Source organism: Balaenoptera ricei, chromosome 1 (genome assembly GCF_028023285.1).
Source record: "Balaenoptera ricei isolate mBalRic1 chromosome 1, mBalRic1.hap2, whole genome shotgun sequence".
Taxonomy (NCBI): Eukaryota; Metazoa; Chordata; class Mammalia; order Artiodactyla; family Balaenopteridae; genus Balaenoptera; species Balaenoptera ricei.
The window spans coordinates 97728023-97872201 of record NC_082639.1 but is presented as its reverse complement, the minus strand read 5'-3'; the positions used below and the strand labels follow the sequence as shown (position 1 = coordinate 97872201).

Genomic DNA, 144179 nt, shown 5'->3' with positions numbered 1-144179 from the left:
TAGAAACCCTGCTCATGTTCCAGCTGATGAGATGAGAGGGAAAGAAATTAACTTCTGCTTGTTGTTTGTATTGGTTTTGTCAAAATAGCATGATCTCCAGAACCAGTCTCCCCTGAGCTCCTAAATGAGCTGATTAGTGTGGAAGCAGTTCCTTGCTTGGTGAGCTGCACGCTTCCTCAGCTTCTTCAGAGCGGGGGCCATGCTGTCCTGGAGATGGTAGGAGCGAGACCTCCCACCCCTGCTGTAAGGTGCCTTTTCTTTCCATTTTCTTGGTGCCTTCTCTGAGGGAATTGAGGGTACATTCAGGTGTAGTGTGGCAATAAAGATGAAAATGAACTAATATTTTTTTAAGTTAGCTAATTTTGCAATTGTGCCGATGGCCTTTGTTTCTAGCCTCACAGGTGTTGGAGTGGAGTGTGTGGACCATCCTACAGGTGGCCCTCATGCTCTGTCTTCAAACAAGTATGGTTTGCTTGGGCTGTTTAGCCCTGGAGTTGGGAGATGAGTTAACCTGGTAAAGGAAGAGTTCCTGAAGGAGGTGATGCAGTAAATTGTGTTCTGAGTCCAACCACTTTTCTAGGTCCTTCTGCAAGACACTTTGGAGGCATATTTGTGGGAAAGAACAAAATGAGAGATCAAATCTCCCTTCATCTCTCTTGACCCTAAAGCCTCCCATTTCCTCTCCACTTCTGCCTCAGGAGGAGCCCAGAACACCAGAACTTCTCACGGAGATGCTCAGAGAGGTCCCAGCCACTACCTATCCTTGTCTCCCGGCCCCAACCTCTGGAGACCTCTGGGAAGCAAGAAGGTAAGGCTTCTCTTTTACACACAGGGGAGTATCACGTCGATTTACAAATCAAAGTAGACAACTTGGTAGACTGAGGCAAAACTTCCATTTAATCATCCTTCTGTCCTACAGTCCCCAGTGGACCCCACAAGCAGATGGCTTAAGTCCAGTTACAGCAAGAGCAGCTGGTGTCAAAGACCAGGCCTGTCTGACAAGCCTCCTCATAGGTACGTCCATCCACGCAGTTGTAGAAGGCACACTTGCTGGTGGGGCTGGGATAGAGACCGTTGGACTTTCCGGCACAGAATCCACTCTCGCCAGCATTGCCACTCCCGGGAGCCACAGTGTTGGTCGGGGAACCCACGGTAGAGGTGGGCACTCTGCAACCTGAGAGAGTAAGTAAAGGGCCCCATAGGTTCTGCGGTGGACTACTTTCCCAGCACGAGTGTTGTGTCTGTAGTGTCACTGGGGGTTCCTCATCTTATCTGAACCAGTGGTTAAATGCTCTGGGCCTGAATCAGTGATACCCAAGTTCACAGTCCAGCTCTGCCATGAGCTATGTGACCACAAACAAGTCACTAACTTCTCTGAGCCTCAATTTCCTCCCTTAAATGATGGAATACTAGTACTATCTCTTAGAATTATTACGTAAAGCATTTTCCCATGTGTATGCTATATAAAATAGTAAGGGCTACACAATAATTAGCTTTGTTTTTATTTTATTTTTAAGAGGAAAATAATGTTTATTTATCACCTTTATCACCTAAATGCTTGCCCAAATACTATGTTCCATAACCCCCCAAAATCCTACGAAGTGGAAGAATTTTAAAGATCATTTTATTCATGTCAGCTAAGGTGAGAACTGAGATTCAAAACCAGTTCTACCTTGAGTTCAGAGCCTGTGCTATGCCTACTACACTGTTGTCTTTCTTTTTTAAACCACTTTATTAGGTATGATTGACATACAAAGTGTTTACATACAACTTGATGGGTTTGGAGATAAGTACACATTGTGATTATCACAATCAATGCCGTAAACATACCCATCACCTCCAAAAGTCTCCTGTCCTCTTTATTTATTATTATTTTTTGTGATAAGAACACAAGATCTACCCTTCTAGCAAATTTTTAAGTATACAATATAGTATTGTTAACTACAGGCACTATGTTGTACAGTAGATCTCTAGGATTTATCCATGTTGTAAAACTGAAACTTGCACCCTTTGACTGATACCTCCCTGTTTCTCCCTCCCTAGTTTTTATGTTTAAATAGACTAATTACACCTGTCTCCAAGAGCACCTGTGAGGATAACTTGAAATCTGAAAGAACCAGCAGAATTGACATGGTCCAGCAGTCAGCACTGGTTGTCCACATGTCTTCCTGGCCCCTTTTGCTTTCTGCACTTGCCCAAGCCTTTGGGTCTGGGGCAAAACTGTGTGCTGAGACCAATCATAATTCTGCTCCTCACTTCAGGGAATGGGCAAGCTGGACCCCTTCAGGGTTCTCCTTCTCTCATCCCTTTCCTCACCACCTAACTTTGCCATCCCTCCCTTGCCTTGTCTTCTCTGCTCCACCAAGTTCCTAAAGGCTGGAGATGGGCAGACGGGAACAGGAACAAGACATTTGTGGTCCTCTCTCTACCCAGGCTCCGGAATGTTCTCCAGGAGCTCCTTGAACAGCTCTACAAGGAAAGCCCTCAGGAACAGGAATGGGCCTTTCTCTCTCACTCAGGGGCTGTCCCCTAGCAGCCACCTGAGTCTCTCTTTCTGGGTCCCAAATGCCAGTTCCCCGTGGACATGCTAGGACAGGTGGAAGATCTGAAGGAGGCTTTCTTTGAGGCCAGACTGGGAGGAGCTCTGGATAGTCTTTTCTTCCTCCTTAATGTCTAGTTTGTTACCTCGTGGCTGATAGGTGGTGCTTTACTACTTACCGGGAGTGGACACGCTGAGTGCAGACTTGAGGGCATGCATGAATGGGTATTTGCCTTGTCCACAGAAAGTGCCCGTGAAGTCATCCAAGCCAATGTTCCAGACCATGGACCCCCAACTTGTTCTTCAGCAGCCACTCACCCTGTGGGAGAGAATCGGGGGCACTGTGGGATGTCCTTGCACAACTTCAGGGAGTGACTCCAGCAGGATGACGGGGAAGGCCATGATCCAGTCATGGAGAGGAGGGAACGGGAGAGTGGCTTTCCCACAGAGACTTTGAGGGACTCATGGACATATTTGTAGACAAGGAGAGATCTTAGGACTACCGAGTCAGGGAGAATGAGTCTCTCCCCTGCTCTCTGTTATCACCAACCACTTTCTGAGAAGGCTTGTCTGAGTTGGAGCTTGGGTGGGTTGTGATGTCAAAAGAGATACAGGGCCCTTCACCTGGCAAGTGTCTGGGCAGAGAGACAGGGCTCCTGATGGGGAGGTATAGGGTGAAGGGCTTTGGGGCTGGTAAATAGTCACCACCCAGATGTGAGCATGTAAAGGCCAGTGGGCAGAAGCCTAATGGCTCCAAGGACCTCTTGCCTCCTGATTTGGGTTCCTCCTGTATGAAGCTACTGTATGCAGGAGAGGAGCAAAGGAGAGGAAGAAACTCTGATCTACACCATGGCCCTCGGGATGGAAAGAGTGCCTAATTCAGGAAGCACGAATCAGAGCGCTGGATCAGGAGCAGAGCAGAGCAGGGAAAGGGGCCAAAAGGGAGTCTCCAGGAGTGGGCGTGGGGGCCGGGAACGGGAAGGCGCAGGAGCTGAGGGAAGGAAGGAACCAGCTGCAACAGCCCGGAAGCAGAGGGGCTGTTCCAACCGCCGAGCTCTGCAGCTGGGCCACCAGCTCCCTTGAGACCTCAGGGTCACCCTGGGTCTTGCCTTACCTCTCTTAGGTGTTTTCTTATAATTCAAATGCACTTGGAGGGCAGGTTCCCTACCTCTCCCAACTGTGCAGAAGGAAGGGTGTGGAGGGCATTACCTTGAGGGTGAAGTTCTTGGGGTTGGCATATCCAATCCACTGATTCCCCTTGTGGGCATAGGGCACCTCCTGGGGAGCATTCCACACCTCAGTGGCTCCTTTCAAGAAGGAGCAGACCTGGGGCAGGAGGACAAATCACGGCTCAGATGCACCTGCCTGTGTTTGGCTCACATCTCCCTCTTCCCTCCCTTTATTTTCTGGAAGACACTCCTCTCCCCACCTCTCTTTGCTGGAAATAAGAGCTCATGGTTCCAGTTTCACCCCAGCTCCCCTGCTTTCCCTCTTATGGGTGGCACAGTGGAAAGGGCACTGGCTGGAAAGACGAGACCTGAATCCCAGTCCTGGGTCTGCCAATACCCATCTGTGAGACAAGGGACAGGGCAGCTTCTTTGTGCCTTGTGCCCCAGTTTCCCTTTGAAACGAGTTTTCCTGTTTCTCTTATTTGAAAGAATTTTTGCCACAAAAGAGCCAAGAGCCAACAAGGGGGTGATAACACATAATGTTTAGGGCCTGAGATTCTGGTGCTGGACAACTTTAGTATGAATCTTAGCTCTGCCACTTACAAGTTCTGTGACCCTGAGCAAGTTTCTTAATCCCTCTGTGCCTCTGTGTCTTCTTGTGTAAGAGGGTATAATCAGCACCTCACTGTTGTGAGGGTTAAATAGGATGATATATAAAAATCACTGAGAACAGAGCCTGGCTATCCATTTGGACTCGGTAAACGTTAACCACTACTAGCATGAAAGATGCACATTTACTCTAAAAGGTTAAAATTTAAGATGTTTTATCAATAGTTCATTCTACCCTTCCCTCCTTACCACATACACTCGGAGCTGGCAACAATGGGGTACCCTGTGTTAGAAATCAGAGTATAAATTCTTTCCCTTTGGAAGTATCCATGATCCTTTAGAACAGAAAGTAAATCTCTCTGCTCCTCCAGCCCTCTGGGACATTATCTCAAAGTAGGCAAGACTCCCAGTCTCCTGAGTGTAGGACCCGGCAGTTCCAGGGCCAGAGGTGGAAGCATCCAGGCCATGGCTGGCAGGGTTAGTGAGAGTGAAGGTACTGGCATAAGCCCCAAAGCCCACCATCAGCTCCTCAGCAGGGGCACCTTGATTCTTCCAGTAGTTCATTGCATAATCCTAGAGGCAAGGTAAGGAACATATTACCGTACTAAAAAGCAGCTGAGGATGTGCCCAGAGGCCTGTGGAATAGCCAACATTTTCTACCCAAATTCCTGGCCACTTCAGATATAGCCTGCAGTCCAGACCCTTCCACAGCCCAACCTCACAGAAAGGAAAGGGGTACCCTCCCTTCTGGAACTGGGTGTTAGAGGCAGCCTCAGTCAAGGGGTATAGTACTTAGGTAGCAGGGCCCAGTGTCAACTGGGAACAAAATGTTCCACTATCCTCCTTCCCCTCATACTGGACTTGGCATTTGGGATGGGACTGGAGTTCAGCTATGCATCCTCTTGTTTTCCCAACTTGTGAAATATAGCAGCTCAGAATTGTTTGAGTATGGGGTATGCCCCTGGGAGACTTCTCCATGCCAATTTTTATATCTCTGGTTGCATTCTACACTGAAATCACATCTAGCCAACTTACACACCTACTAATCATTAAGAAGATTTATTATTACAGCTGCCTATGCCATACAAGTTAAGAAGATAAATCTTATGGGATAGGGAGAAAGTAGAAGGAAGGTGAGGAAGATTAGGGGCAAGATAGATCATGAAATGTGCTCCTAGCATCAATGACAATGATAGTTAAATTATTTTTTCAATGTTTGGGATTATCCCAAGCCACTATTCTGCTTCCTTTGGTGCGAAAGATGAATGGGTACAATTAATCATATGAAAAAGGAAGCAGGCAACATGAACTGGGTTAAAAAAGATCACCATCTTTATCTTGTCCATCAAGCTTCCTCAGCCTCCCTTTTGGTCCTTAGCCAGGGATCCCATGACATGCTTTGAAAATATCCATCAGAATTAGCTGTCCCAAATCCTTACTCACCACATTGAAGTATTTGTAGTCTCCCTTGTCATTGGGTCCTGCAAACAGGGGACTGTGCTCTCCTGTGAAGCCATCCCAGGAGCCCCTGAGGTCATAGGTCATCACGTTGATGAGGTCCATGTACCTTGGATTGTTGGGGGTAGGATTACAAGAGAAGAAAAATGATCCAAAGGAAATCATACTCTCCATCCCACTCCCCCTAAAGCTCCTAGTCCCTACTGAATGTGTTGTTTGTAATTACATCATGAGGGAATACGCTTTATTGTTCTTTCTTTCATTCTCTCTCACCTTTATTTGAAAAATTGATGTATAGAAGGCACACAATCCATAATCAATATCTGGCTGCACTCAGACCTTCAGGTCTTGTAGAAGTCTGAAACACAACTAAACTTTTCCAAATAGCCTTTTATCATTGAGAATTTTGCCTGGCTTCCCATGTCTCTCTCTCAGGCTTTGGGGTCATCTTATTCTTTTGGGACAGAGCCCTCTCTCTGCAAGGTACCTGTGCATTGGCTAATCTATGGGGCAGGTCTCAGAGTTACTTAGCTCTGAACTTGGGCTCCTGGGCTTGGGGTTTACTTACTTTGACATCTCGGGGATCTGGTAGGCAGTTTCAATGGTACCTTTGCCAGCTGACACAGCAGCAGAAATCAACAAACTAGGCTTGTTACTCTGGGTGGCTTCATGCTCAAAAGCCTCATACATTTCCTGTGAAACAGAGGACACTGGACTCAGGCTGCAAGGACCAATGAACATTTGACGAGGTCATGATTCTTACAAAGAAAGCTGAAAATTGTTCAGCTTAGAGTTCTTTGCTTCAAAAACTGTTGTTGGGGGGCTTCCCTGGTGGTGCAGTGGTTGAGAGTCTGCCCGCCAATGCAGGGGACACGGGTTCGAGCCCTGGTCTGGGAAGATCCCACATGCCGCGGAGCAGCTGGGCCCGTGAGCCACAACTACTGAGCCTGCGCGTCTGGAGCCTGTGCTCCGCAACAAGAGAGGCCGCGATAGTGAGAGGCCCGCGCACTGCGGTGAAGAGTGGCCCCCGCTCGCCGCAACTAGAGAAAGCCCTCGCACAGAAACGAAGACCCAACAGAGCCAAAAATAAAAATAAATTTTTAAAAAAAACAAAAAAAAACTGTTGATGGTCTCTGGGAACAACAATGAGTTGTCTCCCCAAAACTTGTACTGAGGGAAATTTGGTGACCCTCTAAGAGTCACAAATAATGTCCAGAGCAGAAAAATAAAAAAAGAAAGCTTATATATGGACAAAAAAAATTGGCTCTTAGCTCTATAGACTATATATGATTAAATCTAACAATTGGAAAAATCAATCATGGAAGAAGAGGAAATAAGAGTAATGACGCAATCATTGGTGCTCAATCAAGCTGCCCAGGGGAGAGGACACTCTGGCCCAACAACTTTATGTCTGGCCCTGGTGGCAGGAGTACCCCTTCGCTGGAGACATCTGCTTCTACTTACCAGAGTGAGGGGCCATTGCACATCTCAGTCTGTAACTAGCTCACCTTGCCCTACATGCTGCCTCCCAAGGAAGGACCTGTTTGAGGACTATTTGACTTCCCATAGCTGTGCTTAGAACATGAATGTTTCAGACTCATTGGCAGATTTCTCACTGTAAATAAATTAACTTTCATGCACCCCTACACTAGTCTCTATAACTTGGCCCTGCAAGTTTTCCCTGAAAGAAAAATCTGATCTTACACTAAAGAAATCAGGCTTTGAGCCAGAAGAGCTGAGATTCACACCCTCAAGTGTATTAGCCTCTCTCAGACCCCCTCATCATATAGAGGTCTTCTCCTCAGTCCATTGTGGACCAGATCCTATGTTCTTTGGACACAGGGAAGGTGAATCACCTTCACCAGGACAGTGAAGAGCTGCTTGGTGTCAGCTGGGCTGCCACGGTTGCCAGGATACTCCCAATCAATGTCCAGCCCATGGAAGTCGTACTTCCTCTGAAACCATATGGCTGACTGGATGAAGGTCTGGCGGTTCTCAGCAGTGGCCACCATGTTGGAGAATCTGGAGTCAGCAAGTCATTATGATTTTACTGGCAGTGATGGGCTTCAACATGGACTCTCTCAAGGGCAGGATTCTATTATGCGGCACTTGGGGCCGGGGTAGGGGTGGGGTGGGGGGACACAGGAGGAAAAAATAGTGGCCTAAGTTCCTGGGTCCTCTGTCTTGTCACTTAGCCTCCTATTTGTCCAGATGCATATTCAGTTATTCAGACATTCATTTGACATTTGGTAGTGCTGGGGTATAGTGGTGAATACAATAGAGTTTCTGCCCTGGAGGAGCTCCTATAGAGGAAGGTATAGATAAGTAGATAGGCAGTTAAAATACAGCGTGGTAAGAGCTGTGATAAAGGAAGGACAGACTTCAAAGAGAGCTCTGACCAGAAGGTAATAGGATATCTAAACTGATATCTGAAGCCAGAGGCCACCCACTTCAGAGAATTCAGAGCCCTTGGAGTTTGGAAGAGACTGAGTAATCTGAGAGCGATTCCTCTGTGAATGCAAAATCTTACCCCTGGGTTCCAAAGTTCCAGCCCCCAACAGATAGCAGGGTTTTCAGTTCCCTGTTGCTAGAGATAGAAAGATCCCAGTGTAAATAAAATTCCACAGGCAAGGAGATGTCATCTGCTGGTCAGTCTCTCCACCCTCGTATCCCACACCTGAGCAGCACCAGGCCTGCCCCATTACCAGTCTTTGATCTCACACTGGGAGCAGAGTTCTCTGTAGGAGCAAAGTACTGTCTTACTCTGGGTACCTCCAGGACACAGTATAAATGCTCATTGAACAGGTTCCTGTTCCTGGCCTTGCCAGTGGGCTGGTGGATCCTGGTTCAACAGGAAGCTTCAGGGGAAGACAAAGCAGGGCATCCTAGGGAGGATGGAAGAACATAAAAGTAGTCCCTTAGCACAGATGGTAGAGGGGCTGGAGCTGCCAGGACACACTAGGCCAGAAAGCTGAAAGTCTGAGACTCTTAAAGGAAAGAACAAGGAATAGAGGCAGTAGAATTGTCTACCATTTACTGAGTGCCTACCAAATGCCAGGTACTTTACATGCATTGCTTCTGTCACCCTTACAATCCAAACAGGCAGGAACTATTAATCTCATTTTGACCTTTAAGTGATATTCAGAGAGCTTAAGCAATTTGTTCCAGATGACCCAGCTACTAAGCTTGGCAGAGCCAGGATTTAAACCTAACTCCTCTATTCCATGGTGTCTCCCAGCAGGCACCCAGGTCCTGTGAGCTTGATCTTAAAACCTACCCACTGGATTCCCAACTGGACCAAAGTGTCAATTAACCTATCTGATAAACTGATCTGGCATTCCTGAGTTCTGCCACTTACTAGTTCTGTGGGCTAGGGAAAGCTTTTAACCTCTCTACAGTGCAGTTTCCTCAAGCTTAAAATATCTTTTAAACTTTAACATGCCTACTTCCTAGTGTTTGTTGTGAGGGTTACATAAATAATAAATGAAAAGCACCTAGCATAATGTCTGGCTCACCCAGTTCATTGGTAGTCACCCAATAAATGTGCTAAGTGTTTAATTGGCATGAGAACCATCTCAGGTTAAATTGGCAGCTAGCCCATGGGTTGGTGTGGGTCTCTACTGCAACACGGCAACCTCCAGGGGACTGTATTCACAATGAGTCCCTTGTGGATGGCACCTCATGGGACATATAGCATTCAAGGCGAAGGACCTGCTGAGAAAATAATCCAGACAAGTGACAGCAACCTGCCTCTCCTAGAGAGAATGATGCCAATAGCTCTGCCAATGAGGCACGAGAGTGATTGCAAACAGGACTCAAAGACTAGGCATTCTGGTGTTGGTGTCTCTAAGGACTTCTGAAAGACCCATGCGAAAACCTCCAACCCAGCCCAGAGCCCAAGCCCAGAACTCACTAGTGCTTGAGGCCATTGATACTGGCATAGAGGGTCTCATCATTCCACTCAATGGCTGTGATCTGGTTGTTGGTCATGCCAGTGAAAGCAAAGATGATGTGTGTGCAGAGACAAGGTTCCACATTCTCAGGCACGTAGTGGGCAATCCCAGGACAGTACTGGCTCCAATTGGTGAAGTAACAGACAATTTTGGTTGCTGTGCCTGGAATGGCAGGGAAATAAGAGGTGGCCCCTGCCCTGACTAATATCCCTTGTCCCCAGGGCACCCTGGTACTCCCCATCCTCACATGGGGCACTTACCCAGCTGCAGCAGGAGGGCCAGCCCTAAAGAAGAAAAGAGATCTTGGTCAGAGGGTAGCAGGGTCATTCTTTCCCTGGCTGACCTGCGACAGCACTCGGCAGTAAATGGAGAAGGAGAGCTGGGGCCTGGTACCCGCTCTGCTCTATAAATCCTTTCCCAACATGGACCCCTGCATGATGACTTCAAGGAAAGTAGCTAATGTAGGCATTCGGTGACCTACCTAGAAGCTCAGATGATAGTGAGCAGTTCAGGAACCAGGAACACTTGTTGTTATTCGTTCAACAAACTCATATTAAGTACTGGGTTCTGAAGACAAAAAGAAAAACTAGACAAGCTCCCTGCCCTCAGAGAACTCTCAGCCTGGTGGGGAAGTCAAACCTGTAAGTACAACCAAACCTCAGCTCAATGCAATGAGACAAGTGATAAAATTGAGATATGCACAGGATATTATAGAAAACAAGTCAGGGAAGACTTCCCAAGAGAGGTGACATTTGGACTGGGCTCTCTGTTCTCCCTCTAGGCTCCTTTGGGATTTGTGCTTTCTTATCCCTATCACAGCACGTTTCACCCTGAAAGCACTAATCGTTTATTGGTCTGCCCACTAGAATATGAACTCCCTGAGGTCAGGGACTGTGCTTACACCGCTGAATCCCCACTCCCCAGCCCAGTGCCTGGCACATGGTCAACTCTCTATCCATATGTGTTGAATGAACAGACTCTAAAGATAAACCAAAGTGGTGGAGAAGGGCAGAGGAGGCACCAGAGGTGGAGAAGGGGAGGGCAGGCAGAGGGCCCCCTCCGGTAGCCGTTCCCTTCACACTGAGGATTAGAACTCACTTTTCCAGAACCAGTTTCACTCTACTTCTCAACTGAAATTATGCTCCTAAATTTTATTTCCATCCAAGCTACCCTGTTGTGCCCAGGATGCGCTGTGCTATCTGACTCAGTGACCATTCTCGTTGGGCTCCTACCCACAGTTGCGGCTTCATCTCTAGGGATGAGTTAGCACTGGAGGAACTGCATTAGCTCTTTGAGGTCTTGTCTGCCTCTCTCCCTGGAACCCTCACACCTATCCCCAAAGTACACATTCAGAAAAACCTCTGCCTCATCCAGCTTTCTGCTAATTGTTCCTGTTAGTTGATTAATCCTTGGTCAAGTGTATGCACTGAGGTCTCGCTCAGTGGCTGGCAGTGAGGAAGCATCACAGAACATCAGAACTAGAATGGCTAGCCCCAGTCTTCCATCACCCTACATGGGGAAATGGCCTTGTCCTGCTTCACCAGAGTTATCCATTTTCTTTCCCATCTGAAGCCCTTGGGTGATTAGCGGGCCCTTCCTTCCTCTTTCTCTCCCTCTCTTCCTTCCTTCCTTCCCCACTATGTTATGAACCCAAGGAATCCGCAAGAGAGAAAGGGAACAAGGAAGCCTTGGAGCATAGAGAGTGAGGGTGGAGGTAGAATAAATGGAGGAAAAAAAGCAGATACTCTGAAAGCTCAACTGGGCCACCTGGGACAGACTCACCGGCAAGAATCAGCAATTTCCCCTTTTTGATGGGAAGTGCTCATTGCGAGTTCCAGGGCTGAATGGGCACTCGACAGCTTTTTATAGGGAGCACTGGAGGCCTTCCCACCCCGCACCTGGCTCCCGTCAGCAAGCAAGGCTCCCTTCCTCTGACCCAGGAATAAAGGGGTAACAGGGGACACGTGGCTCCCATTTATCCTCTGCACCTTATCTGTGTTTTCCTTCTTAGGTAATCAACCCCGAGACACAAGGGAGACTCGGTAAGAACAGCCTTGAAAGGTTATTGACTGAAAGTACGTTTAGGAAAATGGTATATCTGGCACAGGTATAAGGCTGGCCTAGGGTTCAAAGTCATTACAGGTCACAGTAGGCCCTACATGTCCAAAGAGACCATCCGGACTCTAGGGGAGGAGTATGGACAAGGGAAGTGAGGCTGCCATTTGACCAGGATTTATCCCTGGCCAGACAATGGTAGGTAGCCCTGCCCAGCCTCCAACTCCTTGATTCCATTGTAGCAATAGATGTCAGGTAATGGCTACCCGTTTGTGAGGTTTCACCAAGTTTGGAGTGAGAAAACATCACTTTTCAAACTTGCTTCTGTTTAACTGAAGGTTGCCCGGTTTACAGAGGATGGAGGAAATTCACGGGGCACAGACATTTATAGTTAGGCTTTGATTCAGACGGGAGAAGCAGCAAGGCCTGGGACAAGGCCCCAGGGAGCCATAAAAATCAGAGCAAAGACAGCAGCAAAAATGTCCGTGGATCGAGGCACTGAGAACCACAATGTTTTAGGACCTGCCTCCCTCCCTCCACTCCACTCCCAGGCTAACTGCCCGGACAGAAGGGGATGCACCTACAGGCAGCCCACTATGAGGCCACATCACAGATGTCCAGACCACATCTCAGGGTCACTCAGCCCCAGAAGGCAATGAGAGGAGCAAAGGTGTGGTTTTACCTCTGGCATTGACACCAGCCCCAGGACACCCACCGAGTCTGACTAAAATCCCAGTTGGGACGGGTGGCACTGCTGGCGGCACTCCAGGCAACATCTGCTGCTTAGAGACCTGCTAGGTGAGTGTTCAAGGTCTTCTGAAAGGTGCTGACCAGACCTTTGGGAACTTCTAATCCAGACCCATTTAAGGGCAATCCGGGTTCACAGAGAATAAAGGAATGGCTCCTACAGACTTCAATATAAGTAGGACGGGCTGCTGTCACTCCCATGGCTGTTATCTACAGTCTCCCCTTATCCTTCCCAGGCCTTTGACTCAGTTGGCCTCTAGTCATTAACTGCCAAGCACTTGAGGCATTAACTAACTGGAATTGGCCCAGTCTTGAAAATAGTAATAACAGCTAACATTCATTCAGCACATGCAATGTGCGAGGTGATTAAGTCATTTAATCCTCAAATCAACCCTTTGAGGCATATTATTGTCATCCCTTTTACAGACTGGGAAAACTGAGAGTTAAGGGAAATTAAGTAAACTGCCTAAGGTCACACTGAGAATAAGTAGAGCTGAGACCCAAGCAGAGACAGCCTGCCTCTGGGACCTGGGTTCTCTTGCTCCACCATCCCTCACCCACACCACCCCATACAACCCGCACATACGGCTCCTCTTTGGCAGAGGACTCCTAGCCTTAAAATGTCTCCTGAAAGGAGTTGCCTCGGGGGTCGGGGTGGGTGGGGGGGCGGTGCGGGGAGAGGAGATTGATCAGGGTTCCTCTCCAATCTCAGCTAAACAAAAGGCCCTAATCTCCTTAATCTACTCCTGGATATTTGCAAAGCAAAGGGTTCTCTCCTCACAGCAGGTGTGAGAAAGGAATCCATAGAGTTCAGGGCTTGGAGCCCAAGACATAGACCTCTGATGGACTCTTAGGCTCCATGCGAGGCCAAGGTTACTGTGTTAGACAGCTGTCCATGATAATCAAAGTAACAACAGACACAACTAATGTTTTTGATGTATCACGTACTAGCCTAAATTCTTTGCAAATATTACCTTACTTACCCCTCATATCTCCGGCAGCAGGCACGCTTATTATCCCCATTTTACAGAGAAGACTGGAGCACAGAGAGGGTAAGTAACTTGGCCACAGTCACACAGTAAGTTAGTGACAAAGCCAGGATGTGAATCCATGCAGTCTGACTCCTGACTGTGCTCTTAATCATTTCACTCTTCTGCTTCTCAAGAACGCAACAACCTGAGGAAGCAAAGGACTGAGCCAGAGTTAGAAAACCAGAGAGGTGCCCCAAACAACGTATACCTTAGAGTAAGAAGATCTGAGCTCTGGGGCAGCATTTAGGGGGCCTTGGGCACAAAGTTCCCCCTAGTCTCCAGCAGCGTTTGCCACCCCTGTTTTTTCGTATGTACATCTGATGTTTTCTCAACCATAAAGGAATAAATCCCCTAGTACTCCCACTCTCACTCACCTTCGGATCATGTAGCCACCTCTAAGCCCCTTCATCTGCAGAAATTCTGGTGCTGAGGCAGGAGATAGATGGGCTCCAGGCTAGGCATTTACAACTAGCCTCCTGTTTACATTTCTTGAGGAAGGAGGCAGGTGGGCTCTAGACTAGATATTTACAACCAGCCTCCTGTTTGCCCTTCGAGATGGAAATAACAAGAGGAACAGGGTAAATAACTGGACTTTGCCTCCTGTGGACACTTTAAGATAACAGTTATGGCAGGGACAGAGAGGGGCTAAACCCTGCTTGAGTAAAAGATCAAGAGGTCACGTATTTCCCATCCTTGGGGCAAGGGAGATACTGCATATGCACAGAAAGTCTCCTTGTTGGTCAAAAAGGAGGGGGCACCACCCCAGAATAGGTGATGCCAAGGCCCCCCATAGGCCTCTGGGCTGGAACCCATCTTGGAAAAAGTAGCGCACACCCGTTGGGGAGGGTCCTAGGACCGGTCAGGTGTGGAAAAATAAACCAGGTAATTGGCCAAAGGTAAACAAAGGCCCCGAAGAACTGCCCTATATAAATGACTTAACCACCTCTCTACTGCACTCCTCATTAGGGAGGACGCCCACACCCTTTCTCTCCTGGTGTGTATCTTTGCCCTGCTTCTTTCTTAACTAAACAAACTGTTTCTCTGTGGGCTCTCCCACTTGTTGTACTGTGTCTCTAATAATAAACTTTGTACCTGTTTTTACAGTTTTTGCCTCCTTGAGAAATACATTTTTCAGTGGGAGCAAGGGCCAGGGGAATTTTGCTTCTAGCCTCTAGCCCCTGGTGGTCTAGTGGCTAGGATTCCTTGTTTTCATCCAGGTTACCCAGGTTCAATTCCTGGTCAGGGAACTAAGATCTCGCTTCAAGCCACCGTTCACTGCTGTCTCTCCGAGATCAGTGCTGCCAACACTTAGATATATGATCTTACATTCCCTGAGCCCCAGTCAGCTCATCTGCAAATTGGGCTTAAATGCCTCCTTCATAAGCCATGAGGATTAAATATGCAAATGAAAGTGTTGTTCAAAGTTTAGGACAAGGGACTTCCCTGGCGGTACAATAGTTAAGACTCTGCGCTTCCACTACAGGGGACACTGGTTCAATCCCTGGTTGGGGAAATAAGATCCCTTATGCCATGCAGCCAAAAAAAAAGAAAAAAAAAGAAAGTTTAGGATAAAAATCATTTTTCAATAAGGAAAGGATTGGAAGAGTAGTGGGAGAATGAGGGGAAACACAGTTTATCCTGAAATTAGGGTGTCTGAGCTCAGAAACAGCCTTAGACTTCAATCAGCCTTACTCCCTGCTTCGGGCACCATGCTTTAGAGGAAGAATTGCAAACTTTTCCATAAAGGGCCAGATAGTAATACTTTAGGCTTTGTAGGCCATACTGAATCTGTTGCAACTTCTTGACCCTGCCACTGTAGACAGAAAGCAGCCATAGACAATATGTAAACAAAAATGGGCACAGCTGTGTTCTCATAAAATCTGATTTACAAAAACAAGCAGTGCATTAGATTTTACCCAGTGGCCACAGTTTGCTACCCCCTGCTTTTGATGGCTCCATTCTTGCCCTCTTCCAGCTGCACCCCTCACCATGAGGTGAGAAGACTGCAGGGCTAAGGGAACATCCACCTGAAGCCCACATCCCTGCTCTTTTAAACCCTAATCCAGATACCCAGGACTTTGCCCAAATAGCCCAGACAGCCTGTGCCCACTTTCAGGGCCTGCACAGCCCTTTTTCCTGGTCCCATGATCCTGAGTGTGAACCACAATGCTAGTGTGAACATGCCTGCTAGAGGATGTGTGTGTGTGTGTGTGTGTGTGTGTGTGTGTGTGTGTGTTGGGGTGGGGTGGGGTGTAGACGAACCTTGGATGCAAAGTGTGTATGTGAGGTCCTTGCTCTGTGGGACAGGGATGGAGATGGGAAGAGAAGGGTATTGCACATGAGCTGGGAACCAAGAGCACAAGCTGCTGCGTGCTGGTGCAGAATTCCGAGGAGTCAGAGAATTCTAAATTCAAGCCTGGTCTTTTAGGTCATTGTGAAATCATATTTGTTAAGAATATAAACCATATTTTAATACTGGGCTCATTTAAATATTTAGACATATGATATGCAGGCCTCCAATTGTACCCCAGACCTGGGTGCCACAAATGGTGAGACAGGACAACCTTATACCAGAAGGTCAAAGATTGCACAAATGAGGCCACACTGACTGGAGCAAATGTTTTTTTTACTGTGCTTCAGGACAACAAGTGAGCAGCTGCAGGAGAACAAAGCCAGGCCCAGTCTGAAGTCTGAGAGAAAGTCAAGGGGTGGCTTGGAGGAGAGACATCTGGAGAGCCTCTTCTAACCTCTGAGAATCTCACTCAGGAATTCCTGCAGAGGAGGAGCAGGCAGCTCCTTGGCTGCTCAGCTATGAGTTAAACCTGGATACAAAAGAAAGACTATTTCAAAGCCCAAGTCAGTAACCTGAGGCCTGAGTCAAGTTACCAAGCCATAGATGTTCAGAGTTGGAAAGCTGCTGCCCAGTCATCTAGTCTAGGAGATTTCAAACTGTTCTGGCCCCCCTTCTCCAGGACAACATGGCCAGTCCTCTCCAGTTGTCTGTCTGCAGTGATTCGCAGTCTCCTGCTCCTCCACTGCAATGGGTGTCAGCACAGCTGGTTGGTCAGCAAAGGCTCTCACCTGCACAAGAGGATATGCGTACGATTCACCTGGGGAGCCAGGAACCCAGGGGTGGAGCAGAGCCAAACCACCTGCCGTTAAGGCAATAATGGGCTTGGTTATCAATGGTGACCATGAGACCTCCTGAATGTCTAAAGTAAGACCAACTGTGGATGTGGAGAGGGAGGGAACTTTACTAACGGCTGAGACTGGATTTCTCAGCAGTGAGTGGGGGACATAAAATCAGATTTATTCTGATTTAGAAAATTAAAACAGGCTGATGATTTTGTGGTGGAGTCAATGTTTATGCCCACTCTACATGAAAAGAAAGCCCTTAGCTCAGACTGTTCTCAATAAATAGTAACCAAATTATTATTGTTATATTTTAAAAATCTATGGGAAGCCTACCAAAAGGACAGAACCAGCCTAATCAATAAGGAAACAAGGCAGAAGGTCCAAAGGAACATAAGAATGGATCAATCCAAATATGTGAAGATGACCTCCCCCAGTCTCCTGTGTCCCACTCTGCCCAGCTCTCTGCCCACTCCCAGCCTGTCCTGGACTCTGTTATCTTCCTAGGGAGCCAAGGCTTCCCTTGACAGCTTGAACGAGGGGGTAGGAGCCCTGGCTGCAGGATTTGCTGGTAAAGTCATCCATGTCAATGGACCAGATCATGGCCCCTCCCAGGTTTAGATTCTTTAGGAACTGAACCTGAGGGTGGCACAGAAGGGCATACAGAGGTTAGAAGAAACTGTTAAAGGTCCAAGACCCAAGTCAGGTTCAGATGAGGGTTTGAGCTTAGAGTGCAGAAGTAGACTTATAGCTTATGGACTCATGGATTCCCTGAAGGGAAAGGTCGCTTAGGGAGGCTTATAAAATGAAGGGAGGGCCACCCACTATTAACCACTTCTCATGGAATAACCACACCCTAGGTTCAGTGTTCTTGGAGGCTCTGAAACACTAGAGGCTCCGGGATGAGGAGTAGGAACTAGGAAGCCACTAGCAAGATTTGAATTACAATTGGGTTGTCAATTACATTGATGCCTTTGTCCTGCTCTAAGCCTGGAAGGCAAACAAAGGTCTTAGCAAGATCTAAGAACTGGTAGGCTCAGAAATTTGGAGTCTCCTAGAGAGGTAATCCATGAGAAGGACGGAAGGGTTTGTCCTGAGATGATCAACTGGGTGGGTAACTACTCTATATAGGCACCAATGTCTCCTTTCTTCCCTCCCCCTTCTCCTCCTCCTACCTCCTCTCCACTCCTCGCTTCTCCCCTTATTCTTAATTCTTCCTTGCGTCCTTTCCACCTCTCCCACATGTACCATAGGTGCTCACAGGTGTGGCTTAGAGTCATTACTAGGTTTGAGCCACAGAGGCCACTGGATCCCATCCAAGAATGGAGCCCCAGAGGCTACTTTCCTTCCACACAGACTACTAAGGCATTTGACCTCACACCCCATTCCCCACCGCATGAGTGTTCTGCTGTCCCAGAGCCTCTTGCCTACCTACCTTGGTCTCCATGCTCTCCACGTCATCATAGCTCACCCACTGGTTCCCCTTGACTGCATAGGGAACCTGATGATCCTGGAGCCTCGTGATCTTGGCTCCTTTCAGGAATTGGCAGATCTGGCAGGGGAAGGAGGAACAAGAGGGTCAGTAATGGGTTCTTCTTGAAATTTAGAAATAGAAAGGGCAGGTAAGACACTAGGGTCTTGGGGACAACAGAATCTTCACTCCAGGGATCAATGAGAGAAATGACCAGATACAGCATACAGAATGGATGGTCCAAGGTGAACCTTTGAGAATTCTTTGTGCTAAGTCCTCATCAGGAGGAGCTACAAACAGCTAGAGGGCAGACAGTACTTGAGTTCCACATCAGACCTCAGCACTGACCAGTAAATCTTCCCATTCCTTCATTTGCAAAATGGAAACTATTATAATTATGTCTCCTATACACCTGTCTTACAATATTGTTGTTAGGATCAAATGAACTAACACACGTTAGGAAAGAAACAACTTTGAAAACAGTAAAGTGCTTTATAAATACGTAGCGTTACAATCACCATCACCATCATTCCCCCCACCTTGTAGATTATCCCTGCTTCAATCCCGCTGCTCTCCCTCTCCCCTTTCCCCTTCCCAACGTGCCTGTGTTGGGATCCCCACTTTTATCATCAGCTATTTTCTCTTTCTGTTAGCATAAGTAAGAGCTACTAAAAGAGATAAATCTTCAGTGGAAAAAAATGTATTTTAAGGTCACGTAGAAAACTCATTTTGGATCTTGCTTACTTTTTTTAGATTATTTACACTCACGTTTGCCTCAAAGAGGGTAGAGAATGGAAAGTTGAATATTTAAGCAAATACCAGTTTGTCAAAGTTATAATGATCTAGGGTGGTAAACTGAACAATCAAATTAAAGTTTCCATGAAATAGGGGAGTGTGTATCCAGTGGTCCGTACTAAAATCCTACCAGCAGATTCTGAGCACTGACTTCTCTTATCCCTTATATTAAATGATTCAGTGAGGACTACCATGGTGACCCATGCCCCTTTCCCCTTGCCAACTGAACAAGGTGCCTCAATCATTCCCCCGTGTGAGAAGAGAGGAAAAATTGAACATTACACTCACTGAGTACCTCAGTGGATGCCAAGTCCCTCAGTATGGGTTTATAGCTTGCCCACGCCAGTGACAAGAGGCTAGACTAGGACTCCAGGGAGAAACCAAGATGTAGGATATTATTCTTTCCTCACCTGATCCAACTCCTTCCCATCCTTCAAGGGCCAGCATGTATCTCTCTTCCCCTGTTATCCATCTTTGAACTCATGACCCTCCACATTGGCCACTTAATCACATCTCATTTTGCAATACCTACATAATTTTATTAACTATTATAGTTATCTTTGGGTTTTTTTAAGTTTTTTTTTTTTTTTTTTTTTTTTTTTGGCCGCACTACACAGCTTGCAGGATCTTAGTTCCCCAACCAGGGATTGAACCTGAGCCCTCAGCAGTGAAAGCGCTGAGTCCTAACCACTGGACTGCCAGGGAATTCCCCATAGTTATCCTGTTTTTAAACTCTTATTTAACTAGTTATATTATGAATGCATTCTACATTCTTTCCACCTTGACAGTAAGCTCTTTGAGACAAGGATGAAGAATTACTTATTTCTAGCTCTTACAGTACCCAGTCTTTGTGATATGGCAGGGTCCCAAGAGTTTCTGTTGGTTGAATTATTGTTTGATTCTTAGTGTTTCCTATACATTAAAAAAAAAGGTTTTTTTTTTCAGATTGAGGGGCAGAAAGAAATGATGGTCTAATCAGCCAAACACCTTTGATTGTTATCTCTGTGATGTTAAGTCTGTCTGCCTTCCGGACAGAATCTGACACATTTGACCACTCCTCTCTTCTTGAGACACCCTCTTCTCTAAGGTCTTTGGCACAGAACAGTATGGGTTCTGCCTACCTTCTGTTGATCTTGTCAGTTTCCTTAATGGGCTCCTCTTCTGCCTATCTCTTAGGTGCAGGAGGTCCTTGGGTTTTGTCACGTCTCACGCTTTGGCTTCAAATACCATCTTTATGCTGATGATTTTAGAATCTACATCTCTAGCACAGACTGACCTCCTGTGATCCAAACCCATATACCTAAACACTCACTTTTTATCTATATGTCCCACAGGCATTTGGATGTCCCACTTGCTCCTCAAACTCAGAATGACCAAAACTGATCTCATGATTGAGACCAATGCCCACTCTGCTCCTTCCTATCCCAACTCAGTAAAAATGGCATTACCATCCACATAGTTGCCCAAGTCAGAAACCTAGGGCAGTCTCCCTTTTCAGTCTCCCATACCTGCTCCACCCATCCCCACTCCTCACTAGTTCCACCTCCTCTCCAGATGTCAGCTAACGTCACTTCCTCCAGGAAGCATTCCCCGACCCCCTCCCAAGTCAGAGGGAGGAGCTTCTCTTACATGCTCCAATAGTACTCCATACCTCCCTTCCCAGCACTCAGGATGTGATACTTTATTATTGTCAGATTGAAGCTGGAACCCCTACCCAGAGACAGAGGGCAGCTAAAGGCACAGGGTGGATCCAGGTACCTCATGATAAGCCAGGAAGCCTGAAAACTTGGTGATGGGGCCAGCAGCTCCAGGACCAGAGGCAGGGGCCCCCGAGGTGTTTTCTGCAGAGGCCAGTGTAAAGGAACGTCCATACATTGGGATGCCCATGACCACGTTCTCCACAGGCATCCCTTTGTTTATGCAGTATCCCACAGCATATTCCTAGAAAGAGAAGTAGACTGAGGCACAGTGTGTATGGGAAAGAAAGATGTCAGACCTTTCTGAGCCTCCAGCCCAAATTCACAGAAGTGACTCCTTGATTCCTTTTCTACATCAGTAACTATGGAGGGTCCCACCAGAACCAGAGTGCTTATTCTAATGCACTTAATGCTCTTCAGCACTAAGAGACCAATTCAGCTTTTTCTAATCGTGAAAGAAAACTGAACAATGGGTCACGAAAGAAATCAGGCAAGTGACCTAGAAAACATGAAATCAAAGTTGTCACCATCTTTCTTTCCCCTTTGAGTCAATTGCCTATGGAGTTTGTCTACACTATGGCTAGTTGTGTTACTGATGAAGGTGGGGTGGGGGGGGGAGGTGGCCGTCAGACCCTAGTCTGTGGGGCCTCACAATGACATCAGACCCAAGAGGTTAGGTAAGAGGTCAGAGGCTAGTTGGGGCCTTACTGCCCTCCAGAACAGAATAAGGGGTTAGAGAAGATAAGGATATGTCTCCTTATCCTTAAAAATAATCAATGGAGAGGAAGGAATGAAGGGAACTTGATGTGACACGATCATATGGAGTTCTAGAAAACCCCAGACTAGAAATCAGAATACCCAGCTTTGGACTGACCCATTTTGTAATTTTAAACATGAAGGCCTGGAAATATGCAACCCAGACAACATTTTCTCTCACCCAATTTTAAGAATACACATCTATATATATGTACCACAACAATAAAATTGTTTTGTTAATGACATTTTTCCCTTGCATTTTTCATTTGCCCCCACTTTTCAGGACCTTCACATCAGCATGACCTTGAACCAATTAATTTGAGCCAATTAATTTGCCAGGCTTCCATTTCATCATCTGTGAAGTGAGAGTAATGCTTCCTGACCAGCCAACCTCAAAGGATTATTTTGAAGATCAAATTAATGGGGAATGTGGACAGACACAGGAGAGTACCAAGTCCTGTACATCCATGTGGGCACTAGGAAATGTATCAAAGATGGAGAATTAAGAGAAGACTGGGGTGGCTGACACCTTGGGCCAGAGACAAAGCTTAGGGCGCTTCAAATATGAGGTCCTCTGACATTTTCCTGGTGACATTTTACTGTGCCTGGTCAAAGCATTTTCCCTGTTCTCACCAGATTCCAGGGTTACCTGAGTCCCTCTGGCAACACATCCCCTCCTCAGTTCAAGACACAAATAACTCTGCACTGTCCTCAGCTTGCCCCACAGCCAGTGTCCCAACACACTTCCTCCTTATAACTCACCACATTGTAGTAGGAGCTTGTCCCTCTGTCCAGCTGCTACTTTCTCAGAGGGCTACTGTGGCCAGTGATGAGGGGCTTTTCCTAAGACCCATGGAAGTCAAAGGACAGGAGGTTGATGAAATCCAGTTCTCTAGATTGCCAAAAGCAAAGGAAAAGATTCTGTGATGAGCAGAGATGGGAGCAAATACTGTTGACCCTTGAACATTGTGGGTTTGAATTGCACAGTCCACTTGTACAAGGGTATTTTTCAACAGTAAATACTGCAGTGCTACATGGTCTGTGGTTGGGTGAATCCACAGATGTGGAGGAAACATGGATACAAAGGGCTAACTATAAATTACATGTGGGTTAACCCTCGCTTTGTTCAAGGGTCAACTGTATACATATTTGTTTAGGGCTTTGGGTGCTGTTAGAAGGATTGAAATAAGCCATAAAGGAAAAGTTCCTGCCCAGATGATGTGGTTAGGATAGTGACCTTCATGCTCTCCCTCTTCCCTTCATCCCTCAGACATACTGGCACGCATCACTTGCATGGGCCAGGCTGGAGGCAGAGAGATGGAGGGGGTGCTCCAATGCACTTACTTTACCAATTCCTTGATCTGATAGCTGTTGTCAATCATATGCCTCCCTGCAGAAACTCCTGCAGTCAAGAGAAGCCTTTCTTTGGTGGATTTTACAAAGTCCTGCTGAAAGGCTTCTGCTAACTCCTATGAAAACAAAAAAAACCCTAGAAGAGGTCAATTTTCCCTCCCAGAGGACAGCACTAAAGTTCTTGCTTGATAGGACGTTTCTAGAACGGCATTAGATGGAAAGATCAAATCTTTTCCCCCCATTCCCACATGGGGATGCCTCCTGCCTTGTGGTCAGGAAATCTCCACATTAGGCAGGAGGACAACCAGTCACACTGTACCCAGGAAAAACTATCTGAGTTTCCTCCTAATGGATTCTCTAATCTATCTGATAGACCATCTATGAGACTCTTTCAGTGCTCAGGAGATTCTATGGCCCCACAATCTTTTACGTGGGTATTGCTTTGTTTCAGTGTTGTTTATTGTGTAAGGAGGCTCTGTTCTTTGATGTTGTCCTTGCCCTAAACTAGGACCAAGGGCTTTTCCTTCAACAGTGGGGGCTTCTGGAAGGAAGGGACTATCTTCAAGCCAGAGCCAATCTCTTCCTTTTTTTCTCCTGGTGTGGCCATGGGTTCCATTTGTTAAGGTACTAAGGGTACCACAGTGTTTGCCTTACATGAATCAGCACAGTGAAACAAGTGTTGTCTTTCAGATCTGGGTAAATCCAGCTATGTCCAGCCCATCAAAGTTATGGTTCCTCAGAAACAGGATTACAGAGTTGATAAATTCCAAGCGTAATGTAGAAGAATCAACCATGCGGTGGAACCTGGGTAGAAGCAATACAGGTGTTTCTTGGAAAGAGGAAGTAATTGCCATTGCACAACATATTTTTCACAGAAATCCTGAAATAGTCTTCCGTTCCCCAGTATTTTCTCACCACTTATCTATCCCAACCCCTGTCTCTTTTGGAACAAAAAAGGAGAGGAAGGATTGTTGAGCCAGAAAATTGATTGGATTGGGTAGAGGAAGATTGGGTTCTCTGCAGACTTTTCTGCAGGGTAATGGAGCTGCCTTTAACAAAGACGCTCCTTGACCAAACTTTAGCCAGACTCCTCTGAACCCTCTTCTCAACTAGACTTTGACATTGGACTTCTGTGCCTATCTTTGCAGAGTGCAGTTTTAGCAAGAATCCTAAGTCATGGACTTGAGGACACGGAGTGGGGGAAGGGTAAGATGGGACGAAGTGAGAGAGTGGCATGGACATATATACACTGCCAAATGTAAAATAGATAGCTAGTGGGAAGCAGCCGCATAGCACAGGGAGATCAGCATAGCACAGGGAGATCAGCTCCATGCTTTGTGACCACCTTGGGGGAGAATAGGGAGGGTGGGAGGGAGACACAAGAGGGAGGGGATATGGGGATATGTGTATATGTACAACTGATTCACTTTGTTATGCAGCAGAGACTAACACAACAATATAAAGCAATTATACTCCAATAAAGATGTTTAAAAAGAGAATCCTAAGTCAGTTTAATGAGACTGCCCCACCCTTGATATCAGATCTTCTTCAATATTTGATCAAATTCCTCCTCCCCCTACCATCCCCCAGGTGATATCTGGTCACCCTGGCCTGCCTTCAGCAAGAGTTTTGTTGAGTCAGTTTAGCAAGAATCTCCCTAGCTCTAATGTCCCCTCTTTTTCCATCCACCAACCCACACCTGCAACCTGTTCCTTGGCTATACATCCCCACTTGCCTCTGCTGTATCTAGAATTGAGCCCACTACAATACTGAGGTCTCCTTTCCCCTCTTATAATATCTCCTGAATAAAAGCTATTTTTACCTCTTTAATTACTGTCCAGCTCTGGTTTTCTTTAACATCTTACACCCTTGAGAAAGCAGTTTGCAGTGTGGTGGGCTTAGGGTCGGGAGATCTAGGTTCAAGTCCCAGGTCACAGTCCTGTCTAGTGGCCTTTTGTTCACTAACTAGCTCTCTGGTTTCAGTCTGGCCATCTCTAAATTGGGATTGAAGATACTGATCCTGCCTCATCTATCTCAAAGTGATCACATTTTGGCAAGCTTCGTGAAAGCAGAGCTGGACTTCATAGGGACTTCACATTCCCCAAACAATAAACCCAGGCACGAATTAGCAACCCAGATCTCCCAGGCCCTACACGATCTGCTCCCTGACCACCTCTCCAGGCTCCTGGCTTTCTCTGTGGGTGTGTCTCTGTCTCTCACTTTTCCTGACTCTGTTCTCTTGCTCTGTGTTAGTCCCAGGAGACTTCTCTCTGGCCTTGAGCCTGCTGTTTCTCATATATCAGACGTGGGCCATGCAGAAAAGACAAATGGCCTGGATCCATCTTAAATTCTGCCCAAGGAAGAGCAATATGACCCCAACAGAGAAAGTCTGCTGTTTGGAGGGACATACCTGAAAAGCAGGGACAGATGGGAACCAGTGGCTGGAGGAAAAAGCACAAATTCTCTCAGGAGGGAAAAATGTCAGCTTGAAACATCTGCCAGGCCCTGGAGGCATGAAGCCCTCTTAAGCCCACACCAGTTAAGTGACAACTATCCTATTCCTCTTGCCACTCTTCTCCCTCCCCTGGCTTTGGCTAAAGCTGGTTCAGAAATCAAAACAGCAAGATGGAAAATGAGGGGGCAGAAGAGTAAAGCAAGAAAAGAGAAAAGGAAGGTGGGTTCAAGCAGCATCCCATAGCAGGCTGGGCTGGGGAAGAGGATCAGATTTATCATTCAGTCAAGCTTGGAGTCTTGGTTATCATCTGGGACTGGCTAGTAAACTGAATTGTGTTTGTAACTTATATTGACTGTAGAACTTTTATTACCTGCCAGTCAGAAGAAAAATCCAGGAAGAGGGTAGAACCATCTCCACTGAGCAGCAAACTTAGAGGGACCAGAGCCAAAAGTAAAGTTGCTTTGATGATTCTAACTGGTATGTCCTGCTAGTTCACTGTACCAGCCATACTTGTTCACCTTTTAAGAAATCTAGTGTTATGTCTAAATAGGAGCATAAAATATTCATTTTCTTTACATTTTTCCCACTTAATATACCTAGATATCCTTCCAAATCAGTCCCTATCTAACTCAGTCTTTTTACTGGCTTCACAGCATTCCATTGTATGGCTATACCTTCATTTACTTAATCATTTCCTATTGATGAACATTTAGCTTATCTCTAGATACTTTTGTTATTTAAAACAAAGTTAAAATGAACATCCATGAAAATATCTATTCTTTATACGTGTAGGAGTCTACCTCTAGGAGAAATCCCTAGCAGTAGAATTGAGAGGTCAAAGGGTATTTGAATTTTTAAATTTTGAGAGTTATTGTAAAACTGCCTTCCAAAGACTTTGCACATCTTTCAACTTTGTTATCTCTGCCAATTTCATAGGTGACAGATGTTACCTCATTGTTTTAATTTGTACTCTTTTAAATGAGTGTTATTGTTTACATTTATGAATCATTTGCATTTCATTGTCAGAGCACTGCGTGCATATTTTTTTTGTCTACTTTTCTATTGGATTTTCCTTTTTATTTGAAAGAACTCTATACCATAAATAAATTAGCCGTGACTTTATATATAAAGTGTATTAGAGCTTTGTCAAATGTGTTGCAAATATATTTTCTTAGTTTTTTTTTTTAAATTTTGTTTGTGGTGTTTTGCCCACAATGTTTTTAATTTATATGTAGTTAAAATCAATCTTTTTTTTTTTTTTATGAGTTCTGGCTTTGGTATCTTGCTTAAGCAAACAGGCCTTTTAAACCCAAGATTATATTTTTAAAAATTACTTATGTTTTCTTCTAACACTTTGTCATTTATTTTTTACATTTTGATCTTTGACCTATATGGAGTTAATTTTTTCTTTAATGAATGTGGATGGAGCTTTTTTCCCAAATAGTTAGCTACATGCTTTAATATTATTTATGAAAAATTCATCTTTCCTTAACTGATTTGAAATGCCACTTTCAGGTAGCAAACTTACTAGGTAAGTTTCTTTATTCTCTGCCCCTATATTCTGTTCATTGATGAATCTGTGCAGTTTAACATTGTAGCACATCTCATATACACTTTTGTTTCTGCTTTTTAAAATATATAACGTTATATTATGCCACATGCATTTCTTGAGAACATTTTCTTCTGCATGGGTCCACATCTAAAGGGACCCTCTCAGATGAGTTAGATGTGAAATATAGCCCCAAGATAATAAAATAAAATGTGAACTGGAGTCATTTTTTATCGCTACCAAATCATAGAATATTAAAGCTAACATTCATCATGCCATGTTGTAGAGGGGGAAAGTGTACACCAAAAGCAATAGTTTTAATTTTGGAGGAGTTAATATTGAGTTGACCTTTGAGATACTAATTGACCAATAGGTTAAATGAGTTCTTGAAGCCATCCCTGGATGAAGAGAGGGGGTCAGGATGGAGAGGGATACGACTTGGATCCTGAGAACAGGACAGGATGGAGAAGGATGCTTGGCTTTCCCTTTGGTGCAATCAAAGAATCCAGAGGCCTTGTAATTTCCACGTTTTCCTTAATGATCATGCAGCACTTTTGTGATCAGGAAGAAAACACAATAAATGTCACTTTTTAAAGTGCTTGGATGTGCCCTGGAACAAGATAACACTTTTAAAAATGTATCTGTGAATTAGAGAAGAACTTGGGCTTGGTCATGTTTTTCTGTTGTATTTTATTTCATTTTTACATATAAAAAGCTGTGCATAATTAATATATACAACTTGATGAGTTTGGAGATAAGTATACACCCATGAAACCATCACCACAATCAATGCCTTAAACCTATCCATCATCTCCAAAAGTTTCCTCCAGCCCTATTATTATTATTATATTGTGATAAGAACACTTAACATAAGATCTATTCTCGTAACAAATTAAGTCTACGATGCTGTTAACTATATATACTGTACAATAGGTCTCTAGGACATACACATCTGTGTAATGAAAACTTTGTACACTTGACTAATACCTTCTTTTTTCCCCCTTCCCCCAGCCCCTGGCAACTACCCTTCCAGTCTCTGTTTCTATGAGTTTGACTATTTTAGATTCATTTTATAAGTGGTATCATGCAGAATTTGTTCTTCTGTGCCTGACTTACTTAACTTAGCATAATGTCCTCCAGGTTCATCCATGTTGTCACAAATGGTGGGGTTTCCCTTTTTTTAAGGCTGAATAATATTTCTTTGTATGTACAGACCACATTTCTTTACCTGTTCATCTGTTGATGAATGTCACTTCCTTGTCTCGGCTATTGTGAATAATATTCCAATGAATATGTGAGTTCAGGATCTTCAAGATCCTGACTTCATTTCCTTTGGATATATATCTAGAAGTGGAATTGCTGGATCATGTGGTAGTTCTATTTTTAATTTTTTGAGGAAACTCCATACTGTTTTCCATAGTGGCTGCATCAATTTGTATTCCCACCAACATTGTACAAGTGGTCCTTTTTCTCCACATCTTCATCAACATTTGTTATCTTTTGGGTTTTGTAATAAAAGCCATCTTAAGTATGAGGTGAGGCATCTCTCTTGGTGCTGTGTAGGCTTGGGAGAGAGGTGACACAGGTAAAATAAAACTGTCCCACCTACCCTCTTCAATGTGTCTTTTTTTCATTTCTGTGTTCTACCCGGGTTCTGTAATCTCTCACCTGGATTCTGGAGCCCTTATGCAGGTATTTTCATCCATGAATGATTGTCACATCAGTGTTTCTGTGGGGGGATGAGGGCTGAAGCCTTCTATTCCACCATTCTGCTGACTCAGTCACATTTATTAACATTTACCATGGAACTTGATCTGTCAGGAGTTTATTCCTACCTACTCTGATTCTCCATGGCTCCAGAAGCCTACAGAACCTGAGTCAATATGAAAATCACTCAGCTCAGCCCACTGAGGGGGGGTCAAGAAAATGGTGTGGAAAGCTTTAACTTTATTCTGGTTTCTTCAGTGAGGTTTACAAAACACAGCAGAGAAAAATATTATTATTGTGTATAATATTAACATTATGCATACAAAAGATTTCAATCTCCTTGCAAATTAAAATGAGACTTTGGAAAGCATTTTTGTTTGTTTGTTCATCTATTTGTTTAGGAGAAAGCAGTATGGAGATCTGAGGATTTATACAGAAAACCAGTGTGCTTGTTTTTTGGGTGAAAACAGAGCTTCATAATTTTGAAACTAGGGTAGATCAATGGTTCCCAAGTAGTTGTCATTGGACGAGTGCTGAACTAGCTACAGTCAGAGATAGGTAGCCTGGGAAAAGATAAATTTGAGTTTATTCTAAGATAATCACATTTGCTTAGTTAGAGCTTGGTAAAGTAGGGGACTTACTATAAAAATCAGAATTAGGTTTCAATAGTTTCAGTAGAAAAAAGATCTATTAGGACCTTTTCAGTTGCTTATAATTAGTCAAATAAACTAGATTTGACTTATAGAAAATTTCTTATAGAAATTTTCTAGTACTTATAGAAGATTTTCTGACACAGGGCAACCAAGGTGTGAAAAATAACTAACCATGTCATCACTGGATGTTGGTGCCTCCATGTTTCCCAGGCTAAAATCTATGCCCAACATAATGTCTGGATTTGTAACTTTTAGCAATTAATTTTATTAGGGTCCTTGAGTTGTAGCCAGTCAGAAATTAAAGTGATTCCAAGGATTATCCTGTCCAGCAACTTTTACACTGAGCTTCGTGGAGTCTGGAGTTCCCTGGGTTCCGACCAAAGGCAGCCTTGTGGGAACAGATGGTTCCAGGCACCCATACCAGCTTCAATTAGAGTAGTTTCATTTTTATGTTTGTATACATGGAGCTTCTCTAAACTTACATTTGAAGAAAGTGTTCTGGAATTTTCAAAACAACAACAAAAATTTTGAAAACTACTTATCAATTTTAATTTCCTCATTTTAGAGAAGAGAAAATCATGGCCCAGAAATGTTTAATTACAGGTCCAAGATCCTACACCTAATTAAAGACAGAACCTGAAATCAAACCCCCAACCTCCTAATTTCAATTTGGTATCTTTGATATTTCCACAAGATCACATCACCTAATCTAGTTTATTTGACTAATAATTTATTCAGTTTGAACTGAGGTCTTCCCATCTTATAGTGAGTATTTCCTGCCTTGCTAGAAAAGGTAACCCTAGCATTTTGTGAGTGTACCTGTGAATTGCACACTCGCTTGCATTTCTTTGCACATGTTCATCTCAGTATTTTAATCAGATGACCAGGCTCATGGACAATATCCTAAAGAAAGTAATTCAGGATTCATCTCTTCTTTCCTGCTATTATGCTTTATTATGTTGGTAGAAGAGATGTATCTTTTTTCTCCCTTTATTTTAATTCTGGAAAATAATAAATTTGCCCCCAAGGCTAAAAGAGCAAACATATTTTGGTTTTCATTATCAAAGTCATGACATTTGTGTGCAGACCTTCTGCTTAAACAAGTCTCCTTCCAGGTCCAAGTTGTGGATTCTGTCCCAAGCAGGGTCTTCTGCTCCATTGTCTATTTTGACTCAAAGCTTAAATTAGAGACATTCTTTACTAGATTCATGCTCTCACAAGAGACTTTAGTATATTCTAAACTCAAAGCTCTACTGTGGAAGAGAAGAAGAATATGGGTGGAAGGGTTGAAGCCTGAGCAGGGAGTAAGTTTTGCAGTCACTCACCATCCAACAAGTTCAGCAAACTTTATGCGAAGTCGACACTTCGCAATGAACTTCTAGAGGCCTACAGGGGATGCATGTGATCTGCCTCAAGGAACTTGTACTTATGAAGACAGATTTGTAAATACAGTTGACCCTTGAACAATACAGGTTTGAACTGTATGGGTCCACTTATATGCGAATTTTTTTCAATAAATACATACTACAGTGCTACGTAATCTGTGGTTGAATCTTCAGATGTAAAACCATGGATACAGAGGGCCAATTGTAAGGTTTTATGTAGATTTTTTACTGTGCAGCGGGCTGGCCTCCCTGACCCCCACGTTATTTAAGGGTCAACTATACAGCTAAGTATAATACTATGGGAAATGAAGTACAGTAGTCCCTTCTCATCCATAGTTTTGCTTTCCCTGGTTTCATTTTCCATGGTTTCAGTTACCTGTGGTCAAACAGTGTCTGAAAATATTAAATGGAAAATTCCAGAAATAAACAACTCATAAGTTTAAAATTGAGAGCTGTTCTGAGTAGCGTGATAAAATCTTAGGCCATCCCTCTCCAGCCCACCTGGTGTGTGAATCATTACTTTGTTCAGCATATCTGTGTTGTATCTGCTTCCGCCCATTTAGTCACTTAATACCCTTCTTGGATATCAGATCAACTGTCCTGGTACTGAAGGGCTTCTGTTCAAGTAACCCTTATTTTACTTAATAATAGCCCCAAAGTGCAAGAGTAATGATGCTGGCGATTAGGATATTATCTTACTGTGCCTAACTTCTAAACTAAACTTTACAATAGGTATGTCTGTATAGGAAAAAAAAAACATAGTATATATAGGGTTCAGTGCTATCCACTGTTTCTGTCATTCACTGGTGATCTTGGAACTTATACCCCGTGGGTAAGGGGGGAATGCTGTACATCCTAAACAGAACATCAGCTTTTAAACTGTATAAAAGAAAACCAATTCAAAATAGATTAATGGAATGTTTATGTCATCTACTTTATAAATATTAATATGATATGGTTCCAGCTTTCCAATAACTTATGTCCTTAGTGGTGGAGACAAATGCATAAATGAATTGTTCCTTTGTACCCAAAACTGAAAATTTGAAAAAAAAATTATAATTGTAGCAAATGTACCCTGCACCAAAACCCTAAAGAAAATGAAAGTATATAAGAAAGTATATAAAGCAGAAAATGAAAGTACTTAGTCATTCTCTAAAGAAACCACTGTAACAGTTTAGTATATATCATTCTTTTTTAAATTAATTTTTATTGGAGAATAGTTGATTTACAATGTTGTGTTAGTTTCTGTTGTGCAACAAAGTGAATCAGTTATACATATACATGTATCTACTCTTTTTTAGATTCTTTTCCCATATAGGTCATTACAGAGTATTAAGTAGAGTTCCCTGTGCTATACAATAGGTTCTTATTAGTTATCTGTTTTATATATAGTAGTGTGTATATGTCAATCCCGATCTCCCAATTTATCCCTCCCTCTCCCCCACACTTTCCCCTCGGTAACCATAAGTTTGTCTCCTACATCTATGACTCTATTTCTGTTTTGTAAATAAGTTCATTTGTTCCATTTATTTTTAGATTCCACATATAAGCAGTATCATATGATATTTGTCTTTGTCTGACTTATTTCACTCAGTCTGACAATCCCTAGGTCCATACATGTAGCTGCAAATGGCATTATTTCATTCTTTTTATGGCTGAGTAATATTCCATTGTATATATGTATCACATCTTCTTTATCCATTCATCCTTCAATGGACATTTAGGTTGCTTCCATGTCCTGGTTATTGTAAATAGTGCTGCAATGAACATTGAGGCGCATGTATCTCTTCAAATTATTGTTTTCGCCAGGTATATGCCTAGGAGTGGAATTGCTGGGTCATATGGTAGTTCTATTTTTAGTTTTTTAAGAAATCTCCATACTGTTCTCCATAGTGGCTATAGGATATATCATTCTTAACTCTCCTCTTTCTCTCTCCACACACACAGACACACACACACACACACACATATGCACATACATGCACTCAACAGTTTGTGATAAAGCATCCTTATGTGTCACCAGTGAAGATATATCAATTTATATGCCTCTTTCAACAGCTACAATTACCCACTGATGGATGTTTTAGCTTCCAAATTTCACGATTACAGTAAATACTGCAATGACATGAGTTTGTACCAAAAAAACATGCATTTACTACTTCTATACTAGTCTTCAAAATGTTCCTCAGTTTATACTCCCTCCAACAATATGTGGAGTGGGCCCATCACCCACATTCTAACAAATAATAGTTATTATCAGTCTTTTATATCTTTTATATTAAGCGATGATGCCTTATTTTTAATTTATATTAAAATTAAACATAGAGCAATTATGTTATTTGTTTATTGGCCAATACTATTGCCTGCCCATTCCTACTGGATTGTCCTTCTTTTTGGTATTGCTTTTTAGGAGTTTCCTCTCTATTATATATACAATAATCTTTTCTCTCTCATATTTATTTTATATTTTTCCCATTTTGTTCACTTTATATTTTGTTTATATTTTCTTTGTGCAATTAAAAATATTTTTTTGAAGTCTGATCTGTCGATCTTTATTTATAGCTTCTGCATCTAACCCAGTAAAGAGGACATAGGTGAGACCTGTGTCAGATGCAGGATGAACGAATAGGGAATAAAATACACATAGAACAGCAGTGCAAATGGAATGGAGGACTGTGGCTAGAGAATGGCTGCAGTGCCCTGGGAGGAACCGGGCTGGCTTCCTTCAGAAAGAAAGCTTTCAGACAGAATTAGAAAGAGGACATTGGCTTTGCTAGGGTGCAGAGAAGAGGCAGAAACGTGCACTGCAGCCAAATCTCAAGCAAGTCTCAGGGTGGGAGCAAGAGTGACTGAGAGACTTTATGAGCATCATAGGAACTGAGAATCACCAGATGGGGGAACATGAGGATGTCCATTTTGGTTATAAGGCCAGATTTCAATGCCAACTCTGGGTCAGCTTGATTTACAGGGACCCAGGAAGGGAAGATCTAGCTCTGTTTCAAACCCCAGGGAAGACCTGAATCCCTAAAGATGGAAAAAACTATACTTATTAACCCAAGGTTTGGTCAGAAATAAGCTTTTCAGGGATTTGCTTGAGGAGGAAATTCAGAACTCAGTTCTGCCACAGGAGGAAATAAAAATGAAGGATGTATCAAACTACCAATGGCATTTTTCACAGAAGTAGAACAAAAAATTTCACAATTTGCGTGGAAACACAAAATACCCTGAATAGCCAAAGCAATCTTGAGAAAGAAAAACAGCTGGAGGAATCAGGCTCCCAGACTTCAGACTATACTACAAAGCTACAGTAATCAAGACAGTATGGTACTGGCACAAAAACAGAAATATAGATCAATGGAACAGGATAGAAAACCCAAAGATAAACCCATGCACATATGGTCACCTTATTTTTTATAAAGAAGACAAGAATATACAATGGAGAAAAGACAGCCTCTTCAATAAGTGGTGCTGGGAAAACTGGACAGCTACATGTAAAAGAATGAAATTAGAACACTCGCTAACACCATACACAAAAATAAACTCAAAATGGATTAAAGACCTAAATGTAAGGCCAGACACTATCAAACTCTTAGAGGAAAACATAGGTAGAACACTCTATGACATAAATCACAGCAACATCCTTTCTGACCCACCTCCTAGAGAAATGGAAATAAAAACGAAAATAAACAAATGGGACCTAATGAAACTTAAAAGCTTTTGCACAGCAAAGGAAACCATAAACAAGAGGAAAAAACAACCCTCAGAATGGGAGAAAATAATTGCTAATGAAGTAACTGACAAAAGATTAATCTCCAAAATTTACAAGTAGCTCATGCAGCTCAATATCCAAAAAACAAACAACCCAATCCAAAAATGGGCAGAAGACCTAAATAGACATTTCTCCAAAGAAGATATACAGATTGCCAACAAACACATGAAAGGATGCTCAACATCACTAATCATTAGAGAAATGCAAATCAAAGCTACAGTCAAAGCTACAATCACCTCATACTGGTCAGAATGGCCATCATCAAAAAACCTACAATCAATAAATGCTGGAGAGGATGTGGAGAAAAGGGAACCCTCTTGCACTGTTGGTGGGAATGTAAATGGATGCAGCCACTATGGAGAACAGTATGGAGGTTCCTTAAAAAACTAAAAATAGAACTACCATACGATGACCCAGCAATCTCACTACTGGGCATATACCCTGAAAAAACCATAATTCAAGAATAGTCATGTACCACAATGTTCACTGCAGTACTATTTACAATAGCCAGGACATGGAATCAACTTAAGTGTCCATTGACAGATGAGTGGATAAAGAAGATGTGGCACATATATACAACAGAATTTTACTCAGCCATAAAAAGAAACAAAATTGAGTTATTTGTAGTGAGGTGGATGGACCTAGAGTCTGTCCTACAGAGTGAAGTAAGTCAGAAAGAGAAAAACAAATACCGTATGCTAACACATATTTATGGAATCTAAAAATTAAAAAAGAAGGTTATGAAGAACCTAGGGCCAGGACAGGAATAAAGACGCAGACGTAGAGAATGGACTTGAGGTCACGGGGAGGGGGGAAGGGTAAGCTGGGACGAAGTGAGAGAGTGACATGGACATATATACACTACCAAATGTAAAATAGATAGCTAGTGGGAATCAGCTGCATAGCACAGGGTGATCAGCTCAGTGCTTTGTGACTACCTAAAGGGGTGGGATAGGGAGGGTGGGAGGGAGATGCAAGAGGGAGGAGATATGGGGATATATGTATATGTATAGCTGATTCACTTTGTTATACAGCAGAAACTAACACAACATTGTAAAGCAATTATACTCCAATAAAGATGTTAAAAAAAAAAAAAAGAAGTGGAAAATAAGTGGAATGGGCAATACATATGTTTTTATTGAAAAAAAAAAGTGAAAGATGGCTTTTTATTAGCCAGTGAGGAAAGTGAGGCACTGTCACTGGTCCAGGTAGAATTCTGTGTCCAGGCCCTTGCACTTGGGCTGAACCACCACCAGCCTGGACTGGGAGAGTGCCTTGGCAGCAGGAGGCAAGGGGGAGTGGCGCCCTCTGGTGGTGGTTGGTGGGTGGCTCAACACCTGGGCTTGTGGCCTGAGAAGGTGCTGTGTCCCCCAACCCCTCAAGTCTCTTGCTGGGATAGAGAATGTCTCCCAAAAGCTGGGAGGGTGAATGGGGATAGGAATAGGGATATAGGAATGAGTCCGTGACCCAGCTCACTGTGGAAATAGGTATGGACTGGAAAAATGGACGAAGCAGAGGCAGAACGCCAGGGAAGTTAGAAGGGAAAAATGCAGAAAAAGGATAAAGAAATGTTCTGTTCTAAATATGGCAAAATGGGTTTTTCTTGTTTGTCCCAACTTGCACACATTCCTGAGGCTTGGCACCTCCCACCTTGCTTTCTGGGACCTGGTTCAGGCATACACTTGGTGTAACTGAGGGGGCTTTTGTTAATGTGCCTCAAGTCAGAGGAAGAGACAGGCTCTTTCAGCACGTCAGCCTGGAGACACATGGGATGTGTGCTGAGAGAGGCCCAACTACGGGGCAGGACGCTGGGAGGGAGGCTAAATGAGGCCAAGTGTCCTCATTTAGTGGGAGGGGAGAGAGCAGGTTCAGACAGAGGTATTTGCTCCTTGGTGAGAGGAACTGGCCTGTGACGCACCCAGAGGATCTAAATAGAAAGACTCAGCCCCCCAAAAGAACTACCCACCTCTCTGAGAAGCCCTTTTGCTGTTAAACCTGAACTAAAAATGTCTTGCCCATTCTTCTGGACTTTGTGTGTGAGACAGGACTATGGTAAAGTAGTTTAATCATGGACTGTAGCCCTTCTCCCTTCCGCTAAGTGGAGTGTAAGGTCAGGACTGTTTCTTACAGAAAGAGACTCACAGACATAGAGAACAGACCTGTGGTTGCCAAGGGTGAGGGGGAGTTGGGGATGGATGGAGTGGGAGTTTGGGGTTAGCAGATACAAACTGGTATATATAGAATGGATAAACAACAAGGTCCTACTGTACAGCACAGGGAACTATATTCAATAGCCTGTGATAAACCATAATGGAAAAGGATATAAAAATGAATGTATATGTATGTATAACTGAATCACTTTGCTGTACAGCAGAAAGTAACACAACATTGTAAATCAACTCTACTTCGATAATAAATAAATAAAGACTGTTTCTTGCTTCCCTGCTCTCCCCCCACATATTTCTAGGACTTGTGCTTCAAACAGAATAGGATCTCAGTAAGTCATTATTAAATAAACAAGTGTAAGAATAAATGAACAGGTCATTCATCTGTGTCCTTCCAGCCGGCCCCTGTCCACAGTAGGTCCACCACTGTAGTGCATCATTGATAAACGGATGAGTGAATGAGTGACTTCTTGGGGCCCCAAGTGGGTGGTTGCTAAGCTGGAGGGAAGCTGAAACCTGTTGCATAAAGACTTGCCTAGGTTGAACCACTGGTGGGAACTGGGCTCAAATACAGGATGTGGGCTGAGCGCTTCTCGCCTTCCTAGTTTTGAGGGCGGGGGTGGAGCTCTGAAAGTGCCTCTGATTTGTCAGTGGGCCCCGTGCGGGGAGCTGCCAGATCTGAAGAACTGAAAGTTGGGGGAGGAACGAGGAAAAGAAGGACGTAAGCACCAGCCAGACATGAAAGGAAGCTGTTGTGAGGGGCTCGTGCTCTAGAAGTTGGGGCCAGATTCCTGGAGGGGGCCTGAGATAATCATACATCACCTGCCCATGGACCTGCCCCAACGTTTTGCAGACACAGGCCAGGGAAGAGGAAAGTTCTTTAGAGAATAGGGACAATAACATGACCTCCCGTGTGGGATTGCCTGTGGGGATTAAATTTGATCGCACATGTGAAGCATTTAGTATAGTGCCTGGATCAGAATGTACACTCAGTAAATATCTAATGTTATTTTCCAATATATTCTGGATGTTCATTTCAATTTTCTGTCACACTGGTAAAGAAGGGAGGTGGAGAGTTGTGAGGAGCCAGAACCTGTGTATCGGGGTGACCTTCCTGTGGGGTCATCGCCCACTGCCTGACCTTGAGGCCCTGGCTGCAGGGAACTTGGACTCTATGTAGCTGCCAAAGCCCAGTGGTGGCTTCCTACGTCACAGTTTAGGTAGTCTGGTTACAGATGTGGAGTCAGAGCTTGGGCACAAGTCGTTTATCAGGAATCATCACCCGTGAAAGGAAGGGAGAAGGGGCAGGACAGGGCAGAGGGAGAAGCTGAGTCATGACGCAGCCTTGACAAAGCTTCGGCCAACCTGGTCAGGAGCTCTAGAACAAGTGGTGTCCATCTGAGTTGTCCTGCTTCAGACTAAAATACCTGGACCTTTATCCTCCCACCTAATTTTGTCCCCAGATGTGGGCTACCCTGGTAAGGGCATGACCTTGGGAAACGGGGACATCTCTATCTGAGGCAGACCCTGAAAAACCAACAGCAGGAGGTGTCTGCCAACGCCAGTCCCTTGAATGAATGCTCCTGGAGAAAAGACGCCTTTTATTTGTGACCCTCAGCCCCTTGGGGCCTGACACACAGAGGCAGATGTTTATTACTCTGCTTATTTTTTGATGAATCCCATTTGCTTAGGCATTGCTATTTTTGGCACAATTTCCTCTACATGGGCTCATCTTGTTGCATGTTGGCATGAAGGGCCTTTGGGGCAAATCTGAAACAGATGTCCAAGTGGAGAGAATCACAAAGCTCAACCCACTGGCTCATGATGGCATAGGTCTCAATCCTTCTAAATGGTCTGTTACATATGGGCCTGAAAGAACTTTCCCAGCTAGTCTGAAAGAGGGGTTGGGGAGGTGTTGGAGGGGAGCTGGTTGAAGGAGTCAGTATTCCAAATGTTAGAAGACAGGGACTGAGGGGGAGAAAGTGCTCAGAGGAGCTAAGCTGAGGGAAAAATCATATGGCTTGCGCATAAACAGCATGAGAATGTAAAACACCTGGACACTCCTCCTGGTACCAACGACAGCTTTGTCTTAGGCAAATTATCTCCCTGCTCTGAGTTTCATTTCCTCTACCACGTGTAAGTTGTACTTACACTCAACTTCATATCCTAGTAACTAGCACAGAGGCTGAAATGCACTACACATTTAGGAAGGGTTTGTGACCACTTCCAGTTATGACTGAGTAACCCTCGTGCCATAAACTAGAGAACTAGTTTAAATATGTGAAACCATTATTTGCAGGCAGTAGGCAACATGCAGTGCAGGACTGTGGACCCAGACAGAAGGAAAGCAAATGAGGTGAACCCTACTGCTGCCCCGGATTCCTGCCCTGGGACCATTTCCAGATTGCAGCACAAGGAAGGGGGGCCTATGAAGAGCGTGGTGGTCTCACTGAGCTGAGAGGACAAAGACTGGAGTTGGAAGAGGCTGGGATGTATGGAAATTGTGCAATAGCATCCCAGAGACAAGGGAGCAATACAGAAAAAGAGCTTCAGAAATCTGTGTGGTTCCTCTGAATCTTTGCTGAATGCCAAGCTGTACGTACCAAGGGTGAAACTCCAGAAGAATGGATGAAGATCCATCACCAAGGGAAAAAACACCACTAGAGAGCTGAAAGCTAAACAACCACTCGAGACCATCCCTAACAAAGCCTGAACACAAGTTGCAAAACACTCAAGCCAATCTGCCAGTAAATTGACTGCCTGCCAACAAAATCTACCCATTCAGTGACATAACAGTTACAGTGTTCAGCATCCAATAAAAAATTACTAGCTATGCCAAAATACAGGAAGGATGACTAATAACCAGGATGAAAATGTGTAAATAAAAACAGGTTTAGAAAATGGAGATTGACATGCAAAGGCCTTAAAGCAGCTATAATCAGTATATTCAAGGACTTAAAAGGAAACATAAATATAATTGACAACTAAAGAATTTTACTCACCATCCGGCTCTACGATGATTGAGTCATTAGGCACTGAAGTCACTGACCTTCAACACACCCTGAAAGGAGTTTAGGGCAGAGATCAGGAACAGGGCACACTGTGCTCTGGGAAAACGGGCAGAACAGGCCTTCAGAGAGTCAGATATTTTCAGGAGAAAATTTTATGAACCTGGATTCTTGCATCTTTCCATACTTAGAAAAGCACTAATCATAGCTGTTCCTCTTGACTAGTAGCAACCTTCCACCAAGATGTGTGCTTGATTGCATGTACCCCTTCTCTAAAATCACATATATGCTGGCCTCCCCCCTACCTCTTCCAAGAAGTTCCTCAGAGCCATCTGAGACACTGTCTCCAGGGTCATAGTCCTCAGTAAGTCCCCAAATAAGACTGAAACTCACATCTCTCATACTGTGCATTTTTATTCCAGTCGATGTAATGAAGAGAGAGATAGAAACCGTAAAAAATTGGAACCTCAAGAGCTGAAAAATACAATATTCAAAATGATAAATTCACTGGATGGACATAAAAGTAGATTAGATCCTGAAGAAGAAAATAACAGTGAACTTGAAGGTGGAGTAACGGAAACTATCTAAAACCAGGAGCAAAATCATGCAGGTGCCCTGTAGGTCATTCTAAGCTGAGTAACATGGACACCATTGGAGGGTTTTGATGAGAGGAGTGATGCCGTCTGCCTTACATTTTATGGAATCACTTTGGCTGCTGTGTTGAGAATAGACTGAAGAGGTAAAAGAACAGACATAGGTGATCTGTCAAGAGAATACTACATTATTCTGAGAGAGGATGGTGGCTTAAACCAGGTAGCAGCAGGGCAGTGGGAAGTGGTTGAAATCTGGGATATATTTTGCTAGTAGAGCAGATGGGATTTTTTTCATGCACTGAACTTGGAATCAAGATTGATGTCAAGATGCATATACATTAATGGCTCTCAAGAGCCATTAAATATTTCTTGAGAGCAAGAACTATATATCAGTTAGGACTGCATTTAGATACATATGACAGAAAACCTAAGGACATAAAAAAATGGAGGCTTGTTTCACATAACTGATTAGACAAGGGATGGTCAGCTACTCAAGGTTACCATTAGTATCCCAGGGTCTTGCTTTCTTTCTCTTAAACCATACATAACAGATTGTATCTTTGTCCTTTTTCTTGTGCCTCATGGTCCCAAGATGGCTGCTGTACTTCCAGGCACGATGTCAGGATTCCAGGAAAGAAGCAATGGCAAAGGGACAAAAGGGACCCCAGTTGACTTTGTCCCTTTTTACCCAAGAAAGCAAAAACTTTCTTGGAAACCCCATCCAGCAAACTTCCCCTCATATCTCGTTGGGTCATGTAGCCAACCTTAGGAAAATGAGATTACTACGTGTGGTCCAGGCAAATTGCAATTCATTCCTTATGGCCAGAGTAAGAGATCTTCTCTCCCTAAAGTCAAAAGATTTCTACTGGTAGCTAAACACATCAAGGTTCTATTGTCAGAGTAGAAGGGGCATGCTGCAGGAAGAATGTTAAGTTGGTGATGGACAATTTCTATCATAGATTGCTTTTTGCAATTTTGTTACAAAACCGCCCCTTCCCCCCAGTCCCCGCCAGTGTTTGGCAGATGTATATAATAAACATGTACTGCTATGATGTTGGCAAGATGGCAGACTGATTTTGGAAGACTTCATTAACAAGCTGATTGAAAGAAAGACACAGGAGGAAGATGGAGGGGAGAAGGGTGGGCATGTTTGGTTTCAGATTGTTCGAAAAAAGGCCTGTGAGGAGTATTCCATCCCTGGGGACTTGGGTTAATATGTTTTTCCTGCCAAAAGTTTGAAGCACTGGAGAAATCAGTCATTTTATTTATTTATTTATTTATTTATTTATTTATTTATTTATTTATTTTTGTCTGCATTGGCTCTTGGTTGCGGTGCGCGGCCTTCTCATTGCGGTGGCTTCTCTTGTTGCGGAGCACGGGCTCTAGGCACGCAGGCTTCAGTAACTGTGGCACATAGGCTGAGTAGTTGTGGCTCGTGGGCTCTAGAGCACAGGCTCAGAAGCTGTGGCACCCGAGCTTAGCTGCTCTGCGGCACGTGGATCTTCCCAGACCAGGACTCGAACCCGTGTCCCCTGCATTGGCAGGTGGATTCTTAACCACTGTGCCACCAGGGAAGCCCGAAATCAGTCATTTTAGATTTCTAAATGTAGAAATATCTAAGGATCTTCAATGAATTACAAAGTCATACATGATCTTCAGGGAAAAGTCTGTAGAGATGGCAGGCCAGTTTGGCTCTCTCATTCATTTTAGGTTATCTTGAGGAGCAAGGGAGGTAGGGAAGTGTAGAGTGAAGAACCACCAGAGTAGCCATGAGGAAAAAAAAAAAAAATCAATGTTGTATTAAAGCTGGAGACAGAATTCCTTTTGGAGAAGAATTTTATTGTTGTTGTTAGCATAACACTTACATAGTCGCTCAATTCTGAAAAGTTAGGTCTCAGGATCTGGTTTAGAGAGCAAAAAATGAAACAAAGAAAACAAAATTGCTTTGCAAAATAAAGTAAGAAGAATTTTGAGTTCTGACTGGCTGCACAAGAGGAGAGATAAAGGGATCCTGGGAACTGGGAAGGAAAGGGGAAAAATTAAAATGGATGGGAGATAGTTATGTAAACCTCATAGCCAATGGACTTTATACCCTCTCCCCACACAGCTTGCAAATGGCAGAGCCAGGATTGAAAGGCAGAATTCAAAAGGCTGGTGCTCCTTCTACCTGCAGTTTCCTCCAGTCAGCACGAAGGAGTTCAAGTTTGGGCTGGGAAACGGTTGGTTGGTCATTCACAAACCCACCCACCCTTCCATCTCCATCTATGGAAAGACTTTGAGGTGAAGGCCCACCTCATTCGTGACCTGAAATTTCAGGTGCTCTGGCAGGAAGCCCATAATGACCTTGGGGAACAGACAGTTTCCTCTGGTTAGTGCTGTGGGTGAGGGTTCCACCTCCTTCCCCAGAACAAGCTGGTAAACAACCATAGCCCCTCCTCCTGCCCCCAGGTCTCTTGCCACCAGGACTCTGTTGCTAGGGCAACCGATACTTTCCGTTTCCTGATAAGCAGGGGACTGGTATCTGGGCCCCTACAGAGTAAGTACCAATTTGCATTTAGTTTCCTTTGTATATTACAAAAAGGGAAATAAAAGAAAGCAAAAATAAAACAAAGTGCGTTTTAAGCGCACAGTCCCATTCACTATGGGACCCGGATGCTCCTGGGTTCTCACGTACTCACAACCTGACTGCTCAGACCTCACACCCTTCGTGTGGTCCATGAAGGTGCTGAGTACTGGTACCTTCTGCTTCCTCTCAGCTGCAAGAACACTGGTGAGCTCTGTTATACACACCACTGAAGTATAAGGCAAAAATATTAGCTCGGGTATTCCAATTACTCGAAGCATTTTCATAACTAAAATCTCTCTTGGTCCTCACAAGAAGCCAGCAATTTGCACTGGTTGTGGAAACTCCTCTGAGCGCTGAGGGAGTACCTCCTTGGAGCCAGGTTCAAGTTTGTGTGGTTCAATCCACAGCACCCAGCAGCGTGCCTGGGACACAGGAGACACTCAGGAAATGACAGCTGCATGAAGAAATGTTAGCGTGAGATGTAAAGTGAGGAGAGAAGTGGAGAAATGGTGAAGTAGGCTGTGGTTTTTTTCAGCTCTTAGAAAAGTCTGATATAGGCATCCACCGAAGGGGGGGGCTGGCCCTTATCCTTGAGTCGATGTGTCATCCCAAGGGTGCAGGCTCCCTGAGGGCACTGAATTTGAGTGGCTGTATTCAGCAGAGTCCAGTTTGGGGACAGGTGTCAATTTGGTATGTATAGCTAAATAGACATGTGGGCACCTGTGTGAGTATATGTATGTGTGCGTACTTACACCTATATGCATCCATCTAGTTAAATATGACCGAGACATAAGACAAAATAATGTTTTCTGCAGGAGCCAAAGGGAAGGAAAGGAGAGCAGTCTCTGAGACCCAAGTGGGCAGCCTTGGTTGTGAGGGGGATGCCAGTCCTGCCCCCGGCCTCTCTACCCGGCCGCCTTTCTCTCTTCCCTCCAGGTCCCTGCCCACTGTGACCTTCCCCCTTTCTTCACATACTTGTCTTTCAAAGCCTTTCATCATTTCCTTAGCTTCCACTACAGGATGGCCATGGTCAAGGTTGTTCAGCACAGCTCCTTTCTGAACTGGGCAGGCGTGAGGGGAGAGGAAGAGACCCATGGGGGTGTGGGGCTCATATATTCTTAGATTCTGTTGTTACGGTGAATGTGGACAGCTGGGGGTCAGTGTCATGAATCAGTCAATGAACAAGTATTTACTGATCTCTGTGTTCTAGGGCTGTGCTGAGTGCTCACTGCTTTCTGTGGTATCTGCTCATTAAGGGAAAAAGGGGGAAAAAAATGAAGACAGTTATCCATCAGACCTCTTCATTGCGCTGAAGACAAGGGCTTGGACAGAGCCTGTCCTTAGACAGCCACTAATTAGCTGTATGATGACAAGGCTACACACACACACACACACACACACACACACACACACACACGCACACATGGCCCAGGAGGCAAGGTACTGGCAGACTCTAAGTTCTCAAGGTGGGGATTTTCCTATTGCTGAGACTGTGCCTGCAGAGGTGGCAGCCCTTGACAGGACCAGCCTGGGGCATAGGAATGCCTCTGATCCTGTTCCTTCTAACTGGACATTTTACAAGTTTAGGTTCTTTCTGTCAATAAATGCCCAGAATATGGTTAATGAGACAAATGAGACGTAGAGAAACAAAGAGGGAATGGAACAAAGAGATTTCACTGCAGGCAATAAAGGTATTTCATTGAAAACTAGACAAGGAGAAGTTCAAATTAGTCAATCAAACTTCACATGGAAGATATCTCAGTAAAAGTGCTATAAAACGTTACTGTTCAAAATATCAAAAAGGTGATACAAGATGCACTATATTGTAAGAAAAGGTATAGGATTGAAAAGACTTAAGAAGAGTTCAGCTTATTTATGGCTCATCTAGAATGATCTTAGAATTACTGTGTAAGCCTTGTTTAGTTATCCAGAGTCTCAGACCAAACTCTGATTCTGAAATGTCAGTTACTGTAGTCATGGGACTGAGGGTTTTTAAGTTTCCCTTGGTTGGCTGAGAAAAAAATGTAGTTCTGGGAAAATGTACAGATAAACAAGGAGACAATAAATAGATGACTGTGGGATCAGTACTTTTGGTAAATTGTGTTCATTCAGGTAAAGTGACTTATCTTCATGGTGTTGCTCTGGTTATCTTCTGTCTGCTTGCCACATTTAGCAGGTCGATATGTTCGATTTGCAAGACTCATATACATGTTTAGAAGATTTGCTTGTTGGATTAATATGTCTTCCCTGCCAGAAGTTTGAAGCGTTGGAGAACTCAGTCATTTAAAATTTCTAAATGCAGAAATGTCTAAGGCTCCTCGATGAATTACAAAGCCATACATGATCTTCAGGGCCCCTTCTTTCCCCATACAATGGTGAATGGTGGGCTTATTTTCCTAGCATTTCAGTAGAACTGTCTGCCTTATCTCTAGGGGATCATTCACATCTCTGAGGACTTTTAGTAGCTGTGACACCGATAATGATGAGCCTCTGTCCCAAACAAGAAAAAGCAACAACCACAACAATGAAACCCACGTAGACTTTGGGGAATTCCTCAGTGTGGAAGGTAGGGCAATTTAGGAGCACTGAGCAGACTGGCCTGACTGTAATCACACAGGATATCTGTCTGAGGACATCAGGGAAGGCTTTGAGGGCCAGACCACTTGTCAACTGCATAGAAGACTCCACAGCAAGTGCTGGTGGACTCATTGACGGTGGCTCAAGAACCTGGAGATAACGTTCCCATCTGAGTGCGAATGAAAGGTTCACTTTACCTTTGCTGTGTGACCTTGCATCTCTGAACCTGTTTCTTCATCTATAAAGCAGAGATAGTAACACCTAGCTCAAAGGATTATTAGTAATGCTGATTTGAATTAATATTTGTGAAATGCTTAGCATCGTTCCTGGAACATATAAAGAGCTCAAACCATGAGAACTGTCTGTTCCTATTAAGTGAATGGCCAAGGAGAACCGGGAAACTCCTAAGTTAAAATCAAGGTGTTAGGACTGTAGTTCCCCTCAGCAGATATATGTACTAGCCATGTACTAATGTTGCAGTCATAGCACTGGGAATTTATTCATATTTATTCAACAAATATTTATTAAGCAGATGCTTGTCAAGGACATTGGTTATGCCTATTGGTTGCTCAGAGCCCTGAATAGTGATGAAAGATACTTTCAAATTCTTACTCTTTGTTCTTTTTCTTCTGAATGTATTCTGTATTCAGAGAGGTTTTTAAAATGTAAGTAGATAGTGTTAAATGAAAGAAGCCAATCGGAAAATGCTACTTGCTGTACGATTCCAATTCTATGACATTCTGGAAAAAGGCAAAACTATGGAGACAGTAAAAGGACCAGTGGTTGCCAGGGAGGGAAGGAGGCATGAATAGGTGGGAACACAGGGGATTTTAGGGCAATGAAACTACTCCATATGATACTGTAATGGTGGAGACATGTCATTATACATTTGTCAAAACCCACGGAATTTACAAGACCAAGAGTGAACCCTAATATAAACTACGGAATTTAGTTAATAATAGTGTATCGATATTGGCTCATCAACTTTAACAAATGTACTACATATTGATAATAGGGAAAACTGTGTGTGAGGGTGGGAGTGAAGGATATATGTAGGAATTGTCCATACTTTCCATTCAATTTTTCTATAAACCTAAAATTGCTCGAAAAATGAGTCTATTTTTTTTTTTAAGTAAGTAGAATTTTCACAACTCATTTTATCTCCCAGTCCTACCTCCTGGAGATTAGATTTGATTCCACAGCTAGAATGCATGCTTCTCCTTCATGTTTCTGGACTGTCCTGGATTTCTCTTAATCTCAGCACCTCTACGTTATATCTTTCCCACAAGAATGTAAACTCCACGAGGACAGGGACCATGGCTTATTCATCTTTGTGAGATCATGTCAGTCTTCTCTTCAGACCTCCCAATGCCTTCCCTTACCATGTGCTTTGGGTGCATTAACTCATTTATGCATCCTTAAAGCAACCCTATGAGGTAGGTCAGTCTTATCCCCATCAAATATGAGAAAATCAAATCACAGAGAGGTTAAGAAACTTGTCCAATGTAACAAAGCTAGTAATTGGCAGAGCTGGGATACCAACCCAGGTAGTCTGGCCCCAGAGTCTGCAGTTAAAAGTACCAGAAAACTCCAAAGTGTTTTGAACTGCAGGTAACACACATTTGGGGTGATGAAATCATTTTAGGGTGCCTTAAAAAAGCATATTTTTAATGCAATAATAGAATGGAAGAAAAAAAGCAGAAATACAATGCATATAGTAGGAGTGGTATTGTTTTGTGAAGCTTGTGTTTTTTGTATGTTACCTGTGTGTGTATTGTGTTGGACGCCATGTAAAATGTACTTAGAAAGTTCACCACCTTAATCCGCAGGAAGAGTTGATACCTTGGGTAACAAGAAGTGCAGAGCTGAGGCAGCTCTAGGCTCCTGCCAGCCCAGCTGTACCTGGCTCTGGTCCCCTTGCTCTGAGAGCTGGTCTGCTCTGTTCTGCTGCATGTGCTGGCTTCATCTCAGCAGTTCCTGTCATCATATCCAAACTCAGTGATGTCCAGAGGCAGAAAAATACCATCCCTTCTAGAGAAACCTATACCAGAAGTCCCCGGCAGATTCCCCCTTGACTTGGACAGACACCTTCTTACCTTTTACTGGGCCAGAGCTGAGTCACCTGCCCACTACAAATCATTCTCAAGAAAGAAGACTGCGACCACCATGATCACATCCCACTGATCTGATACACCTCTGATCAAAGACTCATCCAGCAAAGAAAGAGTCAGAATGGGTGTTAAGCAATCTAAGTGTTAGCCCTGATAGAACTTGGAAGACCAAAAATGTTTCAAGTAATTTTCTGTCTCCTTAGAGATGGACTACCCCCCCTAGTCCTTCACTCATTTATTCAATGGAGAAATGTTTACTGATTATCTAATGTGTGCCCAGCACTGTGCTGGCACTGGAGACACAGGGATGAGCAAAAGAGACACGATCCATGCCTCCTGGGGTGATTCTAGAAAGGGAGAGAATAGCTGAACAACTAATTTCAGAAATCCATGTTTAACTATAAATCGTTAAGTGTTTTTAAGAAAACAAAGGAAAGAATGTGATCTGAGGTTCTAACAGGAGGATCTAATTTAAATGGGGAGGAGGGAGGTCAAGGTTTGGTCAAAATTATCCAAATATAGAGCAGAGACCCTTGTCCAGGAGAGAGGTTTGAGAACTTTGGCTCCAGGATCTCTTTGTGGGAATGTAAAAGGTAGTCTTTGTGGGACGTCCCTGGTGGTCCAGTGGTTAAGACTGCACGGTCCCAATGCAGGGGGCCTGGTTCAATTCCTGGTCAGGGAACTAGATCCTGCATGCAGGCCGCAACTAAAGGAGGCGCATGCCACAACTAAGACCCGGCACAGCCAAATAAATAAATAAATGTTAAAAAAAAAAAAAAAGGTAGTCTTTGTTTCCAGCACTCAGAGGTCCTTTGCTAATCCTGGCTATTGTTGATTATTCCTAGCAGAGGCGTGGGTCACTGTTCAAGTTGTTTCTCACAGGAGATTAGAAACCAAGACTCCAAGGTGGCTTGAAGGACAGATAGTTGAGCTTCTGTGCACCTCAAGCTGTGAAGAAGAACTGTACAGGATTATGGATGGACAGTGTTATTCTGTACTGAAGGACCCATTCTTTGGAGGTGTTTTGTGGGGTTTGTTGTTGTTGTTGTTCTGATGCTTTGTGCCAAAGGACAGGATCACATTCAGGGGCAGGGCTCCCCCCGAATGTAATAAACCTTGCCACTGTAGATCATTCTGGAATATGTGAACACAGAGACAAAGCTAGACTCAAGGGCATTTCCACTGAGGTCAAGTCTGCTGGTCCCTGCAACATGGGGGCAGCTCTAGGGGCAGGCAGAGAAGTGCCAAGGCAGGACCCCTCTGTGGACCCCAAGAGCAGTGATACTTCGTTTTTAAGTTATCTGTTCTGTAATATCCTTTCTTATCAAAGCCGTCAGCAAAATCCTAACAAATCTTATTTCCTGACCTCAGCTATCACCATCCTGAATTGGAGATAGGGCCAATGTCCAAGTTGGGCAAAATGGCACAGGGGAGACAAACGCATAACTGAGGAAGGAGGAAGTAATAGTTTGGATCCCTACTATGGACTCTGATGACAAGCAACTACCAGAATTGGTTTGTGGAACGTGTAAACACTTCTTAAAGGTTGCCCGGAAATCCCCGGAAAGAGAAGCCTGGTAATAGACCGTACTTCTGCAATGAAAAGAGATGATTTGAGATTACAGTGTTTTGGGCATTAAAGGGATATGTGAAGTTCGGACATTTGGATTACAAATCTATTCTTTCTAGTTTTCACAAGCACCCTGAAAGTGATTTATTTATTTTAGGAGAGTAAGGTATAGCAAATGCCTAACCCAAGGCTGCTGGGCAAGTAAGCATCATCCTGGGGCTAAGTCCATGCACCCAAGGTCATTCTGTTGTGCCATGCTGCCTTCCTGAATAAAACTTACCTGTGGACTTCCTTTCAAGACCTTCAAGAAAAGAAGGCTGGCTCATTTCCTTCCACTCCACAGTCAGACTCTGGGAGAACAGGCAGAGGGATAGAGAGGGAGGAAGCAAATGTAACAGGGAAGAGCCAAATCTGACTCCAGGTTGGATCCGTTTATTTTACTTTAACCTTTGCTTCCCGTTGCTTTTGTTCAGTGAAAGGATACTGTTTATACATAATGGCCTGCCTCGGGGAACCCTGCCCCTCTGCCTGAATGTTAAACCAGGGTGCCTTTGTTCAGGGAAACATCCCGACCCTGTCCACCTGTGGATGGCTGCAAGAGAGAAGAAATGAATACATCCCCTTCCCGAGGATGGCCATTCCAGGGGACATTTGCAAAACTATGGCCTTTTTATTTTACTTCCTCATCTCCTCCCCATCTCTGTGCTATAAAAGAAACTGGGATCCAAAGCTGGATAAGACGGTTACTTTGAGACATTAGTCTGCCATCTTCTCGGTCTGCCGGCTTTCCGAATAAAGTCGTATTCCCTGCCTCAACACCTCGTCTCTGATTTATTGGCCTGTCGTGCGGCAAGCAGAGCGAGTTTGGACTCAGTAACACAACTACAAGAAGAAAAGGGGGAAAAGAACTTTTCTTCTAGTAGAAACTGAGGCCTCTTATTTTATCCTTTAACTTCCCACTTCCTCATCTACAAATTAATCAACATCTATACCCATTTCCCACAAATAAAGCTCTTTTTCCCACTTAAAGCCAGTCTTCTGCCAAAGCCTCCAACTTCTACCTTCTCCCCCCTCTCAGATCTTGTTCCACCTGCCACTCTCTTGTACTCTTCATCTCCTCCCCGCTGGTTCCTGCCCCTACGCCCATAAATATGCTCTCATCTTTCCCATCTTAACCCACCACTTTAAACCCAAATCTCCCTCTAACTATGGACCGATTTTTCCTATTGTTATCCACATTCTCAAAAATGTAGATTTATACTTGCTAACTCCACTTCCTTACATCCCAATAATTTCTCAATTCATTCTCAACTAGCTTATGCCTCCATTTATGTCATCCTAATGTCCTAATGGATACTTTTTTTAAAAAAACTATTTAGTTTCACATACATAGAAAGAAGTACATGTAAGCATACAGTGCAAAGAATGACCACACCTATGTATCTGCCACCAGGTTAAGAAATAGGACATTGATGGCCCAATATTGTCCTTATATACAAGGGTCATGGTGAGAGAGGAGAGAAAATACCGATTATAAAAGTCCTGCGAATTCCTAAGAGTCCTTACTACATCGTGGACAACTCCTTTTTGAATTCCTCTTTTCTGGGAAATGCCTGTTGGCTACCATTTTGTTCTGAGCGCTCTAGTTACCAAAAAAGATAAACTAGAGAAATCAGTAACTTGACTAACAGGACTCTACTCCCTGCCCCCAGATTCAGAAGTTAAGCTTTATTCATGAGAGAATTTCTCATAACACTACTTTGGTTGCCACAGATAGAAAAAGTTGGGTGGAGAAAAATTATTAAGCCCTTCAGCAGTGAAACAAATCGTAATGGGAGCAAGGTTTATATTTCCAACTGGCAAATAACTTCACTATCACAGTATCACCAACTGAAATGGTCGTGGTGAGGCAGAAAACATCAAATAAACGAAGAGAAGACAGGGATAAAAAGAAGCAAGGTAAGGCATGCGAAAGCCACAGCTTGTACCAATGTTGCCCAATTTTTCATTTTCATTGTAATAGTTCATAATCAAAGGTGGACAATAAACCATCTAAAAGATGTATTGTATATACTTCTAAACACAAAGGCTCATTTGCATTCACACCTAAACTTTAAGAAACATACATCATCATGAAATCCTTTAATAAAAGTGACAGATAAATGAAAGTAAATGGCTTGATGTTTATTAAAGAAAAAAAAAGAAAGAAAGAAATAGGACAGTACTAACACCCCAGAAGCCCTATGGTGTTCTCCCAATCATTACTTCCTCCCTCCTCCCTAACGTAGCATCATCCTGGCTTCTCATTCCATATATTAGTTTTGCTTGTTTTTAACTTTACATAAATGGAAACTTACATTATGTCCTCTTTTGTGTCCGACTGTCTGGCTCAACATTATATTTGTATGGTGTAGCCATGCTATTGCATACAGTCATGGTTTATTCATTCCTACTGCTGTATAGTACTCCATTGTAAGAATATGCTCTAACTCATCCACGTCACTGTCTATGGGCATTTGAGGTTATTTACAGTTTGAGGCTATTTCAAGTAAGATTCGACATGAACAGTCTTGTACATATCTTTTTGCTGTACCTATACACATACTTCTTCATCTGTTTTTACAGGGAGGAAGTAGTTTGGTTAAGGCCACCATAAAATAGGTTGGGAAAATTAAGGCACAATTATGTTCAACCAGTTGGACAAGTTTATCATGAACAACTACTATACTTACACGGAGATGCAGAAGACATGAATGCAGAGCCAAGAGAAGGTACTTGAGAAAGAGATGTGTCCTCGTGTGTGGAAATTCACAGAGAATAGGGAACAGAAACAGACTGTGTAATTAAGTACAAAATTGCATAGGCCCAGGGTAGAGGCAACTTTTAGAACCTCTGGGCTAAGACTAGACAGTTTAATACCAGGGCTGGATTCCTCACTCTTGCTCACCCATAGTCTGTGACAGAAGAGTCACCTGGAGGCCATGCATGGGAGAGGAAGGGGGCTGTGGGTCTGGGGGTCGTTTCTATAGATCCTAGACATATTTCTGCCACAGTGTCTTCTTCCCTCTGCCACCCATACCTGAAACAGAGGCTAAAACCTCTGTGAATGGAGAAATTTCAGATGGACTCCACACTTCTTCTATCCTTTCCACCCTACAGGTCCTGGGAGGCAGAGGGGAACCAGGGCAGATCCCCCAGGAGCAAGAGGGGCTTATCAAATGCAAATTTTCATTTCTGACAAAGGAAGCTTGAAATTTGGGAGTGTAAGGAAGCCAATGAAGGTGAGAAGGGCAGAGGAAAAGCTGAATGGCTGTATCGGGATTTGGGATTAGAAGAAGGGGAGTGTGGCTAGCTGCAACTGTCATCATCACTATTGTCATCATTATTATCGTCATCCCTTAAATTTGTATCACATAAGAGTTTACAAAGAGCTTTCTATTCCTTGACTTTCACGTCTCTGCAGGGTGGCAGGGCAGGGATTACTCTCATTCTGCTGAACTGCCCAAGAGCAGGCTGGATGGAAGGCAGGGTCAAGGCCCTAAGCTACATCTCCAGTCCCTCCTCAAGAGCCCACAGGGCCCAGGTCCTTTCGTTGGGGGAGTGGAATAGGGAAAAGAGCAACGCAGGGACACGGGCCCCACGGAGAAGAAGGACGAATATAGCAAGAGCTCTGGAAATGGCCCGAGGCTAACGCAGTTGCAGGGGGCGAAGTGGAGAGGTTGGAAAGGTGTGCTGATTCTGAAAACTCTTTCTCCTTCTGGGATAAGTCCCCGAGCCACCTGGAAGGTGTACGGATGCCCACCGGGCGGGCACTCCCCGCGCTTGCCGCGGAGGCAGAGGGTGACTTCGTGGCGACCCCGAGCATTTGCGGACGGCGGGGCTCGGAAAGTCAAGCTTCCCGGGGCGCCCCACAGAGGGTGGGAGCCAGGTGGCACCGCCCCTCCCGGACGCGCGTCGAGCGCCCTCTGTCACCCCACGCAGCCCTGCCCTGCGCCCAGGGAAGAGCGGGCCCGCCCAGGTGCGCCGGGGGTTGGGCCGGAGTCCGGAAGGTGTGCCGCCGCGTCCCGGCTCGTCCCCCTCTGCCTCTTCCCCGCGGAAAAGTGAAAGTGTCTGCCAGCCGAGGTCGCGCATTGGGGGGCGGGGCCGGCGCGGACCTGGGAGCTGGCACCGGGTACTCCAGGGGCCATGGATGGGCTCGGCCGCCGCCTCCGAGCCAGCCTGAGACTGAAGCGCGGCCGTGGGGGTTAGTGCCGGGCCGGGGCGCGCCGGGGCGAGGGCGCGGGCACAGCGGGGGGACCGCGGGCCAGGACAGGAGGTGACGGGGACGAGGGGCCAAGGCAGGGCGGTGCGGAGGGTCGCGATCGATCGGGGAGCAGTCTGAGGGGCATTCCGGGAGTGCTGGGCAGGGGTCAGGTGAGCTGGAGAGAAAGGGCGCAGGCAGAGGTGGAAACGGGCTGGTGGGGAAGGGGTCGGAGGTCAGAGGAGAAGCCACGCCAGCAGGGGCAAGGGGGAGGTCGCCTGCCAAAGGAAACCGTTGTGGGGCCCCGGGGCCACGTGTCCTACCAGCCAGGAAGTTTGTGGGGCAACCGCAGGGTGCCTGTAGCTCCCGGGCCGCGGCGCCCGCCGGGGAGACACAGCCTCAGCCCCCGGCCGCCCGCCTCCCCGCCCCCGGACTCCACTCGTGGGAGCCCGCGACTTTGCCCCGCACACAGCCGCCGGCCACAGCACTGCCCTTCCCCTGCGACGTCACCCCCCCCCTTCCCTCCCCCAGGGGCGGCGAGGAGCCCTGGAGAGTGTGGCCTCGAGCAGAGCTGGGTTAGAGCCTGCTCAGCTGCTTCCTTAGAGTGTGCGAACCCGACAAGACAAGCCTCCCTTATCCCTTGGTCCCCCGTTACAGAAGGAAGAATGACTCCTCCCGTACAGGGTTGTAGGGATTAAATTAGAAGTCAATATTCGTTTCCTTTCTTCTCAGCAGGGACGCTGGGCTTTGGAAGGAAGGGAATTAGGAATTCATTCATTCTTTTTTTTCATTCATTCAACAAATATTTATTGCTGCTTACCATTAACCAGTCCGATGGCTGAGCAGTCACAACCCTTAGATACTTTGTCCAGAGGTCCCACCTTCTGAGAAGAAGGGAACCGATTGGAAAGTAAGCAGGGGTCATACCAAGACAGTCCACCCCTTCTAACATTGGCGGTCAAAAGATTGAGCGAGACCCCCTCTTACTCCAAGCCCGAGAGCTGGGGAGACCTGGGTGGGGGGAAAATCAGTGTTCCTTCTGCCATTACCCCTGTCCCCCACCCCTAGCCCTCGCTGTTCTCCCTGAACACAGGTTTCCAGTATCTATCTGGTCATTCCACCTGTACTGAGGCGGAGAGGTCAGAGACCATGGGTGGGGACAGTTGCCTGGGAGCGTGCGGTGGCAGGAGCAGATGCAGGGTGGGGCTGGTGGCCTCTTTTCTCTGGAGAGCACTGGCTTGGTCTTTCCTGGTCTCCTTCGACCCTCAGAAGCCTGTGTGAATGGAAGGGATCTGCTCCCTGCAGCCCAGAGGAAACATTCTAGTTGTTCCCAAAAACAGGGCTGATGACTGTGCCTGATGACAGTGAGGGACTGTGAGATGTGCAGCCAGTATTACATGTCCTGAGGTCTGGCACCTACCGGGCAGGAGAGTGTGCCTTCTTCATCTTCCATACTATCCTCCACCTTTCCCCGGAGTTCCCCCTCCCTCTTTTGCCCTTTTGGCCCCAAGGCAACTGTGTGGTAGGAGGATGTGTGTGTGTGTATGTGTATACACATGCATGGGTGTAAATCATCCTGGTGGGAGGGTTGGCAGTGGTGGTGGTCCTGGGTCAAGAGCAGCTGAGCTAGAAGAGGAGGGGCCAGCTTTCCAGATCAGGGTTCCAGAAAGTCCCTTCACCTATATTCCAGCTGGTTCTGGGACTTTTGTCAGAGGGCTGTGGGAGGTGCTTCCTGGTGGAGGAACAAGTGTAACCAGACTCCTGACTTCCCTAGAAAGGGTGGCTCCCTCCTAAACTGAAAATTCAGGATAATAATTCCTTTCTAGGGCACTGGGGATTAAATGAGAAGACCCATATTAAACGTGTGTTTGATGGAGGTTTTCTCTTCTGTTGATAACCGTCTTTGAAAGGGGGAAGTCTTTTTTCTGGATTTCTTGGTCCTGAGACCCAAAGTCCAGTAACTTCTTTTGTTTGCGATTGTGAGTTTTGCTGTTCTCTTGGCTCTTCTGATAAAGCAGGAAGAAATGGGCTGAAAATGCAACCCAAAGGATTTAGGGAAAGAAATCATTTCCTGAGGTTCTGGAATGCCCAGGGAAAAGATTTTGCTTCTCAAGGTCTTTTGCAAACAGGAGGCATCCACATTTGTGGGATGTTTGGTGTGTACTGCATCCAGAAGGCAGGAGCATGAACATGAAAGTCTCATCATTCCCACCCGCAACAGATTCTGTTGTATTCCCCAAATAGTCCCTGAATTACTCTGTGCCTCAGTTTCCCCATCTGTATCAGGAGATGCTTGTTTCTCAGATTGGTGGCGAGGATTGTGCAGCCAGTCTGTGCAGGTTGCAGATAAGGTGTGGTGACAGATCCGAGTATTCCAGGTCACTGTTCTCACCATTGCAGTGAATGTAACATTCCTTTTTTTTTTTTTGGCTGCATTGGGTCTTTGTTGCTGCACGCAGGCTTTCTCTAGTTGCAGGCAAGCGAGCTGGGGCTACTCTTCATTGCAGAGCGCAGGCTTCTCATTGCGGTGGCTTCTCTTGTTGCAGAACACGGGCTCTAGGCACACGGGCTTCAGTAGTTGTGGTGCACGGGCTTAGTTGCTCCGTGGCATGTGGGATCTTCCCGGACCAGGGCTTGAACCCGTGTCCCCTGCATTGGCAGGCGGATTCTTAACCACTGCGCCACCAGGGAAGTCCCTACAGGGATTGAAACATTCTTATTTCCTGTGATCCGTGATCTCCCCAGGAGTCATGGCTGAGCCACTGAGTACTGGCTTTTACTAGTCCACAGAAGCCAGGTCTGGAGCTATTAAGAGCAAGCAGCTGTGTCCCCTGTTTCAGCACCACACTTTCTTCCAGAGGTCTATTAATTATTTGCAGGCCGTGGCAGACACTGGCACCAAACCCTTTTGCCTCCTGGCTCCTCTTAGGGGCAGCCTCCTGGCAAAAGTCCTTCTCTCTTACCACGTGCATTTACACACTCAAGGGTTTATGTGAGAATCCCAGGTGATTTACTGCTATTCTGTCTCTCTTCCCCAGCCTCCAGACACAGCACCACTGGAGCCTCAGGGCCCAGCTGCTCTGCTCTTAGCTTGTGCAGAACTGTTGACCTGGACAAACCAGGAAAAAAGACTGAGCAGGAGTGGGGGTGGGGTGGAGATCACCCAGATGCTTTCCACTCCATTGAGTGCCCCTCAGGCTACTGATGCAACCACTCCCCTACTGTAGGCCAGGGAGACTGTCCTAAGTCAGTGCTTCCTACCTGGGAGGAGGGATTCTTTGCTGGAGCCCTGGAACAGGTGCCAGTGAGACAAGTTTGCCTTAGGACATATTGCAGGGGATGAAAGATGCACCATTGTAGATCGTGCTGAGATATTAGGAACTCTCCAACCCAGAGATGGACTTTGCTCTTTATTTCACCACCAGGAGAGGAGGCTTTTAGGTTCCTATTGATATCCAGGAATTCCTCTTGCTAGAACAATTTCTCCACTTAGGTAATGAATGAGGTCAGGTCTATTGATTTTAATCAGGGGAGGCAGGGGCAACCTTCCTGTGAGGAGTTTTTGGTCCCGTGCTCTTGCTTGCAGCCTTGAAGTCCTGGAAGTCCCAGAGTGCAGCAGGGGGCCGTCAGAGGTTATCTGCTGCCGTTGACCCAGTTAGGAAGTGAAAGGTTAGGAATCAGTTATGGAGATATAAGATCCCTGTCCTGAGGCTGGCAAGGTCCGTGCTCACAGTCTTATGTTATCAGGCATTCTTCACTGTCAAGGGGTTGTAAATAAACCCATTGCACAACCTTCAGCCCAGAATGAAAAGCCCTTAGCCCAGAAGCAGCTGGGCTCTGGAGGTGTTTGCCTATGACCTTTTCTCTCACCACACCCTGGGGCTCTTGGGAGGAGCTGAGGTCTGAGCTGCAGTGCCAGGATGCTGCCTGTGTCAGTGCGGGCGTTCTGCTGCCTTTCTGGGTCCTATCACACAGCCTTCTTGCTCAACCATTGGGTGCATAGGATGGAAACTGCTCTCCCCTATTTGGAAGACAGCACGTGGCTTGGCTTCATAGAGTTGTGGCTGGAGACTGAAACGGCAGCCGCTTTCTCAGGCTTTCTGTAGCCAGTCTGTCAGAGGAAAGGGAAGCACTCCATGCCTTACAGGCCCAAGAAGATGGAAAGACAAGTGGTAGGCGGGATACTCAGGCACTTCCGCAACTGGCTGCCTCGACACGGAGCAGGTCTGGACTGGATTAGCTACTTCTTTTTTCCACGGTGGCCCTCTTCGATGGGGCTGTTTCTTCCTTGAAATACTTCTTTTTCTTCTTTCTTTTCTATCTCATCCTCCCCCTGGTTCCCCATGTGACCGGGCCAGGAGGTTTCCCCTGTTGATTTTTAGAGCCGGTCAATGCCCTCTGCGGGGGTTGGTGTGGTCACAGCCACGTGGCCCTTGGTCTGTTCCTATTTCTTGAGTCCAAGTCAACTCGGGGCGTACTGTTTCACTTAGGCAGAGTTTCTGCTACCCTGGGGCCTCGGGCCTCCCAGGTGACCTCCCCAGTATATTTCCTTGGCTTCCGAATCAGTGCTTTCTTTCCTCCTCTTGGCCCCACCGGTGGTTCCAAATCTCCCAGGCAGGCACGGAAACTGCCCAGTTGGCTCTGATCCCATGCCGGGACCTGAGGTGCTGGGCAGGCTCCAGGGACCTTGGTGTCGGTATGACGGCCTAGAGGTGCCGAAGATGCTGGAGTCTCACATCCTCCACTCAGGGCCTGGATCAACGAGATACCAGCGGGCCCTGGTGTCTTGGTTTCAGGACCTCCCCAGGATAATCTGGGGGAAGTTGAAAAGGAACCAGAAAGGGCCCAGGAGCACTGTCTACCCAACTTTGCCGGAGGGCAGCACTTCTTTGAATACCTCCTCGTGGTTTCTCTCAAAAAAAAGCCTTCGGTGGATGATTATGAGCCCACAATCACCTACCAGTTCCCCAAGGTAAGGATTGAAGGAAGGGGCAATGGGGGACAGAGGATTCGGGTGTTTGAGAGGCGATGGGCGGGGGGGTGCCCTCTCCCCACCCCCAGCCCCCCACCCTGCGGGGGCTCGTCTGGAGCTGCCCTGAGCTCCACTGCTCCTGTTTCCTTCAGGCCCAGCCCTGTTTTCTCTTATCACCCGCAGAATCTAGGTCTGGCCTCTGTAACGAACTGACCTAGGCTCCCTAGCTGGGAAACTAGGCTAGTTCTTCTGCCGTTTGGGGGACCTCCTAGTTCTTCCAAATTCTATGCTCAGCCACCCTTCTCTGTAGAGAAGCTTACCTTCTGCCAGAGGTCCTTGCAGGAATCCCCTCCCTGGGGTGGGTGAGAGGGAAAGGGTGGGGCAGGCACATAGCTGGTGGCCACAGCCCAAGCGTCAGGCTCCTTCTTGTCTGGTCCCGCAGCGGGTGAAGGGGTGGGGTTAGGGCATCTTTCTCATTAACCCTGACAGCGAGGCGACTGAGCTGGCTGCTTCGCTTCTCAGATGCGGTATCTCTCTGATGTGGTCCTCCCAGGAAGCCGGGAGGTCTCTGGGCCTTTCTGTATTCAGCGTGGTCCTGGCCCCCTTCCTGACTATGTAGATCCTTAGGATACTGAAGTCTAACTCAGGTTCATGTAGACTTGGCCCAGGAGGGGCTGTTTCAGCCTTGGGGTTCTTCCAGCCAGACCCAGAACGCAGTCTCTGTGCAGTGATGGGCACAGAGGCATGCTTTGAGTCCCACACCAGTGGAAAAGCTTATTCTCAGACTGCTTTAGAGCCTCCAAAGTAGCCCGCCAGCCCCCAAGCCCTCTCCACCTGCTCCTACCTCCACATCCACCTGTCTCTTTTCCTATTCCTTGTAGCGAGAGAACTTGCTTCGGGGACAACAGGAGGAGGAGGAGCGGCTTCTCGGAGCCATCCCCTTGTTTTGCTTCCCAGATGGGAACGAGTGGGCCCCACTCACTGAGTATCCCAGGTAATCGCTCAGCCCTGGGACGGGGGAATCTGGGATTGGAGGAGAAGGGCGAACCACGTGGTTCCTGCACCCCCCTCAACTGGATTTCTCACCAGCTTCCTTCCTGATGGGGAGGGGCTGGAGTTGATTCATTTCTAAACATCTTGCCTGGGACACCCTGAGGCAAGAGAGCTCAGGTAACCAGGTTAAGCAGTCCCTTCTAACAGAACGGGGAGGTTCTTTCACTTGTCCTAGGAGCTAGTCACTGTGTTTTGACTGCCTCTGGCAGAAGATGGACTTAGAAGAAGTCCTTTGGCCTCTAAGGAGTCCCTTATATGGCAGAGCCCTTTACACCATGAGTCCTGGAATTTGACTGCCTGAGCTCAAGTTTTGGCTTTACCACTTATGAGTTGAATGACCTTGGATAAGAAACACTCCCTCAGAGTCTCAGTTCCTTTATTTTTAAAGTGGGAATAGTGATTGAACCTACCTCAAAGGGTTGTTTTGAGAACTAAATGTGATGATACATTTAGAGCTTGACACCAATAAGCACTTTAAATACATTACTGATGGTATGATTACTCTCAGGATTAATCAGCAGCTCCCCTTTACCCTCCTTACCCCCTTCAGCCCTGCTCTGATGCTGACTGCCTTCCTGCTTTAGAATGTAGTGAGCAGGGACTTCCCTGGTGGTCCAGTGGTAAAGAATCCGCCTCACAATGAAGGGGACACGGGTTTGATCCCTGGTCAGGGAACTAAGATCCCACATGTCGCAGGGCAACTAAGCCCGAGACACAACTACTGAGCTCGCATGCCTCAACTAGAGCCCACGTGCTCTGGAACCTTCGCACCACAACTACAGAGACGACTCACCCTGGAGCCTGCGTGCCACAGCTAGAGAGAGAAAACCCGAACGCCACAACTAGAGAGAAGCCCTCTCACCACAACGAAGAGCCTGCATGCCGCAACAAAGACCCGATGCGGCCAAAAATAAATATAAATAAATAAATAAATCTTAAGGAAAAAAAAGAACCTAGTGAGCAAGTGAAAACCAGGTTTTGTCTGCTCTTCCTCAGGGAGACCTTCTCGTTCGTTCTGACCAACGTGGATGGCAGCAGGAAGATTGGATACTGCAGGCGCCTCTTGGTTTGTGCAGCTCAGAACTGCCCCCTCCTCTCTGAATCCTGTTCTGCTCCACAGCTGGGTTTGCTCAAGCCTCAGTTGCAAAAGCCAAGGCTCCCTGCAGAGGTGGTTGTAGAGAGAGCACAGCCCAGTACCTGCTGCCATGTTAGTGCCCTGTGCCACCTCACAAGAATGGGGACACACGTCCCTCCTCACCCACCCAGGGCACCTTTGCTGCCATGCTTTGGTCTCTACTCTCCCCAGCTCGGGGGGAGGCTTCATTCTAACCTGCTCCCCGCCCTCTCTATCCAGGCCTCGTTGACTTGGCCCCTGCCTCCCACAGCCTGGCCTGGGATTTGGACAACGAGGCTCAGTCCCTGGGCTCTCAAGTCACTTTCATAGCGCTCTCCTCCCTAGCTGTTTCCTCGTCTCTACAACACACTTGCTCCTTCTTTGCTCACCCCTGATACTGTTGGTGCCGATGCAGGCAGTGTTCGCCCTTGAGCCAACCAGCCCCCTCAAGGCCATTTTCTTTGGATTTCGGTGACCGTTCTGGCCTCCCTGCTGCCTCTCCCATGAGTGGGACCTCTGCACAGCCAGGTCTTTCTCCCTCCAGCCCACCATTCACCATGGATCCCCCAGCCCCAGGCACCAGCCCTGTGCCCCATCAGCCCCAGTTGCATAGAGGCCCTGGGGAGGCTGCAGCACTGAAGGAGCCTGTCCGTCCCTCCCTAGCCCGCCGGCCGTGGTCCTCGCCTCCCCAGGGTGTACTGCATCATCAGCTGCATTGGCTGCTTCGGCTTGTTCTCCAAGGTAGGGGTGGAACGGGATTCCTCGGAGCCTGTTGGGCCTGTTCAGCCTCCAGGTCCGCCTGGCTGCCGGCCCTGCCCGTGCTCCCTGTGCTCCTCCCCCACAGTCGGGGTCAGGCGAGGCACCCTGGGGAGATTCAGGCAGAGAGGTGATTGGGCTTGACTTGGCTTTAGGGAAAAGTAGGAACTGAAGCTAGAGGGCTGTCTCCCCTGCAGAAAGCCCACTGCTCCCCGTCTAGTCGGGTAAGAATGCAGCTGGAGAGGGACATGGGTAGAGCTCCAGGTTAGGAATTGGGAGTTCCAGTTCCTCATCTGTCAAATGCATGTAATGATCCCTCACCTTCCTACCTCATGGGTTGGTGTGAGGCTCAGATGACATGATACATGAAGAAGACAGAATACTAAACAGATATAAAGACAACTATACAGTGGGGCTAGGGGGACTCCCTCTGACTCCTTCCAGGGTAGAGGGGGAAGTTGAGGTCTCCAGGACTTCTGCTGGAGCTAATTTGAGTGCAAGCACACCTGAGTTGGGATCAGAGAGGAGTCCTTCAGAATGGATGCAGCATGTCTTAGTGGCCAGAAAAGGACATCACTGTGCTCTGCCCCAGGCAGGCCCCTTGAAGGATGAAGGTAATATACTCCATCAGCCTTGGCTTGGGTGGATGGTTCATCTGTGCAGGGTTCTGTGGATGAAGGCCATCCCCGGACCTGGGGAGTCTCTGGTGGAAGTTGGAGGGCAGAGTGGCACCCAAGAGGCCCAGCTTCTAGTCTCCCACTCCATCTAGCGCAAATGAACATGGTACCACCAGGGATGATGAGTTTACTCTAGAATGACTTCCTGGGGAAGGTAACTCGTGCTGATGTTAGGAGAAGGAAGGAATACGGATCGGTAGAGAGAAGATGAAAAGAAGGCTAGGAGAAAAGGCAGGTCTTGTGCAGGAGATAAACAGCAGACTGGTTTCTGCCAGGGAGGAAAGAACCAGTTAAGGATTGGCGGGAGCAGCCTCACACATGAGATCTCAGCTACCAGCCTGGGAGCATCCCTTTGAGTCATGTTTCCCGTGGTCCTCTCCCGTACAGATCCTGGATGAAGTGGAAAAGAGGCATCAGATCTCCATGGCAGTCATCTACCCATTCATGCAGGGCCTCCGAGAGGCAGCCTTCCCTGCTCCTGGGAAGACCGTCACCCTCAAGAGCTTCATCCCCGACTCAGGCACTGAGGTGGGTGAGCAAAATGGACAAGACCCTCCCTGACTGGAGGGGGCGTGTTCCTGTGGCACCTCTCGTCACGGTGCTCCCATTCACCAGGTTAACATGCCGAGAAACTGAGCCAGGCAGGCACTGGGGCTTGGCTCGAATTATTGGCGGCAGAGCTGAAAGTCAAACCCCAATTTTCTGATCCTCCCAACCTGATGCTCACAAGGACCTAGTTACTGTTTAAGCCACCAAGACTTTTATTTGTAATAAATAAACCATGTAAGCTGAGGCTCCTGGTACTAGAATGGCCTTTGCCCCCAGCCGCCAGACTGCCACTTTTCCCCATTACCTCACTTACCTTCCTGTGTCTGTCCTATATCTCTACCTTATGGCCTCCACCTGTCTTTTTCTTATCACACATCCCCACCCCTGAGTCCCCACCCATGCCACAGTGGGGATGCTATTGTTTTAAGACACTAAGCAGACAAAGCAGCAAGTAGAACATTGTTTTAAGAATTCCAGTCCTGACCCCTGGTACTCTGGATAATCTGTGTGTCCTCTGCTTCCCCATATCAGAATAAGGGGAGGGGCTAGGCTTGTTCACTTATTCAAAAAATAAGTGTGGCAGGCTAGCTATGCGCCAAGTTATACTATTTTCCGGCTACAAAGCGGTAAATAAAATGAATGTGGTCCCTGACTTCATGGAGCTAAAAGTCTAAAGACTTAAATAAGTAAGCACACACATAAATAATTAAAAATTGTATGATTGTGATGAAAAGAAAACAGGATGCTACATGGGAAAATGAAGAGAAGCACAGGTTGACACCTTGCATTAGGTGGCCAATGAAGGCCTCTGAGACATAAAGAGGATAAGAATGGAGAGAGAAAATATTGTAAATCAACTATATTTCAATAAAAAACTAATAAGGTGATTTTTTAAAAAAAGAGTGAAAGGCAACCCAGGGGAGGGAAGAACCTCCGGCAAGAAAGAGCATGACATGCTCAAGGAACGGGAAGGAGTTGATGTGGGGAAGCGAGGTGAGGCGGGTGGTGAGAGAGGCGGGCCTTGTGGGCCACGCAGGGGATTACATCAGTGTCATCCTCAGAGCGTAGGGAAACCATGGGTGGGTTTTTAGCAGTGGGGAGGCACGGTCAGATGTACTCCTTTGGGGAAGATAGGGTGGAGGCTGGTAGAGACCCAGCTTTCTGGGGTTTGTGTGACTTTTCGGTGTGGTGACTCCCCCCCTCTCTGGTTTCCCCACAGTTCATTTCACTGACGCGGCCCCTGGACTCCCACCTAGAGCACGTGGATTTTAGTTCTCTGTTGCGCTGTCTCAGTTTTGAGCAGATTCTTCAGATCTTTGCCTCTGCAGTGCTGGAGAGAAGAATCATCTTCCTGGCAGAAGGTCTCAGGTTGGTCCAGCCACCGAGCGGGGTCACCCGAACTGACTGGCATCCCAGGGTTCCAAGGAATAGACCGGAGGGTTCTCGAAGGAAATCAGGCTGTAGGACCTGGGTGCTCCCCACCCTCCTGCCACCCTGCCTTGATCTGCACTAAGCCTAGAAAATAGCTGTTGTAATTCCCTGTTTCTGCCTCCAAACTTGATGACTGCCTAAGCCTGAAGGAGGTTTGTGATTTAGCTCTGAGAAGTACATGAAGTATTCCCGTGACAGCCCAGGAGGAGACCAGTTAGGGTGGATGCAGACACGATTCTGCTCTTGAAAGGATGAGGGAGGACAGGGCAGGAAGTCATAGAGTGGTAATGGAGGTTTAAGCACACTATCCTTAGTGGCAAACACATGTCATTTGTCCATTTATTCACTCATTCAACAAACACTTATTGTGTGTCAACTGTTTACCAGATGCCAAGCATCAGGATGATACAGACAAATAAGACATGGTCCTAGACCTTAAGGGAATGTAGAATTATCCCCATTTGAAAGCACAGGTATTGAAATCAGCAGGACAACGTTCAAGTTCTTTTCTTCTACCTTTAGCTACATGGAGTTCCTTAGGTTAGGATCTTAACTTCTTGAAGTCATGATCTCCTTATCTGTAAAATGGAGATCTGTAGCTACTTCATAAGGGTGTGGTAAGACTTAAATGAAGTAATGCACGTTAGGTAACTAGCACTCTGCCAGGCACACACTGGTAAGTGCTAGTTGTTTTTCTTAATAATAAGTTCATAGTTGAGTATATCCCTGTGTATAGTTGAAGCAGAATAATATCATGTCTTGGTCTCTACGTCTTAGGGGCTTCAAGTCTGAGAAAGACATGGGGAGATGTGTGACAGAATAGAGAAGGGGGAAAAATCGTAAGACAGTAGAAGGTTGACCTATTTATGTCTTGGGATGGAGAAAGCTGCTTATATTGGGCTGACAACCCTGGTTTTATCTTTTAGGGAAGAAGAAGAAAAGGATATTAGGGACCCAAATGTTAGGCCAGAGGGCCAGGTGAATGTCATGGGTTTTAGAGGAAAGGAAGCTTGGGCAGGCAATGGGGGTCTGTGGGTTGAAAATTCTGTAAAAATCAGTGATAACCAAAAAGGCACCAGTTGTAGGCCAATCCTTGTGGGAAGTGGTGTAATCTTTTGCTTTGGAAGTAGCTCTTCCACTCTCGGCCCTGTAGGGAACTGAGAAGTTTCTGTCACAGCTGGAGCTGGGATTCTGGGCCTTTTCCCCCTAAGATCAGTGTTTAGGAAGTGAGGGGGACTCTGGCCTGGACATGGGCAAAGGCTGGCAAGACTCATCTCTCAGGCGTTAACTTTCTTCAGGGAGACTCCACCACTCCCCACTTCCTTCCTACACTGAGTGTTTCAGATCTCTGCAGCTCAGGCAGGAAGGGGACTTCCAGTCAGCCTAAGCCTTGGCGAGACTCTCAGAGACTCCATCTTTCTAACTCAGGAAGCGCTAGCTCCATACCAAGAGCTGAAACAAGGTTTCTGCCTCTGTGTTTTGATTGGCTTTGGCTTTGGGGTAATTTGGAGAAATGAAGAGCCATGAAAGTTAGTGAATAGAGAAGACAGAAAGGGGGGTTGTGTGTGTGTGTTGGAGGGGCAAAGGGGGGGGGGACTGGGGGGAGCTGGGCCCGAGTTGTGACTTAGGCAATAATTACACAGGGAATGCTTCGTTGGGAAGAGTGGAGGAGCCACTTCTGTGGGACTTTCCGGGTAGGAATTGCTGGTCAGAGGTTCCTGGAATCCAGGAATTTCCCAAGCAAACTCAGGCACCAACCTGGTAACTTGAAATAACGAGTGGTCAGAGGGAGCTGTGAGAGTTAAAGACTCAGGATGAGACACAAGGAGGAAATAGGCTTGACCTCTCTGCTGCACCCCAATGTTTACACGTTTGTCTCCTTAACTACACTGAGTTCCTTAAAAGCAGAGCCAGTCTTACGCTTCCTGGTATCTACATCCTTAGCACAGTGGTAAGCGCAGAGAAGGGACTCGAACAATGAAGCCATTTCTTCTTCCCTCCCCTCTTTAGAGTCACTCCCCCGGCCCACCCCCCACCCCCCACCCCGGAAGTGAGTTGAGAAGACTAACAGGGAAAAGAAGGATCAAAGAGAGGCCCCATCCTTGATGAGAGGAGTCTCAGCCTCTCCCAGTTTCTGTACCTTTCCTCCCAGCTACAAGTAGGCACAAGCTCTGTGACCGGCATGGCTCCCAGACTAGCTTTTACAGGCAGCCTGAGCAGCTGCTGTCAGTGGTGGGCTGTAGGGGTGGGTCCATGGGGGTGGAGGCGCAGGGAGGCCCCTCTGACTCTCACCCTCTGTGCCCTGTCCCCAGCACACTGTCTCAGTGCATCCACGCTGCTGCGGCGCTGCTCTACCCCTTCAGCTGGGCCCACACCTACATCCCTGTTGTCCCCGAGAGCCTTCTGGCCACTGTCTGCTGCCCCACTCCTTTCATGGTTGGAGTCCAAATGCGCTTTCGGCAGGAGGTTATGGAGAGCCCCATGGAAGAGGTATGACGCCGCGAGAAGAGGGCATGGTTTGGAGCCAGGCGGACCTGGATCCGGATCCCAGCTCTGCTACTAACAGCTGGGTGATTTTGCCGCAAGTTGTTTCACCTCTTTAAGCCTGAGCTTCCTCATCTGTAATATCAGAATGACAATGTTCAGTTCCTAGGGATCCTAGGGGGAAAAGAATCTGCCTAAAGTACCTAGCCTGGTGCCTGACATATAGCTGATACTCAATAAGTGTCTGCTCCCTCCTCCTGAATGATTTCCCTGGGCTTAAGGGGCAGCACGTGGCTTTTTCAGGGCTCACCCGACTGTCCTAGGCTAGCTAGTCCTAGTGAGCAGGGCCCACCCAGGTGTCCCATTTTTCTTCTGAATGGACGAGCACAGCTGGTCTATACAACAGCTGGTCTATACAACACACACCCCACTGGGGGCTGTTCACAGTGCTTGGAAGTGAACTGACATAGCCTTCCTGCAAACAGTGAGTCTTGAAAATGCAGATTTTTTTTTTTTGTAGCAAGGGTCATCTTTCTGATTAGCTCAGAGCTCAGTTGGCTAATGAGGATATAGGTCCAAATCCCCTTTGATCTCTGTCAGCTTCTTATTTCTTGGCAGTGCCTCCAGATACACCAGAAAGCTCATTGGTGAAAATAGGCATTAATAATAAATCTATCTCCAGTGTTGGAAGAACAACTCAAAACATGTGCTTTGCTTGAGTTGTCAATAGGAACTTTCAAGAGATAGCACGTGATTATAATTTCAAGCCAGAAGAGCTGCTTAGGTTTGTCTGCACGGGCTAACCACTGACTCCCTCTGTGTAGACAAAGGGCCTACCAAGGGGAGAGGCAGGGCCTAGAAGTAAGCTATCGAAGGCGTGCAACCCACCCTAGTGGGAGGACTTCCTCCATTTACATAAGAAGTATCTGAGGTCCAGAGAACTCAACTGAGTTATCTGAAGCCACACAGGCAAGGATGGAATCTAGCACAGATAGAACCAAAGCCTTTCTTCCACAGAGTGCTGCTGGGAGGTATAGAAGCAGGCTCTGTTTCCCTTCCTTGCTTTGCTGGCCGGCTCAACCCTCCTCAGGACTGCTGAGTACACATGCCCTTTGAGCCAGTATTTGCCTTGTGACTAACTGGGACAGAGTATCAGCCCCATGTTTGGCGATGACTTAAAATGCCCCATACCCAGAAGTTATGAAACTTCCTGATGCTACAGCTCCGTCTCCTCGGAAGCTGTGGCTCTTCCTCCACTGGCCCGGCGGGAAGACACCCGAAGGCTACTCAGACTCCAGCTCCTGCCCTCTAAGAGCCTTGGCCTATTTTATTCCTCTGCAGCTGCTCCGTGAAATGGGCAGGGGGTGAGGAAGGAGAGGGCTAGGGGCCAGGGAAGGGGAGGGGGATTCCCTGACTCCCCACGTCCGCTCTCTGGAAGGGATCGCTTGACAGACAGTCTTTCCAAGTACTGGAGAGACTTCTGGGAACTTCACAAAAAATTTCTTCACACACTCTTACCTCCCAGCCCCTGAAGTAAACAGCCTGCCCTGAGTGAAGGCATCTGAGCCTATTTATACGAGTGGTTTCAGGCCTGAACTAGTTCAACTTTTCTCCCTTGACGATGGATAATTACAGTGCTTGCTCTGTCTCTTGGCACACTTCCCAGTTCCTCTCTTTCTTTTTATTTGGGAGAAGGGAGCATGCAGGGATCACTCACCCACCTGTCGAGACCAAGGGTCACAAACTGAAAAGAGGGACCCAGCAGGCTTTGGGGGATTATGACAAACTGTTGAGCACAGGCCTTGACTAAAGGGGGCAGCTGTAACTCAGTTCCATCTGTATGTGGATCAGTGTTAGAGCTCCTGAGTTTTCAGGAGAAGCCCCAAATCTAAATTTTATGTGAAATTTTCCAATTTAAATATTGGAAACTAGTTCAATTATTTAAAAATTCTCTGAGGCAAAAAGAAACAGATCTGTAGGTTGGACTCCAACCAGCAGGATGCCTATTTGTCATCTCTAGTCTGGACTGAAGGCCTCTCAGGCAGTGATGGAGCTGATGCTAGAGCTCAGGTCTCGCAAGTTCCAGCCCTGTGCTTGTCCTACCTGCAGCCTATAGACACAGGTTACTGCCTTTCCTTCCCTCTTCCTGTTGACCCTGGGCTCATTTCCTCCTCTTGCTGTTTCCTGCTGGAAGGCCCAAAGCTCTGTGGGAGTTTTAAAAATGGAACTCCAGGCAATTGTACATAAAGTTGTTGTAAGCATTAAAAAAATCAAAAGATGTCCATCCCTGTCCTGAAGATGACCAGAGGGAAGGGCGTTGAAGGAGAGTTGTAGGGAGAAAGATGCGGTCCCAAGGACAGCACAACCTAGGCTTGGAAACTGTTGTTTGTTAGCAGTATCACCTCAGGCAGCTTAGCTTCTTCGGGTCTGTTTCCTCATCTGCAAAACAGGCACAGTACCTGCCGCTACAGGAGCATTGGGAAGATTAAATGAGATAAAATGTGCAAAGCACCATGTGTGCCATGTACTAAATGTTGCCTATATAGAAGCCATTAGCATGATCAATTTCTTATTAAGGGAGTGACTGGCTATGATTTACCCATATTGTATATCCCATCTTCCTTAGCTCTCTCCTGTTTCCTGCTTCCTACACCCTCACACCCTTTCCCCAGGAAAGAGGGGGTGGTGAGAAAGGAGAGTATCAGACAGGAAATGAGAATTGAAGGTGCTGATTTTATTGCTACTTGGGCTGAAAGTTACAACCACAGGCAGAAATGGAGAAAGGGGAAGAGATCAAGGTGTTCTGTGTTTTTTTCAGGTCCTGTTGGTGAATCTTTGTGAAGGAACCTTCTTAATGTCAGTAAGTGTCTGGGTTCAGATCCCCTGCAGACCCACCACCAATTCAATTGCTCTAGTCTCATTGATGTTCCACTTACTTTAACAAACTTTAAGTACTTTTGTTGAGTGAGAACCCATGCTAACAAGATCTCTCCTCTCTCAAGGAGCCCATGACAAAGACAGATGACTTCACAAGGCAGTCGGTGTTAGTGCCTTTAGGGCAAGGATATAAACCAAGTACCAGAGGGACAGAGAAACTTGCTAGTGTTTAGAGTCAAAGCTTCTGTTGCTTCTCTTCTATGTGGCCAATTATCTGGGGGGGTAGAGTGGGGTGTAGAATTCATCCCCACCTCACACTCTCTGCCAACACTTCACTCCACACCTCCTCCCTGACTGCTTAACCTCTGAGCTGCCTCTGTCGTCTCCTAGGTTGGTGATGAAAAAGACATCCTACCACCCAAGCTTCAGGAGGACATCTTAGAATCTCTTGGTGAGGGGATCAAGGGGTCACAGAGTAAGTCCTAGGTTCCTCTTATTTTGGCTTTCTCCTAAGAGCTTGAGGGCATGATTCCCAATAATTCCCTTCCAGAACTAAAACAAATTCACTCAGCAGTCCTGGGCTAGTCCCAGAGGCCTTGATTCTAGGGCGAGTATGAGATTTTATTCTTCCTAAGCAATGGTGAACCCATATCTAGTCTCCCATTTTAATCAGTCAATCAGTAGTCATGAACCCTACCTCACCCCTTCTCTAAGAGCTTTCAGCTTGCAATGAAAGCCACTGGAGGTAAGAGTGGGTAGTTTCATCCTTCCACTATCCTGAGATGGTCTCTGTTCCCTGCAGCTTCTGAACAAATCAATGAGCATGTTTCAGGCCCTTTTGTGCAGTTCTTTGTCAAGACTGTGGGCCACTATGCTTCCTACATCAAGCGGGAAGCAAATGGGCAAAGCCACTTCCAAGAACGGGCCTTCTATAAGGCTCTGACCTCCAAGGCCAACCGCCGATTTGTGAAGAAGTTTGTGAAGACACAGCTCTTTTCCCTTTTCATCCAGGAAGCTGAGAAGAGCAAGAACCCTCCTGCAGGTATACAGTGACAGGCCCCTATCAATCCAAGCCCAGAGGGTCACTGCCTCCAAGTCAGGTGTGGCCCTACGATGAAGAGAGGAGGGGAGGAAAGAGCATTTCTCTCTAGAGGCCCACAAAAATAGCTGTAATCTTACCGAGTGGGGCTGGAAGGAAAGAACCTGAAGCCTAAGAAAATGCCTCCTGGGCTGATACTTTGCAGAAGTTGCTCTGTTCATCGGCCAGCAGGAGGCCGTATGCTCTTTGTTTTAGTCTGGAGCTAATTCCTACTAATTATTATTTGTTTTAGGCCCCCTCTGGGGCCAAATCAAATACCTGTACCTCCAAAGGCCTGTGAGGGCTTGGGCATCCTGGCAGGAATGTGGGTGTAGTCAGGGAGCGTGGGCAGCAGAGAGGATATTCCTGACCCTCACTCCGGAGTTCATCTTAAGTCTGCCTGGCCAGATTAGATGTCTCTAACACATGTATCTGAACCCACAGGCTATTTCCAACAGAAAATACTTGAATACGAGGAACGGAAGAAACAGAAGAAACCAAAGGAAAAGACTTTGAAATAAGAGCTGTGGTGAACAGAAGTAACTAGACCTATAGGCCAGTTGTGGACTTTGGCCCCTGCCAGCATGGTAGGATGTGAAGCTCTCAGCCCCCAGAATCCACAGCCTTCTTCCGAGTCCTGGTAACCAGGTCTTGCTTCAAGTTGGTGTCTTGAGTTTGGGATCCCTGGAATCAGCTTTCTCAAGACTTTGGAAGGCTCTGACCTCTGTGCTCACAGAGCTGGGCACAAAGCTGCCTTTCCTGCAGAGGTGACACCGCGCAGGAAACAGTGGTAGAGGTGTTGTAGAGTCTTAGAAGTTGCTGTAACTGCCCTCTCCCAGGAACCTCTCTTACAAAATCCTCAACAGAGAAAGCAGTTGTGGCCCAAAGGCTCAGTTTCTCCACATAAAAGAAGAGGTCTGTGGACATGTGAGGATAAGAATAAAGACGAAAATCTTCTTGTTCTTTGAATGCGTATCTCTGGCTTCCACTATGGAGAGAGAACCAGGAAAACAAGGCAATAGAAGTGAGAATAAACTGTGCTAGAAGTAGAGGACTTGGCAGTAGTGCCCAGAACTCTGGGACTGTGTTTGGAGTGGTAGAATTACAGGGGTCAGCAGAGCCTTCTAATAGGAAGGGTGAGGGATACTGGTAAAAGCAGCAACAGCACTGGGGACAAGGCAGCAGTTCTTGGTTCTAGTTCTGTGTGCTTTCCAGAATCCTGGGAGGACAGGCTGCTAGCCAGAGTGAAGCATTTGCAGTCGAGTAACTTGAGGGTAGGAATTTCAGTTGACAGAAGCCAGTGAAGAACACTACATTGTTTCCATCAATAGGTCTGTCTGCCCATCACTTCCAGTTTGGAACTTTCCATTTTAGACATCCTACTTCCAACTTCAATATTTTGAGAAGCCCAGTTCAACTCTTTAGCTAAAGGTAGAGGGATCCCCGCATTGACGTTTTTTCTCTTTGAGAAAAGAGAATCAAAATCTTAGCAGTTGAAACAAGTTTAGTAGTCACCGGGTCCATCTTCCCTGTGTATCTCTACGGACGGTTTCTGTTTAAACACTGTAAGGGATGGGAAACTTTTAGAAGCATCTTGTTTTTCAAAAATTCCATCTTTTTAACGTGTGTATGTGTGGCTCTCAGAGGCCCCTGCATTCTGTTCAAAGAACACAAATGTTGTTGGAGGGTGGGATGGGGACTAAGGTTACCAAATTGAAGTTAAAGCCAATATAATTTTATTTTAGGGTCACAGAGACCTACTGCAGGTGGCACATGTTCTACCGTCCACATGCCACCCCTAACTATGCTGCTACTCTTCACGGCTTCCAAGAGTTATTGCACCTTTTTAGGTAGTTTATGGCAGTGGTTCCTAAGCCTAGTTGTAACTCAAAAGGTTTAACAAGGACTGGAATCCTGGGGAGCTTATGAAAATATGATGCCCCATCTCAAACCTACCAAATATCTCTAGAGATAGGACCTGGGAACCTGTATTTTTTAAAATTCTTCAGATGATTTTGATACCTGGTTAGGTATCAAAATCATATATAATATGATCACAAGAAGAATTAGGACCAGCTGAGGTTTACTATAAACGTACCCTTGATATGATGCGGATGGTTATCGAGAGCTGAAGGAAACACACACCAAATACCTGAACGTCTTCCAGACTTCCTTTACACTGAAAAAGATTCTAGAATCTCAGTTTGTAGCTTCAGCCCACTAAAACCTAGTGTGGTGTAGGAGAGAACAATGGATTAGGATTCAGAAGATCTGGATTCTAGTGCCCATTTGGAAGAGGAGTAACTGTTGTGACACTGGTATGCCATTTAGCTTCTCCAGACCTCAATTTCCACTGTAGGTAATTAACATTTGCTCTGTCTATCTAATATAATAAGACAATGACATAACTTTAGTTAATTACCCCTCCTTCTTTTTCCTTTGTCCTAGCTTGCAACATTTGATCCACCCTAGCATTTTCCTGTATGTACTTCTCTACCCCAGATGCTGGAGAAGTTGCTAGCAAGCAAAGGCAGTGAGAAACTTCCCCTTCCTGCTACATTCTAGCAAAGAAATGAAAGGTTTCACAGTCATTGCTAATCAAGATTACATGGAATTGATGAAATCATTAAAAGTGTAAGGAAGAGTTCTGGTTGCCAGGCAAGGCAGCACAGCTATTGTGTATCCATGATTACGGAAACAGGATATAAATAAAAATCAATAATAAGATACCTCATTTTAGTCAATAGCTTAAACCTTTCCGCTTGTCTCCCTCTTCATTCAAGCAACTGAACTATATACAATGGAAACAGATCTGGTTTATAGTTACTGAGGACACCTGGTTTTCATTTCAAACTGTTGTACAGATACTGAGTAGCCAGAAAAGGAAAGTGCAAATTTTCAGTAATTGCCTAGAGAGGCCCAAGCCTCTCTAATTAAAAATCTGGGGGAAGGGTTTGAGATTCCTAGACCAGGTGACTATTAAACCCCTTTGGACTTTTAAGATTATGATTCTGTTTTCTCAAAGGGAAAAAAAGATTTATAATCTCACGGGTGACAACCACAACCAAAAAAATCTACCAAGAGGGAAAATGAACATAGCACTCCTGTGTTTTAAGTTAAACAGTTTTATACAAAATAGAAAGGTCACAGGACACATAATGATGATGTAGCTGACTGAATTTCCTCATTTATTAAAGAATAGAAATAAATTTTGCTTAAAAATTTTAAAAACGACATTAAAACTTAGTTTATCTTTCCACTGAATAAAACTGAGAAGAAGACTGGCTTTCAGATCATATATTTATTTAAAAAAATAAAATGGATCGACAAAGTTACCACATTATTATGCATGCTAACAGGATTTCCCAAGCCCATGAGATACCATTTCTTGAGCAATAAAAAAAAATGACTTCCTCAATAATGTAAAGATAGGAAAACTTTCAATCCAAATTCAAGATCTTTATCACTAGGTTCCACCTCACAAGATATATCTGTGCCACAAGCTGAGCTCCTCAGTAAAGAAAGCTTGAGAAGATAACTAAACAAGGACGTCACTAAAAGATGATGATTTGTTAAAATTATAAAGCAACCATCTTTTGGCCTGCAAATATTCTACATTAGAAATCTCCACCACTGGGGATCTGCTCCCCATGACAATTTTACTATGAATCCAGGATAATTACAAACACATGGCATTTTTTTCTTGCATGCTTTCTTGGGCCAACCCTGTTTGACAACATGTACAATTTACGGGATGGAACTTGAAATTCCCATTCTCACACAGGGATAGTTAAGGAGTGTTACCAATAACAAAGAATAAAAGTTATATATAACATTGGTTATTATAAATTATATTTGTTCTTAATCACCCCATTCTCCTTAATATGTTCAGATTCTTTCGGGCAGAAAACATGAGTTTCCTATAACATCAATTACATCATTAATGATGATTAGAATGAGCTGTAGAGACCTTGATTCTGAAGACATGTATGTGCAGGTGAGACGCAATCTGATTGCAAACACTGACACAGTAGCGAATCAAATCAAAGAAAGAGAAGACCTAAAAAAAAAAAGAGAGAGGTACTATTAGATTCTCAGGAATCTACTTAGGCCATCCCTAAGATTCCTGAAAGCCAAGAGGAGAGGCTTCTTTCTTCTCTTCTTTTGAAATTCACCTTCAATTCCATAAAATTTAATAACTCAATTTCCTCAAAGATTTTTCCTTTACACCAAGGAGCAACAAACTTAGTATTTTAGGCTTTGTGGACCATATTCTCTTTGTCACAACTACTCAACTCTGCCAATGTAGCATGAAAGCAGCCACAGACAATACATAAATGAATGGCCATGACTGTGTTCCAATAAAACTATTTACAAAAACTGGCCATTGGCCCACAGGCTGTAGTCTGCCAACTCCTGCTTTACAGTTAGAAATATGGAATTTATGAGCCAGGATGTAGGCAGGACTAGTAAGAATAATACAAAAAAATGACTCAGAGATGAAGCCACGAGGAACTCCCACGAAGTCCCATAAATGTGGTTTTCTAGTATTCTAAATCATTACAATTATATGATCTATCTCTCAGGACTGGCCCACTGAAACAAGAAAACAAGTAACCTCCAAATCATGAAATAGAACACGGTACAAAACTTACCAGGGCTATCCAAAGTACAATATATTCATCAATAAAGCTGTTAAAATATTGGTCCAGAAACAAAAGTGCTGGACCTATGAATGCTGTGTCATGCAAATGCATTTCACTTTTAGTCATGTGTGCCACCTATGAATAAAGAGAATCGGTGATGTAGGCAGGCATTTTCATATTAAAGCAATTGTGAGCTACATAGTAAATCAGTATTGTGATCAAATATCAAGTTTCAAGAATTCTTTAGCAATATCTGTTGAATTTTCAAAACTAAAACAACAACACTAAGTGGGTGTGAAAGCTATACACTGAAGGTATATACCATGCCAACTAAGTCCCCCTAAATATGCTTTTCACAAGGAGCCTTAACTTGAGCATACAGAATGAGAATGAAGAATGTGGATAGAAAGAAGAGTCGTAGAGGTTTAAGGAGCTTCTGGTAATCTCAAATTGCAGCTTCACATAAGAGTAAAAATGGCTCCCATACTGATGTCAAGAGATTTTGATTAGAGGACAGCAAACTCTAGAACTGCTTAGGAAGTTATGAAATGAAAACTATGGCCATAAAACCAAAATAAGATGAAAGTTAAAAAGAAAACAGACAAAAACTCTGGTGCTTACCACAAGCTTATTGGTGATTTTGGCAGATACAAAACCAAATGTCAATATATAAAGACAGGGATGCTTTTCAAAAAGCTGAACTGCTGATTTCTTGTAGATCATTGCAGCTAATGTAATTACTGATCCAATATGGAGAAAAGGAGAAAGGACACTTGTTCCCTGTACAGAGTAAAGAGAAGTGAGGAGTTAGTGGTATTCTATACCGATTTGCTTGATGGAAGACAGATCAACTTGAACTTCTAAGAACCTCACGGTGTCTGAGAGCCAGCAGTTTTTATAACTGAATACCAGAACAGCTAAGGAAAAGCAGCAGCATGGATTAGTTAGGCACAAACTGAGGATTTTACTTAAGAGGCCAGACATTTTACAAAGCAGATCGCACTTAAAAAAAAAAAAATATATATATATATGTGTGTATAAAAGTGTGTGTCTGCATGCACAAAAAATATGCAAATATAAGCATATAAATGTATACATGTGTAAATAAAACTGAGAAGTTTCAGGGTTTTTTTTCTTTAAGACTAAGTGGAAACTCTCAATTAACAATGATTTTAATTAATTCAAATAACAATTCAAATGAAAAACAAAGCGACTACAAAACTAAGTCCTAGCACAATCATTGGAAATCTTAAGAAATACTTACTGCTATCGTTGATCCATTTTTTCCAACACCACCTGTGAAGATTACACGGAAGTAATTTGTACAGGAAAATATGGTCCCTGCTACAGTACAAAGCGCAGGAAAAATTTTCATTTGAATATTCAGCACTGGAATCTTTAATGGGTAGAGAGAGAAAACAATTAATATATATATAAATCAAAATAAGAAAACAAAGCAAACATTTGATTCATATTCTGATATATTCTCCATTCCTTCTAGTTTAGTAAATACTTAAATTGATGGAAGTTTCCCTAACCTTTCCATTATAAACAATATAAAAAGTCTCAAGAAATGAGAGACTACATAAAAATTAATCTGACTTCTGATACCAACTTTAAAAAAAATAACTGATCCAACTTTATTAGCTCGTGTCATAGCTAAATGAAGTTCACCTAATGCATCCCAGAAATCTGGCAATAATGAACCAGGCTATCTTCTGGCCTTTTAATAAAAGGAGTGTACTTTTCCTTTATCTTTGTGCATTTTTTGAACTCTACTGCTAAATCTGTAATTCGTTACTAATTGTTATGAGAGAAAACATGGAGCATAAAGGACTAGAAATATTTGCAACTAGATTTAAAAAATCTGCAAACTAGAGAATTCCCAATTCCAAACTGTTAGAATACAGGCAGCTAGTAAAAGTAGAGAGCAACTAAGAAGGCATTCATATTCAAGGAGCTTCTGTAATCTCAAATTGTAGCTTCACATAAGAGTAAAAACAGCTCCCATGTTGATGTCAAGAGATTCTGGTTGGAGCAGAGCAAACTCAGGGACAGGACGAAAAATATGTGAAGCACACCCAAGCAGGTACAGCTCTATAATTGTGAATCTAAAACTTTAACATATAAGTTTACTTTTCAGAAGAAGTAAATAATAAATTTTTACAGTATACTGAAAATATGAATTGATTTACCTAAAGTAAGGGGGGCTGAGTGCATTGAGATCATGTATCTAACCTTGTGAACACAGTATACCTCATTTAAAATGAAATACACTTGTACAATACTAAATCTTAAAAATCATTTAAGATTTTCTTTCTTTTTGCACATCTCTTTTTAGCTTTTCTGAAGTCTCCAGTTTTGTCCAATATGGACTGAAAAGAAAGGAACAGTAAAATGATAGATTCTATTAAGTGAAACAAATGACTCTAGGAATAAGATTCCATAAGCCCACAGTAGTTTAATAGGCAATGAGTTCTTACAATGAAGACATTTTAATCAGGGCTGTCTACACTTTTTAGGGATGCCATCTGCTTACACTTTTAAAATCAAATAAAAATGTGACACTTCCTATCTTTTGTATGTATAAAACCCCAGTAAAATTGATAGATATAAAATTTAATGTTTAGCTACTCTATTTCTTTAAAACTCTCAAGAACTCAGTTTATTTACACAACTCTATGACCTCTTGCAAAACTGCAGTCTAAAAAAAAAGGGAAATCAACTATTCAAATTTCAAGTTGTACTGTGGCAGTGTTTAATTTTCTAAAATGAAATAGGTCAACTTAAAAATTAAGCCCAGAACTTCACGGAGCATCTTAAATTGTCGCCTTCCTTCTCTAACTGATCTCCAAACCCTACAGTCCAAATTCAAAGCTTGTTTTCAATAAAGGAGAAAATCAACACCATGGTTGCTTTGAACTCCAAGAGATTTTTTTGCTCCAGTTCAGAAAACTAAGGATATTACAATCTAAGTCTGATGCACCTGGCTGAAATTCAATATTCTGTCTAGTTTCCTTTTCCCTCCAAAGACAAAGGACCTGTCTGGCAAAGGAGGAAATACTACACTCACTTAGATTTCAAAAGAAGCGAAGCATTAATCCATTACAGGGGCATGCCTGTATTAAGGCCAGGGTACTAAACGAGTGCCAACTCTAGTGTAGCAGTAATCTGTGCCACAATTGAACTGCATTGCATCACAACTGTATTTAAAATTTGGTGAAAATGCTTTAGGATAATGGAAATTTTTGCTCTCTGAAAGAACAAAGGATAAACAGCAACATTACAAAAGCCAGGCAAATTAGTAAATGGCTTGGACCACAAACCAAGTAAGCAAGCTATAGACGTAGGGGCAAAATATCATAAACATTCTTCGGGCCCTCTTCACTTCTGTCATATATGATAGCTACATACACCAAAACATAAGCTCCTGAATGTAGGTTTATGTTTGAATTGATTTTTATATTCTCTCTAGAACCCTGGATATTGTAAGTGCTCAGTATAAACTTATCAAATAGATTAAGATGTTCTCCCTTTCTCTCTCTACGTAGAATGTCTTTTTTGAAATACTATGAAGACACACCTTGCCCCCACATTAAGAAGGAAAAAGGAAGTTAGCTACAAGAAAATCTGAGGCAACGTGAAGGGAAAGCGGAAGTCAGAGGAACCCCAAGTCTCACCAGGTGATCACTTAAAAATCAGCACTGACTCAATCACTTTTAAAAAGTATTAGAAGTATTGCCATTTTCACCTCACACTCAAGATCAAGGAGGGTGGACACATTGTCCTTCCCAATCTTTCTCTTTCTGTCCTCATCCTCCTGGAACATATCCAGGGTGATCAAAGTGCATCCACTCTACAGAAACAGCCAGAAAGCTGTACTAAAAACGCTTTTATCTCAGGCCTACCCAGAATGTCGACAGTCTTTGAGACTGGGAAGAATAAGAATTCCCTTGGGTCATGGTGTCTGCTCTACAGCTAGGGTAAAATCCTCTGGATTCATGCCATAAAATTATGTAGCCAAATAATATCAATCTAATGTAGTTCATTTTTCAGAGATTAAAAAAAATCTTAAATTCTCAGGTGTACCAGATTAAATGCACACAGGTTTTGGTTTAATCGTTTGGATTAATGCAGAGTATCAGTTACTAAGCTGTTAGACTAGTTTTCTTATGAGCATAATAAAATATTCTTACAGGCTTTGTAAATTTCAGCAGAAACAGAAAGTATCATTTTGAGATTAGATACTTCCTTCCAAAGAATGTGGGAATGCCTGTTTATAATGTCTGATTTAGTTAAGTATAAAGCCACTACTTAAGTCTTTTAGTTTAAGAATGAGATACAAATAAATTACACTATATAGCAAGTCTTCAGTTCTACCTAATGAATTCTGAAACTTCACCTGTAGTAACACCCACCATTTGCCTTAACTGGATTCCAGAAGGTGTCTCCTGGTTTAATACACGTTTAATCAACTACCACTTTTCTTTTTTTTAATTTTTATCTTTGGCTGCATTGGGTCTTTGTTGCTGCACGTGGGCTTTCTCTAGTTGTGGCGAGCGGGGGATACTCTTTGTTGTGGTGTGTGGGCTTCTCATTGCGGTGGCTTCTCTTGTTGTGGACCATAGGCTCTAGGCACGCTGGCTTCAGTAGTTGCAGCACATGGGCCCTAGAACACGTGGGCTTCAGTTGTTGCAGCACACGGGCTCAGTAGATGTGGCTTGCGGGCTCTAGAGCGCAAGCTCAGTAGTTACGGTGCACGGGCTTAGTTGCTCCGTGGCATGTGGGATCTTCCCGGACCAGGGATCAAACCTGTGTCCCCTGCATTGGCAGGTGGATTCTTAACCACTGCACCACCAGGGAAGTCCTCAGCTACTACTTTTAAAAGAATCAAATGTCAGTGAAAGTAACTGTGAGGGGATTTTATGGGTCCCTTCCAAAGTGATGACATTCTTTTTTTAAAGAGTTATATATATGATAGAAGATAGTTTCAAGACATCCCAAAAGGATATATTCTTTTAGGGAAGCAATACACAAAAAAAGTCTTGTTTTTTGCAATGTGCAAACCATATACTAACTTTTGTGCATGAAAATAATTTCTTTCCGTAAAAAATGGAGGGGGGGAACCCCAAAACACAAACCATGCACGCACAAAAAACCCAACCAACCAAAACCAACAAAAACTAACTACAACCTTTGGTAAAAAAACATCTCTTTGAATTAAAAAAAAAAAAAAAAAAAAAGCAAGAAATGGGTAATCAATAAGCAGTAGATAGAAATCACTTACCTTTGCAAAACAGCTGATTTTCTAAAATCAGCTTTAAGAAGACATTTGTACTGTTTTTGTTTGTTTTTACTATAAAGCTGCTTTCTTAAATTTATCAGTAAAAGTCTTTTAATGAGGATTTGGAAGGCAATTTCCATTTTATGGCCTCAACCTCAAAAGAGATAAAAATTTCACAGCTGGGCCCTAGATAAATATCTTCTCTCCATTTTGGCACACAAATAAATCAGAGCACTGCATGTAGTAGTCTTTCCTGAACTAACACAATGCAATTCAAAACAGCATATTCAGCAATGAGCCCACAGGGCCAAGAATAAAAGAAGAAAAGAAATACAGTGGTTTGAAGTCAATTATGGGAATCTGTACTGAAATCTGCTCAAAGAACCCAGAGTATTTCTCTAAGCCTCCAAATATCACCAGAGAAGTCAAGTCCTTTCCTTTTATTCTAATGATGGTAACAGTAGAACCAATGATGCTAATAATAAGACAGTGGCCCGTGAATCTCTTTCCCTACTGCAACCTCCATTTCAGTCTTGGATCTGAGAGTTCCTCAGATTACTTTTTAAAAACATATAATAAAAAAGAATGATTATAATATCTTAATTGCCAATAAAGATAGGACAAAATATTTGATCCTTTTAAAAGAAAAAAAAATTACATCTGTTATGTACATGTATAGATTGTGTGTATAAATCCTAATAAAGAAAGGTGACAAGTTTACCTGAAGCAAATTTACTACCAGGCACCACCTAAAAATTATGGATAGTGTGTATAGCCTGCATGAATACATAACTGCACTGAAAACAATGCTTTCTGTACCTCCATACTTATACAGATAATTAGGGATATATACCTGATGCTGACTTGATTTTGGATGATTAAGCCAGAAATCCCATTTTTTTTGTTACTGATATGCTGAAACATTAAAGGTAATTTATATGTGTGTAAGATATGCAAAATAATTTTGGAGGGGGAGAGATTTTGTTATAAAACACAAAGCCTATGAAAATAATAATCAATATAGTGAAGAAATTAAAAAAAATTAAGTGGGAGGTAGGTTTTAGGCTTTATTACCTAGTTTCAGGAAAAGAAAATCTTTTCTTTCCTTCTTCTACAGCCAAATTGTTTAAAACTATTAACTATTTAATAGTTTTATAGCTATTTATAACTGTTAACTATTTAACCTACACAAGAGCAAAAGTAATAACATTCTAGTGAAATCCGAGATCTATAGATACATATGTATACAGTGTGTATTTATCTATAGACCTCAGATTTCACTAGAGACAGTATTGACTTTTGAGACTAATGTGTAAAAAAAGATGTGATTTTGAATGATATTATGTACATGAATGAACAGTTTCAGAATTCTCCTGGTTGACTATGGATTATCTTTATTCCTTCATCTTCTCCCTCCTCACAACGCTATCCTCCCAACAAAAGGCATTAAACAATTTCTGGTAATAGATACTTCGGGAAGCATGTTAATTACACTTCCTTAAGTATCTAATTTACCACCATAAAGTGAGCTAGGTAAGGGAAAAATCTTGCTCAGTAAATTTCCCTTATACTTTAAAATTAATCTGATTTTTAAGAACTGTGTTTGTTTAGGAGTAGCAAACATGCCAACTGTAAGAGCAGCAACAACTTCTATTGAGGGCTCATTATTTGATAGCCACTGGTCTGAGTGCTTTACACATACTCATTTAATACACAAAATAACCTTATAAGACAGGTACTATTATCGTCTTCATTTTACAGAGAAGAAAACTAAGCCACAAGAGTTGAATAACAGATCAAGTTCATACAGTAGGCAGTGGAGCCAGGATCAAACTGAGGCAGTCTGGTTCCTGAGACTATGTTCTTGGCCCCCGTATTATATATATTATATTCGCTCTTTCAGAAGTTTGTGGAAAAGAACTTGTGTTTGTAGGGGTGACTGTATTTCAAGTCAAGTTGAAAATCAAGGTCCTGGCTTGTGAAAACAATCCTAAGGCACTGGTTTCAATAAGCACTTATTCTGTTCTGGGGCCAGAGTTAATTTACTACCAAAATTTGTTATTCAGCTTTAAGCATATAACGGAGAAACTAGTAGACTCGTGTAGCTCAGAAAGAGAATAAAAGATTTGGTTTAATCTTGTCATTGGTTAACTTGATACACTACCTGCTGTTTCCTCAGCTGTAAAATAGGATGACACATAATAATTCTGATAGCCTTCAAAAATAACCCTGAAATGGACCTACTATACAACATAACTCCAAGTAGTAAAATTCACTATGCCCTAAAGAAAAGTTTGTGTCCTATCATTGCTGTGACTTTTTGTTTTCAGAAAGAATAAAATAATTTTACATATCATCCTTTAACTGGATTATACTATATTAGAAAAACACAAGCAAAAGACAACATGCATTACATGGGATACACAATGTGCAGAGTTACCATAGATTGCCAAAAAGGTGGTCCTCCAATCACTGCCAGCAAATGCATGATTATTATGAAGATTTGCACTTCAGTCACATCAATTCTGATTAGGTACAAAAAATCCAAAAAAGCAGAATTACTCAAAACAATTTCAAGTTAATTACTTGCAAGCTTAGCAGCATTCCTCTATCATGCACAATAGAAAAAAATCTCAAATATTGAGGAAAGGGGAAAAGGAGGTGTCAAAAATTTGTTATGAGCAAAATCAAATAAAATCCAGAGTGTTTTAATTTAATTTGATGAATTTCACAGAGCAATAAAAACCCCTCCTTTCTAAAGAAAATTTCTGACTCATTGAAGTTGGGCTGAAACTACAGCTTAACCTTTCTCACCAAAAAAAAAAACAAAAAAACAAAGAAAAGAAAAAAAAGTGTGTGTGTATTACATTTTGAATGTCAAGCAGAGGATTGCACTGTACTGCTATATAATATGAGATCTTGAAATAAGTGCTTTGTAGTATCAAATGGAAGAAATGGTGAGCTTTTACTAAAGTAACATAAATCTCTGATACCTTGGCAAAACTTACTGCCCTTTAGATATATTCATTTAATGCCTTCCATGATATGGGTGTGAAAAAAAAATTCACCCAATTCTCAATCAAATTCTTATGCTTATTAGGTCAACTACTCTTAAGACGTCTGGAAAGAAGATACTGAAAGCAGCCAAGGATTAGCTTTGAGGTTGCTGAAAATGATCTTAACAGTCAAGAAGAGACAAACCTGGTACAAAAACAGGGCAGTAGAAATTAGAAGCCTGAAAGTCTGAAAAAAGAGTAAGGGCATATTCTGAAGACTGAGGAGCAAAGCAAAAACTGGTGTTCCTTTCCCTCTGTAAACTAGCACTTTTTATAATCTTGAGATTGTCATTCTCAGATTACTGGATCCAAATGCCTTTTAATTTTACTGATTTACCCTACAGATATGCTTGCACAAAATGTCTGTACAAAGTTATTTATTACAGCATTATTAATAGTTGCAAAACTTTAAAAATATCTCTCAATGAGGGAGTAGTTATAGAAATTATGGTACTTCCGTACAATCAACTATTGGGTAGCTTTTAAAAAAAGAGTGGGGTAGCTCTCTAGTGGTGACATGGAAAAATATCAAAGTTATATTAGGTGAAGAAAAATGCTGCAGAATGTGTATATGAACTTTTTGCATAAAAAAAGAAGAAAAATAATATTACATTTTAATTTTTGCCGATAATTACATAACAAATTTCTGGAAAGATACATTGCAAACTAAGAACAGTGGGTACCTATTGGAGAGGACAGTGTGGGAACTGGAGAGCTGGAGATGAGGATGAGAAGGAGACTATTCACTGCATACCTTTTTTATAATGTTAGTTTTTAAGCAAAGTGAATAATTTATCTATTAAGAAGGTAAACTTAAAAAAAAAGTCAATCTAAGAAAACTGATAGCAACAACAGCAAGGGGGTTCAAATCCCAGAGCAGAATAGAGACCCCATTTCTAAAATTGATACTTCAAGCAGACAATCTATCATGTGAGCTTAAGATATGTAAGTTTTATGCTCATAATAAATAACCAGATTGAAACCAGTCTCTCACAACTAAAAAAAATTATCTTTGATTGCTCAAGAATGCTTTTTAAATAGAAGCATATTAAGCTGCAAACATATAGTGATGTAGTTATCTTGATATACACATTTATTGAAAAAAAAATGGACTGAATTAGGCTAAAAAGAATCTGTAGAGCTGACCTGGTGAGTGATGTTGCCAATAAGGGGAATTACACTCAGTAGCAGACTCAGGAGACTAAGCAGGTGTCAAAGATGATCGACTCTGTCTTGGGTGGAGGAGGGTAGACATCTTACAACATTTTGCTGGATATGTGAAGTAGCCTTTTGGGAGGGGAAGGGCCAGAAGTATAGAATTACAAAATAAAAATGGAGGGAACCTCATGCAATTAATCTTTGTACCTTGGATGAATGTAAGTAAAAGAGATTAGGAAACATGAAAGATCTTTACAAAGCCCAAATTGGGATTCCTGGGAAATTTTTATGGATTAGCCTGTTTGGAAATTTTGGAAGACAGAATTCTGTAAACCGTTCAGATACTATCACTGAATTTAGATCAACAATGTCTTAATGTTAGGAGGGAGAGCCAGGGAAAACTTACTTACCAGTTGGTAATTAGTTAAGAACATTTTTTCCTGTGTGATTATCTGATTTAGCGGAATACTCTGTACTCCAGGATAAAGCCCTCCTGCTCTGAATCATGAGAATTGCCTATCACCACTTCTGGATGTGTGGCTCTAATCTTGACTGTCAATGAAAAAACATGCAGTGTGAGGCCAACCCCAAAGAGAGAAACTAAGCAAGCTAAGTGGGACAGGTGGCAGAAATGATTAACAGTGAACAAGAGTTAATGATTCTGTTTAGAAGAGAAGTGGATACCTGACAGTCCATTTTTCCACCCTTCCACTAAGAAGTCTCTCAATATGGGTTGAATTTACTGTAACACATATTAGGAGGGGGCTCATTTTATGCTTTTTGGCTATGCAGGAAAGACATAATTATCTAGAGGGAGAATATTATATAAGGCAGGAATTTGGCATTTCTGTAGTCACTTGTTATTTTCAAAATAATAACATGGGTGATAATATTTCCAAGTGTTGGAACTATTTCTCTAAAACAAAAACAAACAAAAAAATCAACCTCCACAACTACACCAAAAATAAGCCCTTCAACGGACAAGGGCTATGTGGTAGAAAACCACCTAAAACACCAGAGTGACTTTTTAAAAAAGACATGGGAAAACAAATCTCTTAACTATAGCATTAGATTTTCACAGCCTAATAGTTTCAGAGGGGGGAAATTAGACGATAATAAACATAATTTTCTATAACCATGAAAGTATTTAAATATCTTGACTGGTATTGCTTAAATAATTTCTTATTTCTACTTTATTTTAGTATAGGTTTTGTCAAAGGACAAAAAGAAATTCCCCAACTGCTGTGTTTAATCCATGAGTACTCTGGTCAGAACACACTTGAATTACTACAACAAGCCAGCAACAAACAACCCATTCTGATGGCTGTCACAGAAGAAAGATGGAGAAAAGCAAACCAGTTGTGGAGATTGAGCTCTCCCATTTTTCTGACAGGGAAGCTGTAAATGTGGCAGTCCATAGTGAAAATAACCTTCAACACTCATAACAAATCCCTTGGGCCCATCACTCTTTACAACATCCTAATGGTTAACTGATTAAGAGGTAAAGATATCAAGGCGTCCTAAATAAATATGAGTAATTTTAACTTCTGAACAAGAAATAGAAGCTTTCTAGTTGGAGTGAGGATCCTAGGGAGGCTTCATCACCAGAGAAAGACAGCTTAAAAAGTTCCCTGATCAGGACAGTTATTACATGAGAAGTATAGCTTTTAAAAGTGATTAAGGGGTGTAACAACTCCAAACCATCTAAGTTAGCTAACTATAAAGAAAATTTCTATTTTGAATGTCTCATTTTTATTTCTTAGTGTTCAGAGAGATTCCTAACAAATGCATTTGGTTTGAATTCCAACAAGACTCAGCATTAACTGAGGAATGTGAAGGGATTTAACTGACATTCTGTGAGCGTTGATAAGCATGTTAATCGTCATTTCCTAGCATTTTTAATATCAGAAATAAGACAATTTAATCTAGTTTTCATCTACATATGGCACATGCATTTCAAAGATATACTTGCAGTTAATTTGGAAACATAATTTTTTAAATTAAACTATACATAATAAATATAATTTCGTTGTAACTGGGTTGGCTACTAGCTTAGTTTTAACAGAGAATACGCACTAGGGCGAGATTCGCAATGTCACAGAAATTCTGATTTGTACAATTTGACTTGTTAGCTACTATTTTAAAAGAAGCATTTTGCTTAGGAAGTCATTGAAGGGGGCTGGAGTCCTAGTCAAGGATTAGATTGCTGTTAACTACAGATTTGCAATTATTTGTAAATGGATCTGATGTTCTAGGGAACTTATACATAAGCAGAATATGGCACTCATTATATATTTTACCAGGGTGGGTGAAGTACTGGTAGACTGGAATGAAGATTGACCTAGAAATTCAACATACTGCCTTCCAATATTTTACTTCCTACCCTTCATAAGGGGCAAACTGGGCATGACAAGCTTAACGTTAATAACATTAACCATACAGCTGAGTGACAACTATGAGCATTTTAAAGTCAAGTGTTATATACAGAGAAAGTCTAAGCATCTATTTTTGAGATAAGCTGAATTATTTAAAACAGTGTTATCTACCACGAGTGACTATACAGATCTTTAGACTATCTGAGAAGACTAAAACAAAACAACAACCCACCCAGTGACTTTGAATAAGAGAAAAATAGGCAAAAGCTAGAATAGAACAAGTCCTCTAAGAGGAACTAAAGTTTAGGTCTCAAATTTAAGGGGGCAGCCTATCCTTATCACCTTTGGAAACAGAAAAATTAGGAAACAGTCCTCTCACCTCATTTAGTAATAATCTCAGAGTTAAATAAAGGGATCATGGACATATTCTTCCTCTCAAAATAGCACAATCAATTTTGAAAGAAATCTGGAAATTATTGGGAATTACTAACACAGGTCTTAAAATATAATAATAATGATTATAAACACTATGACAAGCACTGTAGTCAGCACATAACATGTTTTACTCTTTTAATCTTTACAACTATCCTAGGAGGTAGGAAATATTACCACCATTTTATAGATGAGGAAATCTGGTCAGATAGGGTAAGTGACTTTTCAAAGGTTACAGAAATGATAAGTGGCAGAGCCTTGAAAGGAATTAGTGTTGTTCCTACACAGTGCTAAAACTCTTCTAATTTTTAATCTGCTAATCAACTGGGACAAACATTTGTCATATGTTTTTAACTTGTTATCACTAAGATGTCTGTATGTTTCAGGATGAAGGTTCTTGCATTCTAACACAGTTTTCCCTAAAATGGCAGAATACCACAGGCAATAGCTAACACAGGAAGTTTAGATGCTAATAAATTAAAATAATTTGGAAACAAATGACAAAGAACAACTCTTTCTGAAACTTATATTTTCCTCTGACTTTGTAAAGAAAAAAGAAAGTACATCTGACAATTTCATTTCAATCACCAAATCAGTTAAAGCAACACACATTAAAAGCAAAGGAAAATCTCTGCAAGTTAGCAACTGATAAAAGTGAAGACAGTATATCTGAAGAAAAAATGTATTTCCAAAACATTTTTCATGATGTTAAAATGCTTTAGTTCTAGAAACATTTTAATAGGAAGGGCTCTATAAACCGAGGGTACTTTGTTATCATTGACAGACAAGCTGAAGGTAAATAAAAGTCAGTATCCTGACTATTAATTTCATTTAGAACATTGGTCGAAAAAAACCTTTTGTAAGTTTAATTAATATTAATAAATGAGCTATCAAAAATTATAAATCTAGACAACTGCAGTGAGCATAAAGCTTCAGGTCTTTAGAGGAAGTACCAGAAACAGGTTAAGGGTAAAGGAGTGCTAAAGAATGACACATCCTGAGCTATGCACATTATTCTACTCTAGGTGGGAATCCCACAAATAATTATGCCAATACATTGTAAATGCAATTGAAAGTGGCTTTAGTTTTGCTCCTAAAACATGCCTATAGTACTTTTTAGTATACTCCGTATTCCAAGTTTATTCGAAAAAATGATGTAGGATATCCCTCACTACTGATTTGTCCCCAAAGCCATCATTACTACCATTGAATAACTGGATTTATAATGCTACAAGATACCTTTCAGAAAGAACTGCTATCAGAGACTCACTATTTCTATCATATTATTGAAGCACGTTTGGGTATGGGGACTCAATGCACAAAACCTAACGCAGCCTTGTATTGATAGAATGATCTGTAATATGAACAGTTCCCCAATACTCCCTAAACTGCAAAATTCTTTAAAAAATCTATTTTTCTTGTAAATAAACCTTTTCATACTAAAGTGTGAAGGATTCTGGAAAATTCGACTGGGAAACCATTTCTTAATAAATCTTTTTAAACTTTCAAAAGTCATAAGGCCAAAATTACAATTCTAATATGAAAGAAAAAAAGATATTATTACTTACTCTCTTAGCATTAATTAAGGAAATAGGTATTTACCAAAACAAAACAGAAAAAGGAGGGTATTCAAAGAATAACTACAGTAACATGAAAAGCTAAGAATACTTAGTTTTTAAAGCACAACTAAGAGAGGAAAATAGTAAACAAAACAAATAGAAGTGAGAATAGCTTCTAACATTAAATTTTTTTTTTTAAACCAAGATCATTTAATAGAAGCAGAAAAACTAGTACCAGGTTTCTTAAAGAATATTAAGAGAATAAACAGAATTTTTCCTACATTACTATAAAGAGTCCTCTCAACTTACCTATCTAAGGAAAACTCTGCTTGCTTTATTTTGTTAAAAATGTAAATACGAAAAAGTTCTGTTTAATGGTGGAAAGGTATTTGTTTCAAAAATATTTCATAGAGCAAAAATGTTACAAGGTACAGTAGGTAAATGGGAGAGAGAATTGTTTTTAGCATCAAATCACCAGAAATATTATATTTCAAAAAATTTTGTTTAATAGGGTGGATTTTTATTGCCCTATTATATATTAAAATTATTTGTTTTCTAATAACCTGTTTGTCTGTGAAATACCACAAGAAGACTTTTGAATTTTTGTTTTTAAATTACTCTGTGCATGACAAAGGTGCTGTCTTTATTGAGTTCATGCCATTGTTCGCTGGACAGCATGAATATTCTAGCAGTTACCGTGAAGTTCCAGAACCAAGGACCCAGGGTTCCTGTGAGAAGCTGGCATATTATAATTATGATCTGGGACTCTGTAACATCGAATCTATGCATAAGGAAACAAACATTTCAAAATAACTTTACTCAGAGCTTTTGCTAAAGAGCCCTACTAAAACAAGGTAGCAAAAATAGATTTAAAATGTAGCATTCTCCTTATAAAGACATCTAAAGATTCAATGAAACAATTTATACAGTACAATTACTATCCTTATGCATACAGGTATACTTCTTACCCAAATCAAAACAGTATAAAAGTTTAAAATTTAAAACTGTAATACACTGAACAAATGACTTATAAATAGGCAGCTGGAAACACTGGAACTAAAAATGCAGTCAATTCTTAATTACCTAGGAATGGTGAATACTACTTGCCAAATAATCACACTGTCTGTGACATAGGTCCCCTCAGTGCCAGAACCTATCCAGACTTCCCTGTGGATAGAAATGCTTCCTAGAAGCCCCAATGGACAGTCATCTATCTATGTGCTTGAAAAACCGCTAATCATCTTATACACTTCACTTCTCCACACCTCATCCTGCTCCTACCTCTGCTATTTCAGTAAAATTACCACATGGATGTGGAAAGGGCAAGAGGGAAAGTGAAAGTATGACTTCTTTTGATATGGCCAAAGCAAAAATCAAATTGGCCATTTCCTTATCCTGTTTCCTGATAACCTCTAGTTTAAGAATCTTATCCTTTTCCTTTCTCTTCCCTTAATTCCCCATCAGCATTATAACTCTCTACTACACTGGATTAGTTTATTAGTCGTAAAAATAGTTAAAACATCCAATTCAATGGTGACAGATATAGAGGAGCAGTATAGAACAGGCTTCAAATAAAAACTACATAATCAAAATTAAGAACTGAAGAATGCTAATGAGATAGAAAGAGGTCCATGATTTTACCTGATGATCTGAGAGTTCAAACTACAATCTAGGTTTTACATTAATACAAATGCTGTAGTTGTTTTAGGATATTATCTATAATAATTTGATAAAATTTAAATGGGCAGAGTCCAAATGAATGAATCATTGCTGAGGAAAAAAACAAAACAAAACAGGTAAACTAGAAACTAAAAGGAAAATCTCTGGTATTTAATAATTCATGTGATAAATCCTAAACATTTAAAGATAGGCAGATCCTATACAGGAATTCAGTAGGAAACTTCCTAATTCTTTTATTTTTTATTGAAGTATAGCTGATTTACAATGTTGTGTTAGTTTCTGGTGTGTAGCAAAGTGATTCAGTTAATAAAATATAATATGTATATATTATAATATGTATATATAAAATAATATAATATGTATATATAGTACGTATATGTTATATAACATACTTTATAAATATATAAGTTATATAATATATATTCTTTTTCATATTCTTTTCCATTATGGTTTATTACAGGATATTGAATATAGTTTCCTGTGCTATACAGTAGGACCTTATTGTTTATCTATTTTATATATAGAAAATTTCCTAATTCTTAATCCACAGAAAGTGGATTACGTATTGGGTTGGCCAAAAAGTTCATTCGGGGTTTTCTATAACATCTTACGGAAAAACTCGAACAAACTTTTTGGCCAACCCAATATAACAGACAACAGTTTTTAATTACTTGGAAGTAGGAGGTCTTTGAATACTTATTCTTTAGAGGTTATTTGGATACGAAGATGAACTGCATTTGTCACACTACTAGTAGTAAATACACAGCCTATTAACTTTTTTCAATTAACTACAGAAAAGAAAAAGCCAGATGTTATTTACTTACATAGGAATAAATGTTGGTGGCAGGCTTTTTAGCTAATGTAAATGTGAAACCCTAGATGCATGAATTGAAAAATGTCATAAAGTGAAGATACTCTGTCTGCTATAACTATAAATAATAAGCACACTAGAAATAATATCTGTAAAAGTAATAGACTCTCAGAAGGAACCTTAGATATCACGTAATCCAAAACTCTTACGTTACAAATTGGGAAATGAGGCCCACAGAAGTCATGGGCCTTGCCCAAGCTGATATACAGATAATCTGGAGATAACACTTGAGGCAAGACACACTGGCCTGAGTTCAATCTATTATAATTCCTTTCTTTTATTCTCTCCCAAAAAGATAACAAGAGTATTTTTTTTCTGAAACGATAACTTAAGAGTTTTACCTTTCACAGTGTGTAAGATTTTTTAAGACCTATGTTTTACATAAATATAGCCTTATTATAGATTGTTTAGGGTTTCTAAGCATTTAATTTATAAAAATGATTCTATACGTACATCTACAAGTTATATATTTAAAACTATCTGGATATAGAGGGTTTAGGTCTTAAGAAATGTGAACTCTTCCATTTAATATAATCCATATACATTAAAAGAATATTTTACAAACGTTTACAAATGAGCTTCAACTCATAATTCTTCTCTTCTTCCACTAACCCAATCCTTCTATGAAGTTCTAGCCTCTAAGCCCATATCCCTCCCTCAGTTTTTCATATCCAAGCTAGTAAAAATCCTAAAGGTCTAAGCTGGGTCTGGAAGGTCCCCATGAGCAGTACCCATCTCCATCAGCTGTCTACTTACTCATTCCAGAAGCAATGTCAGAACAGAGGTCTGTCTAGCTGCGACAGGTACTGATATTCTCTGTGCAAGGCAGCTTTTAGCAAATCAAGATTTTAGTGATCAGAACAAAGATATAGCTCATAATTTCAGGGAAGAAGTATCCAAATCACATTGGTTTTTTCACAATACCTGACTGTGAATGAAAATTATTTAGTTATGGATAAATTATTATGCCAATTTTTGTGCAAGTACACTTAAAAACTAAAAATAGGGATATTAGGAGACTAAGAAAAACAAACAAAATTTCTTCTTTGGTAAATATATTATTTTATAAGGTTATTAAACATATAACAACTTGGATTTTTTATATATATATTAAAGAAACCTCGTGATTTTTTGTCACTCGTGTATAAATATCAAAATAAAACAATTAAAATAAAAATGTTTTAAAATAAAATTCCTAAGATGCCTAAGGCTGCTTTCCCCTAAGGAGGAAGAAAAAGCAAGTGATTTTTAAAAATTTCTTTTCTCAAATTATATTTGAGCATTGACCTTTCCTAATTAAATAAATAAAATTTGGACTTTCTCTTCCACACATATAAACTTTACTTCAATACTTAAGCTACTATACATCTGCCTATTATATCTGCTCTTAAAAAAAAATGTGAAATCTAAAATGGCAGTTTTAAAACTACTTTAGAAATATCTATATTATTCCATATGTTTCCATTACATTGGTATTCTGATATTTCCTTAAATGTAAAGCACTCGCAGTATATTTCTATGGAGGTTGTAGCTTGCTTTTAATTGTAAAAATAACTAAATTCGGTGTTGCTTTAATGTGGATGCAAGATTTCAGAAAATTGTATACAGTTTTCCCAAATCAAAACCAATCCCTTAGGGAATTCCTTGGAGGTCCAGCGGTTAAGACTCCATGCTTTCACTGCCAAGGGCACGGGTTCGATCCCTTGTTGGGGAACTAAGATTCTGCAAGCCGCAGCCAATTTTAATAAATAAATAAAGTCAATTTTTAAAAAATCCTTTACAATACAAATGTTTAATTTAAATTGAGAAATTAATTCCAACTGGTCTCGATATTTCTAGATATTTTTTCACACCATTATAAGGAAGCACTAGTCTCAGAGGGAGAGTGTGCTCCTAATCTAGTCCCAACTGCCTGATACTCTACTCCTTTGGGTCCTGCATTTTTAGCAGTCTAAGCTCGATAAATCACCCCCCCCCCCTTTCTTCAGGTGTCTTCAATCTCTTTTCTAAGTCAGTTTCTTCTGTATGTTCAAAATTTTCCCATTAAAAATACAAACCCCTTCTTCCTTTGAGCCCATGTTTGCTCCTCTAACTGATGCCTTGCTCCTTCCCATCCCAGCTACACATTTTATAAGTAACCTGTACTAACTGTGTGCTTATTTATTTCGTTCACTTCTGTTCCCTACAGTCTGGCCTCATTTTGAGTCTTGGCAGCACTTAGCACTGTTCTCTTTTGAAATTCATCCCTCTACTGGCTTTTCATTCTGGTATGCCTCCTCCTACTCTGGCTGTTCAATAATTTTCATGGGCTTCTTTCTAGGCTTGCTCTCTATGTTTTCTGCTATTCTCATTCTCTTTGGATGTCTAAAATCCCTCACATACATGTTCTAGATAAAACTATTCCTTTGAATAGGCTCCTCTCCCTGCAGGGCCTTTCTCCACCTTCCATCCAACCACCCAAGGAGGGGAACTGGGAGTCATTCCAGTCTCTGCTCTCTCATTCATTCTCCATAACCAAATACAGACTATGTCCTACAGTTTCTACCTCTTAAGTCTCTCTCCAACCTATCCCTTTCTCTTCGATAGCACTGTCATTGTGCTAGTTCAGATTTCATTGTTCCTCATATTTAATTATGCTGATGCCTCCTAAGGGATCTTCTTACTTCTGTCACAGCCCACTCCAATTCACCCTCCAAACTGTTGCCAGACTGATACTTCCAAAAGGTACTTTTGTCATTTCCCTGCTTCAGGTCCTGCAAAGGTTCTCAATAGATTCAGGATAAAAAGCCCTCAGTTCTTGGCAGGACATAGAAGGCCCTCAATTTTCTGGATCTTCTCCAGCCTTATCTCCTGCCACACCCCTATAAGCATCTTATGATTTGACAATATAGAACTGCTTGCAGTTCTTCAAGTACATATTTCATCAAAGGAATACACGGCAAGGGAAATTTTAAGACCGGCAAAAAGAAAGTTGTGATAGCAAATCACTCCTAAAAACACTGTCTATTTAACTCTTCCCTTGCTTCCACGGTTCATTTTCTTTCCTTCCTTCAGTTCCTACACCATGTAGCTGGTGCTGCTTTACTTGAAAGGGAAAGAAAATAAATTAGGGCTAGATAAGCTTTCAAAATAAGGGTTTGAATTAGGGCAAACCAAGTGATCTTAGAAGTCTATCATAATTTGTGGTTTTTACCTAAGCAGAAAAAAACTATGAAAACATTACTGAGATAATGTAAAGGCTATGGAAATACTGAGGAAAAAATCTGCATATAATATTTTCGATTACTGCTCTTTTTTAATATCAGATATCTTCAATATTTTCTAAGCATAGATCATTTTATAAACTGCTGATGAATGCACAGGCATACAGTTTTCAACTGGACACTCATGTCCACTATTGTCACTTGAGATGTGCCTTAAACATGTTCTCTAAATCCCTTTATTTTTAAATTCTTCCAAGGCATGTCTTTTAGTTAACCTCCAAAGTATTAATAATTATTCATTTACTGTCATAAGAACATCTTAAATTCTACTTAAATAAGGTTAGCAAAAATCACCTGAAGTGAACTTGTAGGAAACAGCTAAAAATTTCTATGCGTTCTGGCTTTTTCAAGGCCTAGAAAACTAAGTTTATCAGTGATCTAAAATTTTAAAATTCATTAATGATTCGCCTTAATGAGAGATTAGGTTAAGATATTCTCCTATCATTTGACATCAAGATTTTTATTTTGATATTCCATGAAGTTTTCTGAGTCTTTTCTCAAGTTATCTTTTAATCCTACACCGTGAAAAAGTAAAAGACTAACTTGAGCAGTGTAAATAGGATCTGTGATACTTAATTAAACACCAGTTGGTGAATTCCATCCTTAACCTTGTTCCAAGACTGGTTTACTCATTAATATTTACGGAAAAGTACTAATCACCAGGTAGGAACTATTCACTTTGGAGTTTGAAGAAAGTTTCTATTTCGTTTTTTAAATTGTTAGGCATTTTGTTGGCAGTAGTAATCTATATGGTGTGCTCATATCCACTAAATTATCAACAGCTTAGATATTTATAGATTCATAAATAAAATGATGTGAAAAGAATAAAATCTAATTAAGCTATGATATTTAGAGATAAAGAGTTGCTCTTTGCTTTCATAAACTATCTTTTCTTTCCTGAAAATACATTTTCATGTGTCAAAGTAAAACACAGTGTTAAGGTGAATAACAGTGGGGAAAAAGAAAAATGAATTTGAGGGAAATTCAGTGGATATGCGTGAAGGGCCTACTGTTTTTCATGTTACTTTAAAAATATTGGTTGGGAGGTTCTAATATCTCCTTTTAAAAAGTGTGACAGAAGGACACATGACTGAGACCGTTACATAGTAGCTAAAATAATGAGAGTTTTAAACTTCTTTTATTTACTAAACTAGTGATTTAATCAAGTCCTAATACTCAAATACCTATAAGCAACATTCTACATATTTGAAAGAGAAAACAAAATCACCACTAAGTGTTACTTACATTCCAAATCGCAATGTTCCAGAAACATATGTTTGCCAATGTGCACAATAGAACATGAATGTCCCAGCAAAACAACAAAAAAACATCCAGTCAGGGTTTGTCCCTAGTTGCACTGCAATACAAGTTCCAAGAACCACGAAAACTGGAAAAGAAAGATCACAATGAAAACTGAAAAATCTGAATAACAAACATTAACTGAGCTGGAAATGATTTTACATGAGGCAAAAAGAAAACATGCTGTGAACATACAATCTTCTCTCAGTTATCTATGCAAACAGGAAAGTAGGATATAATCTTTTACATTATCATTTACCCTGTAATTTCAATCTCTTCTTTCATTACACCACTTAGTGGAACCAAACTTCTTGAAAGCAACTAAAATACTTTAGCATTTTTTGGAGTACAGGCATATCTCATTTTATTACACTTTGCAGATACTATGCTTCCAGATACTGCATTTTTTTTGTTTGTTTGTTTGTTTTTACCAGTTAAAGGTTTATGGCAACCCTGCATTGAGCAAGTCTATCAGTGCCTTTTTTTTTCCAACAGCATTTGTTCACTTAATATCTCTGTGTCACATTTCAGTAATTCTTAAAATATTTCAAACTTTTTTCATTATTATTATATTTGTCATGATGATTTCTGATCAGTGACCTTTGATGTTACGACTGCAAAAAGATTACAACTTGCTGAAGGCTCAGATGATAGCATTTTTTTAGCAATAAAGTATTTCTTAATTAAGGTATACATTGTTTTTTCAGACATAATGCTACTGCACAGTTAACAGACTAAAGTGTAGTGTAAAAATATCTTTTATATACACTGGGAAACCAAAAAAATTTGTGTGTCTCGCTTTATTGCAATATTTATTGCAGTGGTCTGGAACCGAGCCCACAATATCTCTGAGGTATGTCTGTATTCCCCCAACTCTATAGTACCAGTTGGCAGTGAAAAATTACAAAGCAGAAGGTCAAAAAGAAAGAAAAACAAAAGGCCTAGATAATTCACAAAGGGACCTAGTAGCTTTAGATAGATGGTTGTCTTTTCTTATTTAGCAGATTTCATTATGGGTAATATACATTAAAAAAAAAGGACTTCCTATAAAAGTTTGGAACTCAAAATACAATGCAAAAATGACTAACACTTAAAAAACAGAGGACACCTATCATTCTGCTGCCAACTAATTAAATTATAATAGCCTTTCAAGATGCCCAACTAGCCTTTATAAGAGCTTAGCTATTCCTTCCCCTCTACTAAGCAAGCTGCTGTCAGGATACACTGAAACAATGATTTTAATATACACCTACATCTGTGAATCTGAGTTCACAAGGTAAAACCATCAAGGGTTTTTGTTTGCTTCTTTTAAAATATTTTAAATGCTATGCCAAATGACAAGAAACCAATTGAGCTGCTAAATAAAAAGTAAGTGTGTGTGTGTTGTGGGCGGGTGGGAAGTCAGGGTGAGGGGATTTCTTGAAAGGAAGACTAGTTAGAAGCTGTCACTTAATTTCTAAATTTCTTTTTTCCCTCTAAAAAACTACCGAAATATTATTTTTTAAATGGTACAAATAAAGACATACCATGTATAATCTAATTATAGGAATTTATCTATTGCTAGCACCTTAGTGTATTTTTTTCTAGTCTTTTCATCCAAGCCCATTATCACAGTTATACTCCAAATCTACAACGTAATTTTAAATGTCTACATAATATCCATTTAAATACAAAGACTACGAATTTCCTAGTCTCCCATTATTGAACTCTCGTCTATAATTTATGAGATTTTTTTCATGATAACAATTATGCCCTTAGAATTTAAAAACAACAGGTGCCAAAACAATAATATTTAGGGTTAAAAATAACTTAAGTAGAAATTAATTTCTAAATTTCCCAATACCACCAAATAATGAACAAATATTAACCAGATTTATATTTTTTGATAATACTAAAACTTTTAATACAAAAAACCACTTACTCTGATAACTATTATAACACCAGGAACCTCTTATTTATCTTATTATCGCTTTTTATCATATTCTTTTTAACTCTGTTAATCATTAATATTAAAAAATCAACAATACCTGTTGATAGTGAATCACACCCATGATCAAAAAGTTCTCCCAAAGGAGAACTGCTATTGGTTCTTCTTGCCTGTTTCCCATCTATAGCATCCAAAGACTGGTAAATGAAAAGGCCACATGCACAAGCAATATACGCCCACAGAGGTGCCTGTGAAATAAAATAAGAAAAGCAAGAGTAATAAGACATATTAATTACTATTATCTGGCTAATGTATTTTTACTTGCAGATATTTTATCTTCATTCTCCAGAGAAGTTGGAGGCTATAGGAGAGAAGATCCAGGTGCTACATAATGAAAAACTTCAGAATTATAAGAGAATTAAAATTCCTTGCTTTGTAGAGGTACTCAAACAGATGCTGGATAACTACTTCACAGGGATAATACAGAAATCCCATGAGAGATTAGGCTAGGTAACTTCTATAAGATTTCTCCTAACATATAGATTCTAAGAATCAATTAATGAATAATCCAGTACAGTTTTTCCTAAATTGTATCTTTCAAGACGCTTATAGATATTACACGAAAAGAAAATTTCCATGCTAAACTCACTTGGGAAACATTGGATTAAACAATGTTAAACAGATTTCTCAACTGCCGGACTTCTTCCAGCCCTTAAGATTGCTAATGCATATTGTGATTATTCACTAATGCATATTGTGCATATTCAAGGGGGATACAACATCCTGCCATTTCCCAAACTTATTTGAGCATGTAACTTATTATTTTTTATAAATTTATTCATTTTTATTTTTTTTATTTTTGGCTGTGTTGGGTCTTCGTTGCTGCGGGCAGGCTTTCCCTGGTTGCGGCGAGTGGGGACTGCTCTTTGTTGCGGTGTGCAGGCTTCTCATTGCGGTGGCGTGGCATGTGGGCTCAGTAGTTGTGGTTTGCAGGCTCTAGAGAGCAGGCTCAGTAGTTGTGGCACATGGGCTTAGCTGTTCCGTGGCATCTGGGATCTTTCCGGATCAGGGCTCGAACCCATGTCCCCTGCATTGGCAGGCAGATTCTTAACCACTGTGCTACCAGGGAAGTCCCGCACGTAACTTATTTTTAAACACATCTCTTCAATGTTCCATGAAACAACACTAGGAAAATAATGATCTACTTACTAGACAGAGTGCTTATATTATTTTTCAAATATTTATGGTCACATTTTCAAGGAATGGTTTCTCTTTTCCCAGACAGAAACTGAACCACTAATATTGAATTTAAATGTAGTGAATTAAAAAAGGAGAGCTTTGGGACTTCCCTGGTGGTGCAGTGGTAAAGAATCTGCCTGCCAATGCAGGGGACATGGGTTCAAGCCCTGGTTCGGGAAGATCCCACATGCCGCGGAGCAACAACTAAGCCCATGTGCCACAACTACTGAGCATGCGTTCTAGAGCCCGCGAGCCACAACTACTGAGCCCGCCTGCCACAACTACTGAAGCCTGTGTGCCTAGAGCCTGTACTGCACGACAAGAGAAGCCACTGCAATGAGAAGCCCGTGCACCACAACAAAGAGTAGCCCCCGCTCGCCGCAACTAGAGAAAGCCTGTGCGCAGCAACAGAGACCCAATGCAGCCAAAAACAAATAAAGTAAATAAATAAATAAATAAAAAAGAAGAGCTTCTATTTGGTTTGTTCTCTGTAAGAATGTCAGCGTGTTTTGCATCACTTTTTACTATTTTCCCATGCCCAGGCCATGAAAAAATTTTTATAACCACAAGATATTTCTCAGATATTGGTTATCAAGTTAACTGTATTAAATGCTCAGGGCTGCAAATTAAAACTACTCAGAGGGCTTCCCTGGTGGCACAGTGGTTGAGAATCTGCCTGACAATGCAGGGGACACGGGTTAGAGCCCTGGTCTGGGAAGATCCCACATGCCGCGGAGCGGCTAAGCCCGTTTGCCACAACTACTGAGCCTGCGCGTCTGGAGCCTGTGCTCCGCAACAAGAGAGGCTGCGATAGTGAGAGGCCCGCGCACTGCGATGAAGAGTAGCCCCCGCTTGCCGCAACTAGAGAAAGCCCTTGCACAGAAACGAAGACCCAACACAGCCAAAAATAAATAAATAAATAAAAAGTGAAATTCTTTTAAAAAAACTACTCAGAGCTGCAAAAAATATTCAGTATATTCTGCACTGCAAAGAGGTATCTCTCTGACAGAGGTCTATTTAGATCTCAGTTATTAAAGGTAAAGATCTTCTCTTAGACGTTTTTTTGGAATCTCATATTTTAAAACACTGAGGTTGCTAAAAGGATCATCGTACATACCTCCCCCAGGCTCGAGTTACAAACATGGAAAACAGTAACTGTGGTTCTGTAACCATAGTTTACATGCCAGCACACTGGACTAAGTGATTTATCTTATGTGACTAAGAACTCTACCTTCTAGACTTTGAGTCTACTGCTTCTTACTCTTCGAGGAATCCAGTAACTCTCTAGAGCTGCACTGTCCTATACAATGGCCATTAGCCAGCCATCTGTGATTATTTTAGTTTAAATTCATTAAAATTAAATAAAACCAAAAATTCAGTTCCTCAGTTGCTAGGTACAGTTCAAGTGTTCAATAGCCAAAAGTATCTATGGCCTCCATATCAGACAACACAGACACAGAACACTACCATCATGATGGAAATTTCTATTGAACAGTACTGCTTTAGGGGACTAGAAAACAAGGAACTTCTTGGGGGTTTTAGGGTTTTAATGGGGAAAAGTGTTACTCTGGAACAGAGACAACTTCAAGTATTAGTATATACATAATCCTAGAAAACAGCAAGACGGTTATTACATATATAAGAGAGAGCAAAGCCTTCTTGTCTTTTCTTTCTTCCGGTGAATCTGTAGAACGCTAAACTAATATTTATATATTTCTTCCTTGTTTCCATTATTTCACAACTCTCATACGTGTTTTAAGAAGAAAGCCTTCTCATTCAGGAGCCAGTTTGGTCTCAGCTGGGTTAAGAGCCTGATACACTGAATGTATCAATCAGGAAACTATTACTGAACAGTCATATTCCACCTTGATTCCTCCCAGCAGCATTCTGAAAAGTTCTCTGTGATTCGTGTAGTTCCTATTCTGGAAGTTTCCCCAAAGATTTAACTAATTCTAAGGTTACTCTAATAATTCCAAATCACTTAAGAAGAGAGGCTGAGGAAAAGTATTATAGGGAACATGGTGCCTGGTATACTCTGGGTGCTGAATAAATGACTATTCGTGGCCAAGCTACCCTCCAACCTGCTCTCATTCCCTGACCCCCATCCTGGAACTAGTTTAGGACTTAGAAGGCTTCAACTGGAACCAATCCCGTTCCCTGTTCTTCTGTACCTCTAAGGATGTGCGAGATCTGGACCAGATTCCTCTGGAAGTATATGTCAGGTCCTCAAGTAAGCCACGAGTAAAACAGCTCAAAGAATGTGATAAAGAATCCCAGGACATATTTAAACAATTGTACTGGTGTTTATTTTTAAGGTTATTGATTGATGTAAAGCAAGATAGTTAAGAAAATGAGGGGAAACCAGAAATATATCCATACAATCTGTATAAGCTGTACCTGTATAGTAAAAGAGGAATTAAAATAAAGGTATTCAATGGTGAGGGGAAAATAAACATCTGGCAAAAGACAAAAAACAAAAACAAAGTATGTTTTATAGGTAACTGTGACCCTCAATAGCTACTTTAAGAGCTATATGTGGTAACAAATGAATTAATGAAAACAGAAAGGTATAAAGGATTGAATGGTGATAATTTTATCTCAAAAAATCACCTGAAAAGACTACATTAAAAAAAATTACTTCAAGCTTAAAACAAGACAAGGAATGTTGTGGCCATTATGATTTACATGGTTCAGTCACTTTTAACAGCTTTAGTTGAGGATCACCTTCTATCTTCTTGGTTTACCTGTGGCTGATCATTCTGATTAATACAGGAACAACAAATGTTTTTGATTCTCCTTCATCTACCTAACTACCTTAGTTCACTTTTTGACAAGAACATTTTAAAATCAATTAAACATCAATTTACCCATTCAGATGAAGGGCTCTAGTTTCAGTTTTGGTTTTAAGAAGTGAGTAGAGAAGGTAAAAGAGGGAATAGCAGTGGAGAGACTTATATTTGAGAAGGCCCAGGGAGAGTCTTTGTAAGCAATACCATGCTTCCCTTTTTTTAATGGCAGCCATAGCAGGATACAGAGCAGGAAATACATTATACTGTTTCTTTCTTACACTTCTTTTGCCTTCTTAGAATAAGAGAGATACTCCTGAGGTTATCAGCCACATATGTTTACAGGAAGGGAAAAGGGATATTCAACAACTCTTACTGGAATCAAGAGAATACTTTTGATAAGACTGATTTATAGCTGTGCCATCTTACTACCACAGACTTTCCTCTCTGATCATTTTAAACTTTGCTAAGACTTTATTAGCCATTTTTAAAAAATGGGATAAAACTCTTTTTTAAAGAATTGAGACTTACTGATTTTAAAGGAATATTTTACATGTTAATCTCAACTAACATTAATTTATCTCCTGGGATCAGAGTCCACACTTTGCTTCTGGTTTCTCATAAGCATAGTGTATATAAAGTAGGTTGTAGCTATGAGCTTTATTAACGATATATATGATAGGATACTTTAAAACAGCTGACAAATAGCTGTTAGATTATCTTACCTTTAGTTAAATGACCGAAAAAATCCCAATTATAGGGTTTCTGGCATGCAATAAATGTTTATATCTGTTATTAAAGAAATTCCTCTTACCTGCTCTGTAGCTGTAGGACAGTAGAAGACTAATAAAACAGTTGTACAGATGTTTATTGACAATCCAATGATCGTGATGAGATTTGGGGCAATCCAGGAGGGAACTCTTCCAACTAGCCATTCCCAATACCCTTGCATTAAGGGCTCAAGCAGGGACCGTCCAGCACTCTGATACCTGTGTTCTTCTAGCCGCTTAAGTTGGTGTCTTGACAATGGTGGTGTAGGTAACTGAAACAATTTATTTAATACACACCCTGGAGTACTCATATGCCCGAAGCCCAGAGGGGACTCCGGGTGAGAATCTCCACATCGTCTCCTTGTTGACCGATGCCCACTCATGGATCTTGCCTTTTTTTAATTTAGGGAGTATAATTTATCTTGTTTTATAGGTTTTTGTGGATAGTCTTTACCTGGGGGAAAAAAAAAGATATATTCATCAGCCACTATTTATATCAATGTCAGTAAATTAAAAAAAAAAATCAAACTGGTAATAGAATATTACATATTAAACAGGGATCAGAAAACCAGGGATCTGTTTTTAGCTCTAATTCTTATTGATGATGTAAGCCAAAAGAAGTCATATAACCTCACCTTTAAGTGAAAAATATTAAGAATTTTAATAGCAATATGCTTCCTGTTACCTTATAGTTTATCTGACTTCGAAGCTCATGATCTTCTTGTTTCTATCTCACACTGCTTTCAGTAGTATAAATCGAAAGAAAATCCTAGAAATGACCTAATCATTTCACATATATGGAAACTGAGGTCCAAGGCATACCCAAAGACAGCTAGCAAATTAGTCTTAATAGTGGAGGAATGACTTGAATCAAATGGGTCTTAAACTAGATATTTATTTAATGTGAAGAGCTAATATTTATTGAGCACTTACTATGTACTAAACACTTTAAGCAAGTTTTATATATTAACTCATCTAATCCTCACAACAACCACAGAAGGTAAAGACTATTAATTATCCCTATTTTTACAGAAAATGAAACTAAGGCACAGAGAGGCTAATTAACTTGTCCAAACTCATACAGCTGGTAAGTAAGGTTCAAACAAACACAAGGTTTCTGTTTAAATTAAAAGATAAATCTTATTAGTGGAAAGGGATATAGATGATATTCCAGGAGGGGATAAACAACAATGAAAAAAATTAACTTTACAAGGACACTATTTATGTGTTAGCAGTGACCTGATAAATTGAAGTAATAAGAAAAAACTGTAACTGCATTAAGTGTGACTGTTCATAAAAAAACTTAAATTTAAATCCCTGAAGTACTTGCACTTGACTTCGAAAAGATCAGAAATAACATAATTATCATAAGTTATTAACCAATGTAAGAAAACAATAAGTTTAACACTTAAAAATCAGTATGGTGATATCAAAGGTTTGAAGTGGTGAGGGCCTAGAGTAGGGTGGTAAAAATGGAAATATGAAAGACAGTCAAATCTATAAGTAATTTCTACTTAGAAGGAAGAATCAAGAGGAGGTACTTAGGAATTAGATATGAGGGGTAAATAAGTAGAAGAAAAAAGAAACCAACAGTCAAAGACTAGTGGCACTACTGTCAAAAAGGAGAGTTTGGAAGGAAAATCAGTTTGTTATTTTGGCTTTTGGCAGGTGTGGGTGAGAGGGCATCTCGGGATGCGAGTAGGAAAGACATACATGCAACTTTTAAGTAGAGATGTTTTAGACAAAATCAAATGACTGGAGTTTGGGTAAGAGATCGAAATTTCAAATTTTCAACTTGGAAGCTAAAGTCTAGTTAAAGACTAGAAAGTAGAAAATTTCTTGAAGGCATTAAGTATGAAGAGAAAAGGAAAAGAATAAAGAACGTTGTGGGAAACTCAGGGTTAGTGAGCAGGAAGAGAAGCCATAAAAGGATTAAAAAAGGAAACAAAAAAAGAAAATCTTAATAGAACTAAAAGGGTAGTGGCACTGAACCAACACAGGTGTACTCTGATCTTCTGGCAGAAAGCTATCCAGAATGCAATATGAAATTCCCGGAAATGCTGCACTGTGGGAACACAGAATGTGATGCAGGGTCTAGGACATCTCAACAATGGACCTGGTAGCAAAACATGCCCACGACTTCTCTCTATTCCCAAAACCAACAAATTCCAAAATTTCAATGTCACGAATGATCTAAAGTGGCATCCCAAACCTCAGTCAATCATGTATCTCAATAATTGGTTTAGAGAACAGTTATTGTAGTCATTAACTGACTTAAATAAATTTTCAAAAATCTCAAAAGAATCATCAGTACCCCAATTTAACTAACTGAAGTGCTCTGAAATAAAAATATTGTAATAATTTTCAAGCCAAGGCAAATGAAAGCTAATTTCCTACTATTTCAAAGAATTCTTCCACACACCCAATTGTACCAAAAGCAACTGATTAAAACTGTTTTAAAGTAATATTTATACAATGTCAAACAACTGGTTACAAAACCATTTTAGATGAAATGACAGACTGATAACTACCAAAATACTGTACTATAAAGCAGCCAAATTTTCAAAAGTCAAATTGAATGATGTAGTTTCATATTTGGTGAGCTATAATCAATCAGGTCTTATGGATTTCCACTTAAAATGGGAATAAAAAGTTTAGCCAACTCAATTTATATTTTATTATTGCAGTGTTCCATTCTCCTATAGTTAAAAAGTGACATATTGAGGATGCTGGCCTGCTTTTGGCACTAAACAGCTACAAGCAACTGATCCTAATGGTTTTAAGTTTGAGCATTTGGCAGGACTATTTGATAAACTGATACTTTCTTTCTAAGTGTTTCCCCTTCTAACCTAGATTTTTTTTTCCCTTCTATTTCTCTTTTAGAAAAATCTACATTTTGACAAACCTTTCTAGATCTAGTCATTATATAATTCATACATTAAAAAAAAGAATATTTCAATTTGGAACACTGTCTCCATGAAGCTTATTAGTAACAAGATTTCAAATAAAAATTCAGATACAAGTTGCCATTGACATATAGTTAGCTACTTTGCTTTCAACAGGTAGCCACAGAGGTTGCTGTCACTACCACAGATCCATCTCCACTCTTCCTTCCTCCCATCACCTGAGACCAGGAGGCTATTGCCACGACAACCGTATCAGGAAAAAAGAGGCATTTCTGAATTTCAGCAAGTGAAAACCAAGCATACCAAGGGAGCAGGACAGTGTAGGTTGCTACAATAGAAGAGCAGACTCTATGGAGAGAAAGAGGAAAAGGATGTGGGATGGGAATATGGAAAGGAGGTACAAACATTACAAAAATTACTTTAGCCACTTGAGATTTTTATCTAATGTCAAGCTTATGCGCAAAAGGTTGAGGAGAAAATGTCATTTTTCTACCCACACTATAAGGAACTAAAAAATTAATTCAAGAAATTAAAATTATTGCTGGTTAGCCTAGAAACCTAGCCACCAGTCATAAGTTTTTATGAGCAAATGGATTCCAAGTTTCAAACGCATTCAACCGATATCTGAGTGCAGTAAACAAGACAGACATGGTCCCAGCTCCCATGTCCAATGGGAAAATAACTAAAAGAAGGTAAACAAGCAAATAACATTACACACTGTGATGGGCACTATGGAGAAAACAAGGTATGGAGCCAGGAAATAGTTGAGGGTGCACATTTTATTAGATAAGGTGGTTGAAGACTATGAAGACGAAGCATTTATACCAAATTCAGAGGAAGAGAAGGAGCTAGCCATTCCAAAAGCAAGAGGAAGAACAGTCCAAGAAAGGGAGAACAGGCCCTGACCCAAGAATGAGCTTATCTTTCTTATTCATACCTCTGGGATCACTATGGCTGGGCAATAGTAAACCATGTGAAAGAGTGGGATAAAATAAAGTTTGAAAAGCCAGACAATGCAGAGGTTTATAGACTTTGGCAAGGAGTTAAGATTTTATTCTGATGTTATAGAAAGCCATCAATTAGCTTGAAAAGATTCCTATAATTTTGTAGCACAGCCTATTTGTTAACTGAGGAAATGTTTTGATAAACTGTAACAGTAAAAGTGAGTATTTTAAACGTTTAAAAATTCTCATCACCTGGAATTCAGTTTATGTTAATACTGATCACTGTCCTATACCTATTGTAACCTTTCCACGAGTAATCAGCAAATTCCTCTCCTCTGCTATAACCTGGCTCAAATGTGATACTCCTTTCATAGCACTTACCACATTTTGAACTTCTTTTGTTAGATGTTGTTGTTTTTTGGTCTTTTCCCCACACTGACACAGACAGTAAGACACAGGAGTGCAGGGGCCATGCATGTCTTAATATTCTTTTCCCAGAATCTCAGACCATACCTAACATTAGGTAGGTTAATCAGTACTTATTTGTGGAACAATGAACAAATATGGTTCATCTAGTATTTAATGAACACCTAGTTGTTCTAGACCCTTGAGGAAACAGAAGGATTGAAATATGCCATCCCTGCTCTCAAGCTCAAAGTAGTGGTGGGGAGTATTGTAAACAGCTAAGTTATACTGTGAACAAACTGTTGTGGGAGTCCAGAGGAGGGGGCACATATGGTCTACCCAAATTCTTCCTTGTGCAGGCACGAATATTTATGTGAAAAGTCCAACAAAGGTACAAAAAATAAAATCAGAGATATTTAATGAATACCTTTACTAAAATTATACAAAATTTGTGGACCTTAAATCTATGATGTAGAACATCTGTGCTTATAGCAGCTGAGGATAATAGCATGCTGCCTACATTATTCCTGTGTTCAGCACTGGGGAACACCTGACAAGTATCACACTAAAAAAGGAATCTCCAACTGCTCAGCAGAGCATAAGGTAAGCTTACACAATATCCAACCTGTAGTGTGAAATTCCAGAATTCCCATCCTCCCATGTCTAAGGGTTCCAAGTTTTGAGCTGTGCTGATTCAGCAGTATGTTTACAGTCCTCTCACAGGAACTGGTGACTACACAGCTCTTTCCACTTTTATGGCACGACTAGAGGAAAATACTAATGGCGAACAATATTTGGGAGGCAGAGCAAATTATAAAAAGCAAGTTAAAAAAAAAACTAATAGGATCACAGGATTACATTCAGCATTATCTAACAAGTGATACATAGAACAAGTTAGCAAAAACAAAAGCCTTTTCAGCAGACTTGGAAGCTAAAACAGTACTGTGTAACACAATTTAGATCTACTGTTTTGCTGAAGTGAAATCTTGCATTCCTTTAAAAAAAAGGAAGCAACTTCCTCCAGAAACAAACAAACAAAGCCAAAGCCTAGCATTTTGTGGATTATTTTCCGATTCCCTTGAAAGAGACAGCACAGCGTGACCCTCAAAAAGAACATCACCAGCACTTTAGCCAGCTTAAAGAAGTCTACTGTTGCCTAGAAAACACATTGACTGTGCAATAAAATATAATTGGGGTTATAAAACAAGTTTACAGTTAAATATCAAACATATAATAGTGTTTATAATGTAAATTTTAAGAGACTGGGTGTGGGAGAGGAAGAATGAAGTTATGAAACCACAGTTGTAAATATTCAATAATAATCTATTAACTGGACAACAAATAAAGACACCTCTGTCAGAACAGGTTAATACAAGAGGCATATTTATCTAGCTTATTTCTTAAATGGCAGGGTTGTAAAGACAAGTTGTACAAGGGGCTTCTGACTAGCTTTTGCTCAGCACAAAACGAATATGTAGCAAACTGCTTTTAGAACTTCAATTTCTGGAATTTTACGTGAACGCCAATGGTTCTAAAGTCCTTACGCCCTAAAGGCCTTCACCAGTCTTACTTGGGTTGTTAGTCAATTCAACACCTCCACTGAACACATGCCTACTAGTATGAGAGTAGAAACCGAATCTTTATTTGGTTCACATACAAGACACTAATATTTGTTTAAAGATAATTATGAATTTGCCTACTACCGTAACAAGGATTCATCAATGAACTGAGACTTCAAGCAAAATTATATATTAATACCAATGATGCAAAACGTCAAAAATGACATAAAAACGCCAAGCACCGAATTGGAGAAAAAACAAGTTAAACGTAAAGATCCCATTCATCCAGTATTCTTGCAACACCGGCAAAGACTAGCAAACCCTCCTGTCCTTTCTCCTTCCAAGAATACTGCTGAAATAAACCCTAGCTGGCAACCTCAGAGCTTGTCAACATATCCTGAAATTTCTAGAAAAGTTGCTGACCAAGAAATGCGGCCCTAGCCACGAATCACCAGCACCGTATTCCAAAGGGAAGGCAAATCTGGCACAGGATGTAATACGTTTGTGGACCTGACAGCACCTGAGCAGGAGGGTGTGGACCTGAGAGCCAAGGTCGGTTCCGCGCGGGCAGCGCCCTCGGCCCGCCCAGTCCGGGCCGCCGAGGTTTTCCCCACCCCGACTCCCAGCACAGCAGCCCCCGGACTCTACCGCTGGCAATGCCCCACATCAATCTCTCCATCCGGGGCCATAGGAGCAGTCGCCCCTCGCCCTCCCCACAAGCGCGCGCGAGGCAGGACTGCGTTTGCCTCGCGCGAGTCCATACACAGCTATATTCCAATGCCCCACCCCAGAGCTTGCAGCCGTCACTCCAGCCCTCTTGAGAGTCGTGCCCCCGGACATATCCTTCACACCCTGGCCGTTTTCCCAAGACCGAGCCCCGCAGCCTTACCCCGACCCCCAAACGCACACCCCTGGAAAGACACCTCCGCCTCCAGCCGACTGGGTGACTCTGATCCGCGGCAGCACGTTCACGACACTTTCGCGATTGCCGTAAAGGGATATAGGGTCGGAACAGGCGGCGGCGCGAGCGCGCACCTCCGAGTGGTGAGCGCGCCCCGGGGCCGGCTTAGCTGCTCGGGTGCGCGCCTCGGGGCCCTGCCCCATCTCTGTCCTGCCTGCAGCCTCCGGAGCCGGCAGTCCGTACGGGCAGGGTCATCCAAGCAAGGTAGGCCGAAAGGGGATGAGGACTGGCCCCAGTTCCCACTAAGGGGTGTGTATCAGAGACTGGGATCGGGCGGGTAGGGACGCGGACGCTGCCGGGAGCGCCCCAACCCCGTGATGGGCGCGCGAGTCGCGTGCCAGCTCGCCCTGCCTCCAAAGATTACAATGTGCGACGCGCGGGAGGGGGACCAGGTGCTGGCTGGAGCCGCGGGCGGGCTGCGAGGGGGCCTTGGGGAGGGGGGCGGGCCGGGAGCGGGTGCAGGCTGGGCTCAAGTCTCCCCTACTCACCTTTATGTCCGGGTTCTTGCTCTCTCTCCCCCCATCTCCCCTCCTCTCCGCGCCCCGTTTGCCCCAAGCCCGACCGAGCTCCGCCTCCCGCATCTTTTCCCGGCACCAAACAACGCGTTAATCCAGCTCTTCGTCCAAGTGCTTCGCGCTTCCGGAAGAAGGCAGTGGTGGGTGTAAATAATCTTTGGTTTTATTTGTTTTAAGCGGTTATCGAGAACCTTAGCCCCAGTCCCACGAAAAACTGTGGCTGAGTATGCATTCCCTTTGTCACTCCTGGGCTCAGATTCCTTTTTGCGGGGGGGGGGGAGGTGAAGGGGGGGGAGGAAGGTTTGAAATTGACATATGTGGTGACCTTGTGTTTACGCGAAGCTCAAGTCTACGCGGAGTTTTGTCGCGGGGCGCCCAATACAGAAAGGTAAATGGCTGGTCCTTTGTATCCTCACAACCGTGCTTACATTAGGATACATTTACAAAACACCACATTTTTCCAGTTCTCCCAAATTTAAATTTGTAAATCAGTACCCAAATGCAGCTCTAATTTGCCGTGCATCATCAGATTCTCCCCGACTTCTCTCCCTGTAACATTTGATCCAACTTGTAAAACAGTTATTTAATTCTCTAGACTATTTAATTTTTAACCGTTACGAGAATATTATATTTGTTAGAAGGCCAAATTAGAGTTCAGAAAAATAACCATTTACTCTTATGCTTTGCATTGGGCATGATTCTGTGTACCTAGGGCTTTATTTCTTCACTTGGAATATCCAGAATTTACTTTTTTATTGTTCCTAAGCAGTCACCACTTAGAGGAGACAGCGTAAGGAATTCATCTTTTTACCGGTGGCATTTAAATATTTGTGAAATTCAAAAATTGTAACTGCAGTTCTGATTCATGGATCTTCAAGGAAAGCAGAGATAGGTGAGAGATGCAAGAACATTTTGTTAAACACTTTCACTACTATATGAAGGTTATTCCTGCATATTTTCAGGTATCTTGAAACGTTTCTTAAATTGTTAACCATTAAAATTCTAATTTTGCTTGGCTGGCAGTTAGCCAGCCATGCTTCCAGCTTTCCAGTGTGATAATACATAGGCAATAGTAGTCTTCCTCACCTAGTCGGTGCACTTAAATTTCTCAGTAGTCCTTAGCAAACTGGTAAACTATTTCAAGCCCTGCTTTTCCTCTAAATTGTCAGTTTAGATAACTAGAACTCTCAAAGCCTAAGGAGATAGGAATCCAAGATGATTAATATATACAAAGAATAAAGTGTTGTCATTCCCCATCTCTGTGGCTAATTGTGGTTGTACAGAATTGATAAATCACCTTTCATTACTATATTGTATGCTTACTCTGTACTACTCTAAGGAACAGCTACTTTACAAATCAGAATACTGAAACTCAGAGAAGCTAAGTAACTTGCCAGAAATCATACAGCTGGGATGTGATAAAGCTAGGATTTGCACTTAGATAAATCTGATCTTACAGCTGTGTTCTTTCCATTGCATCACAGAGACTAGTCAGTGCTTTATTTGGCTTAATAATAAGCTATCATTCTTTCCTCATTATTGTCTTTCCTTCTGTGGGAAGGAACTCAGTGTTTTTCATTTTATTTTATCCTTTTTGAGATCAGAGAAAGATGTCTAATGTGAGAAAGGATGAGAAAATTGATATCCCAGATTTAAAATATTATTTAATTCCAGATGGTACATCATTATAAAATACACAAGTATCAACTCTTTAAAGAAAAAGAAAAAATGTTAATAATGCTATAGCATAGTGTTCTATCCATGAACAATACTGGTGCATTGACTTGAAATTTTACATGTTTTAAAAGCCTGTGGGTCGAAACAACCTCTATTTTCTTTGTATGTGGATTTCAGGATTTACAAAAGGTGCAGGTTTGGGTAGATTTGAAGACTGGTATTTTGTGAACTTGTAAAACAGGTAATTTGTCTTTTACATTCTAAAAGAGGAACAAACATTTATTGACCACCTATGAGAGCATCTTTACATATATTATCTTATTTAGTTCTTGAATAAACCTCTCTGAAGTGGGTATTATTTTAGACCATTTACTAAAAGCTACCGGTATCAGCAATGTGTTTAGGTTCTTAACTTGTGCTATGTCAGTGTAATTCCTGCAATAATTATCCAGCCCAGTCCAATAGAACTTTTCCACGATGATGGAAATGTTCCATATTTTCACCATCCTATATGGTAGCCACTGGACACCTGTGGCTTTTGAGCACTTGAAATGTGTCTAGTACAACTGAGGAACTGAAATTTTAAATTTTATTTTATTTTAATCAATTGAAATTTTAATTTAAATAGCCACATGTGGCTAGTGGTGACTATATTAGACAGTGCAGCTTTTACCAATAATATTATTGCCATTTTTCAAAGGAGAAACTGGTTCAGAGAAATTAATGAAGTTTACCCAAGTTTGCACAATTTTATTTAAAAAACCGTTTTTGAGCAGAAGAATGTTTTAGGACTGTTAATTTGGCAGTGCACATAGAATGGATGGAGGGGAAGAAAAAAATAGGCCAAGAGAATTGAGAATCTGATTTGAGTGTTTACACTGGCAACTAGGAAGAAGAATGGTTCCCAATGACTGAAGGTAGAAATGCTGTCATTTAGTGACAACATGTGAGGGCTTTGGATGAGAGAACCTAAGGTTACTCTGAGGCCTTAGAATCTGGATAGCCTGGAAAAACAGTAGTACGAACAGATCTTCCTCCACTTACAATGGGGTTACATCTCAATAAACCCATTGTACGCTGAAAACATCGTAAGTTGAAAATGCATTTAATACATTTAACCTACGGGAACATGGTAGCTTAGCATAGCCCACCTTAAACGTGCTCAAAACACATTAGTCTACAGTTGGGCAAAATCATCTAATACAAAGCCCATTTTATAATAAGGTGCTGAATATCTCATGTAATTTATTGAATTCTGTACTGAAAGTGAAAAACAGAATGGTTGTCTGGGTACAGAATGGTGGTACGTGTATCGGTTGTTTACCCTTGTGATTTTTGTGTCTGCCTGAGAGCTGCATCTCGCTGTCACAAGAATATTGTACCATATCACTAGCCTGGGAAAAGGTCAAAATTCGAAGTAAGGTTTCGATTGAATGTTTATTGCTTTTGCACCATCATAAAGTGGAAAAATTCTAAGTTGAACTGTCGTTAAGTCGGGGATCGCCTGTACTGTTAACTGAAATGGAAAAATAATGAACCTTTTTGGGGTTTACGAGGATTTGGTTTGGGTTATTGAGTAATTTTTATGAGCAAGGCCGTCTTCTCTGCTTGGGCTGAGAAGCGAAATCCCTCATCAAGGATTTTATCCACTTCAGACACCCTCCCAAACTTTTATACTATAGAAGATAATGAACTGTAAGAGATGTGCAAATCAAATGTTCTCAGAGGAAAGGGTGTTTATTTCCAGATGCAAAGGGATTAGGGAAGGTTGTGTGTGGAAGATGGTATTTCAGCTCGATTTTGAAGAATAGGAAGGATTTGGACATGAAAAAACAATTAAAGGAAGAGGTCATGTGGGAATTCCCTGGTTGCCTCATGGTTAGAATACCTGGCTTTCATTGCCGTGGCCAGGTTCAATCCCTGGTCAGGGAACTGAGGTCCCTGTGAGCTGTGTGGGGTGGCCAAAAAAAGTAAAATAAAATAAAATAGGCTCTCCCATTCTCCCTAGAGGAAGACAGTGCTTTCCCTCAACTTTGAAATGAACCATCGCCTACTTGTCCCTCCAGTGAAATCCTCCGACATCTATCTCCACCACTCCCACTCTCTTCTCTGACATTATCTCCTACTCTGGAACCTGGCTGGGACCATACCTTCCAACATACCAGAGACTAATGCGACCCATAGAATTCTGGGAGTTGTAGTGGTTTTTTTTTTTTTTTTTTGAAAAAAAGAGGTCATACTTAGAGCAATGGGGTGGACAAAATGTTTTGAAAATCCCTTTTACCAAAACACCGAAATGCTGAATATATTAGCCTTGTAAATGCATAGCAGTTCACGTAGGAAAGAAACGGAAATTCTCAGGACCAAAAAGTCGAAGAGAGCTCACACCAGAGTAGTAAACCAGTAGTGTGTCTCTTTTGGGGCCTTTGAAATAAAGTACAATCAAAGATAAATGATAGGCTCCCCCTGCTCACCACCCAAGGTAGAGAGATAGAATTCATACCCCTTTGACCTCCCAGGTGTACAACTTCCAGAGACACCATTCACATGATATAGTTTGTGTAGATGATGCCTGTGTGTCAGGGGATGACTTTTTCATAAAAAGTAAAATGTAAATATTTCTACTTGAAATTGTACAACTCATGGCCTTGGAGAACCACCTCCCCGCAAATCAGCCAGGACCCTCAAAAATCTATACACTCAATGAAAGGTGAGCTAGGAAAAATACCTCCTTCCTGGCAAAGGGGGATCACAAAGAAATTTGTTCATTTTCACCACAGCTCCAGGTGGGGGAATAAAGATGACCACATAAGAACTTGAAACTACAGGGCCTGTCATCACTCAGATTCAGGGTTCAAATTTACTTATCTACATGGTCTAATAAACCTGGAAGCCAAGAAATTAAAAGTCGGCCTAGGTTCGTAATGTGCCAGAGTGCCTGGCAAAAGTAAATACAAACCCTTCCTGGAATGATTCACCCTTAATCTAAGCCTCTTAGAATACTCCCAGTTAAGATCATCCAAACAGGAGCTCATAGTCAAAAACAGGAAAACACATGTACAAGGGCTGGCAGAACCATCAAATACGGAACTAGACTCCTAAAGATTTCAGAATCGAATTTATTAGAAACAAAATAACATTTAAAGAGATGAAAGGAGAAACATGAAAGGTTTTAGAAGTTAATCAAAATTTATTGAAATTGAGAATTATTGTCCCAGAAACTTATGTTGGGGAAAGTCCTATAGGAACTTGGCAAGGAACTGTCATGATTAGCTAAACAGAAGAGTAAAATTGGTGGAATGTTAAGGGCTGACAGGAAAAAAAAAAACAGAAAAGAAGAGATTATGACAATTCAGACAGGAAATTACTCAAATCAAGTGTATAATGGTGACTTTAGGGATAAAGGAAAAGAAACTTATTTGGCAAGATTTAAATGTACATGTTTAGCAGCAAGTCAGATGATCAGAGTAAATGACGAGTACAAGTCAAAAATGGCTGAGGTTTTATTGTCTGGAAGGTCAGTCTGAGATGAGGAAGCTGAGCACATTGGAGGATTGTGGAGATTAGAATTGTAAGTTTTTACAGAGTCCATGGGAAATACTAAATTTCGGTCCATCACACTATGAAAAAATACTCCTCCAAATACGAAATTATTTTCACATGCGTAGGAGTAATTTCTTATAATTTGAAAATATTTCTGTATTTATTTTTTAAATTAAATGCATGAAAATACATTAATATTTTCTAATTCGTATTATTGACCTCTTACTACTTACTAACATCGTCAGTCTGGAATTTAAGGGAGAAAATGGTGATGAGTGGTATGTGTATATGTAGGCCCTTTCAAGTTTATTGAGGAAGATAAAACCAAACAAGCAAGTACCAGTTAGGTGTGATGAATGACCTGGTTGGGAAAGTGAGGCTGCTGTTGGGAACAAAGCAGGTACACTCAGCTGAAGCTGGAAGAGCTGAGACTTGAAAATGTATAGCAGTTAACTGGTGGTAGTGGGGCAGGAGGGGTGACACCATAGTAGTCTAGTCATCCAGGCAAAACAACATGCATAAAATTTCAAAGGTGTGCAATAGGGCATGACACACTTGACGATGTGAAAGAAGTTTGCTGCGGCAGTATAGCATGGTGATTGGTGTTAGACTGGAACTGCCTGAGTTTGAGTCCTGTCTCTACTGCAGCCCTATGACCTTGGGCAATTCTCTTAACCTCTATAATTCTGTTTTGAGGAGTAAACAAGATCATGTATTTAAGGTGTTTAGTAGCCTTGGTGACACAGTAAACACTGTGTTTGCTTTTGTAATGATGATGAAGATGATGATAACTAGGGCAAGGAACTAGGAGCAGACAGAGAACTGGCCAGAGAGGAATACAGAAAGGTTAAGTAGAGATTGGACAATAAAAAGACCTTATAGACATGTTAAGGAGGAAGGACAATTTATAACGGCATAGGGGAGGCACTGAAAGGTTCTTTGGAGGAGAATAAAGTGGTCAGGTTCGTATTTTAGAGTTAGAAGACTCATTCTGATTTTATTTTATTTTATTATTTTTTTTAAATATTTAATCTATTTCAGGGATCAAACTTTTTTTTTTTTTTAATATTTTAATTAATTAATTAATTTTTTTTTTTTTTTTGGCTGTGTTGGGTCTTCGTTTCTGTGCGAGGGATTTCTCTAGTTGCGGCAAGCGGGGGCCACTCTTCATTGCGGTGCGCAGGCCTCTCACTGTCGCGGCCTCTCTTGTTGCGGAGCACAGGCTCCAGACGCGCAGGCTCAGTAGTTGTGGCTCACGGGCCTAGTTGCTCTGTGGCATGTGGGATCTTCCCAGACCAGGGCTTGAACCCGTGTCCCCTGCATTAGCAGGCAGATTCTCAACCACTGCGCCACCAGGGAAGCCCTCATTCTGATTTTAAAGTCAAGTCTAGGTGGTTATAATAATTATCTGGTCAAGAAATGATGGTGGTTTAAGGAGGGTAGTGGCAGTGAAGATGGAGGGAAGGGGTAGATTTGAGGAAATTTAGGAGGTGGAATAAACAGTCCTTGGTACTTGGTTATGTGTGGAAAGATGGGGGAGAAAGATAGTGTCTAGATATGGCAAGTGGGTGAATGTTGGTTCCATTAACTGAGAAATTGTAGGAGAGCAGGTGTCAGTAGATGGTGTGGGGGCCGATGAGAAGTGAAACAGCTGAGGATGATAAGTACAAGATTGTGGGATGGGATGGCTAAAGTAGAATAGATGAAATACGTGTGAATAATCTTTTCTAATTTGTTTTTCTCTGCTTCAGGAGACCTGTTTGAGATGTGGTGGTTTCAGCAAGGCCTCAGTTTCCTTCCTTCAGCCCTTGTAATTTGGACGGCTGCTGCTTTCATATTTTCATATATCACTGCTATAACACTTCACCATGTTGACCCTGTTTTGCCTTATATCAGGTCAGTGAAATGTATTCTTGTATGGAGAATGGTATGTCTCATTCATATGTTAACAATGAACTCAACATTTAATTTTAACATTTTAAAATTCAACTTTTATGTTTGATATTACAACAGTGAAAGGAACATAAAAAGGAAGTTGTATTTGGCTCTTTCTATGTGACAGAGAAATGTGGAGACAGAGGGCTAAGGTTCATTTAGTGAATCGTGACACCTCAGCGCCTTGTCTTCCAAATAACTATTTGAGGTCTCAGAAGATAGAATTGGAATTATTCTCCCCTTACCATTAAAAAATGCTAGAGCAACGATAATAATATTAAAAAATAATGGTAATGACAAACATTAATTGATCCACTTACCGTGTACAAGGTAATGTTCTAAGCATTCTTCAGGTCTTAAGTAATTGAATCCTTACAGCCACCCTTTGAGGCAGGAACTATTACCCCCATTTGGTAGAGGAGGAAATAAGGTCCAGGGAGATTGTTTGTCCAAGGGCACATGACTCAGTAATTAATGGAACCAAGATTCAGTTTGACTGGGCCATTTGATTCTAGAGACTGTGCTCTTACTCTTTATGACATGTTGCCTAGATCTTTCTGACACATTAAGTATCTAAATTTATTGATAATAGTTTTGAAATTTCAAAACTACTCATGATGTAAGTATGGGTACTCAGTTGCATGTGCTATGTCCATAACCCTCTTCTTCTCCCCCCCCCAATTATAAAGGCAATATGTGCTTATTATAACAAATTTTAAGCAGTACTAGAGTGATTATAAAAATAAAAAGTGAAAGACTCTTCCAGCCTCCCTCTAGTTCCTGCCCTTCCAGAGGTGATTAATGGTTTGGTTGATTTCGTTCCAGAGTTTGGTTTGTTTTGTTGTTTGTTGTAGTTGTTTCATTTAGTTATTTGTTTACCTTCTGAAAAGTAACCTTTCCAACACAGAAAATAGTGAACTTTTAAAGGATGATAAACCAAAAGGCTAAAGTTATCTTTTTTAAATGTCAAGAAGAGGTCAGGGCATTGCCATTACATTTGTTGTTACCACAATGGTATGGTGTAGCACAAAGGACACCAACAAATTGAGTCCACTTTAGGAAGATTTACAAAATCCAAACATATTTTAGAATTTAAGTTTCCAGTTCTAGGAATAATTTTGATAAGTAGTCACCTCTGTTTACCACTCTGCTAGAGGGACATGCAGCTTCAGGAGCCAGTTCATTCTTTAGTAACTCTAGGAGAGCATACATATTCCTGAGAGTCCTTCAGCATTTTTATTTCCCCTTAGGGAACTTGTCTGTTTGAGTTCTTTTTCAGTTTCAGTTCTCTAATGGTACTGCATGTGATTCTCTGATAGATATAACCCCAGGCACTTCCTTTTGTCTCTGTCCTTCTACCTTTTAACTTTTTTGCAAATGAACTTAGTATTGTTGCACGGGGAACTTTCTCCAACATTCTAATATATTTAAACTCAATGGTAGTTATTTTTACTTCTCCTAGGCTTATTTTTTTCATCTGAAAAATGATTGAGTTAGACTAGATACTCTGCAGAATTTCTTTCAGTTCATAGACCCTACCTAAAAGGCTTAATTATTAAAGTCCCCAAAGGACATAACCAAATATAAATTTCACTTCAAAGACAATTCACAATTCAAAGACAATTCCACTGCAAGTGTGCTTCAGGTGTTCTCTTAGTTCAAGTAGTGAATGCTCAAGTAGGGTGCATGAGACTAGCCACTGGGGTATAAGAAGAATTTTTTAGAACTTCTATGTATTTTTTATTTCAAAATATTTAAACTTATATTTGGGAATTCCCTGACAGTCTAGTGGTTAGGACTCCACACGCTCTCTGCTGAGGGCCTGAGTTCAATCCCTGGTCAGGGAGCTAAAATCCCACAAGCCACTTGGTGTGGCCAAAAAAAAAATAACTATTTAAACTTATATTTAATGTATGTATAATAATATGATAAATAACATAAAATGATGATCAGACAGTTTTTTTTTTGACGGTGTGTGATCAAAATAGTTTGATGACTACTGAGTTGAAGTGCGATGCTGATGGGTGTTTTCACTTATAGGCCAGTTTGTCATTCCGATCCAGAGCGCACTTAGCCAGCCATCTTGGAAGTGCGTGCTGTTATTTACCTATGGGGTAATCCAAAACAGGAGCATCATTTGGAATATGACTGTTAAAATTATGGATTTTTTTTCTGATTATAAGAATAATACATATGCATTATTCTTGAAAACTTGAAAGGTAGAAGGAACAACAACGAAACATAATCCCCACTCCCTGAAGATGATGGAAGAGTAACAAAATCTTTTGTGTCTGAAGAAACATTTTAGAGTGGGAAGGAGCAATCCTTAAAATTCATATTTGATGCTTTACTTTTCCTAAACGTAATCCAAATGTTCGCCAAATCTTATTGATTCCTTAGCGGATATGACTTTCCATTTCTTTTTTATTCCCATTACATTGTCTGAGTTGAGATCCTTCTTACCTCTTTCCTATAGTACTTCAATTTGAGGCTAAAGACTTTGTCTTTTTAATCTTTTCAGTAGTTTGAGAGAAGGAGAAGGAACTAACATTTACTGGGTGTCTCTTGTGTGTCTGCTGCTGTGCTAGACACTTAACATGCACAACCACAGTTTCATTTCCTCATGTTGATCTGATGAGGCTGGGAGGGAATTGATAGCCCCATTTCGCAGATAGGGAACAATCTTAGGTATATAAAAGAATGTTCTCAAGGTTCCCCAGTTAGTAGTAAATGGTGGGCTATTAATCAGGATCTATGCATTTCACCTTGCACTGAAAGACAGGCATGTAACAGACACATTGCAGCACAGCTTGATCTGTGATTTTAATAGAAGTCTGGACTGAAAGCTGTGTGAGTCAGCAAGGCTGTCTTGAATGGAATCTCTAGAAGGGCAAGGGCTTGGTCTCTTGTACTTACCACTGTGTTCCTGTCCCTAAAATGCTGTCTGACAATGCTGGTAGGTGCTTGATAAATATTTTTTAAAATTAATCAGGAAACGATTAGGTGTTAATTGAATTATAGGCAGAGAATAACAGACACCAAAAGAATCATGAAAGGTCCTTTGGTGTTTAGGGAACATTCAGGTGAGACAGGTAAACACGCCACCTGACTGATGTAAGTTAATAACGCAGCCTTAACATGATAAGGATAGCTTTTTTATCAGTTCATAGTGATTTCTATTATGTGAAAAAGAAATAAGTGATATAAGAAAAAAGTGAACAAGGCAAGTATTGCAAGCTCAAATTATCATGTTCTTGTTATAAAATTTTGTAAAAGTTGAGCTCACAGATTTATAAAAAGATAAAGGATTTGAAATAACCCCTTTTGCTTCTTATCCCTTAGAAGAAATACATGTGTATACTAAATCTAATATGAGAAATCCTCATACCTATTTTTTTTTTCTTTCAGTGACACTGGTACAGTAGCTCCAGAAAAATGCTTGTTTGGGGCAATGTTAAATATTGCCGCAGTTTTATGTAAGTAGTGAGAGTGGTTTTAAAAATCAATATTAATAGCTGTATTGCCCTTTTCTTCTTTCAACACTGTTGGGTTATTTATTTTACTTTCTAGTTACAATTGAAGGAATGTTATCATTAAATCATTGATCACAGATATGTTTCTTTTAAAGTAAAAACAATTTCTAGAAATGCTAAATTATGGAAATAAATCTTTTAAAAATACCTATAAGGCTATTTGACTACTATAGAAATAGAAGTTGTAAAGTATAACCAAATATACTTGCTTATAGAAGTTGTAAAGTATAACCAAATATTCCTTGAGGCCCTAAGTGGATTTCTTAAGCAACCAGTAAAGGACAAAGAGCTGTAAACACACTGACCACAGCTGACCCCAACAAAATTCCTTTAAGATAAACACTCCAGAAGTTTGAGAATAGCTGTGGAACCATGTTTTGATTTTTGAGTGATATTCTAATGCCAAAGAAATGGAGTTCTACTACAGTATTTTACATTCCTGTTCATTATTTTTTTTTGAAATTAATTAATTTATTTATTTTTGGCTGCATTAGGTTTTCGTTGCTGCGTGTGGGCTTTCTCTAGTTGTGGCTAGTGGGGGCTCCTCTTTGTTGCGGTGCGCGGGCTTCTCACTGCTGTGGCTTCTCTTGTTGCGGAGCCTGGGCTCGAGGCACATGGGCTTCAGTAGCTGTGGCACTCAGGCTCCATAGTTGTGGCACACGGGCTTAGTTGCTCCACGGCATGTGGGATCTTCCCGGACCAGGGATCGAACCCGTGTCCCCTGCATTGGCAGGTGCATTCTTAACCACTGCACCACCAGGGAAGTCCCTGAACCAATTTTTTTATTAATGGTTTACTAAAATAATACTTCCATCAATTGTGATTGTTTTAAATATTTACATTGTTCCATATGATGTTTATTATTTGGTCAGGTCAAACATTGAAGTTAAAAAAATGATTCTTAACCAATAAGGACAGTCAAGTGGTGTTTTTTTTTTCTGTGTAACTGACTGCTATATCTGATTGAGCCAAGTTGTAGTAATTTGAAATAAAATGAAATGGGAGCGAGGCAAATAATCCTTCGGTGTTTTTTGCCTATGTTCATTTTATCCGTATTCTAGAACTAATTACTTTAGACTTTAATGCTAATCATATAGAATATTTTGTGTTTTATGTAAAATTTATTATTAGAGATTTTCAGAAAGCATCAAACTTATCTCTTAAATTTTTCCTAAATTTTTTTTTAATAAATTTATTTATTTATTTTTGGCTGCGTTGGGTCTTCGTTGCTGCGCATGGGCTTTCTCTAGTTGTGGCGAGCGGAGGCTACTCTGCGTTGCGGTACACGGGCTTCTCATTGCAGTGGCTTCTCTTGCTGCAGAGCATGGGCTCTAGGCACACGGGCTTCAGTAGTTGTGGCATGCGGGCTCAGTAGTTGTGGCTCGTGGGCTCTATGGCACAGGCTCAGTAGTTGTGGCGCACAGGCTTTGTTGCTCCGTGGCATGTGGGATCTTCCCGGACCAGGGCTCCAACCTGTGTCCTCTGCGTTGGCAGGCGGATTCTTAACCACTGTGCCGCCAGGGAAGCCCTTTCCTAAATATTTTTAATATGAGGGCTACGGGAGGCAAACGACTTGCTCAGTCGAGGTAGCAGTAGTTTCACAATGCAACCTTAAAGGTTCTTTAAAATCTACAGCTGTTTTTTTTTGTTTGTTTTTTTATTGTTTTTTCTTCTATCAGATTAGCTTTAAAAGGAAACTATGTTTCTGGATAGCAGTGACCTTTGTGAGCTCTTTATTGGCAACTTTATTCCTTAGTTATTTATTACTTTGTTGTTTTTCCGATTATCTCTTCCCAGGCATTGCGACCATTTATGTTCGTTATAAGCAAGTTCATGCTCTGAATCCTGAAGAGAGTCGTATCATCAAATTAAACAAGGCTGGCCTTGTACTTGGATTACTGAGTTGTTTAGGACTTTCTATTGTGGCAAACTTCCAGGTTTGTGTTTTAGCTCAGCACAGGTATTTTTCTGAAGTACATAAAAATACATGCTAGAAAAGAAAACCTGAAAGATTCAGTTACATGCAGTTATTGTTTTTTGCCTTAACAAAATGGAATCCACTGCCTTTAAATTACTTGACCCTCTCAGAAATTAGAAAAATTCATTCTCAGTAATCTCCTGAACAAATACAAATTATTATAACTTTTTAAAGATCCTCGGGACTCTTTACTTACTAGATTCTTTATTGCTACTTAGTTGGAGATTACTCCAAGACCAGAGAGAATTGACATAAGTTATAAGTGACACAATTACAGATTTAAACTCTTTTTTTATTATGCCTAACAAGTTACACTCATTTACCTATTTTATATTCTTCTTTAGATGTTCCTGTTTATTGCCTGCATCCCTAGGTGCCCAGCCATTTATATGAGAGGAAGTAAAGGGAAGAGCTATAGCTTTCAGTTTTTTTCTTAGGGAATTCTTTATGTTAAGGTAGCAGTCAGCCTTCAGCAAATATTTGCAAAGTCTCCACGTTCCTTTCTACTGACATTCTTTCAGAGGAGTCTTTGGTAATACCAGCTGCATCCTAAGCATATGGTGCTTTTTTTATTAACCCCTGCAGTCTTTAAAGTTTCAATTTATACATTTGATAACCTGTTTAGACATCTAGTAACTATTCAGACATACAAACACACCCTCATCATACAAATACACGTATAAAGGCATATTCCATCTCTCTTTTTTATTCAAAGTTCTCCATTCCTGTAATGCTTCTGATTGAATGCCCCTATTTTTCAGTTTTTTAGTAATGGTTAATACTAGTAAACTCTGTAAGTATAATCCAAGTGGATATTAGGGTAATGCTTGCTGCTATAACAATGTCCAAAATTTCAGTGTCTTAACACAATTGAAGTTTGTTTAATTTTTATTGGAGTATGGTTGCTTTATAACGTTGTGTTAGCCGCCACTGCACAACAAAATAAATCAGCCGTAAACATACAGCACAATTGAAGTTTATTTCTTACATACATGCATCCAGTGCAGGTATTTTTGGTTGATAGATGGCCTTCCTCCCACAGTGATTTAAGGCCCAGACAATGTCCATATTTGGGCCCTGCAATTCCCTAAAACTCTGTGGTCTTCTGCATCTAGCTGCCTGAAACAGTCAAAGAGAACATGCAAAATTCACTCCTACTTCTTAGAAACTTGGACCTGGCAGTGACTCACATCATTCCACTGACATTCCTTTTTGCTGGATGTAAGAGGGGCTGGGAAATGTAATCTTGCTGGGCATCAGTTCCCAGGGCAAGCCTGTACTATGGAAGGGACACAAAAACTTTTGTGGACAACTAGCTAGCTGTCTACCACGAATAGGGTCCTGCCTTCCCTAATCAGTTTGTATAGCTCAGTGTTTAAAAAATGCATTTGGGGGTTTTTAGTATATGGATAGTGATTCTTTGCTCCAGTTATCCCTTGATCAGTTTAACAATCTCTCTCATGACTGTATGGTAAAAATGGATTCCAAAGTGACCTCCACAGATAACATACTACTTCTGTTAGTAACTGATACTTCTTTACACAGCCCAGTAAATTCCAGTGGCAGTTGCTAATAGCACCCATGCAAACTGCCTTTCTCCCTTTAGATATTCAGCTATAAAACTGTTTATATTTATGTACATTCTTTGTTTTGTTTTCAGCTTTCATTCTAATTCACATTCATCACAAGGGTCCCATTGACCTTGTAATTTTGAATCAAATTACTTTTTCCTCCTGAAAACATCTGTTTTCATGCAGCTTCGGACCTGTTGAGTGAATGTGCTCTATGTCTTTTACTGATGGATTCATTGCTGGACCCTATTTATAAGCAGACCCTGTAGCATTACCTACATATCAAACAGTTCTCCTTCCTTCCTTTCTAATGTAAACTTTCACTGCTTATTTAAAGTGGTGAGTGCATTGTCTCTTTCTCCTGTCCCCACTTCTCTCTTGCAGAGACAAACTCTAGTTGATTCATATATGGAAAAATTGTACACAAACCAGGTCTATAAATGGTTTACAGTTAGAGAGCTTAACTTGGAAGAGAGGCAAGCACTTTGTTTTAAAGTAGGGACTTGTTGGTTTTATCTCTTAGCTATTTCTTGAAAGCATCTGCTTCTCTCCATTTTCATTTCTGTTGTCTCTACCATCTCCTTCTCAACCAGTTTAGATTTCATCACCTCTCCTCTGGATTACTGCCCTAGCCTCCCTAATAGTTCCTCTGCATTCACTGTTACATCCCTTTAATTTGATGCCTCAGCCAAAGTAATCTTTTGGAAATATATGTACACCTCATTCTGTTTCCTTGTACCCCTGCTTAAAGCTCACAGGTCCAAGGTCACATGAAAAGAGATAGAATCAAGAGAGCAAAAAATAATTTGTTAAACTGCCAAACTGCTTAATTAACTCAAAGGTCTTTTGTGATCTGGCTACTGTCTACCTGTCTGGCCTCATTCTACATAATTCCCCCTCCTAATATTGTACATAGCACGGGTCTTTATGTGTTCCTTAAATAAGACCGGTTTACTCTGTTTCATACATTGTTTCTTCTGTTGCACATTCCACAGCCCCAAGCCTAAATAGATGTAGGCAGACTATATTTCCTCAGGGAAGTCTTTTTTGTCAATAGATTTCCTCCTATATATTTCAGGTTTTCTTTCTTTGTGTTATCCAAGCCTCTGGAAACTAATTCTTTGCAGCACTTCTTATAGTCTAATTTTTTATCTATGTGTTTTAGATTTATTTTAAAATTTTTTAGTTGATATATTTCCATTAATTATAGCTCAGTGGTTTTGTTCACTGTTGTATATCCAGCATCTAACATAGTACTTAGCACAAAAACTCTGACTTAAAAAAATACATATTTAATTTCTTTGAAAACAAGTGTGTATAAAAACACGCAGCAAGGGACTTCCCTGGTGATCCAGTGGTTAGGACTCCGCACTTTCACTGCTGAGGGCCCGGGTTCGATCCCTGGTCGGGGAACTAAGATCCCGCAAACTGCACAGCCAAAAGAAAAAAAAACATGCAGCAAAACAAATATGTGTCCTCAGTGCCTAGGAATATTTCCCTTCTTAATGTCTACTGAAATAAAAAGGTACAGCGTGAGGGATGTGAGTTGCAGTTTTATCTGGGGACTTACTGAGGATGATAGCCCAGAGGCAGCCTCTGAGATATCTCTGAGAGACTGCTCCAAAGAGGTTAAGGGGGGAGGTCGGAATATATGTGTTATTGGAGAAAGGGTACGTGCTGTCAAACACACATCTCAGTAGAAGGTCGATGCTAGTCACAAGGCACAGATATCTTAGTTAATGATTTTAGTGCTTTTCTAAGTATGGGAAGATGCAAGAAATTGGGTTCATAAGATTGTCTCCTGAAAACATCTAACTGTCTGAAGGCCTGTTCTGCCGGTTTCCACAGAGCAGAGTGCCTCATTCCTGATCTCTGCCCTGAGCTCCTTTCAGAGTATGTTGAGGGTCAATGACTACCGTGGCTAGTGACTCAATCCTTGTAGGGCCAGATGGCGAGTGACATTCTTTAGTTGGCACTAGGATATTTATCCTCAAGGAAACTTGAAAGGGATAACTAGGCAGAAATCTATGTTAATTTTCTAGGGCTGTCATAACAAAATACTACAATTTGGGTGGCTTAAAAATAACAGAAATCTATTCTCTCAGAGTTCAGGAGGCCAGAAAGCTGATATCAAGGTGTTGGTAGGGTTGGTTCCCTTTTGGGGGCTCAGAGGGAGCATCTATTCCATGTCTCTCTCTCAGCTTCTAGTAATTCTTGGCATTTCTTGGCTTGTGGCAGCTTAACTCTATAATTTATGCCTCTATTGTCACATGGCATTCTCCCTTCCTAGAAAATTTATCCTCATGGAGACTTTGGAAGGAATAAAGATTAGTTCTTAAATTTCATTAACTGCTTTTACATGAAGATTACAGGCCACTGAATACATAGTTTTTAAGTTCTATAGCAAACATTTGCCCCGACCACACATATCTCTGTAATTTCTCTTGTCTTTGTCAAAGAATACATTTTTGTCTTTGTTAAATGATATATTTTTAAAGAAGATAAAATCGTGACTTTTGTACATGTCAAAGATTGTATTTAATTTATTAATGAGAGGAATAGTGGGTACTACAAACCAGTTCAAAAGAGAAATCAAAGTACCACACATTTATAGTCAGATAAGGAATGCTCAAATGAATTTACAGATAGATGCAAAGCTAGCAAAACTGGTCATTATTCACAGAGTGATAGTCAATTGCATTCAATAGGACACAATATGCATTTCTATTCATATGGATTATTTGTGTTATTATGCATTTTCAGTAAGTTAACTTTTGTCTATACACATAATGTCCATCATTGCACAAGTTGTCTCTGCAAAATAGCCTAATCAAAGACAAGTAAAATTCACACTTCTGTAGAACCATTCCCAGAGGCTCTAGTATTCCATTGAAAGAATAATCTCTTGCCCATTTCAAGATCTTTTGCTGTTTTCCTAGTCTCTAAAATGACAAAATTGAGTGGATTAAGCAGAAGTGCTGGCCAGTTAAAACCAGTTTTATATACCTCTCTTTTGATTATAAAACTATAGTAGTAAATGCTCTCCATTCTTTATTTTTCTTTTTAACTACAGGATTTTGTTGATGGAACTGTGTACTGATCACATGTGGGCATTGATCAGGCTCTATCTGTATTTAGCTTCATCAATATGTGAATGAAAAACGTTGCCTGCCATTTCAGTAAACAAAGGATATTGCAGCCATCAAGCCACTACAGCCACCCTGGCAGTGAGCCCTGAGGAAACTCAGGATGGAGACAAATGGGTGGCCCGCTGCCAAGCCCTCAGCCCCTGCAGCCACCCCTCAACCGTGCACCCTGAGGGGACTCAGGATGGGGCTGGATACTGGCCCTAGACAGCTAAGGTGCTTATCAATGGAATGATTTCAGTGAGCCCCGACTCTTGCATCTTCCCAAACATAGAAAAGCGCAAAATTAATTTGAGATACCTGGTTTTCTTTAATTAACAGTAATATTCTTTGTTGCAAAACTCCTATATGTCCTGGCTCCTCCCTTTTGTCTTGAAGCAGTCCCTTAGAGCCATCTGAGAGGCTGCCTCTTGGGCTTGAAGTCTTCAGAAAGTCTGCCAAATAAAATATAATTCTCAACTTTTAGGTTGTGTTTTTTTTCTCTTCAGTCGACAAATATATGTGAAAATATTTTTAAGGAGAAAAATTCACTCATATTCTTGCTCTTAGCCCTAAAATAGTCAATTTCATTTTTGCAGCCTTTATCCATATATCTATATATATAGGTAAATTCACATGAACCAAAAAGATATTACCATTTTGTATTATGTTTTATGGGTGCTGAATGTTTTTTTTTTCTTTGTTACCCAGAGTGGTAGTAACAATGACTTTTTTTCCCTTCCCAATGCTCATAACTTATTGCCAGTTAAAACACCCCAAACCTTATCGAAGTAGCACTCTCTCTCTCCAAAAGGAAACCAATGCCATTGGCAAATAAATTGTTACCTTTTATTTCTTTATACTAGAAACTTCTTACACCTTCAGCTAAAAAAGTGGACTCTATGTGAATTAGCACAGTTGATTGTAGAAGGAGGGAACCAACCCCTAACCCAACCTCTCTTCTCCTGTTACCTTCGTCATACCCTCTTTACCAAGTGCTGCATAGTACCTTCTCAAGCAAATGACATACAGACAGCATCAGTTTAGAAAAGTACAGTTCAACCAAAGGCCTTTGATAGTAGAATTTTTGGAGAACTACTGTCATCACTTTTAAACAGGGGCATAGAGAGTAAAAAGTAAAATGTAAACGGATACTGGTAAGAGTAAGGCAAAGGAAAAAAATTAATTAAAAAGTAAAAACAAAGAGTAAAGGAGAAGATAACTACAATTTATGGTAATCCCTCATTGTATAATTTATCAAAACCAATCTAGCTAGAGACAAGGGGGGGATGTTTTAATTTCTTGAGCCTTTAAATTGCATTTAGATTTTAATTAGGTTTAAGTTGAGACTCCCTACCCCCTGCATTCCCAAGCATCCTAGTCCTCTTTAACTTGTTCTACTCTTTCTATAACCCATATCACCATTTAGTATACTATGGAATTTACTTATTTCTAAAGTTTATTATTTAATGTGTAAATGAATAATTACTATCATGTTTTCACTAGTAGCATATGAAGTAATTTGGATTACTGTAATCCTCAGGTTTATGCTGAGTACTGAGGGAAAATTACTTAAGGAAATAATTTGTAGAATCTGCAGAGCTTTTCCACTCAGTGAATGTCCTATTGAAATCGCTGGGCTTGTGCTTTTAAATATTGTGTTGTCGATGCGTTTGGGGTTTCTTTTATTTACTTATTTCTTCCTTTTACTTCTCAGAAAACCACCTTTTTTGCTGTACATGTATGTGGAGCTGTGCTCACCTTTGGCATTGGCTCATTATACATGTTTGTTCAGACTATCCTTTCCTACCAAATGCAGCCCAAAATTCACGGCAAACAAGTCTTCTGGATCAGACTACTGTTGGTTATCTGGTGTGGAGTAAGTGCATTTAGCAGTATCCTTTGCTGTGAAATGTGGCTACACTTGGAATTGAATAACAAAACTTAAGTGAACATTGTTGGCATATTGTAAGTAGGCCTTTTGTGGGTGATATTCTTGGGTTTAGTAAACCCTAAATTAAAGAATTTGAAACATGAAATTCAAATTTTTACATGGGACCTAGTAACTGAGCTAGAAACAAAGATAATGTCTAGCCTAATCATACTTCCAAGATAGGAAGGATGAGTTAGTGCCCTCCTTGAGAACAATTATGCAGCAAAAGCTTATGATAGAACTAATGAATTATTGAGCAAAGAGGGATTGACTATGCATCATAGTAATCTTCTGGGCACATTTTAAATTTTACTACTGCCATGTAACATGAAGTCTTCAAGAAAATGGGTTTGGACCTTGGAAACAAATGTATGTGTAATCCTTTTAGATCTTTAAAGAGATTTTTGTTTTGTTTTGAATTAAACTTACAGGTCTTCCCTGAGATTCTTCCTTGACTTACTTTTTTTACAGTGCTGACTTGTTCATCACTTTTGTACAGTGGCAGTTTTGGCGCTGATATAGTACAGAAACTCCACTGGAATCCTGAGGACAAAGTAAGAACTGAGAGTCTATAAAACTTAGTTTTATAGTAAAGATGACTGTTTTGGTTGATTTTGATGTATTTTTCATTTCACTACTAACAATGAAAGTTTTTCAGTAGAAAAATCAGTGATGTATTAGGATTATTTTCTATAAATGATAGAGTTTATGTAGAACCATCCATATTCTCCTGTCATGTTGTGGTCTGTGAACATTTTCAAGATCTGAAGAGAATTGTGATGGCAAAGAGTTTTCTCAGAAATTGACTCCTCTGAAGGTGGATATAGCATGCAATATACCTGACTGAAATCTTTTATTAGTAGAATACTTGTTTACTGAATTGAAAAAAATTTCTTTTCCTACTTTTTGTTATCTGGAAGTTTATTATTATGGACTCTGCATTTGGGTTCCAATATAGTGGATATCTGAATGGACATAGAATCTCTGATCCTGAGAAAAAGCGAGGTGGGACATATACTTGAATGTAATAAAATGAGTTCATCTGTTTTCACAAACCACTCAGGTGGCATTTTATTTTAAATTATTTTTAAAGAATCAGCCCTAGATAGGACATGTTTGTGAGAATGACTAAATGAAATAATTTACTAGGTTCTCCTAATTAGAATCCATATACTATTTAATGCTCAAAAAATAGCACTAAGTTTATCATGAGCATCGTTTACTTAAACTTTTTTTAGTGGCATTTAATGACTCGTGGCTTTGGGAAAGGTAGTAACTTCTTGGTTGTAGAGTAGAAGTTCTCCTGTCTTAGTTATTCAAATGAAAATTTTATTTGCTGTGGATGAAACTATGACAGATCATTTAGGAGTTTTTCTAATGTCTGCCTTTAATTCTAGAGATACGTTAAATAAACCAGGGGTTGATATTCAGAACACAGATTGGTTTATAAATGTTACAGGTTTTTTATTTGAGAAAAATTATAGATCATTTGAATGAAATTTCATAGAATTATTCTTTTTTTGTTGTCACTTAAGGGTTATGTGCTTCACATGATCACTACTGCAGCAGAATGGTCTATGTCACTTTCCTTCTTCGGTTTTTTCCTGACTTATATTCGTGATTTTCAGGTAAGAAAATGTAGAGTTAGATTTATGCAGTCAAACCTCCTTCGGGTGGAATAAGAAAGCTTTCTATAGCAACTCTTGCCTTTTTGAAAATTAACTTCTTAAGCAGTGATGCTAGAAGAGGAACTTCTCAGGTGAATTGTTTCTGTGTTTTGAGAAATAGTGTTTTGTTAGCAAGGTCCAGTCTTGAAAATAGGGTTGTAAAACAACCGAATTTGCAGAAATTCAGAGAATTTTTATCAACTCTGCCTACATTTACATAGGCCATCCTCAACATTTAGTTTTACCGATTCCTCATAGAAACCAAAGAACACCAAGGAACTTCTGAGGAAAGAAGCTTATTTTTCCCAATTCTGTTGGCACTACAGCAGTACCACAGCTGTCTCTCTCTTGTTACTCATTAGAATTGATTTACATTCCTAATCCCAAAAGATATTCCTCAGAAAATATTGAACACGTGATCTGTCTTTAAGGAGCAAACTTCTGTATGTAATGTTCTTTTCTGTTCCAGAAAATTTCTTTACGGGTAGAAGCCACTTTACACGGATTAACCCTCTATGACACTGCTCCTTGCCCTATTAACAATGAACGAACACGGCTACTTTCCAGAGATGTATGATGAAAGGACAAAATATACCTATGGTGATTATGATTCTCAGGGATTGGGGAAATGTTCATGAAAGTTACTTATTCTGCTCTGAAATTTTCAACCAGTTAATCAAGGCTGACAGTGACATCAAAGAATCCTGATAATCAAGAGACATGAATTAAGCCATTTGATGTTGTTTTTAAAGGATATCTTCAAGAGGACCATGAAAAAACATTTATGCCTATACTTTTCTATCCCAGAAAGTAAAACCAAAGGACTACAAAATTGTAGATTTTTTTCTACTTTTTTAAGAGAAACAACCAGAAGTGCACCAAGCAGTCTGCAAAATTCAGCTTTTCACATTTTTAAAAACATTACAAACCATGTTTTGTTTGGAGCACTTATGTGAGATATGTTTCAGGACCCCAAATAATCAGCAATGCTCAACAGCTTTAAAATTGGGTTTTGAAGTAATAGTTTTACCATATTAATACATTTCTTATAGTCTTTATAAAATTTATTTCCTCTGGAATCCAACTTTAAAGGGAAGCAGACCTGAATTCATGTGAGCACTTTTATTGCTTAAGCTTTGCACAAGAGATTCTGTAGATATTGATTTGATTCCTGCCACAAGGTCAGATAGTATGCTAACTCGTCTATACACATGCTTGTGATAGTTTCATGAAGCTTAGTCTCTGATATGAGATTTTAATTACTAATGAATGAGAAAAGTAGCTATAGGTAAATTTACTCCAGTTGTGTTTTGCATAAAACAATGGTTAGTGTTCCTACACAAGTCTGAGAAGTTTGTGAATAACAGCAAGTATAATTAAAATAAAAGTCACCTCAAGCTGCACTCAGGAGTGTCTGAAGATTTTCATTTATAGCAAATTATAATTACTTGAAAAAGTAGCCTTGAACAGGCAAATGGTGAGCCTTTTTTAATGGGATGTGATCTTTGTATTATACAACCCAAATTCTAAAGGACAATATCAGCAATCCAGAAAAACTAGGTACAGAATAATTGTGATACATGCATCTACCAAAATAATTTTCTTTCTGTCTGGTCATGCAAGTGATTGGATAGCTTCTACTTGGATCCCTATCTGTGCAGATAGAGAATGGTTTACAGATCCCAGATAAAATTCAAAAGAAGAAAATGCTCATCTGGAAGGTGCCCAGTGACAAACTGGTTTGCAAAAGAATCTCTGAAGAAGATTAACAAGGTTTATCTTTTTAGAAGAATTGGGTCCATAGCCAGAATAAAAGATGGTTAGAAAAAGTTTAAAGTGTAAGAGGGAGCAATTTAAGGAAAAATGGTTATATGGTGGAAACATAGATCTCAATTAGGAAAAGGTTGCTAGTTATAGGACTCTAAATAATATTTCTGAAGACTTCTGGACTCATAAGAGAGAAAATAGAATAAAATACTGTTTAGCTATATCAAGCAACAGTGAACATGGGAGACATTTCAATAAACATTGATTGAAATCTGGCATCACTAGAAAAAAATTGTCAATACAAACCATAAAACATTTTTATCATGCCTCTGAAAATCATGGTGCAACCACATCTGGGAAACAGCATCTAGTCCTGATTGCTGTCCCTCAAGGAAATGTAATTCCAAATTGTGAAGGACCATGGTATGGTAAGAGGGAAATTGATAGAATCAAAGTTTATAAGATTATAAATTATGTGTGGGGGAGATGGCACAGGGAAGAACATGGACTTGTACATCCATGCTAGAATATTAGAGGTATACTAACAACATTAAATTATTTTAAAACAAAAAATATTACTTGGATAGTATTTTAATTCCATTATTTAACTTTTACCTTTAGAAATAACATGGGCTGAAAATATGAGTAAGTTCAAAAAGGGATTATAAATAAAGAGATTTTTGAATGTGCCTTCATCCCTCATCTTAAGGCTGAATTAGTGGAAGACAATCATATCCTACCTCAAAATATGCCTTGCCAACACTGTCAGATATAGTAGCTTAGATAAACAGATAAGGTAGTTCAATTCAATCAATTTTGTTTTGAATGTTTAGCTTTAAGAATAGGAGGTTTTAAGCTGGCAAAATTAGCAGATATTTCCTATGTCCTTGGAGACACAGCAAGACTACATTTCCCTTTTAATTAAGTATAGGCATAAGACCAAATTTTAGCCAGTGAAATGTAAATTAATTGGATGTGTTTGCTATTTTCGTATTAAGGTTTTGAAAAACAGGAATGCTCTTTCCTAGTTTTTTCTCTTTACACCATTTGTATATTGATGACAACAAGATTTTTAGGAGATGGCAGAATCACACGTAGGAGCTTGAAGTAGTCCACTTTTAATCAGATTTTAGAATACCAAACTAAAGATCTAACATAATTTAAGAACTCTGTTTTTATTTATCCTAATTCCTAAGATTATATTGTATATTTCTAGAATAGTGTCATATTGTAAATGCTCAATGGATTTATGAATGAGAAAGACAACTTTTCTTGTCTCTTGTGCAGTGTTCTGTACAGATTCACTGTGAAATGAAGTTGAGTAAATGTTGGATTACTGTCCTTAATCTTGCCTTTTTTCAACCAGCCAGAGTGCTGGTTTTAGAAACAACGTACTCATTTATTAAGAAGACAAGAATGTAGAATAGACCCAAAACAAAGGAAAACTTTCTGAGGCATTATGGGTCTTAACAGTGTAAACAGTTGTATCCTCCAAAAGGCATGGTAATCTGAAATAGAGTTCACCTGAGAGTTCACCTACTCAGAAGGCCTTATCGGAGTATAAAAAGAGAATACCTCAGAAATTCTAAAATATGCAGTTGGAATGTAGTACAGAGGGGAATTCCCCATGTTTGGATAGCTGGCAGCTCAACTGAAAAGCACGAAGGTTCCAGTAGAATCTCACCAATGACCAGATCCCAATCCCTGCTGAAAGGAAATCCTATTCACTTCAAATGTTTGAAGCAAGTAATAAAGTGAATCAAACTAGAGCAACAACAAAGCTCATCTCCACCTCAACTGCAAATCGTATTAACTCAGCCTCCCATTCTATAAACCTGACAAAAAATAGGGATGACCCTTTTGAGAGGCAACTATTATTTTTATACCTACTGTTCTTTTATAGAAAATATGCAGCAAACAGTAAGAAATTATAAAGACATGCAAAGGAGCAGAAAAATTTGATCCAGACAGGAAATAGTCAATAGAAGCAAACTCAGAGATTGCCCAGATGTTGCAGTTATCAGAGGTAGATAACTATGATAAAAATGCTGAAGGAGCTAATAAAAAGAGTGGAAAACATGCATGAAAAGGAGAATTTCAGCAGACATGTAGATTTTGAAAAACAAAAAAGAAAATTCTAGAATTGAATATAATATGACTACGCAGAGGAAAGGATTGATAAACTTGAAGATGGCAATTGAAAGTATAAAAACTGGAAATCAGAGAAAAAAATGAAAATAAAAAGAATTGACTGAGTTTTGAAGACAAAATTAAATGGTCTTAATCTTATAATTGTGTTTCAGAAGAAGAGGATAGAATGGTATTGAAGAAATGTTTGAAAGATATTGACTGAGATCTTGTGCAGAATTGATGGAAATTAACAGAAAATCAACAAAATCAAAACTGAGGTTTTGGAAATTATAAAATTGATAAACATCTAGCAAGACTAATACATTGTGTTGAATAGTATTCCCCCAAAAGTCATGTCCATCCAGAAATTCAGAATGTGACCTTATTTGGAAGTAGGACATTTGCAGATGTAATTAGTTGTGATGAGGTCATACTAGATTAGAATGAGCCCCTAAATCCAGTGACTTGTATTTTTATAAGAAGGCTGCATAGAAACAAAGAAACAGAAAAGAAGGCCAAATGAAGACAGAGGCAGAGATTAGAGTTATGCAGCCCAAAACCAAAGAATGCCGAAGATTGCCAGTAACCAGAAACTAGGAAGAGACAAGGAAGGATCCTTCACTACAGTCTCTAGAGGGAGCCTTGATTTTGGATTTCTATCCTCCAGAAATGTGAGAGAATAAATTTCTTTTGTTTCAAGCCACCCTCTTTATGGTGACTTGTCATGACATCCTAGGAGGCTTTAAAAAAATTAAAAATAAAAAAGAGAAAACACATGACTAATATTGGGAATGAAAAGGACATCACTACATAGCCTATTGACATTAAAGATAGGAAGAGCATGTTATGGACAAGTTTATGCCAATAAATTCAACAACTTATGAAATGAACAAAAGCCTCTTGAACCGTAACTTGTCAAAAGTGATGCAAGTAGAAAAAGAAAATCTAAAAAAGCTCCATATTTATTAAAATTTTGAATTTATAATTACATATCTTTCCCAAAAGGAACTCCAGGCCTTGATTATTTCACTGTTGAATTCTGTCAAATATTTAAGTTACAAATAATATTAAGTTCACAAATTCTTTCAAGAAATAGAGAGTTTTTCAACTTGTTTTATGAAGCCAACATAACCCTGGTAAAAAACTTGCCAAATATGAGAAAAGAAAAAGATTAATATCTCTCATGAATATAGATGTTAAGAATACTTAATAAAATAGTAGGAAATAGAACTTAGTAATGAAAAAAAAGATAGCATGACTAAGTGGGGTTTATTCCAGCAATATAATTTGCCACATTAACATAAAGGAGAAAAACAGACACAAAAAAATGACAAAATTGAACATTCTTATTAAAAATTTCCAGCAAACTAGAAATAGAATTCCACCACTTGATAAAGTACATCTATGAAAATCTAACAGCTAATAACATAATTAATGGTTTAATATTAAATCCTTTTCACTTAGGATTGGAAAGAAGGCAATCTTTTATTTGACATTGCAATAGAAGCCCTAGTTAATACAAAAAGGCAAGAAAATGATTAAGAGACAAGGAAAAATGGTTGTATATTTGCAAATCCTGTGTAATTTTCAAAACTAATTTTGGACTAATAGTTGAATTTAGAAAGGTCACAGGTTAGAAGTTCAATAATAATGATAAACTGCAGTTCTATATTAACAGTGAACACTTGAAAATTATAAGAATGCTATCTACAATAGCATAAAAGTCACATACCTCAGAATAAATCTAATGATCGATGTATAAGACCTTTACACTCACTGAATGCTACAAAAGTTGCTGTGAAGAATTTTAAAATCCTGAAACATTTTTGCCGTGTTCATATATCAGAAGACTCAATATAGTTAAGGTGCCCACTCTCTATTTGTTGGTCTGTGGGTTTAATGTAACCCCTAACAAACTTCCAGCAGGATATTTTGAAGAAATTGACAAGCTGATTATAAAATTTAGAAATTCACAGCATCTAGAATAGTCAAAGCAGTCTTGAAAAGATTGCATGTCTTACACTATCTGAAGATGTATTATAATATTAAAATAAACAAGACAATGTATTTATTGACATAAAGATAGATAAATACACCAGTGGAATGGAATAGAGTCCTAAAATAGGCCAAACATACATAGTCAATTTATTTTCAGCCAGGGTCCAAGAAAATTCAATGAGAAAAAGTCTTCAACAGCTGATGCTCTTACAGCAGAATATCCAAACAATGAGCTGCAACATTTATCTGAGTCCTGTACAGACATAACTGAGGTTCATCACAACCCTACAAGAAAGATCCCAAACCATATAGCTTCTAGATGAAAACCTGGGAGGATATCTTTGTGACATCAGGGGAGGCAAAACTTTCTTAGAAACACCAAAGAAAATGATATTAAGGACTTTTTCAAAATTTAAGATTTCTGTTTATCAAAAGATATTCCTAAGAATCTGAATAGGCAAACCACAGACTGGGTGAACATATTCACAGTATGTATATTTTACAAAGAAGTTGTATACAGAATATATAAAGAACATCAACAAATCAAAAATAAGTCCACGTTCAATTAAGTGTGCAAAGGACAGATAGTTCACAAAATAAAATACACAAATAGACTTGAAAAAGATGTACAACATCAGAGTAATGGAAATAAATGCCACAACCACTACATATTCACTAGTATGGTTATAATAAAAGACTGACAACACCAAATGTTGATAAGACTATGAGAAACTGGACCTTTTGTCTTGCTGATAAACCAGTTTGGAGGATGGTTTGGTAGTTTCTTCTAAAGTTAAACTTACATTTACTCAGTGACCCTGAAAAATCCATTCATAGGAATTTACTTAAGAGAAATAAAAACATGTTCACAAAAAGACTAACAAGAATCTTTCCAGCAATCTTAGTAATAGTTCGAGTGTGGCAATAACCTTAGTGACTATCAATATGAAGATGGATAAACAAGTTGAGGTGTATTTATGTAATGGCTTGCTGCTTGGCAGTAAAAAGAAATAAGCTACAGATACGCACAACAACATGGATGAATCAGAAAAGCATTGTATTGAGAAAAAGAAGCCACACACACAGACACAAATATATAAAGTATAATTCTATTTATTTGAAGCACGAGAGCAGGCAAAAACTATGGTGACAGAAGTCAGAAAGTTATCCTTATGGGAAAGATTTACTGGAAAGGGGCATAAGAGATTATCATGGGCAGAGTTGCATCCCTCCAAAATTTATATGTTGGAAGTTCTAAGTCCTAGCCCCCCAGAATATGAATATGTGGAGGGTGTCTTTAAGTAGGTGATTAAGTTAAAATAAGGTCATTAGGGTGTGCCTAATCCAATACAACTGGTGTTCTATAAGAAGAAATTAGAACATAGACATATACAGAGGGAAGGCCATAGGATGGCACAGGAGGAAGACGGCCATCCACAAACCAAAGAGAGGTCTTAGGAGAAACCAACCCTACCAACACCTTGATCTCATACTTCTCGTGTCCAAGACTATGAAAAAATAAATTTGTTTAAGCCGCCTAGTCTGTGGTACTTTGTTATGGCAGCCCTAGCAAACTAATATAATAATTTTACTGGGGATGATGCAGACATTCTCCATCTTGAAGTAGATGTGTGTGATAGGTGTATACAGTTTTCAGTTCATTATACTGAACACTTAAGATCTACATGCCTTTATTTTATTTTAATTAAGAAAAGATAAAAGAAGAAAATAGAAGAACAACAAATAAGACAATTAGCTGATGCTTTGGGGAGAAGTCAGTGAAATAGATAAAATTTTAGCTAACCTTTTTAAAAATAAAGCACAAATGTACAAAATGAGAACTATTAAGGAGAAATAGTTGAAAAAGCAAAAATTTTAAGTAATGAGAATATATAAATTTATAGAAATAAATGATATTTTCAGCAGTTCTCAAAAATATATAATTTATCAAAATTGATCTATTTTGAAATAGAAAATTTAAACCAACCAATTTCTGTAGAATAGAGAACCTCAACATTATGTGTTAATTATTTTGATAGAAAAATAAAATAACCAAAATTTTGTGTGAGGTATAACATAGAGACATACACTCCTGTATTAGTTTGCTAGGGCTTCCATAACAAAATACCACAGATTAGGTGGCTTGAACAGCAAATTATTTTCCTAACGATTCTGGAGGCTAGAAGTCCATGATCAAAGTATCAACAGGTTTGGTTTCTTCTGAGTTCTGTCGTTGGCTTCCAGTTCGTTGCCTTCTTGCTGTGTCTCCACACATGTTCTCTATGCATTCACATCAGTGGTGTCTCCTGGTGTGTCCAAATTTCCTGATAAGGAAACCAGTCAAATTAGATTAGGGCCCAAACTAATAGTCTCATTTTAATTAAATCACCTCTTTGAAGGACCTGTATCCCAAAACAGTCATGTTCTGAGGAACTGGGGATTAGGATTTCATATGAATTTTGAGGATACAGAATTCAGCTCATAACACTCGACTCTTTGGACCCCTGAAAATCATGTTCTCATAGGCAAAATACATTCATCCCCATCACAACTGCCCAAAGTTTTAACCATTCCATCATCAACTCTAAGTCCCAAGTCTTATCTAAATATCATCTAAATCAGGTGGGCAAGAGTCAAAGTATGATTCATCCTGAGGCAAAATTCTTATCCAGCTGTGAACCTGTGAAATCAGATAAGATCTGCTTCCAAAATGCAGTGCTGGAACAGACATAGGATAGACATTTCTATTCCAAAAGGGAGAAATCAGAAGACAGGAGTCATTGGTTCCAAGGGAGTTGAAAACCTAGCAGGGAACATTCCATTAGATTTTTAAGACTAGAGAATAATTTTTTTGTCTCAATGCTCTGTCTTCCAGGCCCACTGGGGAGGTAGTCCAGCCTGAGGCCTTAGGTATCAGCCCTGCCCTTACAACCCTGGGCAGCAGTCTGGCCTACTGAAACCCTGGAGGTGGCTCTGCCATTTGTAATCAAAGAGGAAACAGCCTTGGCACCTGGACCTGTACCCTATGATCCCGTGGTGGCAGTGGCAGCCCTGTACTGATTTCTGAGTTACCTTCAGAGTCATTCTTCCCTTTTCTTGAAGGATAAAACATGTTCACAGATGTACAGTTCTGTCCAATTCTGTAGTATCCCAGAAGTCTGATAGCCTGCCTTCATTTTGTCCCATCTCTGTCCTCCTTAGTCCAAGCTAGCAGTGTTTCTGGGTGTAACCCCATCTCTATTCCTGACTTCTGCTGAGGTAGCTAATTGGATCCATGAATAACACTGGTGCTCTTAGTCCCTTTAGGCTGCTACAGAAATACCATAGATTGGATGGTTTATAAATAACACACATGATTTCTCACAGTTGGAGGCTGGGACATCCAAAATCAAAGTGCCAGCAGTTTGGGTGTCTGGTGAGGACCCTTTTCCTGATTAATAATTGACTGTCCTTTTGCTGTGTCCTCACATGGCAGAAGGGGGAAGGGAGCTCTCTGGGGTGTCTTTTTTACGACACCAATCCCATTATGAAGGCTCCACCCTCATCACCTAATCACCTCCCAAAGGCCCTAACTCCAAATACATCATGTTGGGGATTCAGCATATGAATTTGGGTTGACACAAGCACTCACTCTGTAGCACACCTGTAATCTCTTTCTCAAATGACTGTTCAGCCATACCCTTAACGTTCTCTCAAAACGTGCTTGTTTTTTTTTTGTTTTGTTTTTTGTTTTTGCAATATGGATGAGCTGAGAATATTCAAAATGATCAAGTTCTGGTTACTTTTTGCTTATCAACTTCATCTTCAATTTATCTCTCTCCTCTCACATTTTACCATAAGCCATAAGGAGGAACCAGCCCACTTCAACACTTTGAGTAGAAATCTCCTCAGGTAAATATCCAAGTTCATCCCTTACAAATTCTACTGTCCACAAAACACTAGAAAACAGTTTAGCCAAGATGTTTGTCACTTTATAACAAGAATCATCTTTTCTCTTCAGTATAATAACATTCCTTATTTCCATCAGAGGTCTCCTCAGAAATAGCTTTTTATATATATATACATGTATTTATTTATTTTTGGCTGCATTGGGTCTTCGTTGCTTCGTGCAGGCTTTTTCTAGTTGCAGCGAGCGGGGGCTACTCTTCATTGCAGTGCACTGTCTTCTCATTGCAGTGGCTTCTCTTGTTGTGGAGCACAGGCTCTAGGCTCACGGGCTTCAGTAGTTGTGGCATGCGGGCTCAGTAGTTGTGCATGGGCTTGCTTGCTCCATGGCATGTGGGATCTTCCCAGCCCAGGGCTCGAACCCATGTCCCCTGCATTGGCAGGCGGATTCTTAACCACTGCACCACCAGGGAAGTCCTTAGAAATACCTTTAATATCCATATTTCTATCAGTAGTCCTTTCAAAGCAATCTAGGCATTTTCTAACAAGAATCTCAAACCTCGTCAAGCTTCCACTCATTAATTAGTTCCAAAGCCACTTTTTGTTTAGATATTTGTTGTAGAAATACTCCACTTCTTGGTACTAAAATCTGTATTAGTTTGTTAGGGCTGACATAACAAAATACCACAGACTGAGATCATCCAAAGTATCTTTGACCACAATGGGGTGATGTTAGAAATTAATAACGGAAAATGAAAATTTGCAAATTGGTGGAAATTAAGCAGCATAATTTTTTAAAAATGGGTCTACAAAGAAGTCAACAGGGGAAATTAGAAAACACATAAAGATAAATTTTTAAAAAATTATGGGGCCCAGAAAAAGAAGTGCTAACAGAAATTTATACCTGTGAGTGTTTATATTATAAAATGTAATAAAGTACTCTATTAAAACAAATAAACAATCTAACTTTACAATGTAAAGACTAGAAAAAAAAAACTAAATCCAAAAGTAGCAAAATAAAGGAAATAAGATTTAAGCAGAGCTTAACAAAATAGAGAATAGAAAACCAATAGAGAAAATAAAACAGTTCTTTGGAAAGATCAAAACAAAGTTGACAGATCTTTATCCTGATGGACTGAGAAAAAAAAAGGGAAAAGATTAAAATTACTAAAATCGGAAATGAAATGGAGACATTACTATTGATTCAGAAACAAAAAGGATTATAAGAGAGTATTATGAGAAATTGTATGCCAACAAATTGGATAACCTAAATGAAATGGACAAATGAACTTATCTGTAAAACAGAAATAGAGTCACAGATGTAGAAAACAAACTTATGGTTACCAGAAAGTAAGGAGGGGTAGGGATAAATTGAAAGATTGGGATTGACATATGCACACTGCCATATATAAAATAGATAACTAATAAGGACCTATTCTATAGCACAGGGAACTCTACTCAATACTCTGTAATGGCCTATATGGGAAAAGAATCTAAAAAAGAGTGGATATATGTATATGTATAACTGATTCAGTTTTCTGTACACCTGAAGTTAACAGCATTGTAAATCAACTATGCTACAATAAAAATTAAAAAAAAAAAAGAAATGGACGAATTCATAGAAACAAAAATCCTACCAAGACTAAATCATGAAGAAACAAAATCTGGATAGACCTAAAAGTAATAAGTAGATTGAATCAGTAATCAAAAATCTCCCAACAAAGGAAAAGCCCTGGACCTGATGGTTTCACTGGTGAATTCATCAAACACTGGAAGAACTAACAGCAGTTCTTCTCAGACTTATCAAAAAAATTAAATAGAAGACTATACTTCCTAACTTATTCTATGAGGCCAGCATTCCCCTTATATCAAAGAAAGACAGGCACTACAAGAAAACTATGGGCCAATATCCCTTATGAACATTGATACAGAAATCCTCCACGAAGTACCAGGAAACAGAATTTGGCAGCATATTTAAAGGATTAGACACCATGAGCAAATGGAATTTATTCCTGGAAAGCAAGGATGTTCAACATATGAAAACTGATCGATGTAATACACAATATCAACAGGCTGAAAGGGAAAAAGCCCACATGAATATATCATTTGATTCAGGAAAATCATTTGAAAAAATTCAACACCCCCCTTTTTTTTTGAGAGTTTTTTTGATGTGGACCATTTTTAAAGTCTTTATTGAATTTGTTACAATATTGCTTCTGTTTTATGTTTTGGGTTTTTTGTTTTGTTTCTTTGGCCTCAAGGCATGTGGAATCTTAGATCCCCAACCAGGGATCAAACCCACACCCACTGCATTGGAAAGAGAAATATTAACCACTGGACTGCCAGGGAAGTCCCTCAACACCCTTTCGTGATAAAACCACTCAGCAAACTAGGAGTAGACGGAAGCTACTTTAACATAATAAAAGCCGTTTATGAAAAACTCACAGTGAACATTATACTCATTGGTGAAAGACTACAAGCATTTCCTCTAAGATCAGGAACAACACATCTTAACACATCTATTCAAAATAGTACTGGAAGTTCTAGCAGAGTAATTAGGCAAGATAAAAAATAAAAGGTATCCAAATTGGAAAGGAGAAAGTAAAATTATTGCTTTGAATATTACATGATCTAATGTATAGAAAACCCTAAACATTCCACAAAAACTCAGAACTAATAATTTAGCAAAGGAACAGGGTGCAAACCAACACCTAAAAACCAGTTGCATTTCTAAACACTAACAATGAACAATCTGTAAAGGATACTACAAAAGCAATTCCATTTGAAATTGCATTAAAAAAATATTTAGTAAATAACGTAGCCAAAAAATGAAAGAGTTGTACACTGAAAACTACAAAACATTGCTGAAAGAAATAAAGGAGACATCAATAAATGGAAACACATCCTATAATCCATGGATTGGAAGACTTACTATGCTAAATTGTTGATACCACCCAAAGTAATCTACAGATTCAGTGTAATCCCTATCAAAACGCCAATGACTTTTTTCTTTTTCTTTTTTTTTTTAGAAATAGAAAAACCGATTCTAAAACTAATATGAAATCTCAAGGGACCCTGAAGAGCCAAAACAATCCTTAAAAATAAGAACAAGTCAAAGTCAGAGATTTCAAAGCTTACTACAAAGTGACAGTAATCCAAAACAGTGCTGTGTTGGCATAAGGACAGACTTACAGACCAATATAACAGAAGAGAGAGCCCAGAAATAAATCCTTATATATATGGTCAAATGGTTTTTGACAGGGTGCTAAGACCATTCAATGGGGAAATGTCAGTCTTTTCAATGAATGGTGCTGGGAAAACTGGATATCCCTATATTAAAGAAAAACGTTGGACCCTTAACACCATATCAAAAATTTACAATATATCAAGAACCTAAATGTAAGACCTAAAACATAAAATTCTTAGAAGAAAACAGGACAAAACCTTCACAGCATTGGATTTGGCAATGATTTCTGGGATGTGACACCAAAGGCACAGGTATCAAAAGAAAAAACAGACCAGTTGGGTTTCTTAAATTTTTTTTCAAAAAAATAATGCATTAGAAGACACTAACAACAGAGTAAAAAGACAATGCACATAATATTAGAAAATACTTGCAGGTCATATATCTGATAAGGGGTTAATATCCAGAATATATATAGAACTCCTAAAACTCAACAACAAAAACCAATAACTCA

At 41.0% G+C, this 144179-nt stretch overlaps 5 protein-coding genes across 12 annotated transcripts; 2 read left to right on the top strand and 3 right to left on the bottom strand.

Moving 5' to 3' along the window:
* Nucleotides 1–947: 947 nt before the first annotated feature.
* LOC132362685 (acidic mammalian chitinase-like) lies at nucleotides 948–13520 on the bottom strand. Its single transcript, XM_059917658.1, is given in 12 exon segments — nucleotides 948–1174; nucleotides 2719–2831; nucleotides 2833–2858; nucleotides 3749–3864; nucleotides 4704–4890; nucleotides 5761–5884; nucleotides 6344–6468; nucleotides 7632–7797; nucleotides 8306–8362; nucleotides 9689–9890; nucleotides 9989–10012; nucleotides 13514–13520. Coding segments are annotated over 12 exon segments (1374 nt in total).
* Nucleotides 13521–17188: 3668 nt separating this feature from the next.
* On the bottom strand, nucleotides 17189–23619 carry CHI3L2 (chitinase 3 like 2). The gene is given in 7 exon segments (XM_059917527.1): nucleotides 17189–17332; nucleotides 18129–18245; nucleotides 20718–20900; nucleotides 22175–22304; nucleotides 22757–22881; nucleotides 23420–23475; nucleotides 23478–23619. Coding segments are annotated over 7 exon segments (897 nt in total).
* A 29255-nt stretch (nucleotides 23620–52874) lies between these two features.
* DENND2D (DENN domain containing 2D) lies at nucleotides 52875–71073 on the top strand. 2 transcript variants are annotated; one of them, XM_059927629.1, is made up of 12 exons: nucleotides 52875–53116; nucleotides 57910–58085; nucleotides 58967–59079; nucleotides 60135–60204; nucleotides 60916–60993; nucleotides 62073–62213; nucleotides 63454–63602; nucleotides 65978–66155; nucleotides 68968–69009; nucleotides 69417–69501; nucleotides 69829–70068; nucleotides 70549–71073. In XM_059927629.1, exons 1-12 carry the CDS (start codon nucleotides 53059–53061, stop codon nucleotides 70623–70625), a joined length of 1407 nt encoding a protein of 468 aa, XP_059783612.1. In that variant the 5' UTR covers nucleotides 52875–53058; the 3' UTR covers nucleotides 70626–71073. The 2 variants fall into 2 exon arrangements, with proteins under 2 accessions (XP_059783612.1, XP_059783605.1); XM_059927622.1 differs by lacking the exon at nucleotides 52875–53116 and adding an exon at nucleotides 57055–57337.
* A 2313-nt stretch (nucleotides 71074–73386) lies between these two features.
* On the bottom strand, nucleotides 73387–109745 carry CEPT1 (choline/ethanolamine phosphotransferase 1). 5 transcript variants are annotated; one of them, XM_059927558.1, is made up of 9 exons: nucleotides 109713–109745; nucleotides 102494–102903; nucleotides 97755–97902; nucleotides 95674–95815; nucleotides 82475–82559; nucleotides 76015–76146; nucleotides 75372–75530; nucleotides 74760–74885; nucleotides 73387–74164 (listed from the first exon to the last, which is right to left on the bottom strand). In XM_059927558.1, exons 2-9 carry the CDS (start codon nucleotides 102830–102832, stop codon nucleotides 74045–74047), a joined length of 1251 nt encoding a protein of 416 aa, XP_059783541.1. In that variant the 5' UTR covers nucleotides 102833–102903; nucleotides 109713–109745; the 3' UTR covers nucleotides 73387–74044. The 5 variants fall into 5 exon arrangements, with proteins under 5 accessions (XP_059783541.1, XP_059783538.1, XP_059783532.1 ...); XM_059927555.1 differs by lacking the exons at nucleotides 82475–82559; nucleotides 109713–109745 and adding exons at nucleotides 89311–89395; nucleotides 109153–109257; XM_059927549.1 differs by lacking the exon at nucleotides 109713–109745 and adding an exon at nucleotides 109153–109257.
* On the top strand, nucleotides 109237–133809 carry DRAM2 (DNA damage regulated autophagy modulator 2). Of its 3 annotated transcripts, XM_059927588.1 has the most exons (9): nucleotides 109238–109428; nucleotides 109781–109879; nucleotides 116711–116855; nucleotides 120303–120370; nucleotides 122225–122364; nucleotides 128819–128996; nucleotides 129506–129588; nucleotides 130570–130662; nucleotides 131171–133809. In XM_059927588.1, the coding sequence occupies exons 3-9, from the start codon at nucleotides 116725–116727 to the stop codon at nucleotides 131276–131278; spliced, it is 801 nt and encodes a 266-aa protein (XP_059783571.1). In that variant the 5' UTR covers nucleotides 109238–109428; nucleotides 109781–109879; nucleotides 116711–116724; the 3' UTR covers nucleotides 131279–133809. The 3 variants fall into 3 exon arrangements, with proteins under 3 accessions (XP_059783581.1, XP_059783571.1, XP_059783591.1); XM_059927598.1 differs by lacking the exon at nucleotides 109781–109879 and having other exon boundaries at nucleotides 109237–109428; XM_059927608.1 differs by lacking the exons at nucleotides 109238–109428; nucleotides 109781–109879 and adding an exon at nucleotides 110511–110631.
* Nucleotides 133810–144179: the final 10370 nt, after the last annotated feature.

What these genes read in the sequence shown, in the direction of transcription:
- DENND2D (XM_059927622.1), top strand. Translation starts at nt 57,250, where the DNA reads ATGCCTTACAGGCCCAAGAAGATGGAAAGACAAGTGGTAGGCGGGATA. An exon ending in TCACCTACCAGTTCCCCAAG is followed by an intron (nt 58,086 to 58,966) that starts GTAAGGATTGAA and finishes TATTCCTTGTAG; the next exon opens with CGAGAGAACTTGCTTCGGGG. An exon ending in GAGCAAGAACCCTCCTGCAG is followed by an intron (nt 70,069 to 70,548) that starts GTATACAGTGAC and finishes CTGAACCCACAG; the next exon opens with GCTATTTCCAACAGAAAATA.
- DRAM2 (XM_059927598.1), top strand. Translation starts at nt 116,725, where the DNA reads ATGTGGTGGTTTCAGCAAGGCCTCAGTTTCCTTCCTTCAGCCCTTGTA. An exon ending in CTATTGTGGCAAACTTCCAG is followed by an intron (nt 122,365 to 128,818) that starts GTTTGTGTTTTA and finishes TTTACTTCTCAG; the next exon opens with AAAACCACCTTTTTTGCTGT. An exon ending in CTTATATTCGTGATTTTCAG is followed by an intron (nt 130,663 to 131,170) that starts GTAAGAAAATGT and finishes TTTCTGTTCCAG; the next exon opens with AAAATTTCTTTACGGGTAGA.
- CEPT1 (XM_059927558.1), bottom strand. Translation starts at nt 102,832, where the DNA reads ATGAGTGGGCATCGGTCAACAAGGAGACGATGTGGAGATTCTCACCCG. An exon ending in GTGTGATTCACTATCAACAG is followed by an intron (nt 95,816 to 97,754) that starts GTATTGTTGATT and finishes TTTCTTTTCCAG; the next exon opens with TTTTCGTGGTTCTTGGAACT. An exon ending in AAAATGGATCAACGATAGCA is followed by an intron (nt 75,531 to 76,014) that starts GTAAGTATTTCT and finishes TACTCTGTACAG; the next exon opens with GGAACAAGTGTCCTTTCTCC.